Source organism: Patella vulgata, chromosome 1, assembly GCF_932274485.2.
Source record: "Patella vulgata chromosome 1, xgPatVulg1.2, whole genome shotgun sequence".
NCBI lineage: Eukaryota > Metazoa > Mollusca > Gastropoda > Patellidae > Patella > Patella vulgata.
The window spans coordinates 63,657,451-63,801,629 of NC_065879.2; the positions used below are offsets into that span (position 1 = coordinate 63,657,451).

A 144,179-nucleotide genomic window follows, 5' to 3' on the forward strand; every position below is an offset into this window, starting at 1 on the left:
TAAAAACAAACACATCGGTATATCTTAACGTTTTTAGCTACGTTCTCGTAGCTAGGAAGAGCCCATCTTATATTTAGAGGCCTATAAAAGAAAGTACAAAGTTTAAAGGGGTATTAACATACTCATAAAGACAATTGAGGGGTTTATTTTCGTATTAATATATTCAACATAACCCTAACAGACAGCAGAAGATGATAAAATAAATATTGTTAGAAGACAAAAACAGCGTCGCTATCTGATATTTAGACTTACATTCATGCAGATTTATGGTGGGGGAGGGCTATGAAGAAATTGTCGCGAAGTAATAAATATGATACACCAAAAAAGTAGGCCTAAGATAAAACTTGACTATGGTAGATATAGGCCTGTTTAATTAGGAAATTGTAGATTCTAGATTAGCTGCATAGTTTTTATTAGTTTCGACAAAATATTATGTCAAATAAAAACAAATTAGGTTTTATAAAACATGTTCGTGTACGCATTCTCACTGAAAATGATATTGTTATAATTTATATGTTATTGTCTACTGTTGTTACTAGCCTAGGCCTGTACGGTAAAATGTGCGGATATCCTTTTAATACGAACGAAACATTTAACTAATCGTATTGATACAAAATAACTTACACATGTTTAAACATTCATTTCGGATATATCTTGGTAGTTGTGCAGACGACGCTTTGTTCTTATTTTATTCCGAAGCTCACTGGACTCAAACCGAAACTCATTTCTTCAGGTTTTTATTTAACCGGAAGTACGTTGTGGTACATCTATTTCGCGCATGCGGGGATCACGTGGCTAAGTGGGTAAGATGCTGGCTCGCTAGCCTGGAGGTCGGGTGTTCGATCCCTGCATTGGCCGAGAAAGTTCATCCCGATTTTCCGGCGTGGTTTCCCCTTGTCAGTGATGCAGGACGGAGGGCCTGACAAGGACAGCTGTCTAGTCGTTCGGATGGGACGAAAAACCGAGGTCCCGTGTACACATTGGCGTGCACGTAAAAGATCCCTTGGCAGTTGGAATTCGATATAAGAGTAGGCCGTAGCGCCGCAGCCCGGGCAAAATTTCCCTCATAGCACACTGTATGGCGTATGCCCGTCTTCATTAGCCCAGGTTAGGAGCAGAACAGTAGGACGTTAAACCCCATTTCATTTCATTTCATTTCATTTCATTTCGCGCATGCGATTTATAACATAAACGACCAGTCGGACTTCCTTTTTAGTAGTTCTATGATGACACCTTTATCTCGTAACATTTGTGAAATGTAAAAATATTAACGAAACAAAACAGACTACAACAAATAAAGTAATAATAGAAATAGAACAAAATACCAATTCTAACTGCAATATTTAAAAAAAAAAGTCACATAAATTAGCATTTTTACATGTGTAAATAGCCAATTTAACATGTGTTAGTAAGAAAAAAATTAGAAGTAAGCATATTAGCATTCGCATTACTAGGTTAGGAGTTAGAATTATGGGTGAAAGTCCGCCTCATACTTTAGCAGATCAGATAACTCTCTAGTTTACGACCGACATCACTCGGTAAACCTCAGCAGATTCCAGTACCCTACATCTAGCCTCGGCTGTATGACGAAGTCCGCCATTGGAACTACTTTCAAGTTTCCGGATTACAAACGGCGCTGCCCAGGACGACGCCTTTGAAGATTTTTTTTTTATATCATACAAAGCTTTCAAAGTCTGAATCTGTTTTCTTTCAAGTTTATCTTATTTTCTTTAGACAAGAACGACTTTGCACTGAAAATTCTACAACTCTTCGAACGACGCAATTTTGAGAACTTCTTTCTAAAAGCGGCAAGTTTTCCTAATAATTAAACCGATGCCGCATCGTAATTATATAGGTGTAGGTACATATCACTTAACGTCATACAGTCGAGACACTCGACAGACCCAGGGGCGCAATTCGCCAAAAATTAGTGGTGGGGACAGTCCATGCGCGGGCGACTATTGGTAAAGAGGGGGGTTGGGGGGTGCTCCCCCGAAATTTTTTGAAAACTAGACGCTCTAAAACGCACTCTGTGGGTATTTTCAGCATCATTTTCTGGCAAACAATTCTAATCCCCGAGGCAGCAAATGATACGAAATCTAATCTAAAGACAAATCTTCAAGCCACCGTTCACGATTTATTCTCTCGTGTACACTACAAGAACTAGAAATATTTACACTACTGAGATTGCAGCTCCGCCTCCATTCCTAGTAGTGTTCGAAGACTACGTAAAGTCTTTGAGCAAAATGTGTATTCAATTTGATACACAAATGTACAGGCCTACAAATCTTTAAATTTATATAAACTAAAACAAGCCACACACACTGCTAAACATATCAATATTCAATCCCAATTGAAATAAATGTAACATTTTACTGTATTATTCATTGGTGATTAAAAATTCGATGGCAAAGGCGAATTTTCCCACGTTAAAATTCAAAAATGGCGACCACATTGAAATAATAACTTTTCGCTTTTTTAAAGTTAAATCTAGCTGTTTATATTGTTCCCATAGCTATTTTAATGATTCACATAGTACCAGTTGTATTATATTATCTATTTTGAATGTGACAGTGGTGATGTTATGTTAGAAATTTATAATTTACTCAAAGGTTTAAAGAGTCAATCACTTGTTGCGTATGCCCTGAAAGAAGCCGATACATTATTACAGCTATACAAGAACCAGAAGAGCAATCCGGATCACTTGTAACGTCCAAATACTTTTCTTCTTGTATCAGGATTGTTCTGTAAGAATTTTTCCGCGATAACTCGGGGTTCAAATTTCTCAAGCAGGTCACTATGAACATTGCGATGGTTTAATCGCGATTGTTTGGTCGTCCTGCGTAGCCAAGTCTTTAGGCGTCTTAGGGCACTTAAAGATCTTTCCGCTCTACACGAGCTAGCTGGGTTTATCAGAATGAGTCGAAGTAATCGTTCAACTTGTGGAAACATCTTCCGAACATCAGGGCTCATTGATTTGAATATTTCATGGAATTCACTGATGTAGGTACCTGAATAGTTTCGCTTAAAAAAGGCAAGTTCATAATCTAAATCCGGAGATATCCACATCGTATACCCGTCAAAAGCTTAGCTGTTAGTTTTGCATATTCATTCAGATCGGTCGACGTGAAATATTTATCCAAATTCGAGATTGCACTATCCAAAAATTGTGGTCGATATACAAACTAAATCATTTATTTAGGTGATTTATCATCCAGTATACAGATAAAAACAAAATCTCAGTTATTCCTTACCCCTTTAATACCCAGCGTATCAGATATGCACACCTACATGATATACATATTATTATAATCCCTATGGAATATTTTAATTATTTACTGTTATAATGAATGAATTGTCACTTATTCCCTGTACCAGAAACTGTCGAGGTTTGGCGAGTGCGACCGACAAGTAACGCTACGATAATCACATTGAATGTCCCTGCGTGTGAATGGGTAAAGAAACTATATAGAGTTTTATATTACATTATTACTAAAGCTTTCAAAATACTGACCTTATTGTTCAGTCAAGAATAAAACCGGTTTAAATAAAAGCCCTCCATAGACCAGGTGTGATTATTACAACCCTTAGTAGTCATCGCGAATGTTTAATACCAACACGTAATAATGAAATATAGAATAAATGTGCATGTTTCGATCACGGAATACAAGACAGTATTTTTGATTGAATGACATTTACAAAATCAAGTAAGTATGTGATAACTTTTGTCGAAATATGTCGCTATTGTTTAGCAACCAGTGACTCCATCTGTACTAATATTTTTTACTCAACTGTCGTATTGTTCGTCTCCAGTAGTGTTTACATTGTAGCCTCGTTTGTCTCGCAATTAGTTTTTCTGCAATATTCTACTTTGCACATGTTAATTGGGCGTACTAAATTTCGTGAGTCATGACGTAAGGTTATGTAAACATATTCTGAAGCTCTATTTAACCCGAATGATATTGTTACGCAGTTAGGTATTGGTTGTTAATCGGACTATTGACAGGTCATAATTTGGAACAGAAATTTGCTTTCATTACAGCAGTGTTTGAGTGGGATTAAGTCTAATCAAACGAAACACTGCGAGGAGTATAAAGCAGGGGTGGATCCATATATTGCCATGAATTTTTTTTGGGGGGTGGAGATGGGGGTTGGGAGGGGGGGGGGGTCATGTCTGTCCCCCCAGCCTTTAATTTTTTTGAGAAATACATGGTCGGTACCGTTTTCATTAGCCCAGTCGGAGCAGAACAGTAGGACATTAAACTCCATTTTATTTCATTTCACATGATCTCTATCGTCATTTTGGCGTATATCTGGTGTAACCAGAGGTCACTTTGACAAACACAGAAACTGGGATTTTACATAAAAACATACAAAATAGTTTTACTGATATGCAATAAAATCAGTTCTGCACGATTTTGACAGAAAACATTAAGGTAGCAAACTAGAAAAACAACCAGCTAGATACGCCCACATTTTGCAAGAGTTGGATAGAGAACAAGCTAAATAAAAACGCGATTTTTCATACAATCAGGGTCCATAATCCAAGAAGTTATGGTCTAAAATGCTCGAAATGAGATATAAAGACATATTTTAAGTTTCATTAAAATCGAACAAAAATTGTGACGCCTAGAAGGTCCACAACCTTCATATTACATACATGTACACAATTTGCGTACAAGGAGCGGCCATTTTGTAGGACAGTTTCGTTTCGATTTTCCCGAAATTCGAACCCAGCCTTCATTATGGTGGAACGGTGATAATTATATTGTAACGGTTTTTAAAATCTGATAAAAATTGTGTCCTTTAGGGGATCCACGAGCTAAAATGTGATTTTTCTTACATTCAGGGTCCATAATTCGGGAAGTTATGGTCTGATATGTGCAAATATCAACAGGAACTGAGATCTTTGAGTTATAAACATATATTTTAAGTTTCATCAAAATCGGACAAGAAATTTTGACCTCTAGCGGGTCCACAACCTTGGTATTATAATTACATACTTTTACACAATTTGCGTTCAAGGAGCGGCCATTTCGAACACAATCATCATCAGGGTGTAACGATGATATATTTAAACGATTTATAAAATCGGATAAAAATTGAGACCTCTAGCGGGTCAACAAGCTAAAGTCGCGATTTCTTTGTACAGCCGGGAGAGGGAGGGGGCTTAATCCAGGAAGTTACGGTCCGTTATGTGGGAATATCGAAAGGAACAGAGATCGTACATAAACTGGATAAAAATTGCGACCTAGATGGTCCACAACCTTGATATTATATACTTGATATCAATCACCAATATATCAAGAAAATTCATCACATAAACTATTCGGGGTTTGGGGGGTTTTTTTCGTGGTTTTTTTTGGTTTTTTTTGCAATACGCCGGGGAACAGATAACTTCAAAAGCGCCTAAAATAGAGTTTTCCACAATTATGACTCCAAATGTTTTTTGATGAACCGCTATTGACGTCGATTTTTATTATGAATTAATATGATCACATTGTGGGTCAATTAATTTCATTAATGCAACGCATTGATTGTGATATCACATAATTATTTCAATATCATTATCTCGAGCTTGGAATGCCCACCCCACCCCACCATCTGATGATAAAGGATAAAGCACACGACCGTGACACTTTTCTGATAAAAAGTGTTGTTTTACATTTTTTTATGTACCTGGGACTGAAATTTGGGGTATAATGAATGGTATCTCGGACCAATTAGTAACACAGGTATGGTGGCCTTGGACTACAGCACCGGGCCATCCGCTTGTTCCATATAAATTTTGGTAATTGTGTCTTAGAAATCTACATTACTACAATCACGACTATATACGCAGGACAATATCTAACACTAGACCTTTTTATATCATACTGTCTTCGATTTCGATTAACCTTAATGTATATTTAAATGAGGTTACAGCGAATATCCCCAAACCATCTTTTTGTTTTTGACACAAACACAAACAAGTCTGAAGGGTTTAAATTTTGACATTTTTATTTCCGGTTCAGATTTGTGTTAAGATTCAAAATGGGGACGTGCATTTAAAATGTAATATATGCGTGGTAATTGCTGAAGGTTGTTATTTTCATATCTTGGCTGAATAAATTTTGGGAAGATTTTTGACATGACTCATCATAATTAATAATCGTCCTAATAAAAAAGCATTTTGTCTTCAATCAAGAGCTATTCGTACTCTACGACATCGTCCTTTTTAAGCTAGTGAAGGGTGTTGTGCACGATACGGGGTATGCATCGGCACATTTCTTAGTATCTACCGTAAGAAATGTTACATTATTGAGGAGTATGATACGTGAACATATTAACACTTAACACTTAAACAGGCCTCGAATGTTATCTAAATTATTAATTAGACATTAATTAACTTATCCAGACCATAATCAACTCTCGATGACATCGCAAGTCTGCGATGTTTATTGGATTAGGTTCCGATTTGCTGTTCGACTTCCATTCATAAATTAATTATGAAGTGGATAATCGAGACTATTTTTTTTATCGTACTGACTTTAGTAATGATGATCGAGGCTAGGCCGAAAATTCAATCGCTAAAATCTCCCTTTTCAGCAAATTTCCTTTACATTATCTAGTTTTTGACTATTATAGTGAGAACTACCAGCTCTTTATCTAATCTCCCATAATGTATCTTTAATTTATTACTATGCAACGTTTCGATGAGGATGTATTCGCTTTTATCAAGAAAATGACATAGTATGTTACACCACTACTATAGTAAGGGTTTACTCCCGATTCCAACTGGAAATACTGTCTAAAAATCAGATGAACAATCGTACATATGTAACACTATTGGGTTATGTCGTGACACTAGGTTATGTCGTGACACGAAAAAGAAATTAGGTGTGACACTATCCTGGCCATTGATCTCCAGGAAACGAACTTTGACACAATGGTGGCACTTCCCTAATCAAGACTTTCACGCTGTATATAAACTACTTCAAGGATCAATTTATTATTAGTTAACTCTGGAACATTCTTTTTTTTATAATTATGTTTATATATGAAATACAAGAAACTACAACATCTATGATAGTGCATTATGAGTTATTGTAATATTTAAAGTCTGAGTTTAACAAGTCTAGAACTAACTCAGACCTAACGGCTGAAACACTAGATAATATTGTCTCTATCCCGGCCTCGAACCAAAGGCTGAGGGTATACGTCCTAAGAACCCTGCATAATGTCGGTATCCCGACCTCTAAGCCGATGCGGCTAAACGTCCATCTAGGATCCCTCTATGCTGTCTTCTTTAGGAACACTGAATGATATCTAAAGCAAATTTGTGTGTGTGTTAGTTGTATTTTACGTCCGCTTCCACCGAGGTGATATCGCAGACAAGCAAATTTGATGGTGCTGATTAATTTATATCAAAGGTTTAGCTACGTCAGCGATTAGGGCGGGGCAATTACCATTTTGGACAGTAACCTACTACCAGAAATTGATGGTGTCAGGAACTGTCAGTGAGTTAGTCCCTGAAAGTTTAATCTTGCAAAATACCTACTTAGCCATGTTCTCGTGTCACCCATTTGTCCAATCACTTCAATATATTAAACAGCACCTTTAAAATAACCCCTATAGTATTACACATAACTCTTATTTTGTTTTCACAGATTAACTTGATTTTTGCTTATTCTTGTCCATCTAACAATGGTAGCTTTTTCATGGATTTATGGCACCCAGAATGACAATACTATTATGCCAATTATGGTCACTTTTGGTTATTTAAAAATGCACACACATATAAAATAAAAACCAACAAAAATAAAACAAAAGCTATACCAACAACTTTCTAATTAATTAAAATAAAAAATGCAGAATTTTTATACCCTAATATGAAAATTTAATTGTTGAATCTCGATCTAATTTTTACACTAAGACTTGGTCTTTTAATGAAGCCGTGTTATGTAGTTACTTTTCTTCAAACACTGTATAGGCGCAAATACCTGTATATAGTTGAACGGCCGTGGGTAGACAAAGTACTCAAGTATTAAGAATATCCTTACGATACCAGAAACTTAAATTCAAGGCTTTGACCATCACTTACCAACAACGCTAAAGTAGTAAGAATATCCTTACAATGTCAGAAACGTAAATTCAAGGCTTTGTCCCTCACTTATCAACAACTCTGAAGTATTCAGAATGTCCTTACAATATCAAGAACAAACTCAGGGCTTTGCCCCTCCCTTACCATCAACTCTAAGTATTAAGTATATCCTGAAAATATCAAAAAACTTAAATTCAAGGCTTTGTCCCTCATATTCACACAACTTTGATGAACGAAAGTGGACTTTTAATTGATAATACCAAGAAATTAGTAAGGGTAGAAAACTAAATCTTTGCGGATAGTGCATCATTCGACCAGGACTAACCAATACTCTTTCTTGGGCCAAATACGCTTAAAGGTATACTCCTTTGGTCCCTGTTTCATGGTTTGTCTATGTACCTTATGTTTGTAATTACACACAATGGAGATCAAACATTGATTGATAATAGCCCGCAGAAGATATATAAATAACACCAAATACAATTAAGTGGTGAAGGAGGGCGAACTTCTATTCGTAATATTATTCCTTTCATGCAACAAACAATAATCACTATATTAGAACACAGAAGAAAGGTTCATTTATCTGACGGAATGCTATAGGCAAATATAAATTAAAAAAATCAAGTACGAAAAATCCAAACCATTAGACTAAATTCGAAGTCCTAAAAAACGGTATCAGCAAAATAGTGTAATCGGCAAATGGACTGTTCACCGTGTACAAAATACCTGTTTGACAGTGGTAACAGGTATCCTGAAGAGTAAGCTTACCATGCCTGGCGTCACACCCGCCATACCTGCATCCAAACCATTAGAATAGCGTCAGTAAATGGACTTTCCGTATGCAAAATGCACATGATGACCAGTGCACAAAACATTATATCGTTTTATTATTGTTATATCTGTTTTATTCATAAACACATGAATATTTTCTTTCTGTTTTAGCATGGTGTGTTGTCGGCGAATAAGACTAAGAACCGGTACGTACTGTGGAACCGGTAAGACTATTGCTTTAGTTATGGCCTTGTATGTGGTCGGACAATGCGTGAAATACCTCAATACTATTCCCACAGTGACATTAATCGAGATTAAGCCTTCAAGCAACCCAGATGATATTGGAAATATATTACGAGTCTCCAAAGCAATTGATAAGTATTTCAAAAACAGCGCGTTTATTTTTTCACGGAAACTGGGGATGGACTATTTGGCACATAACTACTACAGTTCACTGTATCAACATTTACAGAAAGAAAAAAAAATAGAATTCAGATATAAGAATTTCCGATTAGTTGAACCCCATTTCTCAACTGAAGCTGATCGGTGGCTTTTTCTGAATAACAGTATTTATGTGAAAGATCTAGAAGCAATCCCGGATATACGATTACGCGGAATAGTTGCTGTTCAGGAAAATGCAGTGGCTTACGAGAAGCTCGATTGTGGCTGGAAAAATAATTTAGCAGATTATCAAGGAAATGAGAAAAAATTCTTAAATGGAACTATTTGCCCACTTCTCGTCCCAGATAGTCACGCCTTTCAACATTTCATAGACGGAGTTTTACCCAAATTAATGCAGGTGTATGATTATGTTATCAATAGTAACGTGTTTTTTCTAATCCTTAAACCACGCGATACTTTAATTTATGACTTTTATCACAAGTTGGGTATATCACGTGATAGACTCGTGTTTTATGAAAATAACCCAACGAAAGTAAAAAAAATGATTAATACGTGCATTGCCCCGCCCATACATCCTGCACTGTGGTTATCTGGTAGAGAAGCATTAGGGGTTTCAGCTAATATGATGGTACCTATGAATCAAACATTAGTGGTATTAATTAAACGCAAAAACACACATAATGGAGGAAGAAGGATGCTAAATATTGATCTGGTTGAAAAATTTGTGATAAATCGCTACGGTATTGACGGAGTCCAGATATTTTCAGGAGGGTTAAAATTTAATGAGACCGTGTCCTTGTTTCAAAGGACACGAATCATCATTGGTGTACATGGTGGAGCTATGTATAATATACTATTTTCTCCTCGGCAAACCAGCGTAATTGAAATCATGCCAACAAAAAACAATGGTCAGATTGGACCTCCTTGGATAGCACATGGGATTATCTGGGTTCAAGCCCAAGTCCTTGGACAATCATACTGGAGGTTGCCGATGTTACCTGAAGGCAGAAAATCAGACGTAAGAGTGGATATAGGTCGTCTAGGGGCATTGCTCAACAAAGTAGATAAAGCTTATAATAAAAAGAGTCTATAAGAAACTCCAGCCAGTGAGATAGCTCTTGAACTGCCCGAAACTCAAAATGGAAAGATTATTTCACCGAAATTTACCTTCATCATCTAAACAAATTTGTATACGCCCACACGTAGTTTGTGAATTCAAATAAAAAATTAAATAATAGAGGGAAATCTAAAAGCATTTGAAAAACATGAACTATGAACTTTGATTGGATCTAAGTCATAAGAAACTTGATACAGTGACACCAGTAGGAGTGGTTAAAACAAAGTCATGGGTATTAGGACTTTACTTTGCTTCAAATATCTTTGGTGTAATAGTGTTACACTTACGAAACGTTAGATGCCATGAAAGATGGGCGTATTTGGTCGTGACACTGTCATGGCCTTGTATGTCCGGCAACATTTGTCTTATGAAGGGATAGAGGCTAAGGTTATTGACGATTTTTTTCATGTTTGGTGTGAAGCATTATGGTCATAAGAGGATGAACCCTGTTCCAAAAACCATGTAAACATGATAGAGGCTACAGTCTTCATTGGATTTATGTCAAATCCGGTGTGAAGCAGTCCAGGCATGAGAGGACGACCACAGCAGAGACCAGGTTTCTTGAAGGCATCCATGACAAATTTGACCAACATCCAGGTTTTCCTATCGGAGAAGCTACTGTCGAGACATAGCTGCTGTGTGGGCGTATTTCCATGCTCCGCGTGGCCACCTTTTCATTTACGGGTAGGCCTTTCACTGTAATTGCACTCTGCGCAGTGCCCGAAATATCCCAAGGCCGGTACCGTTACATGTATCTTATGTGGACGCCAGGTAAGAAAGTACTGTTAAAGATAGGTTCCCAGAAAAGTATTTATCGGGTGGTTATTTCCAATACAAGTATGGCAATTTTGGTATATATGGAAAGTAGAAACATCCAATCTTACTAGAAAAATACTGGATGCCCCGAAAAACACTCATGGAGCGCATACAGGACAAAACTGCAAGGGGTTTCCCTTATCGACAGCCCGACGATTAGGAGTGTCTACACGCGTGACGTCAAAGGTCGCACGCGGAGATTGGGCGCTTGATGTACATGTTGATAAACTTTACGAAGAGTTAGACGTACAACAGTTTCTGAGTTTAAAACCACGGAAAACCTTTGGGCAGTGGGTAATCCGAGAATTTAATTAGGCTTCGATATTTGTAATAAATACTTAGCGATTAAAGACAACATTGTCTTGTGTATGCAATGAATTCTCCTCCGACTTGCCCTACTGAGAGAGCTAAGTCACGTGACACAAACATGACCTCTTTTGATCGATTTTATTTATAGTAAGGGTATTCCTTGGCAATTGCAATATTTTGAGAAGGATTTGAAGCAAAATGATAAATTAATTAGTTTGAATATGTTTTTAGTCAAAATATATCATCAAATCACCCAGTTTGTACGCGGGAATGTATCTTTAACTGTATTGTTGGAGATTGAGCTATGTTTATAGTTCCAAGAAAAACAGATGGGTAAGCTCTACTTATTGGTTACGGGCGGTTATTATTTACTTGTCTACGATATCACCCTTGGTGGAAGTAGACGTAAAACTCCAGAAACGAACGAACAATTATTATTTTTGCCTGTGAGAAAACTTGTTTAGCCATGATAAAAAATACAGCTGATTTATTCCTCCGAAAATATTTCTCCGAAAATATTCCTTTTACATAGATTCTTAAGAATACATTAATTGTAGCCAGACTGCATTAATTAGGAAAGGGTGTTTGCTGTTTAGACCATCATAAATTGTTGTGGAATGGATTGTGAGGATCAATGCTGAAATGAAATAAATGCTACTATTCCTTTTCTGGCATTAAATTCCGATTGTTCATGAATAAACAGTGTACTCATTAAAGGTGTATTTCTTCGACAACTAGAGAACGCATAGACATGTATTAAAGAATATAATAATGACATGCAAAACTGTATTCGTTGCTGAAGTTTTCCAGGGGAAATTGCATTATGCAATTGGAATTAGCAGCCAATAAATACACATTCAGTAAAAAGCAAGGAATGGTGAAATATTTTATTTGTAAACAATTATTAACTACATGTACATCTATAAGAAGGGGTCTTTAGCAATTGGAGGAACCGGAAAATACCCACTAGGTCGGACGGCCGACCATATTCCTTGTTGACTCAATGACAGACCTTATGATACAGCGCGCACATGTTAACCATTCGCACCCCCCCCCCACACACACACAAACCGCGAGAGTATCAGAGATAACATCTTCCCCCTTGGCCCATGATTTAGCATGCACATGGTTGCGGTTCCCGGTATTTGGGTCCTTTGGACAAAATGTCATGTAACTTATAAAATCATTTTTTCACAATTTATTTTTTAACTATCATAGCAAGAACGTCAATTCATTCTATCTGTTTATGGACTGATAAAAAAGACAGCATGTTTTATTTTTGTTTTGCCAATTTTTTTTAAAATCTACCAAGGCTGATGTTTAACTCACCTGTATCCATAAGTTCTTTCGACCCCACTATCAACAATACATCTAAGTTTATCATAAACACGTTATATCCGATTATCTTTACTAGGTCCTCAAGAGAAATTTGCAATATACGTTAAAAGCATTAAAGTAGAGCAGGAAATGGGGTCCTAATCCAGTAAACATCGCAGGCTAGCGTTGACATCGAGAGTTGATTATTGTCTGGATAAGTTAATTAATGTCTAATTAATAATTTAGATAATATTTGAGGCCTAATGAAAGACCTGCAATAGGCAGATTTAGCTCTTGCATAATGTATGTTTAAGTAGTCGTCGTTGGTGTCAATATATGTTTTCGGGGTGCAGATTCGATTTCTGTCATTTACAACTGCGTAAAATGATCGTATGTTTACCAATTTAGCATGTTTCAAGGTGGTGGAACGTTTTTAAACACAATGTATTATTATCATTTATTTGCTTGTTGTTATTTACGGGTTTCTAAATCTAATTCAGCTACGTAACGTAGGCTATTGGCTTGTAGCATGTTCGTGGAAGCCGGTGTGACAGTGTGAGATGGTTCCTGGTGTGTAATTACCGTTTTGGACACGGTTTGCATTGACTCCCCGTGATAGGATTTACCCTAAGATTTTCTTACGGTCAAATCGGTTTCTACACTGTTTTCTACCAATATTTACAGCATTACTATCAGGAGAGGTTGTCGAGTTTCTATTGTTTGTTTTTTTCGATAAAAAGTAGGAATACAAATTAAATTGACTAAGCTCGGATTTACCAATAAAGTGAGCCGTAGCAATTCGCGTTGATGGAAAATCCCCGGTCGCGTGACGCCAGAGCGTTATTTTCCCTCGAGCGTCTCCCGTTCCTAAACGGTAATTTCGCTTACATTTCGATAATATTTTAGCCTGAATCTTGGCGGATATTGAGATTGATATGAAACTATTACAATACAATTGCTAGTAATACATTTAAATAAAATAGTAAGTCAGAATGGTAGATCGAGGTGGGCTATACTAAGCGTAGTGATAATCCAGGAAGCTTTTATTCCACTTCTGGTGAGCCTTTATTTTGGTCACGATTTAAGAAAGGTCATTCTGACATAGTAGGGCTGACAAAAATGATGGGGGAGGCTAAATTGAGCTTATCAAGTTCTGTGTGGGAAATCGTGAATCACGTTTTGGAAATTTTGTCGGAACCCAAGGCGAGAAATACCCATCAAAAAACCTCCATCTCCGGAAACCGTGTTTCGTCAATAAAACATTAAACGAGACCCTGCTCGGTCTCCCGGCATGGGGACAAAGAGAGCGTAAATAAAATAAATCTTTGCTTTAAACAGGACACTCCAATAATACATGTACTATATTCCACTTTATTTTTTATTAATTTACATTTTCTTTATTAATTACACATTAATATATCCCGTCAAACTTCCACAGCTTTTTCAATTGTCACCTGTGTTTTATTTTAATGCAATCTCTTCCAAACATAATTTGTATACATTCTTGGAGTGTTTTACGTCCGGTCTTTTTTTTACGTTTACATTATACCCCCCGCCCCCGCCCCGTCCCGCCTTCTTGAAGAAAATAAGAAAAGTTTATTATCCTTCATATAACCATTGGCCATTATTTTAACTAACATTTTCTTTTTCATTCAAACTTGCAATCTTGCATTAAAGTTAAGGACAATAGAATAGTAAGTGCAGGAGGACACATAATTGTGCTCATCGGCAAAATTTCATTGAATTCCTTAAAAAAAAATAGTTACTTTGAATAATGTTTCCAAAAGAAAAATATTTGGTCCCAAACGGCTTAATTGTTGGTGATTAAAAACACACTTAACAAATTGTTCATGAGTAAGTCTAGATTGTCCTGTCATTTGTTATTCTGTTGCATTGCCACCTAACATTGAGATTGAATTTATGTCTGCTTTCATTGGTAGCCTACTTGATGCCAACTTTTAGCTCTTCAAAAAATGATTATCAGCTTCTTTTATGAAGATAGGGCTGCTTAAAAATACATAAAGGCGAAAAGTTCTGCTAAAACATGTTATGTAACAAAACAATTCTAGATTTAAACCAGAATGAAATAATCTATTTACCATAATTAACAATAATTACAATAATAAACAACAAAATAGATTATAAAACATCGTGAAGATATGACTTGAATGTAACCAAACCAGTATAAAATGAACTGTTGTCTAGTTTTATAATCATGTTTGTTTCAAGTTATCAAGGTGATGCAATTGATTGTCTATTTTCTAACAAAATTATTTGCAACTGTGGATATATTAATGGGTTAAGGTTTACGAAGCCAGTAACACCAGTTACATAGCGATTACATTCATGTATCCCCATAGACGTTGCATGGTTGCAAACCATTATAGTAAAATAGAGTAAAAAGTTAGTAGCCATTACTTTTGCAAAAATACTCATTTATTAGTTCTATTCTGATAAATGAAATGGGGTTTAACGTCCAACTATTCGGCTCCGACTGGGCTAATGAAGACGGTAAATTAGTAGCTGTGTAGTTCCAGGGTGTCATAGAATGTTTCTATATAAATAATGTATATATAACAATGTAACTAATGATAAAGCGCTATGATAATCATATATGATTTATAACTGTGATATATAACCATGTCAATATATATAATAATCCATGATATAATCTCTATCCTTTATTACATATCAAAACATATACACCATCACTGATCTGATTCAGATAGTTCTTGTTAATAAAATAGTTATTAGTTTGGAATCACGCCTTAAACTATTTGGGTATATAATCCTTCGTCAATAAAACTATAAAATAGGCCCTGGTGCACGTCTGGCAGCCACTACCCCCCCCCCCCCCCCCTCGCTAAATCCTGACCTGGGATGGCGAAACATTAACAACAGCCAGGGAAAGGAACATGCGAGACAACTTGAACAGGATCTCCACCAGACAGTTATCGGGTACTCTATTTGTGTACGAATATAGATATCTAATCTATATATAGTCTATTATGTAAGTAATACAAAATAAGATAACGACACCTACCTGAGTTCAGTAGATAGTACATGTATATTATTCCATTATTACTTATTTTCTACCACCCCTACGATAACAGAACAATAAAGATAGAAGTATATCGAACACATATATAAAAATCATTTTATTTTGTATCTGTAAAGTGAAAATTTGTATGTGTTTGAGAAATTGGGCGAAATTCGCTCCTTACTAACAAGATCAAACTTTCATGACGTACGTTTGATGCACTGACTGCTCTGGCCGGCGATTTTGTATTTTTAGCCGATTTCTTTTTCAAATGTGGTGCAAAGCATTAGGGCTGTGAGACGTTTGTCCCTATTGCTTTTTGAGTACTGAAATCAGAAAGGATGAACCATATTTATTGTCAGCAATCTAGGAGTTTCTATATGTGTTCGGAAAAGCTTGTGAACACGATACTAGAGATAATCCTTTATGATTAAGACCGCGGTATTTTGTGTCATCAGGACGAACGACTTCGCACCAGTAACTATAATAGGGGAATTTTCTCGGCAAAAGCGGGGATTGATTCAGGGACCTCCTGATTAGGGGGCTAGTGCCTTATTCGCCGAGCCACCGTGGTTCGACGCATTTTTTCGAATATTATTGGCCCGTGTTCAACGGCAATGGTGAAAGACAGAACAGTAGGACGTTAAACCCCATTTCATTTCACAGATAAAAGATGGGAACGCGCGGTCTCAATAGCTCATCACTCATTTGTCTTAGTAGGCTGGACAATGACACTGGGTCCCTTGCATTGATGTCAAAGAGGCCCTTTTCGTGGAATTGGGGAACCTTCAGCTAAACTCTTCAAGTCTGCGTTTGGGGATCAAATTTTCTCCCTGGATTCAGTGTTTTCTTTATTTTTGGACATTTTCTCTCTCAAACATGTGCTATATAGCGAGTCTATCATCTGGGAGCAGACCACATGTTATAAGAATGGTGTCTTATCTCTATTGCTATAAACCGGGTCTTATCTCTATTTGAACCCTCGGATTTATCAATTTAACAATCATTAATCCTGTCTACAGTTCAATATACTGCCCACAACAAAACGCAGGTGAGTTAATCTTTTAATAGTTACTTTAGTAACGAATTGTATCGGCTCTGCTCTCTCCTTCGTTACTGCCGAATGCTATACAACTAATATGAAAATAAGGCTTTTTCCCGCACATCGGTTCTAAGGCTATTTTGGAATCCTTACCGTCTATTTTTCATCGTGATTCTTTTTTGATCGCCAAAAGGAATCATTTCTTGCCACATCCGACACAAATTTATTAAATTCCAACACTATTTTCATTTAGAATTGTGCGATAAGGGGAAAAGCCTTATTATCATATTAGTTGTATATACAATGTAGCATACGGCAGTAACGAAGTAGTAACTAGTCTTTTATAATTATAAACCAATAGAATGGAACTTAACGGAGGTTTCATGTAACCCCCCCGGGCAATTCAGCCAATTCTCCTGCTGACCTGGCTAGAAAAAAGAGTCTGACAGTTCTGAAATCCTGAGTCGCGGTTTAGTTCGGTGTTACAAAATTAGAGATCTAAACCTCGACATATTTGCAAGTAAAATTGTAGACCTATACAATTTACAATACAGTTCTCAATAGGTCTAATAATGATATACAGTACGAACCGTGCACTTCGCGACATCATGCAGGCAAATCGACAATGCCCGCGGCTCGACAAACGCCTGCATTCCACTTGTACTTATTGGTAGTGTTAGTAAAAAATACCATGGTAATTCGAATTCGAAGAAGAGTAGCGAATGTTTGTGGACCGGTTACATATTAAACATCGAGAGTGCAACTCGACAGACTGCACGGACACCTCGTCCAACTAAACCACAAGATCCGTGAAGATAACCCCGCGATAGCATAACCTCGTACGTGTATTTTGCAGGGTATGGTTACTCTTTCTTGAACAGGTAATTACGACTTACAATTTATTTGATGTAGGAGCTAAGTCTCCAACTCAATATTTTCCATAATATTCGAATTGGAATTCATCATTTGGTCAATTTCAATCAATATGGACTTTGTTATCTTGTGAAAATATAGGATCCTAATGCCCAATATGTAAGACACAATTAACATTTTTATAATCAGTACATGGGTCGTGTATTCTATGGTTTCGGGTGCCATTTTGTAATGAACAAATAAAAACATATCCTATAAAACAATGTGGAAGTAATTAGTAAAGACTAATTTACTAACGACAAAATAATAATAAAAGAAAACGTGTAGAATGGACTAATCAGGCGTAAACTCCTGCCGTTCTATTTCAACTGTTCATGTATTGCATCGAACATAATTGTTACGTAATTACAATATTTGTTTTACAAATATTATTTTAAATCACTTTACATACATTCGTTTTACGTTAATATGTGCTTTGATGACCATTTTCGTATATTTCAAGGATTAAATAAAATAGAGTTACACGCCCTTTAAACACACATTATGCAAGCGCTACATGTAAATCTGCCTATTGCAGGTCTTTCTATAGACCTGAAATTTTATCCAAATTATTAATTAGACATTAATTAACTTATCCAGACCATACTCAACCCTCGATGTCATTGCTAGCCTGCAATATTTACTGGATTTGAATCCGATCTGCCGCTCAATGCTCATTGGTGATTTAATCCAAAAATAGATAATCGAGATTAGGTTTTTTTATCGTACCGACTTTAATAATGATGATCGCGGCTAGGTCTAAAATTCAATCGCTAATATCTCGGCTCAGCGTGGAGCACCTTGACTGAAATTTTCAGCACATTCCCTTTACATTATCAAGTTGTAACTATTAAAGTGAGGTCTGCCAGCTCTTTATCTAATCTCCTACAATGCCCATTTAACTTATATTTAATTAATAATATACTAAAGAGCAAAAAAAAAATTAAAAAAATAAACGCCAGTACGATTTCAAAATCATAAAGGAACTTTAATCAAATCATTCTAGAAAACGACTTACTAAATGGACCAAAGCAATTTTTTGTGAACAGTATGTTGACACATTAGTGATTAATTCATCAAAATTCCAAGACGTTACGAGAAGGTTTAGAACCTGTACACAGTCTATACATCAGCATCTGGTGTGTCCACCGCGAGTGTCAGTAACAGCAGCACAGCGTCTGTGCATGGAGTGGACCAAACGATTGATGAACGCCATTGGCACCTAGAACCACACTCCCAGAAAGGCCTGGCGCAATCCATCGGCTGTGCTTGGTCTCGGTACGACGTTATTAAGTCTCCTCTGAATTTCATCCCAAAAAAAGTCCAATCGGGTTTAAGTCCGGACTAAGGGCTGACCAGTGCATAACATTGACACCTTTTTGCTGTAGAAAGTCCCGAGTAACTCTGGCGGTGTGGACAAGGGCGTTGTCATGCTGGAAAACGTAGTTTCAATGACGTGCGAAATGTGGTATAACGTGGGGTCTAAGAGCTTGGTCGATGTAGCGCACTGCTGTGATGCCGCCTCCTCTCATTGGACCAAGATTTTGTAACACCACAGGACCCACTCTCTGGTTCAGGCCGATTCCCCCCCCCCCCAAACCATTATGCTTGGACCTCCCCATGAGTCTCGTTCCATGACACAAACCCTATCTGTTAAAAGATGTAGCCCCTATCGTGTTTGGAGAAGGAGGGGGGGGGGATTCAGGAACACCACATTTGATATAAATCTGTTGAAAAACTGTAGCCTCTATTGCTTTTCGGAGGTTTTCAGGGGTTAACTCCGGAACAGAGTTTTGTGGAGCACTGATTATTGATGGAGTTCGTCCTCCCATGAACGTACAATCAGGGGTAATAATCCAGAAATTTAAGGTTCGACATGTGTCCGAGTTATTTGGGAAATAAACATACATTGTAAGCTTCATCTAAATTGGATAAAAATTGTGACCTGTAGAGTGTCCACAAACAAATGTGAACAATGGTAACAGCATGATACGAGTTGATTATTGGCTTGTCATGTGAATAAATGTCTAATTAATACTTTATATAACATATGTTCGTTAAAAAAGTATTAACATTAGTGTTACTTTGCTCTTATTTTTTGAAAAATTTTCACAAGTTGTTTTCCTTTATTTTGTTAATGTAGAATGGTAATGAACTACTCTTTTCATTTTCTTTGTTTTCTTTGTTTCGTTTGAATTTGATTTATCTGTTTAGTTTTTGATTGTTTAATTTTTGTTAATGAAGTTGATTCTTTTAAACTTCGTTTTTTATTTTTGAACTCTACTTGGTGTAGGTGTTCATCAGGTAATACCTCGACTGAGTTCAATATAGAGATTAGCCGGTTGATTTATTGGATATAAACCTTTGAATAATAGCGCCTAACAGGCAGCTGTGTTTAATTGTGTTTAATTATGTTCTCCTGATTTTGATTGTTTCTGTGTGTTTGAAGTAAATGTTTGTGATATGTGCTTAGAAACACTTCATGTGTAATGAAGCGCTATATAAATCGAACAATAATAATAATAATAATAATTGGCCAGAAAAACGCTGGCTCCGTTGACGCCATATTCTCCATTGCCTGTGTCGCCAGTTCTCAGTTCTGGTGTTGTTTGGCAAACTGTAGACGTTCATGTCGATGGCGAGGGGTGAGGATCGGTCAACGGTAAGGTCTACGGCAATGGATGTTCTCTCTGGTGAGACGTCCGCCCACTGTATCGGTACTGATGGATCTTCCGTTTGTTCCCACTGTCTGATGTGCTGTCTCAGATGCCTGTGTGAAGGGATTCTGCACGTGCTGTCGCACAACATGGCGGTCTTGGCGCCTTGTGGTAACCCTTGGACTACCAGTTCGGGGGCGATCATCCGTGGTGTCGGTGGCCCGAAAGCGTTGCTGAACCCTGTAGATGGTCCGAACATTGACCTGGAAGTGATTGGCAACGGCTTGGGCAGTGTGGCCAGTGTGAATGATTGTAGTGTGAATGATTCAACCAGGTATGGGGGTGCATTTTATGGAGCTGGTCCCGGTGAACAGCCCGTGCAGCATGAATTACATGAAAATCATTGAGAACACATTACCATCTCAGAAGTCAGGTTGCGTTATTGAGAACATTTCGTGGGTTCAATGTGGTCACAAATATACAATAAAAACATTTGACAAGTTTTATACAATGCCTCTATTCAGAGTAACATACCAACCTGACATTTCTTTTGCTGCTTAGTATATATTTATTGCACTGTCGTATTATAATCATGGACTGGTGACTCTGCTTATGACTACTGCGGCCATTGCACTTGTGTTGCTCTCTCCCGCCTAGTTTCGGTTTCCAATCGGCTATAGTATAGATCACAGAGTAGCGACGGATCTAGAGGCGTATATACATGTAAATCTTTCCAATTAATCCCTATTTTTTCTACAGGCAAGATGTACCTAAGACTAACTCTGGCAGCTCTGATAGTCTGCCATGTTGGCTCCTTGTCATACTTTCGTGAACTTGGATATCTGAGATTACCCAGCCAGCTTCGCCCAGCTGAGGTTTACAAGATGTTTGGAGAAACCGTAGAAAGTACAGCTTTTGACAGCAGTAACGCTATTCTCTATGTCGTAGGTAAGACAACTTCATGAGTTTTGGAACATTTAAGCAAGAAACAAATATATCGTGTTTATCTGCCCCTATTGTGAGACGTGTAAAACGATGAATACGATGAAGCTCTAGGGTGGGGTCTACGGTCATTCACTCGCCCCGGGTGCATGTGTAAAGGGGAATAAATAATTATCCTCTGGTTTCTGGCCTATGATATACCCATTAATTGATATAATGTACCTTAATTCAGATTTCTATTTTTACTCAAATATTAGTGACAAAATTTATATTACAGTATGCTATTTATAATATTTATTCGGAACGATTATTTAATTTTGTCACTATTCTTTCTTTATTATGCAATTTAAATTTGTTTTGTTAAAATAAGCCAAAATTCTGACTACCACCGGCGCCACCTAGAATTCATTGTATCACCATCGACCATACACGGTCCATGGTTTGACCAATTCGACGAACTGTTTTTTGGATTTTTTTTCTTTTACAGGAACTGGTTCCAAGTTACTTCACGTGGTTGACGTATCCAATCCCAGTGCCCCTAGAAGACTTACAAACTATGAGTTCCAGGTCGGCGATGGTGAACCGCGTGATGTTGAGGTCTGTGGTAACACGGTGTCAGTATCGCTGACAGCTGATATTTCAGTGTTTGAAGGTCATGTTCAGTTCTTTGATCTGTATGATCCACTTTCAAACAGCATTCACTACAGGAACAGAGTGACGGGTAAGTTAATCATACACCCCGTCATGATATACCCATTCCAGTCTGAACTTGATGTTATTGACGTTCCGTTTATTCGATTTCTCACTATTAACAGAGACGCGCCCTGGGCATGTTGACGATCGAGTACTAAAGCATATTATACGACTAATTTACACCATGATTAGACAGAATGGTGATAATGAAATTTTGTGTATCGAGGGTTTCCATTGGTAGGTTGTCAATCATGAGTATTTTCTGCTTAGGCTAAGTATAAGCAGTTCTATTATTGATACATAACAACAAGATAAATTAATAGTGTCATCGATTTATTTGGGGATTGGGGCGGGGGACACCAATAGTCTTAATGCCGATAATGCAGTGTACACATATTTAATACTAACGAAATAAATAACGGGTTTAACTCCTACGGTTCAACTCCGCGGTTAATGAAAACGGGTACACGCCAAGGTGTACTATTAGGTAAATTTTGCCCGGATAGCGGCGCTGTGGCTGATTGTTATATCGAAGTCCAACTGCCAAGGCTTTTTTTATACTAGCATTTGTGAATATATATTGTTTAGTTGGAGTGCAACCTGAGAATATAGAATATACACCAGATTGTAAAACACTGATAGTTGCTAATGAAGGATCACCTGGTGTTGATCACCTTAAGAGATATATTGATCCAGAAGGTTCTATTTCCTTACTAACATTTAGTAATGGTAATGCCGTAGAAAAATTTGTAGATTTCAACAATTTCAATCAAAGGTAAGACAAATGGCTAAATACCATAATATGATAAATCGCATATATATTCTAAAGGTACCATATTCCAGAGTAAATTGCAACTATAGACTTCCAAACGCTACCCCCCCCCCCCACAAAAAAAAAATCCATATTGGCGCTTTGTCCTGGTATAATTTTGGGTCGGTCAGTTAACATCTGAACATGAAAAACGCATTTTTCTATTCTCCCCAGTAGCTTCTTTTTGACTGAATCATAAATCCAAAATTTTAAATATGAATATATACGCTTTATCTGGACGTCATGCAGTCGATAGGATGAACGCTTAGGCTAATTAATGTAGGAGAGACTATTTATAGACACGAAACAACACCACCAAAAAATTCACCACAGGTACATTTTAATGTGCTTCCAACCGGGGGATATAAGAATGTGAGGTTTTACGTGTAGGATAAAGCATGAGACCGAGGTTATGCTGGGGAAAGAAAGACTGAAGAAAATAACCCGAGAAAAAGAAAAACCGAGGCCGGCAGGCCGATGGTTTTCTGTCGAGGGTTTTTTTCTGAAGATTTTCTTCCCCAGCATAACCGAAGTCGAGGACTTTATCTTGCTTATAAACCGTCTATGTTTACATGTACACAAAATGAGAATATGCCAGAATTCCCATAAGAAAAACCTTAGATCATGTTTTCTTATGGAGAAAAAAAACCTACCCTGGAAGAATAACCTGTTACAGGTTTAAAGAAAAACTTTCAGAAGAATAACCCCAAATTCCCCTCGACTTTCAGACCTCAAGTTATTCAGGGCATAGAATATACCCCAAAGATCAAAGAGATTTACCGTTACAGGTTTATAATATATTATATTCATTATACCAGGGAGGATATAAGAATGTGAAGTTGTGTTATTTTATATTTATTATATATGAGAGAGGATAATAAGTATGTAATATCGTGTTATTTATTATATATGAGAGAGGATATAAGAATGTGAGGTTGTGCTCTATTATTTATTATATATCAGAGAGGATGTAAGAATGCCAGGCCGGGCCATACCAACAGCAGTATTACCTCAGCGAAGTACAGTAGCACAAGAATTAGAACCAGAATACATCACATCTATAGACACTTCATACGCTTATGTTACCTTCCAGGTAAGCTTTTCTGAACTTCGTGTAATATCTTTGTGGCATCGGTCGCGATAGGGCGGTCGCCAGTCAGGGTATTAAAAAATGAAAGCCCCGAGCATCGTGTCCTGATCGTCAAAAACGACAATTTCAATAATGGTAGCTTGCATTAGTAACAAAAATGTGCACATCTTTCATTTTTTTTCAAAGCGTAGACGTAACTGTCTCTGTTGGTACTATTGTCCCAAGATTCCCTTCTATAAGTTAGCTTCGATTTCTAAAGCCCAAACTAGCTACATGTTTATGTATCGACGGACGTAGTGTATCTAATTGTTAGCAAAATTATGTTTACCACGTGATTACTCACTTCAAGTCACTTCAGCTTCTGAAACCAAAGTCCAAATATTCACGAATATTTTAAACAGGAAAATGATGCTATAGGAAGAATCAACCTGAAGACTTTTAGTGCTGATATTTTGGCTCCACTGCCAAAAAAGGATTGGACTGACATCGGTTTAGATGCTAGTGATCGAGATGGTGGTAAGTGAAATGTTCTCGTCAATCGACTATCATGACCCCGAGAGCTTACTTTATCAATAACTATATTGCCAAGAAGAAGGCGAAATTTTCAAGATGTATTCTTGCTTTTGAAAATTATAGTAGCCTTAATCAGCATAACTGATTTGGGTCAAAGTATAAAAGGAACTTACTCTCGGTTAAAGCAAAGATAAAGTTCATATGGTGTGTTTCGAGGAATGATTGGTAATCTATATATGATTAAAGCGGTCGTCGGCTTGTTTACTAATTTTAGTTTTGTTTGTTAGTCCCTTGCTATATCTATAGATTTACAAACTTCAATGAGAGCTGATTGTCGCCCCACTAAACACATTGACCAAATTTAGCTCAATTTAACACTTATTTAACCCTAAAGCTTTAACGTGCTTACCTGGTACGGGAGGCACCGTGATCCGCAAGGCGGTCCTCCCAGGGTGAGGCCTTTCCATTGCACCTAGGTTTGGCTGACCCCTGCGATCGCCCCAAATGTGGGCGACTCGAGTACGTAATTTCTTAGTGTGGGGGACTGCGTTCGCGCTTTCCCCTGTAAAAAAAACAAATAAAAAAAAAAAAAAAACGTCCTGCTTTTCTAGGAGATCACGGTGGCTAAGTGGGTAAGACACTGGCTCGCTAGCCTGGAGGTCGGGTGTTCGATCCCTGCATTGGCCGAGAAAGTTCATCCAGATTTTCTGGCGTGGTTTCCTCTCGTCAGTGATGCAGGACGGAGGGCCTGGCAAGGACAGCTGTCTAGTCGTGCGGATGGGACGAAAAACCGAGGTCCCGTGTACACATTGGCGTGCACGTAAAAGATCCCTTGACAGTTGGAATTCGATATAAGAGTAGGCCGTAGTGCCGCTGCCCGGGCAAAATTTCCCTCATTGCACTCTGTATGGCGTATGCCCGTCTTCATTAGCCCAGTTTAGGAGCAGAACAGTAGGACGTTAAACCCCATTTCATTTCATTTCATTTTTCCTGCTTTTCTGCACCGACTGGGCTAATGAAGACGGGAATAAGCTATAGTCTGCAAAGAGTGATATTTGCCCGGGCATCGAATTTAAACTACCATGGGTTCTTTTACGTGCATTTGAGCACATCTGTAGTTTGACAGTCCAGGTGACAAAGTCGCCACTGGTTGTACATTTCGCTGCATACTTTTAGAAGTATGTTTTGTGTTTTCCAGGTATTCATCTTCGTCAGTATCCTATCTACTCCCACCGGCTTCCTGGTGCTGTTAAAGCATTTAAGCTTGGTAAAAGAACTCTGCTGTTCGTGGCTGACGAAGGTGTTATGAACACCTATACATCAGAGAAACATGGTTTTAATTTTGAACATGCTGCTCGTGCTGATCAACTTGCTGCGGGTACGTATGACAAGGTGGTGGTAGTCATCAAATTAGGGTGTCGGCTCATACTGCGTCAGGCGTCTTAGGCGACTTCCTAAGTGCTCGCCCGCTGTTTGAATCTCCTCTAAACATTATGAATTAATCGACCCCTTGCCAGTATCTTTGTTTAAACTTCTGATTGGCCAGCGATCATATTTAGCTTCACAATAAAAACCTGTAATATAAATAACCACAGCAAACGTCGCCCATTAATCGCATGGTTCGTAAAATGTATTAAATTCAACCTAATAAAGGTAAGCGAGGGCTGATGTGCTTCTTTTTTGGCTACGATTGGATGCCTTTAGTTTCAACTGGTAAACTTAATTTCTTTATTAAAACATTTTCAAAGTAATGTAATTTTATACTAGTAGGACTAGTTACTAGTACATTTATCCAGCCTAATGTAATGAATCAACTGTAAATATTGTCAGTAAAGTTATCAAGCGGTGTTTTTTAACAGAATTGACAAGGCCATTCTTGCGAACTATAAAGGTCATCCTTTTTGCGTATTGTGATTGGCTATTGTACATGACATATTTTTAGCCCCGCCTTCATGACGCAAAGATGCCAAATTTAAAATGCCGGCTGTTTTCGCTTCGATTCAAAAGAGATGATTTGCACCCGTGTCAGTAGGATTATATGCTTAATTGTACATGTAGTTGTATGTGGGGAAAATGTTATAAATAAAAATATTAATCGTTGTTTTGAAGCCCAATGTAATTCGCATTGGGGTTTTGCCAGGTAAAGCTATATAGTACCATCTCTTATATCGAGAGATGGGGTTTCTTATTCATAGTTGTCCAGGTTTACTAGTCTTGAATAACACCCACAAGTAAACATCACCAGAATGTAGCAAAGATAATGTAACTGCTGTTACAAACATTCTTCTTCACATTACTACATTACTGATTAGGTCTCCTCAGCACAAACCGGATCATTTGAGACCAACATCCGGTATATTTTATTTCCATATTTGATTTAAAAGTTGAAGGTAATCGGAGAGACAAGAGAAAACTTAGCAGGTTAGTTTAGACAGGTATGTCGTCTCCTTTTCAGCAGAGGCGTGGAATCGAAGCCCCGGCACTAGCAACGATGACCACCCCCTCGGCGTCGTTGATTTTTATGTTTCATTTTGCAGGTGGAAGATTTGATACGGTCAGTATTGACAACGCTACTCTTATATCACATCTATCCCAAGATAGTCATTTAGGTTAGTATACCAACAATAATCACAGTTCGAACTAAATTGATGTGAGAAAATGAAAAGTTTAGTGAGGTTGAACGTCTTACTTTTTTTCTTTTTTTCTATGGAGCAGTGGTGGCTAAGTGGGTAATCTGGAGTTCCCGTGTTTGATCCCAGTGTTGGCCCAGAAAGTTTATCGGGATTTCCCTACGTGGTCCCCACTTGTCAGTGGTGCAGAAATTTAGGACGTTGAACCGGACTATAATCTATTTTTAATGTGCTATCATTGGTATATGCGGGGCCTCGGTTTTCGTTTATTTCAACGACCAGATGCGTTTCCTTGCACTTCTTTGCCCCCACCCCACCCACTTCCCGTCCTGCACCAACGAGACAAGGAAAACACCGACTGTAAAATCCCGAAGAATTGTCTCACCTAAACCTTAGATAAACGAAATTGAAATAAAGGTGTTTAGGTATTATTTGAAATATCCAATTTTACAATATAGACCCCATAGTCAATTTCATTAACTGTCGGCCAGAACCCAGGACTATATTATTTACTAATGTTTTGCAGGTCGTCTGCACGTGAGTCAGATTGATGGCATATCTCAGTTTACAGGGCGTATTGATAAGATTAATACATTTGGAGGACGTGGATTCTCCATTTATGATGCTTCCAACTTGCAACTGCTATTTGATAGTGGTGATCATTTAGAAAAAGTGGCTGCTACTACTAAATTCTATAACGTCTTCAATACCGACATTAGTGGTATTGATCAAAACTCTCCAGAATCATTAAAAGACTCAACTTCGGACGATATGGTGAGTAAGCTTCGTCAATATCGGCTTCTAAAATCAAAGTATTAACTGTCGTCACATTTGAATAGCAAGTAGTAGCCTAACTGACTTCGTACTTTGGACAGGGTATACTTACTCTTATTAGAATACGTGATATAACTTGAGTAAACATTTTTAACAAAACATTTTTGTGCCGATATCCGGAGTTAGAGCAGTGGTTCTCAACCTTTTTTGCCAACTGCACACCTTAGAACACATGAAAGAATAGCGGCACACCAGGCTAAATATATATGAAAATATTTGAATTTTGCAACATAAAAACATGGCAAGTCATAGACGGCATACAACCGTAGACACAGACTAGTCGTAGACACATATAATGACTCAAACTAAAACAAAAACACAGCTATGAACTTACTTTATTGCAGTGTTTCGAATTTCATTAGTCAAATAGCTGACTTCTTTAGTGGGAAATCTTCTTAGTGAGCCGTTCAAAATTTCGCGGCACACTTAGGAAGATCTCGCGGCACACCCGTGTGCCGCGGCACACTTGTTGAGAACCACTGAGTTAGAGAGTTAAGCTAATGGGTCCGAAACCAGTATAACTGTTTTACTGTAAGTATAACATCCTGTCCTGGTTATACTTTTTCTACTGTAAGTTATAACGACGTCTTATTCTGGTAATAATGTTCTACATGTAGTTATGACGTCTTGGCTCAAACAGCTTAGTGTAGGTATAACCATGGACCGTATATAGATGGACAGCCAACGAGTCCCGTTAGTTGGTTTCTCTGCCGTTCGCGCGAGACACGACGAGATCTCAATGTCAACGACAAATCAAGCGATGTGATTTTTGACATTGTGGGATTTTATACAGATTAATTTCTCCTCCTTAGAATTTACGGTATTCTTATAGTTACATAGTAATTTTTCAATCCGATAAGTATTCCTATCCGGTAGTGACGAATTTTTCCAGTTTAGAACTTTGAAAATTTTGAAATGATCGATTTCAATATTTTCGTAGTTTTTGTAAGCATTTTGGTTTTGCTTAAGTCCAAATTCCCGCATGTATAAAAATAAAGTTCAGGTATAATACTGCCCGGAATGATGATTAATTGTGCAGAAGTAAAAATTAAAAGAGTGTTTTAGTAGGTTTGGTTTTGGATTCACATGGGCGCGTCCGAAGTAAGGAGGTAATTTTATTTTAGTCACGATTGTCCGGTCTATTTTTTGCCGCGGAACAGAATTCTAAAGGCTTCGTGGACGTTGCCTGTCCATCTATACACGGTCCATGGTTTTACTGTGTGTCTAGTTATAACGTATTGTTCTGATTAAAACGTTTTACTGCAGATATGACGCCTTGTTCTGGTTAATAATAACGTCTCAATCTGGTTATATCGTTTATCCCAGTTAGTCATCAATATATATCTGGTTGATGCATATAAACTGTTTTAAACGTCTTTTCAGGGACCGGTTGTAAATTCTCTAGATGTAGCTAGTGATAATGGTACTAACTATTTAGTAGTGTCAGCCCAGAATACAGGAATACTCTATCTCTACACATTCAAGGCTACCAGCTCGGGAGTCAATGTTTATTTTGAGAACGCCTACAGACGAGGAAGTCAGTCGGAACTCTTCGCCAATTCATATCTACAAGATGACGTTGGTGATGGATATATCAGTGACGTCAGGTGAGCTATTTTTTTTCTAGAAAGAGTAGGCATAATATTCCCCACATGACACAATCACTACTAGTGGTTTCCACATACTGGTATCTCAGAGTTTGTTTTTATAATTTAATTAGCCTTTAGGGCAGTAGCGTATAGAGAGAGTGGGGTGGGGAGCGGGGATATGGCCCGGTCACCCATTTCACAGCGGCATCCAATCAATGTGCGAAAACAATATTAATATTTGAAGTTGTCGTTATTAGCTGTCTTATTTGGTTTGAATGAAAAGTTTTTTTCCACCTTATTTATAAAATTTAAAATGTTCCCTTTCTCATACATGTATTTCTAAATACAAAGCCTCCTACTTGAGTCTTGGCGGGGATCGGGACATACAAACATGTAGTTGCCGCGAGCATCACCAAACCTCAGCACACGCCATAATTTAATTAAATATACAACCTAACAAATAGTCACGATGCCCAGTCCGTTTTCTGTAGGTCACAGGTCGAAAGATAATCACAGACAAAGCATAGGGATTAATTGCTGCACTGTATTTACAACGGTGTTATGGATACTGCCATGTCTAGTGTGCATATTTCATTAACTCAAATCAAGTTTTATTTCTTTTTTCAATTTCCTTCGAATTCGAAGTGTCAAAGGATGCTTTACATGCACTAATAATTATTGCACGGGGATCGGGCTTGAAATATAACGAAAGAATTGTCTCAGCCGCCACCGGAATTCGAACCGAGGACGTTCAAGTGTCCTAACCACAGCATGTATAATCCTAGTTGTATTATCCTGTATTTTTTTATTTACAGAATAATTCCTGCTTCAAAGAGTCCAAGTAATAAAACAGTCGTCATGGTTGCCTCCCAAGCTTCCGGTTCTATTTCATTTTATCGGATTGAGGTTAACAATGTAGATAATGTCCCAGTCGTTGGATGAATTGTCAAAAATGGTTTGACATCCTTGATTAAGAAGAGATGGTTCAAAATTGAAGATTTGTTTAAACTTGAAACTGTAAAAATATAGTATAATTATGGTAGCTGAAAATATGTCCTCAAAAGATACGAAGTTTGTCGCAATTTCGCCTTCACGTTTCGGTCGTATACGGCAAACATAAGAGAAAGTGTCAACGATACGAAGCGCTCTTAGCTTCGAATATTTGACGTTTGCCTTATGTTTTGCTTTATTTATATCCTTGCTGTAACGTGAAGACGAAGATGCGATAACCATACACAGAAGGCGAATATTATAAGAAATGGAGGTTTTCAGCCACTGTAACATAATCTTTGCAGATGTTGTTCCAGCCGAGTCTTTTTAATCAAATATATAAACTACGATACAGAAACTTATAGTAAACACACAACCCACCATATTGTGTAACTTTATAAAGAGAAATGATACAATTGTACTGAAATATATTTATTTGTTTTTTCAATCTACAATGAAACCCCCAACATTCCCGACTAAACAGCAAATATAGACTTTCAGATAATACACAATCAAAAGGAGTCTCACCAGAAATATTAACTAAATGTAAGCGGCAGTCTAAAATTCACATTACTTTCTATTGATTTCACACAGTCATCTTATTTCTCCGTAATCGTTTGCAGGATAACACCTTGATATCAACTAACATCGAGGCCACGATGCTATCTAAACGATTTTAATCATCTGAATTACTATCATATGAATGAATAGTGTTCAGCGTTAATTTTTGTTTAATTTAAATAAGGGGTATTGTTTATTGGCCTCCTGTCCAATTGCCACTTTATATGGACAGTAACCAGGAATTCCACAGAATTTTTTAAACCCCTGTTCTGGGGTCTGCACTTGCAAATCTCGCGTGCATGAGATTGACAGTTCATCACAAAACATTATTGTCACAAAATGATCGTAAAGACAATTGGTAAAAAAAAAGGGTGAATGGTTGAAGAAATATTTGTTTTGTTTTAAATTCAAGCTCTGCTAAAACAAATTCATCGCCAAAGTTAAAATCATGTCCCTCCCTGTATGACGTTCGGTTACCAGATGAAAGACAATGTCTGGAAGTGAGCATTATGTAAGTAAAAGAATCGATATCAGGACACCTAAGAATCAATCACGCCCGTAGGCGAATGAATCAGACATTTAACCGAGATCGATGTACAAACTGCTCTGGCGGTTGTGATTTCGATTTACATAGAGTTGGTGGTCTTTATCCAATAAACATATGTGGAGTTGCTTCCCTTCAGTCACTGGATTTCCCCATACTGATCAGCAGTGAATATTCCCGCTAGAAAACTTTCGTAATCCTCTGAGAAACAGATTGTGGGTTCCCCTTTATGTATTTGCGTGAATCCGTGCACCTAAATTGCATACGTTACCCAAAACTTTAGTATAAAATAATCTTGTCAACTTATCATGTTTGAAAAAAAATTGTTTACCCTAATTCTGCAGTCGGTCTCAAAATTATGCATCGGCGACTGACGAAATGAATTAATGAAGTACCGGTAAACAAATAATGCCAGAATAGAAGGGAAAATCCTCAAATACTTAATATACGTGCACCTAAATTTCTTACGACACATAGTCGGTCTCAAAATAAGTGCTCAATGCAGTCGGTCTCAGACTAAATGAATTAATGAGGAAAACAATGCCAAAATAGAGTATATTGGTCTAAGAAATTGAGAGAGCTTGTTACGAAGATTTTGATAAATTATATTATTGATTGTCATACCAATAACATATAGTCGAACAGTTGGTAAGAAGTTATCGGAAGCATAGTTTGTTTCAGAAATACCTACAAAATCTTTAAAGGAGCTAAATCGCTAATATTTTGGACCTAGAAATTGGCACAAATTGAAATGGGTCGCAATACATATGATAATGTAATATGAATTTATATGAACTGTTTTACAATCAATCGTGTCCGTTTTACTGTGAATTGTCATCAGTTATGTTCGGCGAAATACGGCAGAAGTCTGAACCACAAGTCCGTTTCTAGTGTCTGGTTATTCCAGTCAACACCGATATTACGATCTATGTTCTATCGGGACGCCCAGTGTTATAGCCAGTATTTTGTTGACATTCATTGTGGAATGTGATTGTGGATGGCACCCTAGATTTGGAACCGCCCCACACCACCACCTATACCCAGCTTCCAGATCAGCTACTGGCCCCTAGAAAACTATCATCTGTGGTGCTCGGCCCCTGACTGCGTCACTCATATTAGGGACATGTACATCTGTCGCATTTTTGCTGAACACCCCCACCCCCAAACAAAATCTTTATGTACGCCCCTGCTCAGCGACCTTGACAAAGATTGAGCTTGCATTAACAAATAGATTTAGCCTGGGGAATCAAGAACAGTAAAACTTAAACATACTGCAGATATTAAACCACAGAATAAGAAGTTGGCAGAGGATAATCCAGAAATTTACTTGTCCAAATGATTGGACAGCCAGTAACAGCAAATCGTACAAGCTGAAAAATGGGCCCTTCCCTTAATCAACAAGTCACCTGATAAACTAGGATGCTTAAAATAGACTTTAAGGTTGGGGTAGTTTTCTTCCAATTACGATGTTTTGAGATAAATAAAATAAAACCAAGTACGAACAATCAATCTTTTGATAGTTAAATTAGTTTGAATATGCTTTTAGTCCAAATATAATATCAAATTAATCACAGGAAGGCATCTTTAAAGATATCTGCATATTTATATTAAGGCAACACTAAATTGAATCTCTGTTCTTGGGGAACACCCATTTAAAATTCTAACTCCAATTTTTTCAAGAAAAAGTCTTATTGATAAAAACAAAAAGTCCTTAGTTGCTCTTCTCAAAAGTTTTTAGTTCCAAATATTTATGTTTTGAAATTTTTAACAAAACATTGCACACAAGAAATGAGTGGTTTATTTATTGATCACGACACAAAATAACTAAAAATTAAATTGGTTTGACCTAATTGAAAGAATATTGCCCCTTTAGATAATATACTATTTATTTTCCTCTATACTTAATGCTTCTGGGCTTCTTTTGAGTGATTCTTAATACAATATTGTGATAGATAAATCTTTAAAAGGAATACAAGCCCATAAACGGTTCAATTCCATTCAATATTTACAGTAGGGGGGAGTAAACTTAATCATTTATCATTAAAATCTTTTGAATTTCAAGATAATTACTCCTTTGTTCCCACTAAACACGTTCGCTTAGTTTTTAAGAACTGTATAGTGTTGACAAGTTTTAGAAGTCAAAATATGATCAGAATGATAACTCCCTTTCGTAAGCCAGAATATAATGTGGAGATGTTTTTAAAAATTCTAAATTTCAATAGGATTCTTCCTTATGACATGAAAGAATATGTATTCCTGTTAATTTGAAGACCTGTACCTTTGTCACAGAAAGTTTTTAAGAACTGTATAGTGTTGACAAGTTTTAGAAGTCAAAATATGATCAGAATGATAAATCCCTTTCGTAAGTCAGAATATAATGTGGAGATGTTTTTAAAAATTCTAAATTTCAATAGGATTCTTCCTCATGACATGAAAGAATATGTATTCCTGCTAATTTGAAGACCTGTACCTTTGTCACAGAAATTGTGGATGGATGCTGGTGATGACAATATACATGCACATTAAACTGGGCTTTAGCAAAATAAGCAGTTTTCATAAACCCAAAACCCAAACAATATATTCTGAAAGCAAACATCAAGTAAGAGCATTTTATTTTGGAAACATACTTTAATAGTTTTTTTGTTTTTGCAAAATGACATAAAATATCTTATTTAACAGAAGTGATGATATCATTTCATTATGAAATCACCAGTATATGAGTTCAACATTTGATGACATCACAAACTACTGTAACAATGAAGTAACAATGAATGAAAAAAAATGGAATGCATGAATGAATTTAAGTTTTAAAATGGTTGAAAGTAAAAAATACATTTTAAGAAGCTCTTAACAATTACATGAATCAATGACCTTTATCAGCCTTATTTTTGTAAAATTCACAGAGAGAGAGAAAGAGATGTCAAATTTTAGTAACCGAATTGTTGTATGGTAATTTTTTTTAACACTGAATTCATCTCACATAGAATAATTTCTCCCTGGAGTAGTCCAAAGCACTGAGTTATTGAAAATTTTGTTTCTTTCTAAATACGAGTATATACATTTTTTAAACCTCTTTCGATGCTTATATATCTCTAACCAGAAAAATGTAAAAATAATGTAATAAAACATAAATAAATCATATATGAGATTCCATCTAACTATTATGTAATGTGAGATTGCTTCAACAAGTATAAATAAATTTATTTTAAAATAAAATATTCATAAAAGTCTATCTAAAAAATTAGAGGAAGTGTCTTCTATTTGTTATATTAATATTAATAACCAGTTACCAAATTAACTATGATTAGGGTATTAAAAATGATGTATTAATGAAGATATGAATTCAGGGGCTGTATTTATAAAGTCCTGAGAAATTCTTATATATATCTTCAAGGAAACTTCCAAGAACTGGTGTAAAGTAAGTCTCCTATAGGCTTCATTCACAACAACCAATTAAATTTGGTGTAGCAAAATACAGTGGGATTAACCCAGGTAATAAATATGTTCAAGTGAAAAATACGATTAGGGTATGCCACCCCATTGCAATTAAACAAAGTAGCGAAAACCTCCACACAAACTGAGCTAATTTGCTTGTTGATGGCAGTACAGTTTTTCATTCATTTTTTTAAATTTAATTTGATAAATACAGTCCCTGACCGTGAAGAAATACTAAAAACTACAAAATATTGTATAATACAACCAATCATTGCTTTAACTTAAATAAATAAAAATAAAAGATTTTGGCCTTCACCTCCAGTCCGCTATAGGTATTGGAAAGGTGAGGAAGTGGACTTTGATTGGCTTTAGCTGAACAGAAGTACTATAATAGAAGTTTGTTATTAAACTCCATTGCATTTAGTCTCAAAGAATAATAAGATAGTTATAGCCTATACTCAAGTGCAGGTAACTCTAGAGGACCAAGGAGAAGACCAAGATCAGGGCTAACATTGTAAATCTTTCAAACTATTATGCCAAGTTATATAAATGGTTAAATACAAGCTAACTTAATTAATGAGAGATTCTGAGATGATATGGTTTGTTCTATTTTAGTGTCAGGCCTTTACAAATTATTTTATGCTTCAAGTAAATTTCTATTGTTAAAAATTTTATCTTTGAAATAAATTAAATTAAATAAATAAAATAAATAAAACAATGGAGATTATTTACAAATTAAAATCTATTAATATGTCGATATTTATATAGTATAAAATTATACAGTCAAATTCGTACCTTTAAAACATTTTAATGGTGGTGGGGGGTATCACCATGATAAACATGGGTTGCCAGACAATGAAACATGCACCCACCTAAGTTGTCTGAGCTGTGGTGAACTAAGCAATTCATAAGCATTTCGAAAGATCAGATCATAACTAAAGTCAATAACTCTGGAAGTCATCAAAATTTGTTGAGAATCAAAAGGATTCTTCCCTTTCAATAGTCTCTATCATCCAGAAAAATATTCTACGAATATAAATTAGTCTGGAAACGTTGTCAACATTTGAGAATAATAGGTCATTGGCTAGATTATCTGGTCTTTCACATTATCATTAACAAAGTCTAAGGGAGGTAACTAGTCCTAAAACAAGATGTTGACGACCATGAAATTAATTTATGAATGCCATTTCAGAAAATCCGTTTGACTGCATTGCCAGTTCAATATCCAACACTCTTAATTTTTTTTATTGTAAAATTTCTCTCTTCATGGGCCATATCTATAATATTGTTTTTTTTAATTAACTCTAATTTGTCGTCACGATTCATGTTTGTTTATAATAATGCAATAATTGTGGGATTTATTGCGGGAGGGGGCACGATTCTTACTTGACTTGTAAAAAATACTGAATAATCAACCACATAAAAAGAACAAACTCCCGGTTACGCATAGGCAATGGAACTTTTCGTCAAATATTGACAACGGTCCCAGACCCTCCTTACGTTGAAAACTAGGAGGTTCTGGATAACCGAGACTACCCTTTCTACAGGGTAGTCAACCATTATAAATTCTAGAAATAATTGCAGCCTATAAAGTGCTAACACCATTTCATAATAAAGGGACAGCATATCTCAGAAGGTGATAATCAATAGACTTCTTTATTTCAATGAGAGAGACAAAAGACACAAAGATGTATGTTTTATTGTGGCCTCTAATCTTATATGCTACAATCTGCTAGAAAAATTCAGATCTATACTTCGTTTCGTTTTTTTATACTTTCGATGGCCTCTACTACATGAAGATCTGACCGGTTATAGTGGAAGGTTGCTTCAGAGGTCATGGTCATATGAGTGGCTTTTGACCCTATGATGTTAGACATTTGATTAATCAGCGTTGATGTTTCTAGCGGGTTAGCCATAGTTCTGTGCACCTCACGCCAAAAACCCGCCGTAACAAAAAGAGGATTATATAACAACTCTTCCAGATCCTAGTGTGGTAAAGGCAAGTAAAATGAAATTTTGAACTATACAAAACGAAACGAAATAGGATCTGTGTTTCAATCAGATTGTATACCTTACAAGAAATGTGAACAACTGACGGACAGTCTGGGAATATGACATCAATATACTCCAATGTGGGCGTATGAAAAACATTTAAAAATGTAGAAAACAATAATTCATAGTTTTCTGATGTTATGTAAATAAAATAAATATTTATTATATTTTGAAGTTATTGATGGCCATAGCCATTACTGTTTGTCTCATGACAACTATTATAAATCAGAATTAAGTTATGTAAATAGTTGAATAAGTATGGTCTGTTGAGAGAATGGAAGCAATAGAGACTCGTCGATGGACAAATTCCGATATTGTTCCACAATTATTGTGGCAGTGATTGCTAAAAATGTTGTAAATTTGTTCTAAAATTACAAATTTAAACTTAAAATGACTCAACCTCTTTGATTTGGGCCAAAAATGTAATTGTTGATTTCAATGTGAGTTAATTTGTTTCTGAAATGCCAATCTGTTGAAAATGTTACATCTTTAGAGAAAGCTAATGTGAGATGGAACATATATTGTGTTACACTGTCGACACAGAAAACAAACATTTAAACTAAAATTAGTAATAAACCGACTTCCCCTTAATCAAAATAATACATGAGATCAACTCAATTCAATACTTTATTTTGACCTAAATCACAGAGGTCTAGCTAGCTTCTTTAAACTTATTACACATAAATAAAAATGATCATTGACTAGAAAAATTAGTTGAGAACTAATAAATGGTTTTATTAATAAAATCACAGTTTATAATACATTGGAAGTAGTTTGTTTAATCCTAATTAATTTATTTTCACAACATAACCAAATATCAGAATAAATTATTCACATGTATCACTCTAGTTTTGTTCATGCTCATCAGTGATCTTCAAGTACAATTATGTACTCTCAATGTACAGTTACAATTGGCTAATTAAAAATCAATCAACCCTAACTAACGGTCTTTTATGGATGTTACCAGTTTAAACCACCACAATGCTCTAGTAAAGTAAAATATAAGGGAATAAGGCACCTGTCACAGACCAATGTCAGTAACAAATTCCAGCCTTGTCTGGCACAGTTCCTCTGGTATTATGTTGGCTGGCACAGATTTATCGCCTTTCTGCATTTTTATTGATATTTATATTATATAATGTGTTCCACTTGACATTTTGTCAGGTACAAATAAAATCATTATTTCCATGCCAGCTTGTACTCATTACTCGATTTTGTGAATAGTGGTTTAAGATTGATTGTGTTTGATTTTCATAACAGTGACATCTAATCTTATTAAAACTACATATTATTTTGGTTCTTGTGTAGCAGGAGATTCATTCTACATCTGTCATGCAGTATAATAATAAATTTTAGCTTGATTAGACAGTCAAACAAATATTTCAATAATCAAAACCTGCAAAAATATTTTGCACAATTTTTTGTATTGCAGGATTTGATAGACTTACATGTATCTGGAGTGCATGAATCACAATCTGCACATTACTAGGCACGTTCTATAAAGAAATGTCTTAAGATGAGAAAATAAAACTGGCCAATACCTATTTATATCAATCATTTCAATGATAATTCCTAGTCTAGCGAATTAATTAATGCTGCAATGCCAATTGTTTTTGAGGGCCATTTTAACTGTAAAATAGAGATGAAGGTCACTAGAAAAACATGGAGGAAATTTGAGTGTCTCATGGTATGGAAGCCCTTTCAAGGCCTCTTGCAAGGCATATTATGACATGATTATTAAAACTAGCTATATTTATCCAGGCCAGACATAGAGGTAGTGATGGAATTCTATACATTACATCAAATCACTTACTACATGTACATTTTGATAATCTAGTCTATCACTCAAGAATAATCATCATATAAATTATTAAATATTATACAATAACAAGAAATATACAAATATAATACCTTTTTCCCTCAATTAAATAATAAAATTGCACACCAGTCCAGTCCACAGAATAACATTTATATTTTACTGATTTAAAAATTTAACAACATTTCCATAATAGTAATAATAATAATTGTTTTTAAAATCAAAGTTGAACGGATAATGATGAAAATGGCAAGTATGAATCAGATTCATGCACTGAATTGCATCCATATGGATATCTTTCACAGCTGACTTCAATGCCATGAACCACACAAAGTCAAATAGTTAAAAAACAGATCCAACACACGTTATTATTTTGTTACTTCACTTTAACATTTGTTACTTCACATTAACATTTGTTACTTCAGCCAACCATGTTAACATTTGTAACTTTACCTGATTACATTCACATTTGTTACTTCACCTGATAACATTATTCAAGTTTATTACATCTGTTACTCTTAATTCATAGACATTTGTTATTCCTAGTCAGTTTTACATTTGTTATTGCCAAGTAATAATCAAATTCATTACTCAACGTAAGATCACATTGTTACTCCTTTTGATCAGCCTGTTATTATTCCTTTTGATCAATTTGCTATCCCCATTGACCATTTTGTTATCTATGTGTATATGTTTTTCAAAAGTACATTTTACTCAATTTTACATCTCTCTTCAATATAGGCAACTAAATGTTGAATAACTCAAAAATAGAAGAGTGACCTCAACTTATTATGTCTTCCAATCTGGATTTGCTATGTGATCAAATTCTTTTCATTTAACAACAGATCTAGCTCACACTAAAACCTATACATGTTATAATAATTACTTGTTTATTAACCATGCAACTGTAATAAGTAATTGTTATTCCATGTATAAGTTTTCGTGTGTAAGTCTTCAAATACTAAATGCCACTTGAAGTTCAGGTGTAGATTTTTGATATTATGAAAGAAAATCAATAATTTTTATCACTGAATGTGTTTACAAGAACACGAAACAGATGCCTGCTGGCTGGACATAGGTGTTGTCATGTTACCATTTTGATATCCAATTGCAGTCTGACAAATAAGAACACACTTTATTAAACATTAGATGATGGATCACACGATTTCACTAATTAAATAAAAGCTCTCACTCTTTCACTAATTAAATATAAGCTCACACATTTTCACTAATTGAACAAAAGCTCACAGCTGGTACTTTGTCACTCACTAACTGTAAAATAGCCCATACTTTTTCACCATTCCATTTTTGAAAGACAATGATTAAAGCAAGCGATACATCCACCTTTTATTCAAATGGATGCTCTTTTGCGATTTAATTGCCACTGAAGGTATGAGTTTGTGTCTTCGACGCAACTATGTGAATCCTCCCGATTGTTTGCCACGGACTGCATGGGTAACAAATGTCCTATTTTTGTGGGTCCCCTTGTCACTTTGTATCGTGGTCGACACTTTGATCGTAAATTATAACAACTACAGGAACACACACTAACTAAATCGTTAAATTCTGGCATCTCTTGAGCACCCGACACTACATTGCCGTTAGCAGTTATGATATCACCGTCCAATCTTACTGCACCTTGTGCAGCCACCGCTGCCTCTAGCTCTTCCCTTCTTTCATCTTCGGTATTCATGGTTAGAAACCGTAAAATTAAAAGGTTCATAGCAGCAGAAATTACTGTTAATCCAAACAATATAAAAATTAAACTGAACGCTACATATTGAGGCTTAGTTTGTAATGCGTTGTCTTTCTGTAATGCCACGTAATCCCCAAATCCAATGGTTGTTAGGGTGATAAAGCAGTAATATAAAGAGTCAATATATTCCCAGCCTTCGTAACTAGAAAATGCGGCCGCACCGGTCGTTAAAACTATCATAGATAAATTCATTGTAATTAAAATTAAATTAGTCTGTGAAACTTCTGGATTTTTTAATTTAAAACATTTGCGTAACTGTTTTAACAAAAAAGTCACAAATGTGTTTAGCCTTTCACCCACAGACTGGAACATAACGATACACAGTGGAATCCCTGCTAGCGCATAAAACATACAAAATATTTTTCCACCAATCGTCTGTGGTGTAGAATGACCATAACCTGAAAGTAGAAAAATATAAAATATTTGTAGTTTAGAATTTTAATCATTTTCAAACAGAAATCTCTATAAATAATTTAAAAGACGAACAATGAGAAATTATTTTTAAAAACAGGTAAAAACATAGGTATCTACTTTTATATTGATTCTGTCTGATCTGGTTAAAACACAGATCCTATTTTGTTTTGGTTTTTATAGTTGTTACATAACCCGCGTTCTGGTTGATGTGAGGGATTAGCCAATGAAGCTATCTGTTGCTGTGAGTTCTTGGTGTGTGGTGCGCAGAACTGTGGGTATCCCACTAGACACATAAACGCTGATTGGTTTATGAATGTCTGACGTCATAGGGTCAAAAGCGACCTCCCACTACAATCGGTCAGATCTTCATGTAGTGGAGGCCTTCTAAAGTATAAAAAATACGAAACAAAATATAGATCTGTATTTTAATCAGATTGGATACTGCCAAATAATCTGAAATTTAAGAAAATGGGGTTAAAATAATGTTTGGTGAGCACTAATAACACTTGGCTCTTGATCTAGAACGTCCTAAATTTGGATCCTGGTGTGAGCCAAGAACAATGAGTTCCCACATGTCAAAGGAGTAGTGCCATGGAATCTACTGGGGATGGGGCGGTGGGGGGAGACTAATTTACAAAAACAGAAGTACTTGTTTGTGTTGTTCAAAAGTTTTAGTTCCAATTTAAACAAAACATCTTTCACATGATTCAAGTGGCTATTTATTTATCAACACCTTGAGCTTAAGAACTGAAACTTAAATTGGCTTGGCCTTATTGTCTATACAGAAAGTGATTATATCATGAACAAGGTGCTTTTTCAAAAGCAGATATGATCTCAATCCAACTGAAATGATGGTAAATAATATAATGCTAGATTTACATATGAATCTGACATTTACAATTAAACATAGTTATAATATCGATCTATTTAATACGGCCAACTTCAAGTTTGATCAAAGGTCACTAGATGTAAACAGGACTAGCCTAATCACAACCCTAACCCTCGACCTAGCCCTAATACTTACCTAACCCTAACCTACAATCTCGCCAATAATCATGTTCCCTTACCTTATTTACATCTCCGAGACCTTGACGAAAATTGAGCTGGGCTTAACAAATAGATTTAGCCATTAGACATACAGTTTTGTACAATTTGTAATGCTTTTAAAAACATGGAGGAATTTATATTCATATATTCCTGAAAGAAGAGTACAGATTTGAGGCTACAGATTTGAGGCTATGCGTATCTCACATATGATTGGATGAAATTTAAATTTCAAAGCCAGACTTGAATTCCAAATTTTCTTTTTTCTGGGATTCTGAACTAGACTGTCAGTTTTCAAATGATGAAATCAAAGACTTGTACATCATAGTGTATTGTAGGAATGGCATTTTAAAAAGCTGACATCATCTCTGTCTCCCTCAAGAGTTGAAACTTCCACATTTAGCTACTACAATCAACTAATGCCAACATCAAAACCCTAATAATGAATATCAATTCTCTCGAGTCAACTTCGGCTCATACACTGGTTACATATCCAATGTTAACTCAAACTCTTAGAGAATGGAAATGATCCGGGAAATGTCTTATCAAAACTATGCCCATCTTATTCTCTTCATCGATAATCATCAAACTATTAAAGAATAAAATAGAATTTTATTCAGTTCAACTATTAAAAAATAGAATTGAATGGGATTACTGTCCCATCAAAACCACAAACAAACCAACTATTCAGTGAAAATCAAATATTAAATGAACAGGGTTAATGTCTCCGATTATTCCTTGTAAATCGGTTCTAATTTTCCAATGCGAGTAGTTTCTTCAGGCGCAAACTCTCACCTGTGCAATCATTACAGCTCAATTGAATGTTAATGCTCAATGCATGGGTCTTGTCCGACTGTAATATATTGTAGCCATCCTCTTGTGATAGGCTAGGCCTATTTTTAACACTTCTTTATGCTATGAATACAATATGTATTATTACTCGGCCAAATAACTATTATGTTGGTTTGCAGACAAATTGTTTGCAATATTTGCAATTTTCTTTTTTCTTTCTAATCAGCTACTCCCAATGTAATGTTCTATTTAAAACTATGGATAATTCAAGAAGACCATGATAAATGGATGTTTTTATCTAAATATCTGCATATCGCCGATTCAAAAAATATAGTAACGCACGAAGAAAAACAGACAAAATTATAGCCCTAACCAAAAGTCTACATCACAATCTGTCACATTTACATGTAGCCGTGCTACAAAATCTTAAGAATGATTAAAAACTAAAGAACAATAAATTTTATCATATTATTCAATAGGCCTATAGACCTATTATATAGTCATTTGTTATGAATAAAAGTAAAATCTTGTTATTTAGGTGTTTTGAGCTGAAAATGAAAAACGGACAATCAATTTTTTAATTTGCTAATCAAAATTAGCAAAGTTGGACTCGTTGATTAGCAGTCAACTGTGAAAAATTATTGACAGTCCTGTATGTACTTTATAATACTGTGTAGGCTAATATGATATAATTTTGTGTAAATCAATGTGATGTAGGAAGCTATACATCGGATTTCCGAGCTTCACGATTTATAGATCGGTATTTCATAGATAATCAATTTTTATTGTTGGAATACTGAATATTTCCGTTTTAACAAAGATCATAAACTAGAAAATAGATAATCCTTAAAATAATTCTACTTAAAGGGCAGCTATGAATAGTAGAAAATATAACCAATATTTTATGTTGTAATCTTCTTATAGTTACAATACATCCTAATAACATTTTCATACCTTAATTTTGATTATATTGGAGATAATCCTCTTTGATCTAAGGTACTGATTATAGTTCATCTGATGTTTTATTTTGATTAAATCTTAGTTTCGAAAGATTAAGCAGTCAAATGTTTAATAATATTATTTTTAATTCAAACCTACTACATGTATATATGTTGACAGTGTAACTCAAAACAAAACTGATTATATTTCAATGATGGTTTTATCTATAGATGTAAAATTTTCAAAGATGATAGACTGTCATGCGACAATACAAATCTACACATAAAATCGAAGAAAAAGGGAAATTTTATTTTTGACCCAAATCATAGAGGTCTAGTCATACTACAAAATCTAATGAAACAGACAATTTTACTTATGACCCAAATCGAATTGGTCTAGAAGGTTTTAATTGACTTTTAAAAAGCAGAAAATTGTGTTTTAGTTGTATTCTAGAGATCTTACTGATCATTACAAAGAAATATCACCAATTTCTGATGTATTTGGCTGTATGTAAACAAACAAGTATACATATCTGAATCTAAATTTACATTCAAGATGTTTTGTGTTAGAGTGTTGGTATTTTACATCTTGGGAGTTCAAGGTTAGACATTATATTATATTGTTAAATATATAACTGGAATTGGATTTCATATCTGACTGGAATAAAACAACATGAGGACCATTAATTTTCAGACATAGGTTTTGTCAAAAAGAAAACTTGCATCAAACTAACAATGTTGACACCGCCAAACCAACATGGCAACCGATATCATATGCTTAAACCAGGCCCATAGAGCTTCATAGTAAATTGTAATGGATCCAATTTTAGCATCCCCAGCATTAAAATCATCATAAATTATCATCCCAACAAAAGTTTTTTGAATTTTTTGTGCACATAATCAGAATTTATAGCAGAAACAATATGGATTGGTCAATCATTTGGTATCACTATTTAATTAATTGGTTAGTGAACAAGATTCAATAATTTGTATTTCTTTGAAAATAGCTACATGTACACAGGACTAGAATAATGCTTTCTGAGAGTCTCAAACAGAATTAACCAGAGTTCCATTCACAAAAATTATCTGAGACTGCTCCTTTAAATATTTACCATGATGTAGGGTGGGTGTAATGTGTGTTTAATGTTATTAGATGTGAAATACAGGATTTATAAGGTGTATATATACTGTTATATTTAATGTTATTTTAATCTCTTATATCATGTTAAATTATACTTAATGGTGCCAACAGGTGTAAACTCACTAAATAACATCAAACATGGCTGCTCCCTTCATGAGCACGTAATCCATAACATCTGTTTCTATCAACTCCTAACATCAAGTATCTTCCTCGTCACATCCAAAACACAATCTTTTAAATTGTAATTACAGGAAGACCGCACCACGTATAAAGGAAAACCTATACAACAAAAGAGTGCATAAGATACACAATGTACACAGACATTTCAAGCAATAAACAACAGACATTCATGTGAATGGATCCAGGGGCTAGCCGTAAGCATCCATTGCACTTTACAGTCCAGAGCGTGTAGTTATAGTACAGTCTTCACTAAAAATGAAAACAAACTAACAATAAGGGAAACGGTCCACGAAAATAAATCCAAACATGGGCTGATAGAAGAAGTAACGTCTGTGAAGATAACAAGATATGTGTGTCAATGTATTGTGATGGGACAAAAAAACTCAACAAAGTACTGTGTACCAATTGATAGTGCACATAGAAGAACCCTTCGAAGAAGAATAGGTGGAAATGCCTCTGTTCAGGCAGGTGTAATTTTCAAATGTTAGTCTTAAAATAACCTAAGTATATGGCCGAGTTGAACCTATGAGTTAAACCCAATTCCATTTCTAATTGTTAGGTCAACTTAAATCTAGGAACATAAAAATATACCCCTGCAAAAATATTAATAATTAAACTGATTAGTCCAGTAAAGTTAGTTTAACCAGTCTGCAATTAAAAAATGAGGTTGACTAATTGAAGAATAAATTCTATATACATTCTATATATCCCACCCCCTGACTTTATTTCATGTCTTAACATTTTTAGGCCAATACTAAAAATATGCATGTGTCTGACAGAGAAAGTCTATTGTCCACTTGAGAGACAACAGGCCCTTTGATCTGAAGTGAATGTTCTAGGCCAGTTGAACAACTAACACCCTCCTACCATCCCCAAGTTAAACTTACAACTCACTATGCAAGTTAATTAGACCATAAACCCTCTCTCCCTCTTTGAACTAAACTTCATGTATTTACAAAAAAGTTTTTTACTCTGTCCTAAAAGATATACTGGTACCAAGTGCCAACTAATTGAGTCATATTTGACATACTACAAGTGATTACAAGATATCAAACTGTTTTACGACTAAATAACAGCAGCATGCACTTGCATGGTGCAGGGTTGAAGAGTTCACAAAGAGTATTATTGTAATCATTAACCAATCTAATTAACATAGATACCATAATAATAATTATTAGTTATGTTTAATATGAACATCAACCAAAAAAAATAAATTCCCACCAAATTTCACATATATATTGTCTATAATCATAGAGAGAAAAATGATATGATATGAAATGAGGTTTAATGTCCAACTGTTCTCCAGTCTGCATGAAACCCGCTCATGAAAAAATGAGAGAGAAAGAAAGGGAACATCAAGTCAAAACTAACTAGATCATTTTGGGAATAACATGATATATTTTATTTCAATAGTTTGTGGGCCAGGTCTTTAGAGAGAGAGAGAAATGGGGTTTAACGTCCACTCGACACAAACCAGGTCATTTCGGGACTAATATATGGTTTAATTTTATTTCAATAATTCGCTTGCGCGTAGGGGTCTTTAGCAGTGGGAGGAAACCAGAGGACCCGGAGAAAACCCACGAGGTTGGCCAGGCGACCCTACTCCTTGTCACTACAACCTGGGATTCAAAACCATGCCAGTTGACTCAATGACAGACTTCATGATACAGCGTGCACACGCTAACCATTCAGCCACCCAACGCCCCCGGGTCTTTAGAAGTGGGAGGAATCCTGAGTAGCCTACATAAAGAAAATGCACAAGGTTAGGCAGGCAACCTACTTCCATGTCACAGTACAAGACATAATGATGAAACTTGTCACACAGTACAAGACATAATAAAGAAACTGTCACAGTACAACATATATGATAATGAAACTTTTCACAGTACAAAATTAAGACATAATAATGAAACTTGTCACAGTACAACGATAAAACTTGTCAGAAGTATAAAATGAAAAACAAATACAAAAACACCTGATTGTCTGATCCAAAGGACAAAGGGATAACTTTTTGTTTGTGTTTTTAAAATATTAGAGAACAACTCCTGTTCCATAACACCAGCCAGAATTTTGGCTTAACTAGTTAACCAGTTAAAAATTAACTAATTAAAAAAGGTAAAAAGTAAAATTACAATAGAACAAAAACACATTGCAAATACGTCTACAAATGAAAGATAGCCATGTTTATCCAACATGACACTACAGAATTATCCAATATTTTTAATCACCATTACTATTTTCATGCAAGAAAACAATTGCAGATGGAGGCTTTCTTTACACACAATCATTCGTCGTTGGTCATATACGAGTCCTGAAGTTGAAAATAATCATACTGAACTCACAAAGAGATTTCCGTGTTAAAATTCTAACTTTAATTTATCTAGTTAAAATTTGTTAACCAGTTAGTTTTTTTTTATCTAGTTAAATAGTTAACTCTGCCCAGCCGACAATCAGATCCTGTAGCATTACAATAAATTAAATTGAATAACGCCATTTAAAATACAGTTGTTATGTCTTTAAACCACGTTTAAAATATGTGATCAAATATTGCTAGATAGAGGCAAACAACAACATTGACAACTTAAATGTACTAGAAAAAAAAATACAACATTGAAGTGAATGTGGGTTGTGTTGACCATTATCCACAGAATGTAGAAACTCCACACTATGCAATTAGAGAGAATTGTATTTCCAGTATTCTTATGGCTATGTTATAGACTATCACAGAACCCCATATGGTTCAGCCCAAGAATAAAATAAGAATTGTTTATACAATAAATAATTCGTAGCAGTAAGCTGTTTAAGTGTAAATTAAGATTGAGGAGAACCAAAAGATCCCAAAATGTGAATTGTAAACATAAATTTTGTCCAACAATTTCCATGCAGGTTGATTATATTCCGTATAATGATGTCATGGAATTATGACATTATCTGTGTACAGTTGTCGTGCATGGTGAACATGGGTCAAGTCAGGTGAATTTGTATATCTTGAATACAGTCATAGTGGAAGACTGGATCAACCAGATTTGAGAGTTGCCATTGGCAAAATTTACGAACTGTTTATAGCGTTAAGGAAATGTAAAAGCAGAATGATATTAGGTTTGTTAACAAGATAACTCAGTGGAAACGCTATACGATAGTCATTAGTCAATGAATCTTGGGAAAAGCTGTGTTCGAGCCAGCATTTTCAGCAGTTACAACATAATATAGATGATCGTGACATGGATCAAATTATGAAAAATATACACCCTACATTCAACGGCTATTTTAATAAAAGAATTTGCTAGTGATGTCATCAATACTACCAGATCATTCGATATGGCATCCCCTACCTTGAAGTTTGAACATGGCAATATTTTTATCAAAATGATCCAATTTGTTTATTTTGTGGATAAGAAATGATTGTTAGTGGTGTTTTTATTCTTCAAAATGGACAATAGTTAGTTCTGGTGTCACCAGGGACGTCACAAACACAATCGTTAATTAAGTGTGCCGTTTGCACAAAGGCATTATTATCTCTCCACACTATAGAAATAATATAAGCTGGAGCTGATGAAGTAACACAAACATTTTTTAAATTGCCATGGGATTTGGTATCATGATGGTTTGTTTGTCATATATAACAAAGGGACTGATTCTCTTAATGTAAATCTCGTCAAATATTAAAGACTCCTCTTCAACTAAAAAAATACACTTTACCTCTAGCTTTTATTTAAAGTAAATTAAATGGACACAAATTTTTCCAGAACAACATTTTCTACGAACATTAAATATTTAATATTACTTTTTTAGAAACTGAAACAAAGATATAAGGGTTCTGGTTCACGCATGATGTTAAAGACAATGGATAAATTAATGATCAATTATTTACATCACGATAGTCAATCGTTCTGTCTCAATGAGTACTAATAATGCTCCACACTTACATGTAGGTCTACATGTTTACTTTTGTCTTGATCTTCTTAGATCTTAATATTATTGTTTCTATTTAGAGTGATCTTTAGTCTTGGTCACACTTATATCACAGTATCTGTAACAAAATTTCAGCTCAATTTCACTGAATCTTTCTTTTAACCATTCATTTCCCAAATAAACATACAGGACATGACAATTTACATTTTTCTGTGCATGCTATATCCCATAGTTCACGGTAGTCTTGTCTCAAACTTGTCTTGTAACAGATCAGATAATGTGATCTTTAAGTTCTCAAATTTGATGCTAATTTAGTAAATCTTATAAATACTCTTTCAAAACAAAAATTGAATGTTAGAGTGCTCACCACTATTGTAGACACATAGAGCTTACCCCCGTCACTAATTGATATAACACATCAGATGATGATGCCATTAAAATCTTCAGTCTATCAGAAAAAGAATAGAGAGGAGGGAGATTAGGATTTCAGGACTTAACATATGGTATGTTTTTATTACAATAATGTGCATATAGACATCTTTAGATCGATCATAGAAGTCTTTATAGATCAGGGAGGTCTTTAGATCATAGAGGTAGGGGGGAAAATGAGGTGTTTTTAGAAGTGAGAGTAAATAGGTGTTTGGCAAGCCAGATATCCCAAATATCTCGGTTTTTATTTGTCTGGCGAATTTTGGGTGGATTATTCAGCTCAACAGTTAGTTGTTATTTTAGTTAGTTTTTGGTCATTGAAAATTCATATAAAAGTATATCTTTATCTATAATGTACATCTTTATCTATTTAATAAATGCCATTTTCACAATGATAGCAGTTATTGGGATAGGGAACACAAATGAGTGTCTTTAGAAGTGAGAGGGAAAAGGTGTATTTAGAAGTGAGAAGAAATGTGTATCTTTGGAAGTGAGAGGGAATAGGAGTCTTTAGAAGTGAGAGGAAATAGCTGTATTAGAAGTGAGTGGAAATATATGTGCTTATAGAAGTGAGATGAAATAGGTGTCTTTAGAAGTGAGAGAAAATATGTGTCTTTGGAAGTGAGAGGAAATATGTGTCTTTAGAAGTGAGAGGTAATAGGTCTTTTTAGAAATGAGAGGAAATACATGTTGGTGTCAATAGAAGTGAGACGAAATAGGTGTCTTTTAGAATTGGGGGAAAGTAGGTGTCTTTAGAAGTGAGAGGAAATAGGAGTCTTTAGAAGTGAGAGGAAACAGGTGTCTTTAAAAGTGAGCGGAAGCTGGTGTCTTTAGAAGTCGGATGAAACAGACGTCTTTTTGCTCTTATAAAAAGGGTTTGGATGGCCGAATGGTTAGCACGTGGGCGCTGTATCATAAGATTTGTCATTGAGTCAACTGGTCGCCAGTCCAACCTCGTGGGTTTTCTCCGTGTCCTCCGGTTTCCTCCCACTGCGAAAGACCCCTACTGCAAGCTAATTTTTTAAATAATTATGACCTCTCTCTCTCTATCTCTCTTTTAAAGGATAACTCATTTTATGTGAACATGTAAAGAACACTTTTCAATCCTTAAATTTCAGTAAGAAACTTGTTTATTTATATCATAGCATAGACGTATGACACAATGATACATAGTTTCTATCTTCTCTATTGCAATTGAAGAATGGATGATACTGGACAATCTTTCTTTAATAATAGACCTATGACACCGTAATTCATAGTTTCTATCTTCTCTATTGCACTTGAAGAATGGATGAAGCTGGACAATCTTTCTTTTATAATAGATCTTTGACACTATAATATATAGTTTCTATCCTCATTTCTTTGCTAGACATCTTTTATAAGGTGATATACAGTTTGGTTAATTGGACCTGACAGGAACACAGGTCTTTCTATTTAAAATATCTTCCTTTCATAACAACCACAAATAAAATGCAGAAACTGACTAATTGAATAGCGTAAATAATTTTTATTTTCGGCTGTAGAACACATTGCCTGATTTCCACAAATGAAAAGCTATCCTTTAACTCGCAGAAAATATCATAAAGATAACTCTCGGGGGAAATTTAAAGGAGATGTATCGTCACCGATTTCCCATTACGCAGAACACTCATATATTTCATTTTTGTCTGAGATTGAGAACAATTCTCTGAGGACTGACCTATAGACTGTATTAATATACAGTGTATTAATATTCACAAGATATTCTTGTGCAGTCTTCGAGCACTAGTTGGGCCTATTTTAAAAGGTTATGACATCAAACTCTTTGAAACTAGCCTAGTAATTTGATTAAATGTGAGGTGTTGACTTTCATTGGTTATTTTTTTCTCTACATTTGGACATCTAAGGCTGAAGATTATACTAATGTTAAGATACATGACACCAAGAGCCTGTTTCCAAAATGTGATAAATGAGAGCAATTTTTAATGTAAAATTAACTGGCTTTTATTTCAAATCAAATAAGAACTTCAAAACAATGTTTATTTCATTTCTACAACACCACAGGACCCACTTTCTGGTTCCAGCCGATTCCAGCCCAAACCATTATGCTTGGACATCCCCAGGAGTCTCGTTCCATGACACATTGGTCAGAATAACACTGGCCACTTTGACGCCATATTCTGGTCCTGCCATCTACAGTTGATACGCAATACCGACTCTCATCTGTGAACAGAACAGTTCTCTATTGCCTGTTTCTGGTGTTGTTGGGCAAACTGTAGACGTTCACGTCGATGGCGATGGGTGAGAATCGGTCCACGGTTTAAGGACTACGGCAATGGATGTTCTCTCTGGGGAGACGTCGGTGCACTGTATCGGTACTGATGGGTCTTCTGTGTGTTCCCACTGTCTGACGTGCTGTCTCAGATGCCTGTGTGAAGGGATTCTGCATGTGCAGTCGCACAACATGGCAGTCTTGTCGCCTTGTGGTAACCCTTGGTCTACCAGTTCGGAGGCAATCATCCGTGGTGTTGGTGGCCTGAAAGTGTTGCTGAAGCCTGTAGATGGTCCAAACATTGATCTGGGAGTGATTGGCAACGACTTGGGCAGTTTGGGCAGTGTGGCAGGTGCCGATACTTCCAAGCACCTGGTTCCTCTGAGCTGTCGTGAGTCGTGGGTATGGGGGTGCATTTTATAGCAGGTGCAGCATGAGTTACATGAAAATCATGGAGAACACATTACCATCTCAGAAGTCCGGTTCGTTTTTGAGAACATTTCCTGGGTTCAATTCTGTGTTTGGGAAGGAGCCTTATTGCTCAGGTAAAGTTGGAGATGTGGTCACAAATATACAATAAAAACATTTGCAATGCGTCTATTCAGAGTAACATTCCAACCTGACGTTTCTTTTGCAGCTTAGTATACATGTATGATGCACTATGAAATTAATGCAGCCAGTCATATTAAACTATCCAATAACCTATTTATTACATGTAACTTATTAACTCACTAGTGTACCTGTGCAGGATTAACTTAGTAGAAAATGCTATGGGTTCCACATTTTCAAGGGCTCTTGCACTCTATCAATTTCAAGTATCACCTTCAATTGGGGTTTGGGGATCACGTGGCTAAGTGGGTAAGACGCTGGCTCGCTAGCCTGGAGGTTGGGTCTTCGATCCCTGCATCGGCCGAGAAAGTTCATCCAGATTTTCCGGCATGGTTCCCCCTTGTCAGTGATGCAGGACGGAGGGCCCAACAAGGACAGCTGTCTAGTCCTTCAGATGAGACGAAAAAACGAGGTCCCGTGTATACATTGGAATGCACGTAAAAGAACCCTTGGCAGTTGGAATTCAATATAAGAGTAGGCGATAGTGCCGCTGCCCGGGCAAAATTTCCCTTATAGCACACTGTATGGCGTATGCCCGTCTTCATTAGCCCAGCATAGGAGCAGAACAGTAGGACGTTAAAACCCATTTCATTTCAATTGGGGTTTGTAATTAATCCGATTTTGTGTATTTAATCAACTCATAACTATATTTGTATATAGGCCTACATGCATAGACCCTTTAAAACTATATTACATGTATCTTATTAACTCACTACACTAAATGTACCTAATCAACTTACTATATAACATCATGAGATGACTTTAAGTCATTAATACATGCAGTTATTAAAACACTATATTACAAGTGTTTCCTACTGCTACCTTATTAACTCACTGTTACATTATATGATGAAAATAAGTACCCTATTAACTCACTCCATTACATCAGGACATGACTTTGCAGCTAAAATCTGGAGGAGTAACTAAACTACTTCAAGTACTTGATGTGTATTGACCCCGCATTCCAACATGATGTACTAACGACCTTTACCAAGTTAACAAATAATATGATGTATTGTAGTCTAGGTCTAAAATAACATTTAATTGTGAATAACTCATTCTTTTGCTAAAGAGAATCCATTTTACCCTTAAGCATCACAAATATCTAGAATCAACATGAAGCACTTGTCGATCAATATTGACATAGAACAGCCTCCCAAAAGCAAATAAAGTTTAGTCGTCAACCAATTTTTGTTTTGACAAATGCAACGATATCATTAATCAACAGCTGTTGTTGGTTACACAATGCTAATTCCCCCCCCCCTCTTGATTTCACAAGAGCTGCCTAAGGGAGATAACTTGTGTGTGATCAATCATAAGTATTGATTGGTGCCATTTACAGTGAAGAAAACTGATTAGCTTGAGTCTAGGGAGCAGTTATTGTTGATATTGTCTACAAGAGTTTTACACAGAGGGAGGGTTTTATAACATAACAGACCGTTCAGTCACATGTTGAACAGCATGGTCCAGTGGGAATTTACTAACTGATCAATACACTAGAACTATTAAAACACTAGTGTCTGATTGCCTACTGTTGTCAAAATTAGGTGTAATCGCTAATGCTGCTGATTGGAAACAACATCCCTTTTTGTGGCTACATATATACACAGTAACACACTCAATCTTATGTTCATTTGGTGCAACATTGTTGATTGAACATAATTTGTGACCTTTAACAGATAGTGAGCATTTAACAGAAAGTGGGTCCTTAACAAAATAGTGATCCTCTAACAGATAGTGATCCTTTAACAGAAAGTGAGTCTTTAGAAGATAATGATCCTTTAACAGAAAGTGGGTATTTAGTAGAAAGTGATTCTTTAACAGTGTGTGAGTCTTAAGAAGACAGTGATCTTTCATCAGATAGTGAGTATTTAACATAAAGTGGATATTTAGAGAAGATAGTGATCCTTTAACAGACAGTGAACATTTAACAGAAAGTGGGTCTTTAGAAGATAGTGATCCTTTAACAGATAGTGGGCATTTAACAGAAAGTGGGTCTTTAGAAGATAGTGATCCTGTAACAGATCTAGTGAGCATTTAAAAGAAAGTGGGTCTTTCAGAGAGAGTGAACCTTTAACAGATAGTGGGTGAAAAGTGAAAACAGATAGTAAGCCTGGCGAACCTACATGCAGAAACCCAGTATTGAGTCCATAACTTGCACAGATAATACATGTAAGCTTCATGATCTACAGCTCACACGTTGGAACTCATTCAGAATAAATTACATTTGCTTACAAAATATCACCAAGAACATTATAATTACAGTGAAAGTTCTTGGTGGACAGAATGATGAACCACCTCTTAAAAACAAGAATGTTCCAGTCCGGTGGTCAATAAACAAAACTATAAAATTAGATTGAAAGTAAGGGGATTGTTTCTTAGATTGAAAAGTATTTAACAATAATCCATGCAGATAAGACCCGTCACTGGCAACATATTGAGCAATTACAATAAATCTGTATGTACAGTACAACAGCACTGCTATAAATCCAAGCAATATGTGTGATGATGAATGCTTAAGGCTGGAATAGATCAGCTTCTTCCTTCACAGTCTAATGAAAATCTCTCTCTCCTACTAAACAGACAAATTCAAGAAAGGAATTGACAGAAATTATATTTATGGTCATATCAACACAAACCAGGTCATATCAGGACTGGCATGATTTTTTCTCCCAATAATTTGCTTGTTCACAGCGATTGTTTGAACAGGGAAGAAACATTAGTTCCCAAAGAAAACCCACAAGGTTAAGCAGGCAACCCTACTCTTTTTCATGTTCAAGCCTGGGTTTAAAACCATGAAATGCATAGATAACAGACCTTAAGATCCACAGAAAGATTATTACACCACTTGGCTAATGTATTTTGATACACACATTAAAAGAATATTATTTCTGACTTTTGAAATATATATATGAATAATCTTGCTTTGTGTCTTTGTGTCCCTTTAAGGGTTCTTCTTGGCCTAGGACATTCTGACACAAACAAGTTGGTGTCAACAGGTTTTATCCCCCATTCTGTAAATGTTATTATAGAACTATAGCATCTTATAGTATTAGTGTGTGGTAATCTTACTAATGTAACAAATCCTCTTTTCCATTCTTACTCCTCCCTAAAACACTCATACAACATGTACAGATAAACAAAGGTTACCAGGCAACAAAATATATGCCCACCACAGATAAAAAATTCTTAAAATTTGTAAAAAAAAATCAAATTTTAATTGAGGCAGTTTCAGGTGCCATGAGGTGCTTTGTAACAAAGGGAATAACTCAGCTGATTATTATTGAAAATCATTGAAAATAAATAGGATTCTTTTTCTAAATAAAATACATGTAGACAACAGGAAATCTGAAGTAAGAAACAGAGATAAGTTCACCAAAAAGCAGGATAAGTACCGGTATACAGAACTGAAATGTTTTTTATTCTCTGAGTGGTCTATGATCAGTTATTTATGCGAATCATGGTCTTGATCCCAAGTCTGTACATGTTTTCTGAGGTAGACCTATTGTAGTTCCAAACACACCTACGCGCAAGCAAATTATTGAAACAGAACTCCCAAAATAACCTTGAGTGGAGGTTAAACCCTGTTTCAATCAACAAGCATCTACGAACAAAATTAACTATAGCAAGAACAAATCTTACTCTAATCTCATAATGGTTCAAAGTAGGCCTAACTATATTATTAACTAATGCAGGCCAAAAATACCTTAATCACAACACATCATCCACAGATTTCTAGTCAAGAACTTTTCCATTATCAGAGTTACATATAATTCTATAGACCTTCTTGAAGTTCTCGACTTGTTTGTGAGAGGCTGTAGAAAAAAGGCTACTTATATAGATCATCTGTAGGCTAACATTTCTTTTTTATATGCCCTACTTCAATAACCATTCTATGCTATATTCATCAAAAATTTATGGCAACTGTCTTATTGTCGTCTTTTATTATATGGTAGTAAAATCACCACCAATACACTTTACACTAGTTAATTTCTATGTACCATAAAACTTGCCACAATCTTTAGGATAACATGACATTGCAAGTAATGCTAACATAAGGCTAACTACACATTGGTCTCAGACCAATAGCTCCATCTGTTTAACTGTAAGACTTTGTTTATTGGTCATCTTATTATGCAAATTACATTAACTATGAACTAGTGAATGTTCTTTTATCCCAACATGAAATTGAAATTTTAAGACAGTTAACAGGCAAACACCATCACACATTGGCGTGCACATACAGGAACCCTTGGCAGATGACAATAAACCATTTTGCCTAACATACAACACAAACAGAATTATCCGTAATTATAAAAATAACTTCAACTGTGGATTGATCAGTCTAGACCAAGGCTATAAAACCTGTTACTTATCAAGTCAAATTTTACTCAAATTTTGTTCATGTTAGTACCAACAGTAAAAGATGGAATATCTTTTGGCAGTGGAAAGGAAGTACATGTAGATGGGTCAATCACTAACAAGTTGAGTAAAATAAAAATAAACAGGCATGCAGAACATTCTCAATTGCTGTCACATAGTTTGTCTTGATCAACAGGTGCTAAAAATAGTACATACACTTCAATTTGTTTATAGCCTTTTTTGGTTCGCATTTAGTTCTTTTAGTTAAAATGAATACCAGATTATCCACATGATTTACTATAATTCCAGATAAGAAAACTGGTTGTTCTGTGAATAAATGCATTCTGGAACAGGGAAGAATCATGTGTCAAGATTATCCGGGCCTAGGTGAAGCTCTACTCCATCTTGCCTGAACAGTTAATCATGATCATTCAACTTATTCTATTTTCATGTGAAATTAAATACTATATATGATATAATACCAGCTGTATTATTGAATCTGAGATTTACATGGGATCTATTATCTATAATCAATATCACATGACCTGTTCAAAGTAAATTAATTTCGCATCAAGTAGATGGAAGAGTGTTTGACTTTCAAATACTTAACTGGTCGTTCTTCCTACCATGGAAAGTCTTAATTAGTTCACCAATAATGTATAGATCAGGAATGAAATGAAATAGGGTTTAACGTCCTATTTTTTTCTGCCCCGACTGGGATAATGAAGGCGGGTGTATACCATGAAGGAAATTTTACCCCGACAGCAGTGCTACATGTATGTCCTACTCTTATTTTGAATTCCAAATGTCAACGGGGTTTTTTTTTGCGCATAGCTATGTGTACAAGGGACCTTGTTTTTTTGTCCCATCCAAATGACTAGAGAAAGGGAGATTTAAATCAATGCACATAATAATAAAACATGACATATATAACACCATAACTCTATCAAATATCCACAACATGTTCTATTTATAATATGTTATATAAACTTGACAACCTATCAATCTCAATTAATTGATTTCTATCCTACCTTATTCTATTTTTTAACGTTTTATACTCAAGGGTTTAAATCAGATATTCAGAAGGACAGGGGAATCGGGTACAGCAACACAAGAATGTATAACATAGAAATATGTCAACTGAATTATTTTTGGGAATACATGCATGACCGTTGGGTGCCTCTATTAAAACTAATATAGCTCTCAGAGTATGACATCGTCCTTTTCCTCACTGTCACTATAATCTGAGTCAAAAGTTGTCATCAAATTTTAGTTAAGTTCACTGTCTTCATCCTTGAATAATGCACCAAACACCTCCCCGGTAGTCAGTTGTGACTTGTATCACCCCATAAGTTCCCCAAATCTTCAGAAAATTATCAAATTAGTAAACGCAGAATATTTCAGGTGGCGAATATTGAGGGCTTGTGTCGATACTGGAATAATCCAGGTAACACAGAACAAGGGTAAATTATTTGAATCTCATTGCAGTTAATAACATAATTCCAAGTTCCAACAGATAGTATATTTTGTGCCTCAACTCAGTGTATATTGTCTTTCTTTCTATAAAATGGACATCAAGGTTATGTTAAATAAGTTAAATGTCTTTTGCAATCATTAGTCAGCATGAGACCGACATTGTTCTAGTTTCCTACCAATGCTTAAAGACCCCTTTATGCAAGCAAATATATAATTGAATAAAGATGTACCATATGTTAATTCCAAAATGATGTAGTTTGTGTTGAGTGGATTTTAAACCCTTTTTCTCTGTCAAAATATATTATCAAGATATTAGATAATATATACATATATAACCTTCTTACATGTATGTAACCTAGATATTTCTTCAGGAACTAAGTTTGTTATTATTGTAATGTTACACAATGGGAGACATCCAGGACTTGCTGCCAATGCCAGAATGAAAATATTGTGTAGCAGCATTATTAGAGAATTTCTGGTAACCATAGTGATTGTTATTGGTGACAGTCTCTATTCTAGTCATTCTGAGGATTCTTACTGCCAGCTGACATCTAAAGCACATACAGTTGTACTTATAATAGATGGAGCAATGGAGAACTGGTGGATGAATAGAATCATTAACAAGATTGACCATAGATAAAAACAAGACATTGAATTCAAAGGCATGACAGATGGAAGAATGAAACAATAGATGAGAAGAAAAAGATGAAGTGTATTTGAAAAATTGGTACCCCAACATCAAAGGATGAGATCACATTTGTATTTTAATAGTTTATATAATATTTGAAGCTAAAATGAAGACCTGAAAAGACAGATTTAGCTCTTACATAATAGTTGGACTTTATGTGCACTATGAAATGTATAAAATTATAATGAATGGTTTATCAATATTGTATCATAAACTTGTTTCATAATATTAATGGAACAGAATAATATATTTATTATAGTCTGTGATTGTTGAACACTAATAACTTTGATGATAACAGCTTTATCACTACATATCATAGAAGAGTGAAGTTTAGAGAGGATGAAAACATGACGGAAGTTGGGTACCCTATCATCCCATCATCCATAAATAATGTTATTTCTGATTGGTCCAATGGACAACAAATCAGGTAATAACATAATATTAAGGATGATTTGTTTGTTGAACTTGGAATCCTATTAATGTAGATGTACCACAATTACACAGTCATATTACTTCTACCTATTTTTAGCATCATCATATGAAATACTCTTTTATAAATTACATCCAATCAAATTATATAATTTCTACACACTTTTATAGTACAGTATCATTAGTAAAACTCTTTCGTTAATAACCCTGAAATCAGATTTTTATTCAATCAGAACACTGTCTCGGTAGCGCAATCACATAACACGAAACACATTGTAAATAAAAACTTACATAATCATGATAAATATGCCAGTTATCTCCCTTGAGAGATCAACGAATACACTTGCTATTGCAGCCACCACTATTATATAATTGAATGGCATTGAATGATAAATGACTTTGTAACGACTTTAAGTTTAAAGTGCTGAGAGTCAAACTGAAAAATCAAAGCTAGAAATGAATGGTTGGTGTCCATTTGCACTGCACTCTCAACAAAATATAGATAATGATGACAGCAACTCGGATTCAAGGTATATACCCTTAAGAAAAGAATGTGTCAGTGACGTCATCAATAACACCAGATCTTTCATTGGAGTCTTTAGTAAATCAATCAAATTCTTTTCATTTGTTCATCAAAAATGAACTATTTTTCCTGTTTCTACTCATTTGAAATGAGAACTGCTAGAACTAATTCTAACAGCTATACTCTATGGTCAGAGTTTTGATCTTTAATAATTTTGTACATGTTTAAAGTTATTTTGAATATCCAGAATAATTAGATGTATCTTGGTGAGCATATACTAATGCCTCTTTAACCTATTCAATAAAGTAATGTAGATTAATGCTTGATTAATATAGAACATGTTAAGTTGGAAAAGGTCTCTGAAACATGTTCCAGAAGGAGGAGGAGGGGGGGGGGGGGAATTATCTAACGACTGTTATATATACAAGTTCAAACCAGGGTTTGTAAGTGACAAAGTCAGTTGCCCGAGTAACCTGATGAGTTTTCAACATGTATCTTGGTTTCATCCCACTTTAAAAATCCCCTGCACACAAGCCAATTATTGCAATAAATATACATGTTAGTGAATTAATGAATTAAATGAGGTTTAATATCCTACTTTTCTGCCGTCTCTAAATGAACTTTTCAGGGTTGAGTGGATGTTAGGTGAATCATTTAATTAATTACATGTACATTTCATTTTCTTTTCTTTTCTAGAGTGCTAATTCCTGTTTAATTTAGCAAGGTGCTGAAGTGAGACAGGTTTTTTTTCCCAAGTTAATTTGAGTTGCTGTCTATGTTATCTATTATCAAATGTGGATAACTTGACCGTTTTTGACATCATCTCCTGAATTATCAGATGAATTACCAATTCTATTTAGTGTATCACTGCAATTAACTAATACATTATTGAAATAAATAATGTACAGTATTCACATGTTTTTCAAAGGGAAGTTTTATTTACTGTCTATTACATGGTTTAATCACAATTAACATGAAATATTGTTCCAATTTAACATAGAAAATTCTGCCTAGTTTGATCTGACAAATGTAAACTGCTGAAAATTATTAGACTATGATTGGTCAAAAATATAATACTGACCAATCTGGCAGGGGCCTGACATAATAATAGCAACTTAATAGTACTCCATCACAAGACCATGTGCATGAAAACTCAATACGAAATTTCATTATTTAAATTATACAAATACATGGTTTTGAAATGAAATTAACATCCAACTATTCTGCACCAACCAGACTAATGAAGATAGGCATACACTATGTAGTGTGCTATGAGGGAAATTTAGACACTGTTCCTTGCCAGGTCCTTCATCTGCACCACTGACAAGGGGAAATGATGCAGGAAAATCCCAAGGAACATTCTCAGCCAACACCTGGATCAAACACGGAACCTCCAGGTTAGTGAGCTAGAGCATTACCCACTGTGCCACTGTGGCTACCATTCTAAAGACATGTATATTCTTGGTGTAGAATCATATAATAGTTAATATGCATTTAACTGTTAGAGGTAATGTCATAAAAGAAAAACCTGTAGACTATAATTAGGGTGATATATAACACATGTATATGTAGTAGCACTCCACAACCTGTTACACTGAACCATCTTAAACCTAGTTTAAAATTACTTTTGATTATTTATTATGTATATGGTATGCATTTAGTGCCCAAAATCAATATATTGAAACAATGTAAGCAAAATTAGGTTGTTAATTGTCATATACATTGTTTCTATATGATGTTTAGAACAGATATATTGGAAGCCATATCTTTGTCGGTTTCTTGCAAAATTGGCTTTGAAAATAGCTAAAATTCCTGTATTTCAAATGGTAACCATGCATAGAGTCCCAATTAAATTACATATAGTACCAATATAACATAATAATATTGTGTAATGTAATAATTTAATGTAACCTACAAAGTAATGTAATAATTTAATGTACTGAATAATATAACAATGTAATAATGTAATGTTTGGTCATAATGTAATTTACCTGTTAAAGTAATAATTCTATTATATTTTGTAAAACACACACTACTACATCATGTACTAGAAAAACATGCTACAGACAAAATTTGCCAAGTGTTTGTTTATGTGGCTGAATAGTAATTTAAGGATGATGAGAAATAAGTTAAAAACACCACAAGGCCATTCGCAAGATTTTATGACATAATAAAGCTCAATAACTTTATAAATATTAATCAGTTGATTTGAGCACACTTTGTGGATTCTAGCATGTTACATATGAACAGTTATCACATATATAGAAATCCTTGTAATTGTTATGCATTACAATAACTGAATCAACATAAATTTAAAGTTGATTATATGATGACATTCACAGAGTTTTCAAACAATTCTAGAAAGGGTAATAACTGGAGCAGTAATTGTTGAAATTCAATAATATTCTTCACTATATAAACTGAACAATGTATTTAAATTGCAAGCATATTGGGTTGATAACCTTTCTGGCAAGAGAGTTCCCAACAATTTATAAAAAGAACAAGCAGATTGATTCAGATGATAATTTTCTCGTCTCTTGAAATAGAATGGAATGGGATTTAATGTTTCGGCTTCACAGAAACTCCATTGGCTTCCAGTTCCATGTGTACATGGGTGGACCTTAGTTTCTGTCCCATCTGCATGACAAGACATTGCTGTTTTATAACAAAGCAGGTGCTCTATTGTAGTACATCACAATGTAGTATTACCATCTCATTATTCTACTTCATCTCAAATAAAACTCGGACAATCCTACAAATCTACATCAACCCTACATTATCGTAATCCTGGGATTGGATGCAATTGATCACAGAGCTTTTTTAAAAATGATGGTTTTCCAATTACCAATAAAAATAGTATTTTTTTTACAGCAACATTATTTTACAACAACATGTGACTATATCTTATTTTACAACAACATGTGACTATATTTTATTTTACAACATGTGACTATATTTTATTTTACAACAACATGTGACTATATCATACTTTACAATAATATATGACTATATTTTTCTTACAGCAATCTGTGATTGTATTTTATTTTACAGCAACCTGTGATATTTTTTATTTTACAGCAATCTGTGATTGTATTTATTTTTTAGCAACATGCGACAGTATTTTATTTTACAGCAACTTGTAACCGTATTGATTATTACGACTGAGTGTAATTTATAGACCTGACAGATTGGACATTTCACGATGAAGATAATTAATATTTCATAACGGTAATTATGAACCTATAACCCCCAGTGTAAAACTATTAAATCTATTGGTCGATAAAACTTGTCATTGCTAATTATAGAATTACTGCAATTGCTACTTTCCTGCGGAACATTATACTATATAACTATTTCTATTCTACTTCCGTTCAATCATTGGATCATGATTACTAAAAACATAGTGACATCCGGTCTGTATCATCAAATCTGTTAACAATGAAATCTGGCAATAAATAGCATTTTTTTTTTTAAATTTCAGATGCTCTCTGCAGATCTTAAAATAAACGTAAATGAAATGAAGCATAAAAAGATATTTGCATATTCCCTTGTTGGACATAATCTTTATTTTAAGGCAGCCAAAGTGGTTCTCGAAGTGCAGGATCTGATTCTGGTTTTGACCAAGGAAGTTTTCCATGATTTTCCAGTGTCATTTCCCCTTGTCAGCCTTGCGGGTGCAGGCCGGAGGGTCTCACAAGGAACAGGGTCTAGTCATTCAGATGGGACAAAGAACCAAGGTCTGATGTTAATTCCAGATTTTCTTTTTTATGGGATTTTCAAACACTATAATATAAGTTCAGGAAAATAGTCCAGATCTTTTTAAGCCTTATATTATTTCAAGCAATAACAGCTGCATGAAGCCAGTAAGATCACATGATTAAACTATTTCCACCGATAGCCAATCAACTGTGATGATATGTGGATCGTGATCAAGTGAGGTAGAGTCTGTCAGTTATCATGGCGTGAAGTAGACAATATCAAGTGTTATCAGACCTAATCTAGAGAATCTTGAGAAACGTTAATGCCAGGGTTCATTCTATTGTCAACAAGCATGGCGTCCACGAGAACAGACCACAAAATAATCTGAGGCAATTATCATCATATGTAATACAACAATGAATCTATGGAGCACCCGAAATCCAGCATAATAAATTGCTATTCAGTGGTGCTATTACCTTCCATACAAAATATGTATCAATCTGCACATTTTAATAGTCCATTGCTTTCTTTGATAGGCCTGAACAAGACCAAAAAATTATACATGTATAATGTCACTTCTTATAGTTCATTATGTCTTATGACGTGTAAAAGGAAAAACTTATCTCTGAAATTCTGTATTATTATGTTTTCTGAATCAGTATGCATGAAAGCCTGTTATACATTATATTACATCTGATTGGCTTAAGAGTAGTTAATACTACAAGCTTTGATGAGTACAGTTAGATTCTATTCTATCACAGATTGCCTGAAGCAATATCTAAAACATGTGATATTGTATGGTTTGTATAGTACAGGAAGTTAGCTACTCAGTTTTGTCCTGTTTATGTATAAATGTACTACAGAGGTTTGATAGCTACAGAACTCAAATAAAACATGGAACCAGGTGTTCTAGAAAGTGTTAGCACAGACGACCCTTCTTCTTTCTTTCATTGTGTGTGCTATGGTCTTTCTCCACTTACTACAAAACAAAGGAGTCTTAATTGTTGTCATTTTATTAAGGTCATTTGGAGACTAACACATATAATTCTTTATTTACATTTTAAGTATATGCTATAATGAAAAAAAAATGTAAGGCTACTGTGAAATATGCCATCTGTCCAAACATTAAAAGTTTGATAGATTGAGGCTCAGAAACTATTGATAGAGTTTAATGATAGATGGAGGCTCTGAAACTTTTGATACATTTCAATGCTCTGAAACTCTTGATACTTTTTCATGCTATATGGAGTCCCTGAAACTTTGATAGATTTTAATGTTAGATGGAGGCTCTGAAAAAATTTATATTATCCCCAGAAAACATTATTTTCGTTTATTAAGTCATTGGAACGTGTTTCGGGAAAAAAACAATTTTGATGGCTCAAGGTGGCATAACGGGGCAGAGAGGAATCCAGGCCACTGACCACAAGGCAGTCTCTGGAAAAGACTTTTCTGAATCTACTCTTTATGGCGCCAGTGATTGATTTTTGTTCAGAATCTTTTGTTCTTTTGTTGACTATGCCGTTGGAGATATAAAAGGTTATTAGAGCAGCTAATAAATAAAGTTGGTTATAGCCATGAGGAGATTATTTCTTTACAAAATTTACGGTAAGTCTTGAACTCCATACACTAAATCAGAATTAGCATCACACCATTAGTTAAAACACAGAAATTAGATAAATTTAAGGTTTTTAGTTCTAATCTGAGATCAGACTGCAACTACTACATAAATATTTCTTTGATTTTTTTTTTTGATTTTTGAACACACCAAAATTCTATTGGGTTTCTTTATCAGCAGAACCCCCCAGAAAATATTGCAGATCTAACTACATTATAAGCTTTGCAAGGGGCTCGAAGACAAAAATATGTTTCAAAGGGAAATAGAATTTAAGTAAATTTTAGAGCGTCTCAAAACTGCAAAATGTTCTTGTGGTTAATTAACTGTTGATAAATAAACCAAATACATGTAGGTTTTTGTCTACATGATTTTGTTGGAAAGATTAAAAGATCTTGTACATGAGAAAAGCATTTGAAAATGAAACTTAGAAAGTGTCTGAAGGTTTTTACGATATGCTAAAAATGGCCCATATTACCCTGTCTATCCCTATACATGTATATCGTGATGGTGTGTATTATTAGTACAGACTATTTAACAGTATATAAATACTACTTTATACAATGCTTCACATTAGTCTGATTACTAGGGTATTCCCCTAAGTGTGATAGCGGAATAATCAAGACCTAGGGTTAATCACATGAATATTTAACTTGTTTTTAATCTGAGAGGACATGATTGACAGGTGATTAACACAATGATTATTAGTATTTCTATGCTATACAGAGTTCATTTCTGAAATGAACTCAAAAGCACAAACATTAAGCCAGACCATTTACATATAATATCTCAAAAGTCATAAAAGAAAAAAGAGAGTGTTGCTAGAGACATCAAGGTGTAAAAAGACCTTTATGTAGAAGAGGTTGGCTCATGCAATAAAGATATTTAGTCATTGTTTTTAAGGCGTGTGACTGCATGAGCACGGGTGCTATTGAGCACCCAAGTCTTGTACTCTATATATCTGCCTTATGAATGAAAGGAATCACTCATCTTATGATGCTTAATTATTTACCAAATCCCTCACATTTTCCACACAGGGAGAATTGTTTTAGGTGAGTTTTTTTGATTTCTGCCAATTATGGAGAGCTTTTTTTCAATCTCCAGCAAAATGTTAAAAACAATGACTGCATACTGTGAAATAAATAGAAATTTAAAGTTATATTGGCCAAAATGTTTTGCAATTGAAGAACTTTTAATGATGTATACTTTATGTTTATTTTGTCATGTTGAAGCTTTAATTAAAGGTAGTATAATACCTTGTGTCATCTGACAGTGGTGTTCTCCATGTTATTCATCCTACTTTTTTTGTTTTCAGTTTGTTGTTTATTTCATTCTCTTAAGTTTATATTTAATATCAATCTAAATATATCATCCTTTACGCTCCACTAAACACAAATACTGCCTCATCTTTCCTAGAGCATCAATTTTCTTATCCAATAGAAACAGTCATCCAGTGATTGGAAAATCATTTCTTTGATACAGTTTGTGCAGTTACCGGAAAATTGGCTGCCTCTTAACTCTCACAGTATTAATCGCAAAATCCACACAGCGCTGTCTACAATCGTATATCGGCTACATGAGAATCCCTTAAAGCAGAAAAGTGTTGATTCAAGTCCGAAAAATTGGAAATCATTAATAATAATCCTCAGATAATAATTATTGTTAAATATATCTAGAATATATTAATCAGGGATAAACAAGAAACTTAATAAAGGACGTCAAATACCCTGTGACGTCATACAGAGAATTTTCATGTTTTTTTAAACGAGCGGCTGCCAGGCAGGATATGCCCACATTTGCAAGAGAAGGATAGAGAACAAGCTAAACAAAACAAGATTTTTTGTACACTCAGGGGCCATAATTCTGGAAGTTACCATCAAATATGCAAAAATAATGAAAGGAACCAGGATCTTTGGGTTATAAACATGCATTTCAAGTTTCATCAAAATCAGATGAAAATTGTGACCTCTAGAGTGTCCACAAGCTAAAAACGTGATTTCTCGTAAAATCAGGGGCCATAATCCATGAAGTTATGTTCTGATATATGCCAATATCGAAAGGAACTGAGATCTTCGGGAGATAGACCTATATTTTAAGTTTCATCAAAATCGAATAAAAATTGTGACCTGTTTAGTGTCCATAAACAAATTGAGGACGGACGGACAGGGGCGACGACAATATACGTCCACATGAAAATGTGGGCGTATAAAAATATATACTTCTGTTTAATTTAGATGCATAATAACAGAATGAAGTAGATGGTGGTTAGTTTATAAACGATTGGTTGTTCTGGTTAAACAAGTACAAGCATTTTATGGATCAGGAACCAAGCATTACATCAAAGCTGCCATCTTGGAACTGTAGAGTGATATAATAAATCGATGAGCATTTGTCCAAGGAACAAGCCTATTAAGTTTCATGCCGATCGTACCTGAATTGGCAGGACCTTAGTCTTTTTTCGAAAAGTGTCTCCCCCATGAAGAACAACAAGATGAGTAGCATCTGGGTCCCAGTTCATGGTCCCCAAAAAAGTATTGGTAATGCAAATATCAGCCGAATATAGAATATTATTTCTTATAAGAATTAATTTATATTTAGTAACTAGTTTATATTAGCTAGCACCTGAAGAAAATTTCAATTCTCTCCACAAACATCAAGGCCAAAATGTGGGGGCTGGCTGAAGAGTTCTAAGCCTATATCACCCATGCAGATAATGTTTTCTTAAATGGTTGCTGTTGATGGCCTTCCAGGATGTGGGTCATCATCAAGGCTCTTTCTGCCACGCTTAAATTCTGCAGCCCACTTCTTTACTGTGGAAAAGGAAGAGGCATCATTCCCTAAAGTGGAGACCATGTTGGCATGTATCTGAGTTGGGGTTAGTCCTTACAGTTGCAGGTACATCTAACATATTTGCCATGGTCAGCAGTGAAATTGCCCCGCTAGAGAATTTACATGCTAAAAAATAAGAATTTCAAAGTTTTTGTGTGTAGAAACACTTTAAAGTATAAATAAATTGATATAAATGTACTTGATGACTGCCCTATAGCCGGTTTTATCCATTTCTGCTGATTTCAATTGGTAGGTTCACAAGATGGTCCGATACGAAGTCAATAATAACACTACAGTTGCAGTTCGTATGTCTATGATTCATGATTGTACTTGTTGGTGCCAAAAGTTTGTTCCATCCCAATTGATGTATCCTTTTCAGGCTTGGAACTTTTCAGTCCGCCCTTGTAGAATGTAACCTATGATGTTTTAATTTTTTTAATCATCTAGATTAATTATCTAAAGAACACTTTTAAGTCTTTATTTTTGCTAAATTTTAATAAATAAAATGATTATTGGCAGTCTGACATATTAGATAATATCTCACTCTGTCAAAAATAGCCATCTGGCATAGGTCATCCTATTCTATCCTGATAGTCACGATCACTCCATATTAACTTGCTTCCGCTATAATGAATAATATAGTCTGGAACAAATTATTTTAATTTTGTATACAGTATTAAAAGTCATACATAGATTCTCTTATGTGTTATGATTGGATGAAAGGAAAATGTGTAGAATGTATCGTTAACTGGTAGATTGAGACCAAACTTCCCAGAAGCCAATGTGTAAACTGAATGTGCAAACAGCCAGCAAGACAGTTACCATAAATACACAATAGATGCCATCTTGTCCAGACTAATATTCGTAGTTGTCAAAGTGGAGATAATTCAAGTTTGAGTGATCAAGACTAGCTATCCTTAGTGTATATCTCTTTTACATATTACATGTTGAAAAATGAGATTTTTTAAACCAATAATAAATGTGATTTATTCTTTAGTACAGTAAGCTGTAGATGGTTAAATTATAGTATGTTTTTACACTATTTAAACATACATTATGCAAGAGCTAAATCTGTCTATTGCAGGTCTTTCTTTAGGCCTAAAATGTTATCTAAATTATTAATTAGACATTAATTAACCTATCCAGGCCATAATCAACTCTAGATGGCAGTGCTAGCCTGAGATCTTTAGTGGATTGTGAGCCGATTTACTTCATAACCTTCCTTCTTGATTTAACAATTAAATGGATAATCGAAACTATGCTGTTTATTGTACTGACTTTAGTAATGATGACCGAGGCTAGGGGGAAATTTCAGTCGCTTAGTTCTCGGTTCATAGTGGATCAATTTGAATGAAATTTTCAGCAAATTGCCTTTACATTAGCTAGTGTTTAACTATTATAGTGAGAACTGCCAACTCGTTACCGAATCTCCCATAATGTATCTTTAAACATTACATGAATTAATAACAACATGGTATCTTAAAGATGTATTCCTTCGAGAATAGTAGTTCTAATAATATAATCACTGATAACGGGGATATATCCAAATTAGTAGAACATATAGATTACTACTCTAAATAAACCGCACCAGTTATGGGAATGTCTTTTTTATTCAAGATCTAAAAATACAGCCATTATGGCTAACATGTCACTGGAATGGGTGAGCGATACATCTGCTCTACCACATACATAAATGTCTATGCTATATTATCTATTTTATCAATGCCATATTAGACCATTTGGTTACTAAAACCTGCTGAAATATTATATAGATAAGTACAAAGATATATTTCCCATCAGGCCCGTAAAATTTCGCCCCCCCCCCACCCCCTGTGAAAAATTTGTCAACCATAAAAACAATAGATATACATTGTCCATCAATCTTAAACAGCACCCCTGAGAACACTTCCCGCCCCCCCCCCCCTCGTTACTCTGAGCTAGTTACGGCTGTTTCCCAGATAGTGCATTATAAACGATTGGAAAACATATCTAAACTACTCAGGAAAATTTCGAGATGGTTCAACAGAAATGTTTTGGATAATCTACTAATTCTAATGCAGCCGCCACTACATACATGTAGTACACTTCCTAGATGATGAATGGATGTTGGCATTGATATTAAATATTATGAAAAAAAAAAGAACTCTTATTCCTGATTGCACATTTAAATTTTGACATTCTATCATATAGATATGATTTCTTTGATTCTAAGTTTAATTACAATGCAAACAAATTTCAAAATTACTAACATAGCTTTATGACTTTGAGAGAGAAAGAGAGATGGGGTTTATTGTCCACTTGACACAAAGTAGGTCATTTCGGGACAAACACATGGTTCTATTTTATTTCAATAATTCAATTGCACGTAGGGGTCTTTAGCAGTGGGAGAAAACTGGAGGGCCGGGAGAAAACCCACGAGGTTGGACACACAACCCTACTCCTTGTCACGCACAACCGGGGAATCAAAACCACGCCAGACACGCTAACCATTCGGCAATCCAACTCCCCTTATGACTTTGAAGCTAAGATACTTTTTGGCAAAAATGTTACATATTTGTTTTTACCACAACATCTATGGTAGTCACATGTCTGTGGTACGGTAGTTAGAAATGCTGAGTTTTACCTCATCTAGATTCATGTCTGTGTATGGTAGTTAAATATGTTGTGTTTTTAGCACATCTATTCAAAACCCAGATTTTTGTTACCTTTTGTAACTTTATATTGGGTGTATATAAGCAAGGAAATTAAATGGTTCTTTGTTCAGTTGCTGAGCAGAACGCACTAAGTCAGTGTTTACGGATCTGTCAACTGAATCAAGATCAGGTCAATAATATATATCGAAAAATCATTTCCGTAAAATCCGGCAAGTTATCAATCTAAAGTTTCTGTGATGGCTGGCACAATTAGCCAGTGGCACGACTTGTTACATAAACATGCACCAATCAATAATTATGGTACTTGAAGTCAATGTCCGGAACAATACACTACATAACAGTATGAGGATACTGGTGAAAATAACAGGAGTGCCATTAGTTTAGTAATTACTGTCATCTGTATGGTAGACGATGAAATCTTGATTAATCAACGAAAAGATAATCAAACCAATTTCACATCTGGCAAGTATGATGGCACATATATATTCAATACATATACACAACGATTAAATATTTTTGCAAAATGTGAAAGAGAGATTTTTAAGTTTACTTAAAGTAGCTAAGTCTCTAACTCAATACCATCCAAAATCTTCGACATTGAAAACACAAATTATTTGTCAATTTAAATCAACATTGATGCTATCATCTTACCGGGCAAAGATGGACTTCTGATATCCAGTATTTAAGACAAAATAAACATTTTACGATTGGTACACGAATCGTGTACCAGACGCTAGAAATTGCCATTCGATTGAGACTTCTGGCATATTTCGGCGAACATAACTGTTTAGAAATTACAGTAAAAACAGGAACGGTTGAATGTAATTCAGTTTAAATACATTCATATTACATTATTATATGCATTGCGACCCATTTGTGTCAATTTCTAGGTCCCAAATATTAGCGATTTAGCCCCTTTAATACAAACTGTAGGTTATTTTGTGACAAACGTAAATGTATGGTACAACATATTTTGTCAAGATCCTGAAGATGCTTCTCAATCCACTTCAATGCCCTGACCGCTCAACTACCGCTTAACCATCACTGTCCCAGCTTCTTTAAATCTGATTATATAGCTGTACTGTCAAGTAAATCAGAATAAATTAGTTGTTTATAATCAATTATTTCATAATCTAATACACAACCTGAATACTGATCACTATGTGTAGCCTATTAATGTTATCATACCAGGCGTTTCCTATAATGGGTGGTATTTGAGTGGCTAATATTTCTAGATAATCGATGTAAGTGTCAATTGTCTAACCTAACCAAGTCTCTCTCATTGTAACAATGACGTCAGTGTCAATTGACTCTACAGACACATTAAAGTGAGACTTATTTCGCTGTCTTCTGAATGGGGTGATAAATTTAAAAATTATTTGAGCAAAATCGGATCAGTATTGACTGAGTAAAATGCATTTTTATATGAAGGAGCCTCACCCTTGTGGAGATTATTCGAAATTATGATGCAGTAGCTCAGTTTTCCTCAGGGTTTTTCGGTGTGGTTCCGTTTGTGAGTAGGGCATGGCATATGCCCGTCTTCATAAGCCTGTTTGATGCAGAATATTACCTGTAGAACATTAAATCCCTTTGGAGCTATGTAATGGCATCTCTATTATACAAGCCAACAGTAAGGCTGATGTCCCCCGCCAAAATTCCAAAATAAATAGATAACACATATTGACGAATTGCATATTTATCTTTTTCAAAAGTATTGAGCAATCAATCAAACTGATTATCTATACTTAGTCTAAGCATAAAATTTTCATGATCAAGACATTCACCTAATGAACATCTACATCAAATTTAAACATTCTACCTCAATTAAAATCAGAGTTGTTATGTTCCAAAGTCTTAAACAATCAAATTGCTTATCGCTACTTGCTACTTAGCCTATGCAGAAAATGCTCATTATCGAACTTATTCAAAGTAATTATGTAATGAAACTATACACCAAGTTTCATCACTCTCACTTAATTAGAACTAAAGTTATCATGTCTCAAAGCATCATTCAGTCTGCTTACCCTAAGCAGAAAATGCTCATCTTCAAACTCCATCAAGGCAATCACCAAGTTTGAACATCCTACCTCAAATAGAAGAAGAGTTATTGTGTTCCAAAGTCTTGACCAATCAAATTGTTTATCGCTCTGCTTTATCAACAATGCTTTATGAGACCAAGCATCCCAGAAATGGATAATGAAATTTATTGAAAAGTCCCTGTGGATTTATTGTATAAACCACTAAGCGTGCAAAAGTCATGCCAAGAAAGACAAAATGTGACAATAAAGAGGTCAAAGGTCAAAGATCAATACAATGTGACCCTTTAAGGTTCAAAGTTTATGAACAAAAACAACATGACTGCTCCTAGAGCTTTCCAATCACTCCCAATCATTCTTCTAAATGGACATTTAAATTCCCAGGAGATCTATAAAAATAATCAGCTGGTCCAGTGGTAGTATAATATAGTGCCAGATTGACTAAATGACGGTAAGCTTAATGATAATGCACACAGTTTAACACTATCCACTGAAGTCAAGGACAACAGCCAATTTAGAAAGGGCATAATGTGTTCTAACTGGTGTACCAAGTTTGAACATTCTACCTCAATAAGAAGCAGTTATGAATGTCTTGACTAATCAAATTGCTTGTCAGAGGATACGGTCTAACAATAACCCAAGATTCTAACTCTTTCAAGACACTACAGTAAAGCATCTGTGACAACATTGGTGCCACCAGAACATTGGAAAGAGTAGAAAACTGACTAACAATTAATTTTGACACACAATATGAAATTATTTTTAGATTGGAGATGCCATATTGAAAGATCTGGTGGATTTGATGATGTCACGAATACATTCTTTAATTAAGAGAAGAGCTTGACAAGGACACCTAGAATGTATTATCTATGTAGCAACAAACAGATCATCTTCTTTAACAGAGCATATTGACAAAACAAATTGGTTTTCCATAATATAAATATGCTATAGGTACTATTACAAAGCAATGAAATCCTTATGGTTGGGCAAAATAGTTGTTTGTCTAAAAAAGAAATAACATTAACAACAAAGATATAAGCACTGAAGAAGGCAATTACAGCCTTTACAATGCTTGAGTACCCATGCATGGACATTCAACGTGCAAAGAAAGATTTTTACTTCCAGAAATTATACTGCTGTTAGACATCTGTTTCTTTGTGCTGTTAACGTCAGTACGATTTCAAAATCACTTTAATCAAATCATTCTAGAAAACGACTTACTAAATGGATCAGAGAAATTTTTTGTGAACAGTATGTTGACACATTAGTGATTAATTAATTCATCATAATTCCAAGACATTATGAGACGGTTTAGAGTATAAACATCAGTATCTGGTGTGTCAACCGCGAGTGTCAATAACAGCAGCGCAGTGTCTGTACATGGAGTGGACCAGACGATTGATGAACGCCATTGGCACCTGGAACTACACTCTCAGAAAAGCCTGGAGCAATCCATCGGGCTGGCCAGTGCACAACGTTGACACCGTTCTGCTGTAGAAAGTCCCAAGTAACTCTGGCGGCGTGGGCACGGGCGTTGTCATGTTGGAAAAGGTTGTTTCGATGACGTGCGAAATGTTATATGACGTGGGGTCTGATGCCACCTCCTCTCTCCTCTCCCTGGACCAAGATTTTGGAACACCACAGGACCCACTCTCTGGTTCAGGCCGATTCCACCCCAATATATATTATGCTTGGACCTCCCCATGAGTGTCGTTCTATGACACATTGGTCAAAATAATGTTGGCCACGTCGACGCCATATTCTGATCCTGCCATCTGCAGTTGATACACAATACCAACTCTCATCTGTGTCGCCAGTTCTGGTGTTGTTGGGCAAACTGTAGACGTTCATGTAGACGATCGGTCCACGGTAAGATCTACGGCAATGGATATTCTCTCTGGTGAGACGTTGGCACACTATATCGGTACTGATGAGTCTCCCATGTGTTCCCACTGTCTGATGTGCTGTCTCAGATGCCTGTGTGAAGGGATTCCGCATGCGCTGTCGAAAGTGTTGCTGAAGCCTGTAGATGGTCCGAACATTGACCTGGAAGTGATTGGCAACAGCTTGGGCAGTGTGGCCAGCGTCGAGTCTTCCAAATGCCTGGTTCCTGAGTTGTCGTGAGTTATGGTATGCTGCTGACATTGTAGTGTGAATGATTCAATCAGACATGGGGGTGCATTTTATAGGGCTGGTCCCGGTGAACAGCACAAGCAGCATGAGTTACATGAAAATCATGGAGAACACATTACCATCTCAGAAGTCAAGTTGCGTTTTTGAGAACATTTCCTGGGTTGAATTCTGTATTTGGGAAGGAGCCTTATTGCTCAGGTAAAGTTGGAGATGTGGTCACAAATATACAATAAAAACATTTGGCAAGTTTTATGCAATGTGTCTATTCAGAGTAACATACCAACCTGACGTTTCTTTTGCTGCTTAGTATATTAGTCTTAGTACTTAAATGGCTTCTTTACTAAAAGCTATTTTCAATTATATGATTGAGCTCAAAAATTTTTTAAATTCATTCAAATTTAAAGGCACCTAAACTGTACCAAAAGATCCAACGAAATCGGCAATTTCACGTCCTTTTAAAATGCATTAAGTTCAAAGTCATTTCTTGGTCTACTTCATCAATCTACAGCCAGTGGTAATATGTTTTTCTTCACTGCTGACGTCTTTGTAGTTGTTTGACATTTATAGCCATGTTGATTATGAAGGTAATTATAGAAGTGATTATTCTATTAATTGTTTCTAGACGTACAGTCAACTTATTGGCAGACGGACAAATCACTGATATTTCAGATTTCAACATCTGATTTTCTTGTAATTAAACACTGTCTAAATATTGTCTTGTGCACCGTATGATTGGATATAGGAAGCAAAAAGGAAACGGAGGAGTATAATATCTCCTTAATTTATGACTACAAATTTTATTTATAATATTCATTTGCTAGTAAGGAGAAGGTTGCCCAAGTTGCGGGTTTTCTGGCAATTCCAAACGGACACACATCTGCTACAACATGTGTTGGTTAACCAATTACTAGCTGAAGAGTTAATTTATTATAAATTTTCCAACAAGCAATGAATTAATTTTTTTCAAAACGAAAGCTTCAGTTTCATGAATTGTGCAATAAAGTTAAACTGTCATCTTTTTTTCCAGAGAAATGAAGTGGTAGTAGTATTTCAAGCACGTTATAGTTAATTTGACACTTAGTCCATCAATTTTACAATTTACACACCTTTTGATTGGTTTATTGACATTTTCAAGCCGACATGTGATTGGTTTACGCTTTCAAGTAATTATTTTCAGCACTCAACTTCTCCTGAACAATTTGCCATGAAAATGTGTTCATGACGCCTACTTAATTGTAAAACGTCTTACTCACAAAATTATTGACATCAATAAAGCACGAACTGAGCCAAAAATAAAGACATGTTTCTGCACAAAAAATACTCATTCAATTTCATGCGTTATAATGGCTTGTACACTCTTGTCAAGTTTGAGATTATCTTAAAGGATTATTTGCAGATCACCCTGACAGTATCAATGGGATCTATCCCTGCATGAACTGCACTTAGGATTTATCCATTTTGAGTAAGGCATTATTTCATTTATGTCTTAAAATTCATTTTCAAATTATTACTTGTGGATTGAAATGGATAATTTTATATCTTTGATCTGCTAAAAGCAAGTTAACGCAAAAGAAAAAGGAAAATGTGACTTGATGATCAGGATTTGTTTAATTCTCACTTCTTTTCCAAATTCTGGTTTAATATTCCTAACTATCCAACATTTGACAACGGAACGTAGAAATACTGTGTGCTGCATAAGATAAATGTATTTATAGACCTGAAGTAAATCAGCAAAGAAAAGAACAGGGTAAGTTGAAAGTTGTTGTTAAATTACAATCAACAGTACTATTTAAAGTAGCTATTATAAGTCTCTAACTCAGTATCATCCAAAGTCTTCAACATTGAAAACACGGATTATTTGTCAGTTTAAATCAACATTGATGTTGTGATCTTATCGGGAAAAGATGGACTTCTGATATCCAATATTTAAGACAAAATAAACATTTTACCATTGGTACACGAATTGTGTGCAATAATGCGTTTCAGCGTCATTTGTAGCAAGGGACTCAAAGAACGAGGCTAGACACATTCCATAAGTCATGTCAAACGGTTATGCGATATTCTTAACTGAAGAGCTTGGACAATAAATACCATCGGTGTAGACTGGAATAACCAGATGCAAGAGATTGCAACCCATTTGTGTCTATTTCTAGGTCCCAAATATTAGCAATTTAGCTCCTTTAAAGGAATTTTGTTTTTAATTATTTTACCACAGTGGATTTTAAGAAGCATAGTAAGGAGAAACACTGCTGTTCAGGCAAAATTCTCTTCCCTCATAAACATACAACAAAAATAACATGTTAGACTTATAATGATCAAAGTGTTGAGTCAACAAGATGTTAACCTCTATTCCTTCCCTTTCCTACATCAAATAATATAATCTTTTATACCACAGATTCGAGGTGCTGAAAATGCAATAGCACATAAAATGCCAGAATAAAACCATGTAAATTGTAATTCTAAAGACAGGATATCTTGCTGTGTATTATCAGAAATAAAGTTTTTATATCAATAATAATGAACATTATAGTAGCCTAAATGTAGTCTGAAATAGTTAGAAGTTGTATGGGAAACTGTGAAACATGTGTTTATATACATGTAACATATATAGTTTTAGTTCACTAGTAATCTTACTTCATTACATTCAACTTATTAAATAATACACTGACTGACTGACATAAAACTTTACCTAATCGGAAAATAAGCAAGAAAGTTTGTGCAGATTTGGCCTGAATGTGACACCAATATTTATAACAAGTTGATCATGATTGGATGGGTAGAATATGAATGTAGTTTTTCCAGTTAAAATGTAAAACTGTGATTTGTTATAGTGGTTTAATAGTAAGATGTATCTAGAACTAAATGAAGAATATTAGTCACGTTTTATACAGCCTTTATTATTCTCAACAGGTAGTCAGCAGATAATTACAGACCATTTACATTAATGAGAGAAATTAACGCCTTCAGATGTCTGGTAGTAATAATCTAAACACTTCAACGACCAGTGACCATAAAACACCAGACACGGTTCTCTGTCTAAACACTTCACTCGGCTGATTATTCAATAGACATTACCACATTAAGGTACAACAAGTTTTTGTTAGCTATACGGCCACCCAACAGATGTGGTATTTGGTGTTCTAGAAAGATTAAGCAAACCCTTCCTCGTGTATGATACGCATCAGAGATAGGTAACTGAGAACAATAGGCATATTATTGTTTACAAATTAAAGTACAAAAATAATTTGTTGACTATATTATTCAGTCTTCATTTGAGAAGTGGTACCATATGTTCCAGAAACATTAAGCACTATCTGCCTCATGCACAATATCTCTCACTGACAGCTAACTGAAAACAATAGGCCTATATTGTAAATTTCGGTCCTGGATGTTTAACCGAATATATACATTTTTTATAGAAATATTTGAAAAATCCTTTAGAAATATATTTTGTGTACAACATTTAGATGTGATGCTTTTGTACGCGGGGGAAGAGGAGGGAGGTGGATGGCCGAATGGTTAGCATGTGCGGGCTGTATCATAAGGTCTGTCATTGAGTCAACTGGTGTGGTTTCAATTCCCCGGTTGTACGTGACAAGGAGAAGGGTCGCCTGCTCAACATCTGGTTCCTCTGGTTTCCTCCCACTGCTAAAGACCCCTACGTGCAAGCGAATTATTGAAATAAAAAATTGAACCATATTTCAGTCCCGAAAGGACCTAGTTTGAGTCAAGTGGACTTAAACCCCATCTCTCTCTCTCTCCCCCCCTCTCTCTTTCTTTTTACCAAATCATGATTCTCAACCTATATGCACTTTTTAAATGCTCTCATATCATATTTTTTAAAATTTCAAATATGTTTATCTTTTAACAGCTAGTGTGTGTTTTTAAATGCCTAAAATTATATCATGATACAACTGATCTCATGAGCCTTCAATCACTTTTGATTCTCACTCTAGCTGCCAAATCGTTGTAACCTTGCAAGACATTCTGAATTCAATGTTTAAACAGTCACCTCACCAAGAAATGTAACAGAGATTTATTGTAATAATAACTTTTAGTAACATCATTATCTCTGGTACAAGACACAGCATAAACTATGGCTTCTGGCATTCAATTACTCACTCTCATTCTGCTGAGATATAAAATACAACATTTTATACAAATTCGGAAATACGTAACTGAATTATATTAGTTAGTTTTTTGGTTGACTTTTGCAAGCAATATTGGTTTTAATCAACAGATATCTATTTGAAGCTTTATTAAACTACAGAAATACACATGTACATCCCCTCTCTCAGAACATCTTATTACAATGGAATTGGGTTTAATATTTCTTCAACACAATACTTTGGTCATTTAGAGACACACATACAGTGTTTTTTTAATTCTGTGCTTACATATACATGTATGCAATGCCCAGAAAGTATGTAATAAACTCATGTTTTAAGTCCACCTAAGTAAGCACAGGCTATCCTCTATTTCAGTTTTAAAAGTAGCAATAGAAGTGACTTTATGAATATAGCCATGTCGCAATGATCAGGAAATAAAATTGGTTGTCTAACAAATATAACAGAGTATAACAGAGAAGTTAACAAGAGAAAAGTGAAAACCTAAAGAGCTTTGTAATTTTTAAGATAGCCACACAGTAGGCTGTGTCTCAACAGTAACTTTTCCAAAAGAAAAACTTGGATGTAGACCAAACATCTATTATAGGGTTTACAAAGGTTTTTTTTAACAAAAAAGGAGGGTCAGGGGGAGATTACCTCAGCTGGCTCTTGCAATTTGCTTGAATAGTTCCCATTATCTACTGTAATCAACCATTATTTTGGTTGCCAACAAATCTAAGAAATGAAGGTTTCAAATTTTGTATTTGTAAGATGCAATAAAGTTTGGGAATAGTTTAAATCTGAAGCGACTGTTTAGGTATCTGTTACCTGAGCAGTTACAAACCAGAATTCTCCTTTAAACTAAGATTTAATAGAAAAAACACTAACAGACGTCACATTATCTTTTTTCTATTAGGTAGACCAGTGTTCTATTACAGGCTATTCATAGAATTATAATCACTCTCAGACAAAAAATATGGGAAAAACTATGATTATAATTAACAAACATTTTAGAGTGTATTGACACCTTGTATTTATCAGGTGAAAGTTTTCTAACAATTTCTACTATTATCAATTTCTATACAAGTGAAACTTAAAGATACTTTCCGAAAAAAGTATTTATCAGGTGGTTATATCCAACAAGCCAACAGTGAGGCTGAAATCCCAAAATAAATAGATGACACATATAAATTAATCGCTCATTTATTTTTTCAAAAGTATCAAGCAATCAAACTATACACCAAGTTTCATCACTCTCTATCAGATAGAACAAAGATTATCTCGTCCGAAAGCATTGAACAATAAAATTGAGTAGTTCTGCTTATCTTCAGCTCGAAATGTTAATCATTGAACTCAGTCAAGACATTCATCTAATGAACATTCTAAATCAATTAAAAGCAGAGTTGTTATGTTCCAAAGTCTTGACCAATCAAATTGCTTATCGCTCCTTAGCCTAAGCAGAAAATTTTCACCATTGAACATAGTCAAGGTAATGATAGAATGAATCTATATTCAGGTTTCATCGCTCTCACTTCATTATAACCAAAGTTATCGTTCTCCAAAGCATTAACCAATCAGATTGCTTATCTCTGCTTACCGTAAGCAGACAATGTTCATCATCGAACTCCATCAAGGCATTCACCTAATGAGAGAGAGAGAGAGAGAGAGGAATGGGGTTTAATGTCCACTCGACACAAACTAGGTCATTTTGAGACTAACATATGGTTTAATTTTATTTCAATAATTCGCTTGTGCGTAGGGGTCTTTAGCAGTGGCAGGAAACCGGAGGACCTGAAGAAAACCCACAAGGTTGGACAGGCGACCCTACTCCTTGTCACATACAACCGGGGATTCGAAACCACGCCGGTCGACTCAATGACAGACTTTATGATACAGCGCGCGCACGCTAACCATTCAGCCATCCAACCCCCCTTTCACCTAATGAATGCCTACACCAACTTTGAACATTCTACCTCAATTATTGTGTTCCAAAGTCTTGACCAATCAAATTGCTTATCGCTCTGCTTATCAGCAGAAAATGTTCATTATCGAACTTAGTCAAGGTATTGATGTAATAATGCTATACACCAAGTGTCCTCACTCTCACTTAATTAAAACTAAAGTTATCTTGTCCCAAAGCATCAACCGATCAAATTGCTTATCTCTGCTTACTCTAAGCAGAAAATTCTCATCTTTGAACTCCATCATGGCATTCACCTAATAGACACCTATGCCAAGTGTGAACATTCTAGAAGGAGAGTTATTGTGTTCCAAAGTCTCGGCAAATCAAATTGCTTATCGCTCTGCTTACGTTGAGCAGAAAATGCTCATTATTGAACTTAGTCAAAGTATTGAAGTAATGAAACTATACGCCAAGTTTCATCACTCTCACTTAATTAGAATTAAAGTTATCGTGTCCCAAAGCATCAACCAATCAAATTGCTTATCTCTACTTACCCTAAGCAGAAAATGTTCATCTTCTTCGAACTCCATCAAGGCATTGAGCTAATAAACACCTACACCAAGTTCGAACATTCTACCTCAATTAGAAAGAGAGTTATTGTGTCCCAAAAAGTGTGACGGACGCACAGTAGAAACATCCAATCTTTCAAGAAAAATACTGGATTCCCTGAAAAACACCCATGGAGCACATACAGGACAACAGAACAAACTGTAAGGGTTTCCCTAATTGGCAACCCGATGGTTATGGATGTCTGCTTGAGAGACGTCAAAGGTTGCGCGCAAAGATTGTCTGATTTCTCAGCGTTATAAGGGCTTGATGTATATCTTGATAAACTAGATGGTGATCGAGCTTAAGTGTACAACAGTTTCTGAGATAAAACACGGAAAAAGATGTGGGCGGTGCATAATCCGAGAATTTAATAAGGCTTTGATATTTATAATAAATGGACAACAATTAAAGACAACATCGTCTTGTATATGCAATGAATTCTCCTTCAGCTTCTCACTAGTTGCTAGGTACTGTGTCAGCCAAGTCACGTGACACAAACATGAGCTCTTTCAATATATATTATTACAGCAGGGGTATTCCCTTATGGATACAATGTTTTGAGAAGGATTTGAAGAAAATTTTGGATAGATTAATTAGTTTGAATATGCTTTTAGTCCAAATATATAATAACCTCATTGAAACGTTGCAGTTAATAAATCTAGTGAATGTCATCCATAAAGCTGTCTGTTATTATATCACTTTCACTAAATGCCTTTCAAAGACAAATATATCATCTAATCACTCAGTCTGTACGTGGGAATGTATCTTTAAAGAGGTGAGCAATTAAGCAGAATCAATTTCACCTGCAGGCAAATAAAAATGTAATTTCTTGACAAAATTATTTTCATTATTGCAAACAAATGAAAATGCAATTTCTTGATAAAATTTACTAAATATTTATTTTCATAATTGCAAACATAGAAGTTGCTATTGTCAAGCAGTCAAGGAACTGCAATCTCGACACCAGAATATTCCTGGTTCTAATCCAGAAAGGAGCTGTTAAGAACTTTTAGAGTGCCTAGTTGTTTGAATGGAATTTAAAAAAAAACTACCAACATACACATTGGTGTGCATGTACAGGAATTCTTGACAGTTGGAAAGACAAAGAGTAGGCAAAATTGCCACTGTTTGGGCAATATGTAAACTAATATATTAACATAGGTCAAGCAAATATGGTCCATGGTTTGTCCAATTTCTATCTGGATTGACGGAAAGTTCAAATTTTGTGTGAGTTAAGACTTGATACAAGTATTTACCCCAATATTATCTGACATTTAGATGAAACTTATTTCAGATTCCGGTTTTAATACCAAATTTTAGAAATGATATTGCCAGCCAGATATTAGGACTAAATTTAACAAACTTTTAATCATCAATGTCTCAATAATAGCAATGCAAAACATGTTAGTTGTTTGTTTTTCAACATCGTTCCAATCAAATTCAATTTTTGTGTACAATTTGTCAATGTGAATTAGTCCCAGTATCCGGATAATTGAGGTAATTTTTTACCAAGTCAATTTGACACTAATTAATTTTTTTACAAATAAACATAAAGATATGAGTATATTATTTTCATTATTCATATATGTTTATGTATAACCTGACATCAAAGGTGAAATATCTCAAGATCACCAAAATCAGCAATGTCACTTTAATTCAAAATAATTATCTCTCATGATCAGTAGCATGAACTTTATGAAAACAGGCTATATTTTTGTTGGCAAATGAAAACAGACTATGATGAGTATTACTGGAGTCAAAAGTTGATGTGCACTATATTCTCGTCTGGATGTTGAATTCTGGAAGAAAATAATATGATCCATCTAAAAATAGACCAATGAAATCAATCCATACAATAAAGGAATTACTCAATCCACCAATCAGAATATATTTTTTTCTCCATCTCTTTGATCTCAGAGAAAAGAATTCAATACAAGAAATACATTTGCTTGGAACGTGCTTAAATACAAATTGTAATTCTACCATTTGCAGATTTTATTGGACAGTGTGTTCTTTCTCTCACCAATTACGCACGAAATCTCGCGACAATTCCTAGCTAACAAAAGGATTTACAGAATTTGTATATTTTTTAACAATCCAATTTTTTGTTTTTCTCAATAAAATGAACATCAAGAACTTAACTTTTATGTAAATTATTACAATATTTGTGTGGTACGTGATGATATTATTGTCCAATGTCTATCATACATGTGTTCATTAATAATATTGCTACAGGCTTGCTTACTGGGGCAAAAGACCGTTATATAAAGAGAAATCAACATAAACTAGGTCATTTGCGAACTAACATATTGTACATTTTTATTTCAATAGGAGCTGTGGTGGCTCAGTGAGTACCTGTGTTCGATCCTGGTGTTGGCTGAGAAAGATCATCAGGATTTTTGTGCATAGTTTCCCTTTGTCAGTGATGCAGGGCCTAACAAGGGAAAATGTATAGTTGTTCAGGTGGGACGAAAATACTGAGGTCCCGTGATCACATCGGCGTGCACTTAAAGATGCCTTGACAGTTGGAATTCTAAGTAAGAGTAGGCTGTAGTGCTTCTGTCCAAAAATATCCCTCATAGCAGAACATTAGGATGTTTAAGTTAAACAGTTTAACCCAATTTCATTTATGTCAATAATTCGCATGCACATACAGTTGTAGTCTTAAGTAGTTGGAGGAAACAGGAAGACCTGGAGAACACTGACAAGGTTAGGGAGATGACCCTTCTCGGCCACACAAAACCCTGATTAAGAGTATGTGGATTTGCAACCTTATCAACCCCAAATGTTTTTTCTCCATATATTGGGTTGATCACATGTTTAAGAAGGGTGCATTCCAGCCTTTAACAAACAGCATAATCTATGATGTTGACTTTACAGCCTTTCAAAAGAATTCACAGAATTTAGAATTTTTAGTTCTTATTGGTAGCTTGATCTGCAATGGAACCAAATATTGGTATAATTTTAATTACAAGATGGATTTAAATATGAATGAAAATTATGTAAAATATTTTATTGGCATGTTGTCTTTAATAGTGAATTATTGGCTATGACTTATCACTTTGTATCTTTGAGGTGCCAGGACAATATGGCTACCAGTTCTACTGATATTCACATCGTTTGAGGGAATCTTTTGTATCAATTTTACTTAGATGTGCTTGGATGTTCTAGGGTCTGACATCACATCATCTTTTCTGAAACCTATATTTACTTCTTAGTTCTGACTTAAATATGTTGTAAATTTATATAAAACTACAAGTTTGTACATGAGTGTTTGTTCTTCCGCTAAAAATACATGTTACTGAAACCTTCTCCTGTCCGTAAATAGATTGATATTATATTTAAAATATTTCCACCTGCCTGCACTCATCCGTTTCTGTTTCATCCCTCATTTCCCTGGTTATCACCACTTCAATAAATACAATATGTATGTTTAAAGCAAGCCTGGAATTGAGTTAACAGTCAATGGCAGGTATAAATTAAGGTTTGGTCAGGCACAATTCCTCTGATGCTTGTCATTAAGATTGTCTTCTTTTGGTGTTTTTATTGTTACATGTAGTAACAGGTCCTGGGTGGCTGAGTGGTCTAATGCATGCTGTAGATCATAAGGCCAGTCATATCACATGACCTTCTAGATTTCTTGTCGGTACTCCAGCTTTCTCACACTTTTATAGACTCCTCCGCGCAAACAATTTTCAAAAAATAATTATACATGTTAGTCCCAAAGTTACTGTTGTGTGGACATTAAACCCCATTTTTCTCTCTATTTATATGTTTAAACACTTTATTTTTTACATTGTATGGCAACTGAATTGAAATATAAAATTTGCAGCAGTTTGATGGGGTTGGTCATGGTGGTCGTACATTTACATTCCTTATGCCCACCTCTTGCAGGGATTAGGATTTGAAGTGAAATAATTGAATATTTTCCAATAAACATAGATAAATATGTACAAGGACATAGAAAATCAATAAACTATGGTATCAAAAATATTATTGTATTTGACATCACGGTTCAAGTAAGTAAGTAATTTATCAATCTATTAGTAGAACGTAAAAAGATTTATCAATATTTTTAACATTGATATGAACCATCAATTGTTTCTTTCAACCTATAAAATTTCCCACCTGGAATTGACATTTTCTAAATATAACCTGTCTTGTTTATATTTTCAAATTGTGATATTATGACAGCTGTGTATTAATCTACATGCTTTCACCAGGTTATTTTGACTAACACATTTTTTGTTCTGTGTGAAACATGATCATATCAATTTATTTGGTGCATCATTAATTCAAACTGTGCAGAAATCCATATGTGATGAAAATATTGCACAGTGAATTACACTGCATTACGAACCAAATGCTACTCTGCGTGATGACGTTTCAAATCATTTAAAAGGCAACAAGTTATCAGAAACTCAGTGATGGCGCCAGAGGGGTGGTGTGTGGCACCCCCACTTCTCCCAATATCCAATTTTTACCCTTTCTGATCAATGCTAAGATGCAATTATATTCTGTTGATAGGGTTGTTTTTAATTTTTTAAAGGTTAAATGTGTATAGTCCTTGAGTGGCATTTAGTGATTGGGCATATTAACACAACACAATTTATATGGACTACAATCATGTGTATTAACCAGTGATTGTATTTCATATAAATTGTGTTGTGTTTTTTTTGTTAAATGTGCAATAGGGGCGACTATTGCACAGAGAGTGACATTTCTATAAATTTTTGACACTTGATCTACATGTAAAGGACTTTGCACATACATAAGATCTATCTCTAAGGGTCTCTCTCTGTTTCTTTCCCTTAGTTCCCCTATCTCTGTCTGTCTCTCTACCTCTCTCTCTGTCCCTATCTCTGTCTCTTTCCCTACCTCTCTTTCCCCAGTCTTTGTCTATCTCCCTGTCTCTCCCAGTCTTTGTCTCTCCCTGTCTCTTACACCATGTCATTCTCTATGTCTCTATCTCTCTTTCCCTTTCTGTCCCTTCTTGTCTCTCCTACATCCACTCTAGAAGTGCCTCTCTATGTCAATGCCCCTCCCTGTTTTCCAGCACTCCCTTTTTAATGTCAACTTGTGTCCTGTGGGAATTGGTGTAGTAGATCATGTAAAATTAGTTTCACATTTTTATGATTGTATCAAAAACTTTTTCCACATCTACATGTATTATCATTTTATCTATTGATTTTATGCTAGATTGACCCTGATAATCCGGTCTACAGCTTGTATTTCTGTCAACCAATCAATAACCATGTTATATTGACAAAGTATCCAATTACGTGAGTTGTTTCAAAGTAGAGTAGACAGGCATTTCTGGTTTGTCTGCCTCAACTTTCAAACTCCTTAACCTCCAGTTCTCCAGCGTCACAGATAATGCAGCTAATTTTAGGATTGATCTCGATAAAAATGATCTGGTTTGATACACTGTAAATAAATCTCCGATATCTACATCATGATTTAACGGCTTTATTTAACAAGGTCATGAACCAGACGCGTCAAAGGCAATAACTCCATAAAACAGCTTTGATTAAAATTGGGGATACAAACTACAAATTCTGTTCAGTTAGTAATAAATCAAATAGAAAATTGTGCAAATTATCTGCAGAAACAGAAATCTGCAGCACGTCTAACCGTGTCATTTTCACCCAAGTGATTTTTAATATAATTTGTTTTTCTTAATTTTTACCCCAGTCAATTTTAATATAATTTGTTGGGGTTTTTTAATTTTCACCCAAATAATTTTTAATTTAATTTATATTCTTGAACTTTCACCTGAGAACATTTTTATTCCCATCTAAATCATTTTTTATTTATTTTAAATTTTAAAATTATTCACCCGAGTGATTTATAATTATCACCCAAGTAAATTTTAATATAATTTCTATTCTGTTGAATTTCCACCCAGCAGTAGTTTTCTCCTGTGATCGTTGACATGCACTTTTCAGTCATTAAAGGACTGAAAGATACCCTTAGAATCTTGACGAAAGATGTGTGGATAATTCCGTACATAGTATGTTTATTACATGATTCAATATTAAAATCTGGTTTACACTTGTCGGGTGTTGGAAAGAATCGTTTGTAAATTGATACTGAATTATGGATTCTGAATAGCTCATATCAGTTTGGGATGAGATTACCCATCCCTGTTATTATAGCGACCTGGTACGGAATGAGGGGTCATCCATGGCAGTTGCATAACTGGAATACTGAGCCAAGGGGGGCGAGCATTTCATCCACGTTCGGACCCATCATCCACCCAAACCCTACAGACATCCTCTCAATTGCAATCTAAAGTTCAACCAACTAAACTTCTCAATCTGCTTCAACAATACCAATTTGCATTGCTTATTTATGTTAGCAAACTGATCAATCATGATACAGAATTCAGTTGTCTGAGCCATCCCTATTATCATTGCGACCTGATATGGAATGAGGGGGCATCCATGGCAGTTGTATAACTAGTGGCGTAACTGGTATACCGAGCCGAGGGGTGGAGGAGGGGACATTTCATCCAAGTTGGGGCCCAAAATCCACCAAAAGCCTACAGACATCCTCTCAATTGCAATCTAAAGTTCAACCAACCAAACTTCTCAATCTACTTCAACAATACCAATTTGCGTTGCTTTATGTTGGCAAAGTGATCAATCACGATACAGAATTCAGTCGTCTGAGCCAATTTACGTTCAATATAACATACAGATGCTCTTCACCCATCGCGCTTCTCTAAAAGTTCTTGATCAGCTTTAACTTATTGAAGGTCCGTCAGCTTGGGCGAGTTATATCAAGATCATTTGAGATGATAAAGGGAGTATATCTGAACTGGATAGGGCTTATTCCGAGCACAATTCATTATAAAATTCTATGAAAGATGAGTACTCATCATACAGCAGATTGGGCAAGATGTCAGATCCCGTTTCGTTGTTATCATCGGAATGGTTTGGAATCGAATAAACACGAATAATTTGTTACAAGATCATCATGTAAGTCAGCAGAAGGGATCACCAAAACTATTGATTTCTCTGTCCAAAGTTTCGAAAAAAAGAATATGCATTTGAGGAGATCATTTATTTCTTGTGCATCATCATCAGCGCCTTCTTTATGGAACTAGGAACCACTTCCAGCATGACTGACTGCTTAGTGTCAATGGCGGGGTGGGGGGGAGGGCTCCCTCCTAGACTCTCTTGGGTTTCTCCTGTATAGGCTCCGCATGAGCTAAAGGGGGTGGGGTGGGGCTTGGGATCAGTAGTGTGAATCTGTGAAGAGTGGCCCAAAACTATTTAACGTTGATCGATGTTGCTTAGATCAAGGGGGGGGGGGGGGTCACATGGATCGATCAGTAGGCCCAATTGCTGACATATGTGCCAACGCACGAGTTCGGAGAATGGGTTCCATGGTAATCTCATAGGCGCTTAGACCGATATAGATGGATATAAGGGCCCCACATAGATTGACGAGTGAGCCTTCATAGATTGGCGAGACAATGGTCCCTAAGGCATACGAGTGGGCCCAATTACATTAAAGTTGGACCGCTCTGACTTTGATTAAGGGCTCCTACGAGTAGTGTGTACCCAAATTCTTTACATTGGCGCTCTCTGGCATTAAGGACCTAATACTAATTTGGACCCATTTGGACGACATCTCCACCTAAGTTTCAGAGCCTATGGTTCAGCACAGCATTTTCATTTTGTCTCCAGGAGGCCCACCTCGACGGAAGGAAAGCCAGGAGGAGCGGCCCCTGCCCCCAACCCCTGGGGAGGTAGCCACTGTGTAGGCCTAAAACCCCAGGCTAGTCCACTCAATGTTCGGCCACCCGAAACATATGCCCACAATAGCTAAATCGTCGACAAGGGCTGTCGCATATTTATTCTTTTGTAGATAATTGGGGGCTTTTACAAATCAATTTCATAGAGATAAGATTATAATTTTCGGCGTTTGCGGGTTCACAAGGTTCTACGAACTGAAACAAAGGCCTTACATGTAACTATGGAAGTAATTTACAAAGATAGGTTGCCAGGCAACGAAACATACGCCCACAGCAGCTAACTCGTCCGGGCAGTCAACAAGAGTTGTCACATATTTTTACTTTTTTCGGTAATGAAACGTTTATAATACATTAAAATCTGATGTATTTGAGTAACAACTCATTAAGTAATTATCAGAAAACCATTAGAATTTGTTTGGTTTTTATAAAGTTTTGCCCCATGCTAACGTTTAGTATAGGAAACTTTTAACATCATGGATTTAGCTGTTCAAGTCATAAAAATTCATTGAAAATCAATATACTTATTTGTCTCAAGACCTTACACTCTGTGTATGAATCTGAAGTCAATCGGATGATAACTTTAGCTTCTAGAGGGTCACAAGGTTTTTAAAAGTGATCAAGGGCCATAACATTGGCAGTATTTATCGGAAATCGTTGAAAATCAATACGATTCTTCGCCTCATGACCTCAAACACTCTGTATCAATTTAAAGTCAATCGGATATTAACTTCAGCCTCTAGAGCATTTACAAGATTTTTTGAAGTGATCAAGGGCCATAACTCTGGCAGTAATTATCGAAAATCGCTGTAAATGAATAAACTTCTTCGTCTCATGACCTTAAACACTGTGTATAAATTTAAACTCAATCGGATATTAACTTTAGCCTCTAGAGCGTCCACAAGATTTTTCAAAGTGATCAAGGGTCATAACTCTGGCGGTAATTATCGGAAATCGCTGAAAATCAACAGGCTTCTTCGTCTAATGACCTTTAACACTGTGTATAAATTTAAAGTCAATCAGATATTAACTTTAGCCTCTAGAGCATTTACAAGATTTTTTGAAGTGATCAAGGGCCATAACTCTGGCAGTAATTATCTAAAATGGCTGAAAATGAATAAACTTCTTCGTCTCATGACCTTAAATACTGTGTATAAATTTAAACTCAATCGGATATTAACTTTGACCTCTAGAGCGTCCATAAGATTTTTTGAAGTGATCAAGGGCCATAACTCTGGCAGTAATTATCAGAAATCGCTGAAAATCAATTGGCTTCTTCGTCTCATGACCTTAAACACAGTGTATAAATTTAAAGTCAATTGGATATAAACTTTGGCCTCTAGAGCGTCCACAAGATTTTTTGAAGTGATCAAGGGCCATAACTCTGGCAGTAATTATCAGAAATCGCTGAAAATCAATAGGATTCTTTGTCTCATGACCTTAAACACTGTGTATGAATTTAAAGTCAATCGGATATTAACTTTGTCCTCTAGAGCATCCACAAGATTTTTTGAAGTGATCAAGGGCCATAACTCTGGCAGTAATTATTGGAAATTGCTGAAAATCAATAGGATTCTTCGTCTCATGACCTTAAACACAGTGTATAAATTTAAAGTCAATCGGATATTAACTTTGGCCTCTAGAGCGTCCACAAGATATTTTGAAGTGATCAAGGGCCATAACTCTGGCAGTAATTATCAGAAATCGCTGAAAATCAAGAGGCTTCTTCGTCTCATGACCTTAAACACTGTGTATAAATTTAAAGTCAATCGGATATTAACTTTAGCCTCTACTTGTGGACGCCGGACCGACGGGGGCGACGACAATATACGACCACATTTCAATGTGGGCGTATAAAAATTGGATTGCCAGGCAACGAAACATACGCCTACAGCGTCTAAGTCGTCCGAGCGGTCGACAAGAGTTGTCGCATATTTATTCCTCTGTAGGTAATTGGGGGGCCTTTACAAGACAGTTCCATACAGATCAGATTATAATTTTTGCCGTTTGAGGGTTCACAAGATTCTACAAATTGAAACAAGGGTCTCAACTCTGGAAGTAATCTACAGAAATTGTTGAAATTTGACAGGCTTTTTCGTTTCACAAATTTAAATGATGCATATAAATTTCATACATATCGGATGATAACTTTCATCATTCAAGCGTTGACAATGTTTAACAAAGTGAAACAAGGGCCATGACTCTACAAGTAATTATTGGAAATTGTTGAAATTCAATAGGATTCTTCTTTCACTAATTCAAATGATGCATATAAATTCGGTATTGATCAGATGATAACTTTCGTCATTCGAATGTTCACAAGGTTCAACAAGGTTAAACAAGGGTAACAACTCTATACTTAATTATTGGCAATTGCTGAAATTCAATAGGATTCTTCATGTCACTAATTTAAAAGATGCGAATAAATTTCATACAGATTGGATGATAAATTTTGTTGTTAGAGCATTCACAAAGTGCAACAAGGGCCATAACTCCAGAAGAAATTAACGTAAATTTTTGAAATTCAATATGATAACTCGTTTTGCTAATCTAAATGATGCACATAAATTTCATACAGATCAGATGATAACTTGTGTTGTTTGAGCATACACAAGGTTCAAAAAAGTCAAACAACTAGACGTAATTAATGAAAATTGCTGAAATTCAATAGACGTCTTCGTTTCACTAATTTAAATGATGCATATAACTTCATACAGACCAGATGATAACTTTTGTCATTAGAGCATCCACAAAGTTCAACAAAGTGAAACAAGGTTCATAACTCAATAAGAAATTAATGGAAATTATTGAAATTAAATAGGCATTTTCATCTCCCTGATGTAAACAACATATGTTATGTTCAAAACAATCAGATGATAAATGTAGCCTGATTGTAGAGTGTTCACAAGAAAGTGTGGACGGGCGGACGAATGGACGAAGGTACATGTATATACGGACGACAACAATGGCAATATACGACCACATTTCCATGTTGGCGTATAAAAATCACTAGGGTGAAATGACAAAAAACAAATTATATTAAAATTGACTTGGGTGAAAATTAAAAAAGATAAATGAAATTATTTTTCATGTCCCTTATCAGCCACCGTACATTTTGGATGAAAAAGAAAAAACAAAATAAATGTCCCTTTTTATCCATGTCTTAAAAATAAAATTAACTACAGTTAAATGAAAAAATAACAAAATATTTACTAAAAATCTGTAAATTACTTAAGACGTGCATGCAGTTTCACCTAGCTTTGCTCACTGTACCGAAAATGTACCCATTTTCCCATGGTTCTTCAATCAATATTTCCTGTATGCAAGATGAAAGATCTTTTATTCAATACTCAGATTTGGAGAGCCATAAAAGACCCTTCGAAACACCTGATAACTGCTACATTTTCTCGATTTCATCAAATAATGAAGAAAGATATGTGGCATATACAACTTCAACCTCTGCAGAATATCAATATAGGCCAGATCAGACTCGAGACGAGTCAAGGGCAACCACTCACTAGATTCTTTGATCCCCTCTCATTTGGAAATAAATAACAGCTTTTTATGGTAGTATCTATACAAAAGATCTTGAATAAAACTCTCGCTCTTTAGGAACTTGATTCAGTGAGTGAACAAAAAACATTTGGACTCTTTACAAATCGCAAGACAAAAAGGATTGAAATATCGTCAAAAGATCCTTTGTCTGTGTGTTGTAATCAACCATGTCTTTTTTTCATTCCTGTTCTATCCTTTTAGATCTTAATTTAATTAGAGCTTCATGATCGACTTCAATGCTTTGATGTGTGATTTTTTATTCTTCAAAGATTGAAAATGGAACTGCTTATATGTACATTCAATTAAAGATACATTACTTAAGAGCTAAATATGCCTATTGCAAGTCTTTCTATAGGCTTCAAATATTATAGAAACTAGACCATTATTTATATTACAAGTCCAAAATTAACTCCGATGGCATGGATACAGCTTGGATTTAAACAGTCGTCAAATCATTAAATGGCTGACATTTACAGTTAATCACTGACGTCACTACTGGAGACTGCCAATGAAAGGCCTGACAATCTAGTGTACTGTAGGCATTGAAAATGTTACTTGTTAATCAAGGATATATGGGCGGAGTTATCGTCTGTCAATCAAACGATCGGCAATTCTCGGAGAGGGTGCGAGAGAAAGTTGATGCCTATTTCTAATCCAAACTTCCAACAGTGAAAATTTCGTTCAGAATAAAGTAATTTGTCTTAAATTTTCAATATTTTCTTTTTTTATCATCTATTTTTGAAATGTTATATCAAGCATGGCCAACTCTTTATTAAAATCTTAACTAATGTATCTTGAAGAGTTTGCGATATTTGAAATGTTATAATGTTATAATTAATATATCTTAATTAATTACAGGGGGTTGGATGGCCAAATGGTTAGCATGTGAGTGCTGTATCATAAGGTCTGTCATTGAGTCAACTGCCGGGGTTTTGATTATCCGGTTATACGTGACAAGGAGTAGGGTCGGCTGTCCAACCTCGTGGGTTTTCTCCGGGCCCTTCAGTTTCCTCCCACTGCTAAAGACCCCTACGCGCAAGCAAATTATTGAAATAAAATTAAACCACATGTTAGTCCCGAAATGACCTAGTTTGTGTCGAGTGGACTTAAACTCCATTTCTCTCTCTCTCTTTTAATTAATTACATGTAGATTATACCTTTTGATGTAATTTCAGTCTTTCACTGTTAAAATCACTGTGCCCTGTACATTAATATTGAAATCAGATACATGTGTATACATGTACTACATGTATGATAGTCTTAATATAATCCTTGAGTGGCATTTAGCACATTAAAAAACACAACACAATTTATATGGAAAACAATCACTGGTTTATACATCATTTGTACTAGAAAACGATAAGAGAGTATTGGCCGAAACATCGTGCTATATGTGTATAAAGCAGTGATTGTTTTCCATATAAATTGTGTTGGATTTTTTATGATAGTCCTGATTTGACCAAGTCTACATGTATCTGTATTGTGTGGATGTTTTACTCTCCTCTCTTACTCTCGCATTTTTGGGTAGTGTGCCTTCAATGTTATTTGTTTGTACTCTATTTTTAGTATGTAATAAAATATATATGATCAATATAATGTGATATGTCTTGTTGCTGATAACATATACCATTAACAAACAGAACAAGAAAAAACTCATTCATCTTATTTTCAATCAGTGCAGAATGTAGAGATAGGAAAAATAAACATAGATATGCTTATCACTTTTATACAAGGCATGAAAAAAAGTGAATTGGATTTCAAAGATATCATTAATTCTAAACCCTGTGTGGTATTCAGTTTTAGTATGAAGCCATCATTTTTTGTGTCCATATGGTTCAAGTACTGTGTGCAGTCTACTAAATCAGCCAATCTAAAATCAGCAATTTTCGTCAAATATATATTGTCTCTCAAAACAGTAAAATAACCAACAGCGATTGATTGCATTATTGGCTAATCAATGTCCTTGATAATATAATAATGATGTAATTATCTGATATTCAAACCACTGTGTTATTTCCAGGTTTGCATACATATACATGTATTTTGCAGCAAAAGATACAATTGGTGTGTCATATGAATTTCAACACGCAGATTAATTTCTTATTTACCGTATTCTGTTTGCATAACAGAATATTGTTAACATGGAAGGACAGCCTGTCATTGGTTAACATGTTCTGTTGTTTTCACTAAGTTTGATGAAAATGATTTGATTGCCTATAAATGATATTTTGTACTACTTTATATACTTGCAATGGTAAATGATATCTTTGTTACTTATCAATGCCGTGAAGTTTTGAAACTCAGCTAACCCAGATCTCAAGAATCATTTATAGATCAACACCAAAACTCAGATCTTGAGAATCGTTATAGATCAACACTGAAACTCAGATCTTGAGAATCGTTATAGATCAACGCAGAAACTCAGATCTTGAGAATCATTATAGATCAACGCAGAAACTCAGATCTTGAGAATCATTATAGATCAACGCAGAAACTCAGATCTTGAGAATCATTATAGATCAACGCAGAAACTTAGATCTTGAGAATCATTATAGATAAACGAATCATTATACATTGTAGATCAACATTGAAAAACATATACATGTATTGTGAGCAGAAGTCTGATGTTTGCTGCATTATGCATGCAATTTAAATAAATCTGCAGAACTCTGGATGGGGTTGGCCGGTGGGGTGACCAAAGAGTCTAACACATCCACTTTAGATCATAAATTCTGTCACTGAATCAAATGCTGTGAGGTCAATTCCAGATTTTTATATGATAAGGATCACGGTCTCCTGCCTAAAGAAAATCATCAATGTAATAAGGTTTTTAGAAATATGTTAGTCCTCTCTCTCTCTCTCTCTCTCTCACTCTCTCAATGAGGGTACTCTTATTACATTTCAGGTTTATGTATCATCACTTGTTTACAAACGCTTCTGGCTTTGCAAAATAAAAGAAGGAGTTAATCAAGTTTATATGATATAAAACGTAGAAGTGTGGTTATCTTAATTTCACAAAAACCTAATTAATCGGATTTCATCTATTCAATTATGCCCAAAGCCTTTGATGTATTTACCTTAAGTCCATAACATGTATATCTGTATTACAACAGTGGTTTTTTTTTAATATGTTAAGAGCTATCTTTACTACATAAATGGCATTAAGTGTATTTTAAAACTCCTCGTGCAAGAAACAAAACCTTTTTTCCTGACTATTAGAACAATAGTATATATTGCATTTGAAAACAGGGGTAGTTACAATAGTGAGTTAGTGTAGAAAGTGCATAGGATATGTATGTACCAACAAAATTGTTGTGGACCAAAAATAAAAAAAAAACAGGGTTTGATTTTACTTTAACGTGTACCAGTTTCCTAGCAAAACAATTGATGCGAGATAGTAAAAACAGCAATTTTTTTAACAAAAATAGTGAAAAAGGGAGAAAGAAAGGTATATGTAGGGTTACTTTACACCCTAATTTAAGATAGGTTGCATATTTATTCTTTTGTAGGTAATGGAGGGCATTTACAAGACCATTTCATACGAATCAGATTATAATTTTCGTCATTTCAGGGTTCACAAGGTTCTACAAATTGAAACAAGGGCCTTAACTCTGAAAGTAATTTACAGAAATTCAACAGGCTTTTTCGTTTTATTAATTCAACTAATGCTGTCGTTACAGCGTTCACATGTTGCAACAAAGTGAAACAAGGGCCATAACTCTAGATGTAATTAACAGAAATTGCTGAAATAGGTTTCTTCGTTTCACTAATCTAAATGATGCATATTAATTTCTTATAGATCGGATGATAACTTTTGTTGTTACGCGGCTCACAAGGTGCAACAAAGTGAAGCAAGGGCCATAACTCCAGAGGAAATTATTGAAATTAACATCCTACTGAGTATTGAAATTAAATAGGCTTCTTCATCAAACTAATGTAAACAACATATATCAATTTCAAAACAATCAGATGATAAATGTAGTCTCTAGAGTGTTCACAAGAAATTGTGGATGACAGATGGACCGTCGGAGGGGCACAGGGCAATATAAAAATTACTACATGCACTCGTGACATAATATTATAACTACAAGATGTAGAAATTAAAGATTTGTATCATGATTTTTAACGTACATGTACTACCAGTATATGTATACTGTACATGTACATTGTAATTCAACAGCGATTTCTCATTCACTCAATTTATCGATCACACATAGTTAGTGAACTTCATAATAAACAGTTCTACTCCAAAAATGTTTTCTGTCTTTCAAACAAGTTTCAAATATCACCCGCTTGTTGATTCATACTAACCCATCAATTGTATGTGTATACATGTAGTTATTGCACCAGATCCTGAAAATTTGAAAGCCTCTATTCTCTATAAATGCTGTTGATGGACATTTCTATTGGATTGAAAGTTGCCACAATAAGTACTACCAATTTTAAAAGGGCATTGACACATTATGCGATCTTTGCTGGTTGGGAATATTTTCAAGAAAAGGGCAGTACCTCTATTCAAATAAATCACAATGATGCAAGGGCGTGGATTTGTCATAACTTTTTTTGGGGGGGGGGGGGGGACAGACGAACCCTGGAACCTGGAACATTACATTACCAAATGAAGCAAATAATTACAAACAGTTTACTGTACCAGTGTTATTTCAATGAAGGCTGTAACTAGGGGTAATATGATGACAATATGAAAAATTGACTACCTATATCAAAGCTGCATAAATATACTGAGCGCCATGGAAAACGCATCACTTTTTTTTCCCAAATATTTTATTACTAGGTGGTTTTGTATGTATAATATTATGCAATACTATGAACTATTGTTTCACACAATGCTCCCAAACGCAAAAAATATCGGCCCGTGTGCAAAAAAACCAAATTGCACGAGATGCACATGAAAAATCCAATATTCACGTGCAGCATTGTGTGTGAGCCCTTTAAAAGCATGTTTTCAACTTAATGTGCAGAACATGAACTGTGAAACATCAATCTGTCGTAATTTGTTGTTGGACTTTTGAAGGAATTGAGCTAGAGATGCCGACACTTACTGAAAATCAACTGAATGAAGCCATGGGAATGTCCGGGGCTGGCATGTCTACACGTGCTGTTGGCAGACACTTCAATTGTCATCAATCCACTATTGTAAGGTTGGTGGAACGAGTTACTGGATCAACACGTGACCGTCAAAGTCCTGGTTCACAACGCGTTACAACCCAGGCTCAAGACCGCTACATCCGGGTCAATCATCTGCGTGACAGATTCCGCCCAGCGACTCGAACAGGTGCAGCAGTCGTCGGAAGACAAGGACCAGTAAGTGCCAACACCGTAAGACGTCGTCCTACCGTAAGACGTAGGACTCTGCGTCAGCGGCATTTGATATGGGCTCAAGGACCCCAGACATGGAGAAGAGTAGACTAGCAAGGTGTGCTCTTCAGTGATGAGAGTGGCTTTCATCTTTATTACGCTGATGGCCGTCAATGTGTGTGGAGACGTCTTGGGGAACGTCTGGCAGACTGCTGCGTCTTCGAAACGAATCGATGGGGTGGGGGAGGTGTAATGGTGTGGGGAGGCTTCACATTTCATCACCGGACCGCCGTACACATTTGCAGGGGTCGCATTAATGCCGTAGCCTACCGTGATGATGTCTTGCAACCAATAGTTGTTCCGATGTTTCGAGCGCACCCACAACTTCAGCACTTCCGCCCGTTTTAGTATGGACTACCTGGCTGCTAACAACATCAATGTCTTGGACTGGCCAGCCATGTCTCCGGACATGGCACCGATAGAACATGTCTGGGATGAGATTGAACGCCGTCTGTATCTGAGACCACAGATGCACACGATTGCTGTTTTAGAAGCTGCTCTTGTCCAAGAATGGAACAATTTGCCCCAGGCCTTCTTTCAAACATTGGTAAATTCCATGCGACGTCGCTGCACAGCGTGCGTAAGAGCCCGTGGAGGACACACGCGCTACTGACATCTGTGTCGTACTTTTGGTTTTGACCCCTCTGACTTTGTACCGTTGATAACAGATTAAACATCCATAAGTGTACAAATGTGTTGTTATTGATGTGTTCCCATTTGAATATTGTTCACAATAAGAAGCAAAATAAATAAGATATGTTTACAGGATCATTTTGTTATACGAAAAACTAAGTGATGCATTTTCCATGGCGCTCAGTATATATGAAGTTAGGTGAATCGTTCTATGATCTGGACTGTTCTCTTTGCATATCTTGGCGACATGAAGGGGGGCATTATGCACCGCACACGCCCTCAAATGGTTCAGTCGGTTTTGCGTCATGGAGTTGCGCAGCCAAGTTTTGATACAGCACAGAGTGCTGAAGGATTGCTCGGTAAGCAGGAACTAGCAGGGTTCAGCAGCGTGAGATGAGAAGAGCTTCGACAAAAGGGAACATCTGCCTCACTTCAGGAGACATAATGAAATGAAATTTAACGTCCTACTGTTCTGCTCCTAACCTGGGCTAATGAAGAAGGGCATACGCCATACAGTGTGCTATGAGGGAAATTTTGCCCGGACAGCGGCACTTCGGCCTACTCTTATATCGAATTCCAACTGCCAAGGGATCTTTTACGTGCACGCCAATGTGTACACGGGACCTCATTTTTCGTCCAATCCAAACGACTAGACAGCTTTCCTTGTCAGCCCCTCCGTCCTGCATCACTGACAAGGGAGAACCACGCCGGAAAATCTGGATGAACTTTCTCGGCCAATGCAGGGATCGAACACCCGATCTCCAGGCTAGCGAGCTAGCGTCTTACCCACTTAGCCACGTGATCCCCTGAGACATAATGAGGAACGCTTCGTGCACAAGTGGCACTTGAAGAATGTCAATTCTTGTTTGAAGTCCTGATTCAGTTCCAGATACGTAGAAACAAGCTCACCATCATGTGGATATAAATCTGAAAATCTGTCCTGGCAATCAAAATCATGGGGGGGACAGAGACCTATTCGTCCCCTCCCCTCAGATTCTAATCCACGCCCATGCAATGATGAACTGATTTTCAACAGGAACAATCCCTAGATTAAAAATAACCAATGTAATGCGGATGTTTTATGTGATATATGTGCCAAATGGTGTTAAATGATCAGCTATAGTTTGTGTGATATATTATTAGCTAATATAATCTATGTACTGACATATATGTTACTGTTTATAAATACAACTTTGACACATTGAATAATTACTTACTATTTTTGGACAATTCTCAGTGAAGAAGATGAATTTCTCTCTGACAATAATTTATAAGCTATTTATTTTTCTTATTACTATTTTAAGCAATATGTCAAACGAATAGGTCAAGAAGAAAATCATTGACTTCAATGAATTTCCATTCAAATATTACATGTAAATAGATACTGTAATTGTGTGTTCCTGTGTCAACACATTAAACCAAAATTGAAACCTAAATTAGAAAACTGATCGCCTAATCTTTTGATTTAATAAAAGTTTAATAGTATAAAACTTGTTCCACCACCAATCCATACATGTTCATGTATAACACATCAGATCAACTCGATTCAATTACACTTTATATGTACATGTACCTAAATCAAGAGCTTCATCTCCTTTAAATCAGTCTTAAAAAAGAACTGCACAAACAACTTATAAAGAATCTGGCCCCCAGTTCACAAAGCATTCTCAGATTAAGTTAAGAATTAACTCAACTTTTAATCACTGTCTATGAGAAATATCTTTGATCCAGAAACAGAAAACTTTGCACATAATTTCTGACTGATGTATTTGATACATTAAAACAACAAAAGTTTTATAAAGAGCTATATTTTAGTTAAAATAAAGCAAACACTTTTGAGTAAATTCTTAACTAAATTGCCAGATCTTCATAAAGTTCAAACCAATAAATACATGTATTTATGAATCAGAAAAACAAAAACATAATTTTAATTAGATAGCCATCTGTTCTGTCATTTTAAATGAATAATTTGTCCAGTACGTACAGTGATCATAGCTATTTCACATAATAACAACAGGTGGACTTAAATGACCTTTAAGCACTTAATAGAGGTCTTTGCAGGTTGGTAAAAAGATTTTTTTTTTCGATTTAATGTAATTTGACTATAATAGGGTTTTACATGTATTGTGCATGTTCCTTAGGTTGTATGTAAAATTGATACATCGATTTAACAAAATATTGTGAAAGCACAATTAATGTTTATAATATACAGTCTATTCTTCTTCATGAGCTTTGCAAAAGGGAATAATCATACACATTTTATATGCATGTACATGGATATACACTGTACATGTATTATATGGTCAGTGCTCACTCTGGGTTTCATTTTTTTTCCGCCAAATTTTCATTTGAATTTATTAGACATATATTTTCTCCGCCAAAATAAAGAACAAATATCTATTAGATTTTTTCAGTATTTTTTTTTTACATAAGTACATACAATACACATATTATGATATTACAATTTACAAGATCTACCTTTTCAGTATGCGCTTGAACAAAAATGGATAATCGAGACTATGTTCTTTTATTGTACCGACTTTAGTAATGATGATCGAGGCTAGGCATAAAATTCAAAAGCTAATATCGCGGTCTATAAGAGCTGATCATGTCAGTATCATCTGTAGACTTGGAGCATTTTGGTGGTGATATACTAAAATAATCTGACATTCTTCTATCGGACGTTGACGAAGGCTGTTCAATTTTTCGCTTACGGCCCATGGCATGTGATTTGATGATAACTGACTTTCGACAACCCAAAGAATATATACGCAATTATAAACTGTAACAACAAACCTGGCTTCATTTATTAACGATACAAGCAACAGGAGTAAGAAAAAGATAAAACAGACGTCATAATTCAATAATCCCAAACAAATCAAACGAGTATTATTCACAGTGTCCGCCATTTTGAATATAAAGAAACCATCAAAAGAGTCACCGATTCGTATTTGAAGACAAATAATTAAATCTTTTGTCTCTTAATTAGTTTATTACTACTCTTACTGTAAATACTAATCATCACTAATCCGAGATTGATCAAGAGACAAAAGATATCTCTATTATTGGCACCTAATTGATTGATAACTGAACCAGCAAAGCGCAAAATAAACTGCAACGTGTATATATGCACGGCGTGGAAATCAAAGCTTTGTGGCAAGAAAAATTTATCGCCACGGTTAAAAAAGAATTGCCATACAGGAAAAAATTATCGCCAAAGATTTCGTCAGATTGAATATTTTATCGCCAAAATTATATTTTTATCGCAATTGGCAGCAATGGCGATCGACAGCGTGAGCGCTGTATATGGTGCCAAGGGCTTTCAAGTGAAAAATTAATTAAAAAAATTTAAAAATCAAATTAAAGGGACCATCCCGAGTCTCAGAAATAAAAGTTAGTGTATGTATGAAATTTAAACGCCAAACAATTGAGGAATAGTGTATTTACCTTGTCTGAAAATTTCAGCTCAAAATATTGAGTCATTTGGACGTGAACTTCAAAACTGCTTATCCGAACATGTAACCGTTTTGAGATTTTGGGTCAATTTTTTCCTTGGGTGACCTGATAATCTATTACCATTTCTATAGAGGACAAAACAGTGTGTGATGCATGTGATGTACTTGATAACAACTGGTAAATTTCACCTACACGTTATTTTTATAAAATAAAAGTCTGGTTTTATCCAGACACCGTATAATATAGCTTGGGACAACGGTCTACATTTCCAGATGAAGACTGATAGGTTTAAGTTGTTTGAAAACGTATCACGTATATTGAGTTAGTTGCTCGGCCCTAAGGTAGAAGTTTTAAAGGGCTTTGCACACAAATTAAGCAGTTTTATTCTCCAAAATATAATCGAAATCAGCCCTTTTAAACCCAAATAAATCAAATCTCAAAACCATAAAATAACATAAAATTAGGATAAAAATTAAAATTCAATTCAATTCATTTTTTTCTTTAAAAATTAAAAGATTCTGTATGGTTTTAAACCATGTTGGAACTTTCCTTTGTTATATATGTACATGTAAACTATCGCATTGCTTAATAGACACATGCAGGCACCATCAATAAATACAACACTTGATAAGAAATTTATATGGTTGAATATATATAGTTATTGAAAATTATTGTGTAGATAGTGTTACAAAAATGGATATCAATAACAGACAAGTGATTAGTTAATAAAATAAGTTCTGTGATCCAACATCAAAAGATGATTCATGTTCTATTTTATCTAACATATATATACATTGTATATAAATCATTAAATGATAAATATATTCAATATACATCATGTATCATATTTCATCTATACATCTATATAATATCAATTATAGCTATAAATAAAATAAAGTAGACTATCAGTCCTGTCCTGGCTGTACATGTAAGCTCGATAATTCACAGGCTACCATTCAATTCAGAAATGGGGAATTACAGCCCAATAATACACATATGACAATAAAATTACCACTATTACAAGACTTTTCCAAATTCAGCCTATTTTATCCAAGAACCCACCAAGCAATCAACATTTTCTACTATAAAATAATGATAGACCATATGTATTAGTTTGACGAAACTTTAATCATTTAAATCTTTTCTTTTGAACAATAACATTCATGTTTGACCTATGAATTATCAAATAAAACTACAAGAACCATCTTACACCTCCACAATGTTTTTTGATATTCAATGTTCATACTGATGTCCAAAATAAACTACATGTACATGTATACCAAGGCTTTGAATAAAAATAAAAATGAATAGTAAAAGAAACTACATGCATTCAAAGACTTTGAGAGAGTTTGGAATATAAATGAATACTAAAAAAAAGTCAGTTCAAAGTTAAGATACATGTAGCTTTGGAAAACTATTCAAATTTGAATATTAGTGTGAGCACTATATAGATGTGTATATAGTATCTAATGTTTTTGTTTGTCTTGTTACAGAGTTCTCCATTTGTTATAAAGTATATGACATCAGAGTATGAATATTATCCAATGGGTGATTATCACTATGTAATAACATACAGGTGATATAATCCGTACAGATAATAGACCACTTTTATTGATCTAAGTATTCATCAGACGGACAAAATCAATTAATACTATTCTTCATTAACAAGCTCTCAATTACTGTTAATTGACTGCATATGTGTTAATCACTAGTCTTGTAGATACTGACCTTTTGTGATCTCTACGTTATGAAATCAGCAATTCATTTAGTTCTAGTCGCTAAGCTTTCATTATTATCCAGGCCTAGGTTCACTATTACATGTACTTTATTGAAATGGCAATCTATAGAGTAATTTCAGAATCTGTCCACTAAATTTTTCCAAAACTATAGATATATATGTATATCTACATGTACCTGGACTGTACCGCTTAAAATTTGCTGAAACCTTGCAGTGGTAAACCAGAGTCTTTAGAATTATAGTGGATCAACTAAATATCAACTCTGAAGCAATTGGTAACCTGCAGTAATCATATTAATGACTTAATAAAATAATTCAAACAGCTGCATTTGTGCTGAATTTCCACTTCTAATCATCTAAGCACTTTATACATGTACATGTATCTAGGTGGACATCATTTTTCTCTAGAATCCCAACGAGTTTGAACAGATGTGCCTATTGACGGACTTAAAGGGGCATTTCTGAATTTGAAAAGTATATCTGGCAATATCCCTTTAATTAATCTAAGGTAGTCTTGTTTTTTTACATTTAACTCCCCTAAAAGCCTTTTACCCCTCTCTGATTTGGATATGCTCACATGTTATATCAATATGAACAAGATGACTAGTCATCATCATCCCGCGCCCTTGCACTTGTTTGGAAGGCATAAGAAAAAACAACTTCTTGGAATATCAATGGGGCTAGTCAGAAGATTCATACTCTGATCACAGTAGCTCGGCAAGGCACGGTCGCTACTCCCTGTAAGGTTCGCACAATAACCTTTGCCTACCTCAATCCGCTGCTGTATGTTAAACATTAAGATTAACATCAGAAAATAAAATACTATAATAGTTTGATGTTTGTACACAGTTTCAAAAATATTTCTTGAACGGATAACGAAATCGAGATGGAAGGACGGTCATCAGAAAATAAAATAATAGGTTGATGAATGTAAAAGTGTTATAAAAGTATCTTGAACAGTTTCTGAAAAATGCTCTAGAATAATAATTACATATATTGTATATACCAAAGTCAAATGTGTAGTAATAATTCAAAAATCATTCAACAGAGAAATTTGTTTCCATAGAAACACAAAAATTATTAAATCCGACAAATGTCTAATTAGCATAAGGCACAACTACTGTAATAGGTTGATGTGTGTGCAAAGTTTCAAAAAGATATCTTGAACGGTTATGAGAAATGCTCTGGAAACAAAACTATACATAAAAATTATGTCAAATTTGTTTCCATGGAAACACAAAAATGATTAAATCCAAGAAATTCCAGATGAGTAAAAGGTACAACTACTGTCATAGGTTGATGTTTGTACAAAGTTTCATGTAGATATCTTGAATGGTTTATGAGATATGCTCCAGAAACAAAATTGAACACCAAAAACTGATACAAATTTGTTTCCATGGAAACAGAAAACTTATTAAATCCCAGAAATTCCAAATTAGCAAAAGAAACAACTACTATAATAAGTTAATGTTTGTACAAAGTTTCATGAAGATATCTTGAATGGTTTATGAGATATGCTACGGAAACAAAATTGTACACCAAAAACTAAGTCAAATTTGTTTCCATGGAAACACAAAAAATATAAATCCAAGAAATTCTGAAATAGCAAAAGGCACAACTACTGTAATAGGTTGATGAGTGTACAAGTTTCAAAAGATATCTTGAACGGTTTATGAGACGACGGACGGACAGACACAGATGGACACACAGAGTCCATTTCAATATCCTTCCCTAACTTTGTCGGGGCGGGATAACAACCCAACAGCTAAAACCTCAATGACTGCCGTGAGTAGTGTACAGCTGAAAAAATTTTGGCATTGACAATAAAATGACTAATACCAAATGTAGTAATAAACAACTGAACAATTAAAGTATTTATTTCAACAAGCACACCTGGCATTCCTGACAAAACATCAATGACCAATCAATACCTAGATCTTGTAGACTTGATTAATTTCTATATTTATTTAGATGTACATCCACTGACCAAATCTCAAGTGCTAAACAAAGTGATCAATAACTAGAAATAATCTATACTGGGACATCACTATGTGTAAATGGCTGGTTTCAGTATAAGGTGGGTGTTGGGAAACATCAGCAGATCTCAACCCTACAGTAGAATATGAGGACTTATAATAATAAAGTGGGTCCTCCTCACTATAATGAAGGTATCAATGGATCCCAAATCATTGTTATATACATGTATGAACCTGGGATGGAAATGACCACACTTGACGCAATTACATGTACAGATCATATCACCTAAAGTGTATGTACATGTACGAGATGTTAAACTCCATTTCCCTTTCAGTTATTTCCATTGTCAAGTCCCAAATTTATTAAAGTACCAGTAATTTATTCTACAGGACAGTCAGAGAGTTTTTAATTTTAAGAAAATCAGATTTTAAAATAAGTAAGCTCAATGATAGGTTAGCTTCAAGGTGACCAAAGTATGGTGTTGAAGAGACTTTAAACATCAGGAATTTGAAAACAAGATGGTAGAAACACTGCTGTCTAACTGAATGTTACTCTCAAGATGACTTAAGTAATCCTTTTATATAAAGCTTATTAAGTACGGATGCATGTATATACACTGTCGATTTGTTGCTGATCCTCTTGATGCACAGAATCCAGACTCTTAATTCAATCCAATCAAACAAGCGACAATGTCAGTCTAACCCTCTGATGTTAAAGCGACATGATAATCAGGTCTTTAAATGCTTATAAAGACTTGATCAGCCAGACTAATCTACTAGTCAATATAGATACATCTTTCTATCTCTGTTCAAATTACTACATCCCTTTCAACGTCTCACAGTCAGACATTGATTGAACTTTTCCCCTCTTTTTCTTTCCCTTTCTTCAGTAAAATCTGTTTTTGCCAGATCAAATAATACCCAGTCTACAAACTGTGATTTAAATAAACCCAAGTCTTCTGTTTTCAGATAGACAATTTAAATCACTTCCGATCATCAGACCAATATTGAATTTTTGTGTGTATCAGAACTGTCGTCCGTTTTTGTTAAATAACATGATGAAAAATGATACCAAGTTATAATCATCAATTTAAAGTTATTTTCTAGCCTGTTTTGTTACTTATCGTAAGCATCTGACTCTTTCCCTTTATCGTTTTGATATTTCACACATATTTCTGTTCCAAGGAAACCTTATGTACTATAAAACAATGATCGAAAGCCAAACCATTTTACTTTCCAGTGACATGTCTCTGACCTTTCTACATGATTAAAAAACTTTCTTTCTAGAATAAGATGCAAACATGTACAATCTAAATTAAACATCTATTGGTGAAACTGTAGAGTCAACTCAATTCAAATCAAAAAATGGTTGCACTGGCCTAACAATTGAACACGGAAGTAAGTTTTGTACTAAATTTAACACTGGTTGATCTCTTTGATATTAAATAAACCATAAAACCATATACACCAGAGATTAAAACTATAAAGTTTTCTTGTCGTATTTTTTTAATGTAAAGTTTATGAGATATTTTATCTATCAAGCTGTTTTATACATGTAGATGTTAGTGCTGGTGTAACACAGTAAATGTAAAGTGTATGGTGACTCCTGAAACTTGTTCTGCTATACACTAGCTACAAGAGGTTATTACAACCAAGCTAAGGTCACAGAAATATTAAAAATTAAAGTATCATTTTTTTTTAAACTTCAGTTGGTCAGGAAGTTAATGGTAAATTTCTGAGGCTTATACACGTAGGTGTATATACATGTACACTTCAGTTGGTCATGAAGTTAATGTAAAGTTTATGAGATATTTTATCTATCAAGCTGTTGTTAGTGCTGGTGTAACACAGTAAATGTAAAGTGTATGGCGACTCCTGAAACCATTTCTGCTATACACTAGCTACAAGAGGTTATTACAACCAAGCTAAGATCACAGAAACATTAAAGTAGCATGTATACATGTACACTTCAGTTAGTCATGAGGTTTATAGGTGTATTATACTTCAGTTAGTCATGAGGTTTATAGGTATTTACACTTCAGTTGGTAATGAGGTTTATTGGTGAAAACACTTTCATGTAGAAATTCCCATCTACAGTGGCGCTTTCCTGCGATCTTGCATATGCACGGAAAGCATTGTTTACCATTTAAGGCAGTGCTTACTACAAACTTAGTAAAAGTGTTGATTTTGGCGCCATGTATGTGTAAACAGCCAAGTAGGCCAATAACAGACATGATAATACGCAGAAGTTGGCTATGCCTTTTTACGAGTGATTAAACTGCCAATGTAGTTTTAAAATACCATTTTATAAAGAAGAAAACGATGTTTCGACATCACAAACTATTCTTATTTTGGATGCTTTGCTTTCATTTGCTGCCATATAAACGAAGACATTAATTTTGGAGGAATATTATTGGCATAAATTTGAAGCAGATGCGAGTCAGCACGCTTTCATTCTATCCTTTTTAAGAAAAGACACAATTATGTAGGAATATTACTGACATAAATTTGAATACCATACAGGAATTAAATATGAAAATTAGCAAGGTGCACCCATTTTGATGACACATGATTTTTAATTGTGGTCCGAACCTGTTTGCTTAAATAACGATAAAAGTCATGCCCCTTTATTTTCGATAAAAATGTCCAACAACAAAATATTTTAAATAGCAACACCAAGTGGAACACATGTCTAAATAGGTAAATGTACATGTAATCAACATTTCTTTAATGGGCATATTCAGAAATGCAGAGATCATGTGGAGTAAATGTTGACTAAAATTTATTTAACTCACAACATTCACCTAATGAACATCTACCCCACGTTTCAACATTTTACCTCACTTAGAAGCACCAAAAGTTATAGTTATTGTGTGCCAAATAGTGTGACAGACTTAAGGCCGGACAGATGTCCCCTGTTTTCTTCAAATAAGCTTATACATGTACCAGTGCTGGATTAACCATAAGGCAAACAAGGCACATGCCTTAGGGCCAGCCAAAAATCCAGGCCACAAAATAATAAAGTAAAACTTTTTTGATAATTATCAGGTGCTACTTATAGTAAATACAGTACTGTCAATGTTCTGAATTTGTTTGTAATAAATTTTCTGTTGCTAAATTTAACTTAATTCCTTTTGTCAATGAGCCCAACATATCTGTATTTTTCAGGCCACCTATCAAAATGTGCCTTAGGGCCAGCAGACCCTTAATCCAGCACTGACATGTACAATGTATATGTAGCTGGAAATAAAAATATTAGTAACACAAAAAGTACAAAAATACATGTATGTAATACATGTATAATAAATCATGTTTTTAAAATATCATAAAAGTCGTTATTATTGCTGCAATAAAAAATATAAATCTGTTCAATTTTAACATAAAGTTAGAAAGTGGGACAACCTGTATAGTTGTTTAATATTTGTCACCACTTTCTACCCAGTGCACTTTCTGAATTAGATAACTAAATCGTACTTACCGATTGTTGTGATCACAGTTAGCGCAAAATAAAACGCTCCAGCAAATTTCCACTGCGTACCTGCCTTATATGGCACAGTATGAATAATATTCCATCGAAGACGGAAAAAGTCTGCATCTGTCATGTTGTACTTTTCGCGTAAAGCGTGCTCCTCGCTAAGTAGTCTTTGTCGATTCTCCACTTCGAATTCTGACTCCAGGGCGTCAAAAACAGCCGCTCCAACTAGTAGATATGTAAACGTACAAACGATTAGAGATAAAGTTCTCACGTTCTGTTTCTTCATTGTGTGGGAAATACACAGTTATTTCCCTTGGTTATCACATCAAGCACACTTATCCCCTTTTTGACCGCATTAATCACAGATAATTAAAAGCAGTTTAATTAATAAATTCGCAAAGGTTTTTTTACATGAAGATGAATTATCTCTTTATTGATACATACTTTCATTGAATACCTTTATTATTGTAATTTTGTAGGCTTGATGAATTATGTCCCTTTCAACACTTAAATCAAGCAGTTATCTTACTTTCTAATATTAAAATAAAAATAATGCGCTTTTTTTATCCCAATATCAAAAAATAAAACAGGATTCCTGAAACAGTCCACAAAAATTATATTCCTTTAAGTGTCAGTACCTTTAAGGGCAAACCTACAATCTTCTAAATTCACAAAATTGTCTTCTGTGATCAAAATAATGGCTTCTAATGTATGTTACATGTACCTGTTTATGGATGGAATGCCACACCGATGAATATACCAAACGTTGAATTGATTTCTAAAAAAACAAATTATATATCTCATTAACATACAATTTTCTAGTAATTTATAATCATAGAAACTGAATATTGGAGTAGAAATAATAGTAGAATCCCACACTGTCATATAATTTGGCTTGTAAAACACTCCTGCATCTATATACTAAAATAGTAATTTCTCTTACTCATAACTAATAGCATACATAGTTCTAACTGATTTTAGTTATTGAACTGGAACTACACAGTTCTATGGAATACAATTACTCTGCATATTACTGAGCGACCACTGGTTTTCTGTATTCTTTATCAAGCAAATGATGTACATGTAGAAGTCATGAAGTAATACACAGTGATAGTATTCCATAGAATTGTATGTTGTATTATTGTGTACTGATAACCAAGTACATACATATATATTTTTTGTTTTTGTAAAAACATAAAACTTACCTCAAATGCTAGATTTCAAGAATTAACTTAATTTCAAAATAAGCTTAAATTGATAAAATTAAGAAATAAGAAATTTACCCAAAAGGCACTGATGAGAGAATCAAAACAATTATTAATATTTCTCCTAAATTAATGAAATTATCTCAGATGAGATTTAAAAAAATATTTCACCTAAATCAATAAAATTACCTCAGATCAGAGGTTTCAAAAACTTAATAACTTTGAAACATGTCCCATAAATTAAACAAAATAAACAAATAAAAATTTACCTCGGATCACAATTTCAATTTAGGGACTAATTACATTTCAATTGTTCATGTTGAATTAACTGAGCTGAATATATATTTTCATCCAAATTTAATGTACATGCATGTAATAAATATTGAGCATTTGCATATAAAATTTACACATACACATATCTCAAGTGTAAAACCTTAAAGCGATATTACCCCTTTGAATATGGAAATAAATGCTAATTTTACCTTATATTCAAAATGATCCTTGACTCGCATAATTATCGAAAACGAAAACAACAACCCTTGTCTTCTAAACTCTTTGAAAGCCACTACACATACATGTAGCTATGGAATTATTCAGATCTATCTCAAAATTTGAACACAATCCAACTCGAATATCCCCCATGGAACAATTGTTTTAAATAGAAAATCTGTACATCATTAATGATCTCTAAAAAGCTAATGTCTCTTTAAAACCTAACTGAATCATATAAAATAGAAAATTATTATTGCTGTGAGATATTTTGTCCTTGTTTCTGGTGAATAATATTGTTTTCATCAAGTGTTTAAAGACCATGTGATCAATAACGCACCATATGTTACGAGATATAAACCTCCATTTTATATACGACAATTTTTCTATAGTTTCAACTGATTGGTTACTGATAAATATCGTTTATTATAATAAATATGTATGCAGCCTCTGAGTTCAAGAGTTCAACACAGTCAACGTTATTATTGAATAGATACATGTATTCCAAAGTAATATAGAAATATTTGAAACTTTATCAATATTAAGCAAGTACTGAAATATACCGACAGCCTATAGAAACTTTGTTACAGTTTTTATTTCCATATATGTTTTTTCAATATGTTTTGTGGTTTATTCACTCGTCTCTCCGATTTAATTTATCGGATACATCGTGATTATTTGTGTAAGCGATTATTTAATTATAGATTCATATAATTTTTCTAGGGACATAAAGTTTCAGTATATACTTACATGTATACAAATACATGTAGATTACAGAGGTAAAGGCCTGTCCTCACATAGGTCTACCATTAATTTTCATAAATAAGGTTTTGGGGCTTACTCTTTCTAAGCTTATTCAATAAATCTTACATTTCAAATAAATTATGAACTACAACCCCCCCAAAATAATTCAAATTTCATGTTACTCTAGATTCAATATTTAGTTAAAGAATTCTGACATCCTATTTTAATATTTGCATAAAACATACATGTAATTCTTACGTTTATATTTTATTAGATAAATGCAATAATCTAAATTAAATACTAAAAGAAGCATATTTTCTTGAAGCTTGTACATGTATGTGTGTATTTTGGTCTTTTTCCGGATATTCAATACATTGCATCACAAAAAAAAACAGAATTGAGACATTATACTGGGTGATATTACTTGTATTTACTGTTACAATCTATAAAAGTCATTAGATTGCATCAAGATTCTGTATATAAAAAATTACTTATACTGTATGTCATTATTTTTACTTTTACTGTATGTCATTATTTTTAGGGTCACTCTCGAAAATTATCATTTTGAGCTTTCTTGATCAAGGTACACATAATTCATCTACATGTACCTGTATATTTTCCATTTACTAAAATTTACTGTAAATATACACATCAACCTACATTGTACTTGTACATCAATGTACCTGTACATGTACATGTACCTGTACATGTACATGTACCTGTACATCAATGTACCTGTACCTGCATTTAATTAGTATACAGACATTTGTATAGAATTGAACAGTTTGATCTTTTTTTTAAATAATTGTTATTACACAGTTAACACAATTTTTTCAAGATAAAAAAAAAAATCACCTTTTAGTGTAAATTGATCACTGGTCATCGAATAAGATCCAATCACGTTTTGATCGAACTTTTTTTGAACTTTGATTTTTCTATCCTATATTTTGCTTGGTTGTAAATAAAAATGTCACTTTAATTTGCATTTTCCAATTTCATATTAATTGATCAAATATCATTCATTGTCAATTTCCGTTTCTAATTTTAACAGAATATCTATTGTTGCTGCTATTCGAATGTGTTAATGTGTTCTTTTATAATTCTTGTTACATTGGTATAAAACTAATTTTCAAGCATAATTTTACTTGTTCAGAAAATAAAATTCCAATTTCCAGAATTTGGACACCGATCATACTACTCTTTTTCTCTTATTTTCAGACAATTTGAAGCATGTTATCTTTGGTGACTAAGCTGGCATCTGTTATCCAATAAATTAAACTTTCACTTTTTATCTGAAAACCACAATTCCACATATATTCTTGAATCCAAAAGCAAATTACTTAATTCAGAGAGACAAATCTTGATTATTTTCTTTCAAATTCTGGATTTATCAAGATAAATTTTGTTACACGTTTCTTTTTTTTCCCCCGCTTTGACACAAGCAATGAATTAACTTGTTTTTTTAATTTTTGTACGATTTCTCACTACATACTGCATATTTGAAGATTCAACACAATTGCATAATGGTGAACATTCGGTTGAATTCCAAAGGTTGTTTTTCCAGTATACTCGTTAACAAGTTAATGCCGCATCTTTTCAGAGAATCTCAAGTAAATTTCTATATATAAAAGTTGTGATTCACGTCGAGAGGTATTTTAATGTTGTTACGCGTGATCACTTCCTCTTCACTTCAACAAATTTATTTTATTTATTTGATTACAGCTCAGACGTCATTTTTTTTATCTCCAGTTTTCATATTTCATCCTCCAAGGCTTACAAAGAAAACTGTATCCAGTCTGCAGGTTCAGAATTAAACTGAACTGAAACAGTTTTTTGTTAACAATTCAATGAAAACACATTAATTATCTATGTCTTTTGTTTGGAATGTGAAAATATATAATCACATTCCGATTCATTAGTTGAGAACTGGACAATTCTTCTCCTTTCTTAAATTGGCATCTGAAATATAAAAAGAGAATCCAAAATTAGATTGCGAAAAATCATTCAAATTTAAATTGTAGCCTATTCTACTACATCAAGATGCAAACTGATTTTCAAGAACTGGTTTATGGTTTATGTTTTCTTCTACCAGAAAGGTTAATGGGGTATTAGAACTTTGGGGAATTTTCGCAGGTTGGTAAAAACAAATGATCGACCTGACAAGATTTTACTTTAAAGTTACCAGTATATGCAAAATTAGAAAACAGATATGCCAATCCATCTGTGAGATTTACATGTATGCTTAGATGTTTTGCAAATACATACATTGTACTAGTCATAAACAGTATAGCCTATAGTGGTTGTCAAAGAGTTACTATGCCCATGTGAAAATGTATTATTGAACTCTTTGTTCCGTGCGGATATATACTGCTGTCTTTACTGAAATCCAAATATAAACAAAATAAAAAAGAAATGAAAGTAGGGTCTACTGTTAATTACACTGTTAGTTGTTTTACAAGTATTTATCTGAAATGATATTTGGAAATAAGGCAACATGCATAAAGTAAAGATCACCTGATCAAAACTCCTCCACCAATAAGCACTCACAAATTACTATCAAAAATATCCTAAAACACAAGTATTCCTTCCAGCCTCTTTCACCAAAATGTCAACTACAGAATTATGACCTGGGGTTGTGATCTTCCAAATAAACATTTTATTGGCTATAACAGGATGCAGCATCTCAAGATTTGAACACAAATGTTTTGAAAATGATATTCTTTTGATTATCTACATCTATGTATTCAAGGCCTTGGGCAACCTGTGATTTTTTTAAATCATTAGTTAAAATCAATTCTCAGCACTTCATTAAAATAATTGTAAAAACATTGTACATGTACATTTTCCCTCGGTTACTAAAATCAACAACAGTGACATTTAATAGACAAGTTTTCTGTTATTGATACATGCGTTATGAAAAGATGGAAAACACATTCGACTGTTGACTGTTCAGCAGAAAATCATTGATTACAGTTAACAACGTCTGCTAAACATTGCAAAAAACCTTATTGTGGCTTATTTCGCAAGAACTTGATTATTTAGTAGTTCCCACTTTCAACAATTTTAAATTTATATGTTGCACAATCGATTAGAAAAATGTTCTTTTTTTCCAGAGAAGGTAATAGAATTTACAATCTCATTGATCATTCAGCAATTTTGAGACAACACACCAGGACTCAAACTGGGAACATTTTGGTGGGAGAAATACCTATATCACTGAATAGTGATACTAACTTTAATTTCTTTTTCAAATTTTATTTAAAGAATGCATGATTTATTTGTTAACTCTATATTCACATATACAGACAATATAGCTGACAATAAGATTATCAGCCTGTCGTCATTACTTTAAGAAGTTAATATTTTGATTTAAATTTTATAAAGTGATTACCTTAAGCAAGAATGGCCTTGACTCTGTTAAAATTTTCGGGTGTCAATAAGCTTATAAAGAGACATCTCGAGCAAGGGTTATAAAATTAACAATATTGTCAGACCAGTGCCATCGAGTGTCAAACACAATTACTTTATTTAAGTTTCTTAAAAAGACCCAACAAAAATCACATGGCAGAATCATATGAGACATGACATGAGAGGAGATCAGATGTGATAGGAGATAAGGTTAAAACCTTATTAACCATTTGATATGATATGTATATAATGCATATTCAACTGTACATAAAGTAATATGGAAACAGATTTCGATTTGGACTTTTGATAAATAGCGAGCACCTTCCCCAGAATATGGCCCATCAGTAATGAGCTACATCAACCTCCATTATAGCTTATCCACATGTATGAAATATTACATACATGTACATTGTACATGTACGTATCTCCTGGGTGCTTATTCAAATGAAGAATAGTTTTGGAACTTGTTAGTGATACCTACAAAGAAAACTACTCGGTATTCAGCCGGCACTGTGCTGTAGCTAACCCAAATATTGATAACACTACAGGTCACCAAATTGGTTGATGGACTTCGAGACACAGGTTTAAGCCATAATACATTCCTGGACATTGACAATAACATCTTGCCAGAGTCAAGGTAACACAATCTACATTTCAAAGAGTCTGTGTGTTGAATTTATTAGTTCTATTGCACACTATTGTAGACTTACAAATTTTTGTAGGGTATGAACTACATGTAACATGATTAAGGTGCACCCAATAATGGATGTAATTTTTAAAAAATACGGTTTATACAGAACTATTCTTATCACAGACATTTTGCTTTCATTTTCTGCCGTATAAACGAAGACACATAATTTTGGAGGAACATTACTGGTGTGGATTTGAAGAAGGTACGAGTCGGTATGCTTTCATTCTATCGTATTATGAAAACACGTCATTTTGTAGGAATATCACTGACATAAATTTGAATATCGTACAGGAACTAAATATTAAAAATATTGAGGTGCACATATTTTTTGGTATTCAAAACACAATATGATACATAACAGAAATATTTGTAGTTGAAGTCTATTAAAGAGTATAATCCTTGATTGGTATTTAGTGATTGAGCACATTAAAAAACACAACACAATTTATATGGAATAGAATGACTGGTTTATACACATATAGCACGACGTTTCGACAAGTACATATACATGTATTCTCTTATCATTATCAAGTACAAATGAATGTATGATAGTCCTAATATAATCCTTGAGTGGCATGGAAAACAATCACTGGTTTATACATCATGTACATGTACTTGATAATGATAAGTGAATACCTGTCGTGCTACATGTATATGTGTATAAACCAATGATTGTATTCCATATAAATTTCTATTAAAGAGAATGGATGCTTAATGACGCTATTTCCTGAAGCTGACAAACAACCTCTGGTGACCTAATTCTGGCCTCTATTAACCCCAACTAAAAATGTCCGTCAACCAAAATTTTGAAATAGCATCCCTGGGATGGATAGAGATAATCTAGTCAGATAGTGAATCATTTGACTATCTGCTATCCGCCTGGATAACCAGATGATTCAAAAATTCTTTGCTTTTTCGAACATTATTTCCTTGTTTAACCTAATATAATTTCTGGAAAACATAATTTTCATAAAAAAAATAACAATTTTTCTGAGAAGTGAATTTGATCTGTAAGTTTGCAGTTATACCAGTATATCAGAGCCACGGTCATCGGGATTTTCTAGGGTGGTTTCCCCTTGTCAGTGGTGCAGGACGGAAGGCCTGACAAGGACAGGTGTCTAGTTTTAAGAGGGGCGAAAAACTGAGGTCCTGTGCACACTTTGGTGTGCATATAAAAGATCCCCTGACAGTTGGAATTCGACACAAGAGTAGACTGTAGCACCGCTGTACAGGCAAAATTTTCCTCTTAGCACACTGTATGGCGTATGCCTGTCTTCTTTAGCCCAGTTGGAGCAGAACAGTAGGATATTAAACCCCATTTCATTTCATTTATACCAGTGTATCATAGTATCAACCTTTAATCACATACAGTACCCCAAAGTTTAGCCTACAATATATTGCAATGAAAAAACATCACTGATTTTACTGAAAGTTCTGGCAAGGTGAGACATACCATTAAATGTATAATGCAGCTCAAATGTGATTTTGGTATGATTGTAGGCTGGACATTTACAGACTCAAGAACATCACACATAAGCTATGACAACTTTCACTGTAACGTACCCATGCAGGTATCATTTATTCTTGTGTATCTAGCACAATTTCTTTCACATTGATCGTTTAATATCAAATCTTTGTTTAAAAATTTGTAAAAATCGTTTAAAATCACCAAAAATCATCTAATTTGTACTTGTGTCCAGTTTAAAGCTGACTGATTAATTTTGATAATGAGTGTCCAATTGAATTTGATGGTAATATTGGATCTTTAACCTTTATGTCATGTTGGTTAAATGAACTTAAACACCCCACAAGATGAAAAGCTTGATCTATCTTTCAGCTTGCTACATGTAGGTGTTTTAACATTTTATAGTTACACGTTTATGTATATTTCTGTGACAGTTGGGATCCTAACTACATGTATGTAGCCATTGATAGGAAAATATACATGTACATATATTTTTGTGACGTAAACGATTTCTTTCTTCTTCTGATGATTACACTGCATTATTATATGATCAACATTGTGTTCAGTTCAACCAGACTGTGTGCAATTTATAGCCAATAACTACTTAAAGCTACCTATTAAGTATTTCAAATTGGCTCATTTGCGGATATTGAACGGTGTTGTGTTTAATTTATTTCGTAACTTTAAAGTTTTCTACATTAAAGAAGAAAAAAGAAAGATTCTATTGAGTAGGCTACATGTACATTTACGACATGCTCTATTTACATGGCGGCCAATATTCTAGTGTAAACCTACACTTTGGGTTTCACACCCCACAACTTCCTATCATAACCCAATCCCAAAACACTAGAAATAATTTGATTGATCAGTTAGTTTAGGTGATCATTCTTAACACTAGTGTAAATTGGTAATCCAGTTATAATTATGGTAACTTTCAAATTGCCTTCAAAAGTCTGTTTTCAATTTCAATACTTTTAACAATGAGAAGTGATGTCTGGTGTTTAACAAAGAGTAAGCATCCCTTAACTATTCAAATATAAAGTATCAAGTGTAAGAACAAGCAGGTAAATACAGTACCAGTGAGGTCAATATACTCTTATGTATATTTAAAGGATAATTCTAGAATATACACAGATTACATTACAGACACATGTATGTTTTAGTTTCCAACAGTGACAACTGATACCTGCTAAAAAGTTGAACATCAGCCAGCAAAATTTTTATTTATTACATCATTATATTACAACAAATCTGTCTGGTATGGCGAGACAGAAACAGGGTTTAACGTCCCTTCACACTAACTAAAACATTTTGTGGCTAAGATATACATGTACATGTAAGTGGGAGGAATCCAGAAACCACAAGGTAAGGAAGAGAGGCAGGTAACCCTGCTCCTTCTTAAATGTACACGTATTTACAAACTGGTACTGAACCCCATGACTTACACTGATAACAGGTACATACATGTACATATACTGTAGCCTCTATGTTTGACAAAATAAAATAAATAAAAATATAGAATATACCTCTAATGACAGAAAATACCAGTAATATGAGACAGAACTGATAATGTAGTGTACACTATTTCTCTGTGATTTTTTTCTATTCTGTAAAACAAAAAAATAAAGTATGTGTATGGTGTACATGTATGTAGTTCCACCCCCTGTCCTGCAAAAAAATAAAATAATCCAAGTTGATGGTAATCCAGTAATGCATTTATCTGATAAATATTTAACACCTTGAAGAAAATATCTTAAAATGTTTCTACGACTGTGCATATCTAATTGTGATATCCATGATGTACAATATGCCTGCAATAGAATTTGACCAGGAATTATCAGTAATTTTTGAAGTGCCCAGAGATCTTTGTATAAATACATGTACATGTAGTATAAAGCAGTCTATTTCAGTTGCTATACGCCCACATTTTCATGTGGACGTAATATTGTCGTCGCCTGTTTGTCTGTTCACATTTTGTTTGTGGACACTCTACAGGTCACACTTTTTATCCAATTTTGAGGAAACTTGAAATGTATGTTTACAACCCAAAGATCTCGATTCCTCTCGATATTCGCACATATCGAACTGTAACTTCCTGGATTATGGCCCCGATTGTATAAGAAAAATCAAGTTTTTAGCCTCTAGTCCTTTTAGATGTCACAGAAAAGTAGGATGTTAAAGCCCATTCCATTTAATAAATTTATACTCCACGCTACATGTACTGTATCTAATTACATGTGCATGTGGTAACAGTCTACTGACCAATGAGATAACTCATTATTTAACACAAGTTTTCACTACCACTTTTTTGGATATAAATATACATATATATATATAAAGATCTGGTTAATCTTGTTTTGATTTGTTACATGGTATTTGATTGGTTGTGTGTTCGATTCCTTTTTTATATGTGACACAGAGTAGGATTTTGTCTGTGTAGATTGGTCTCCTCAAACTTACATGTACATGTATAATGACCCCTGCATGCAGGCAAATTGTTATGATAAAAATATATTATTAGTCTCAAAACTACATTGTTTTCAAAGGATGCTAAACCCAATTTCTTCATTACTCTTTCTTTCTTTGTACATTACACACCATGTAATGATGTAATAAATTCTAATACAGGTGGAATATCAGAATGTTGTTGACAGATGATTCCATGTACATAGATTTATGTTTTACATTAAACAATAAAATACTGGAGCTACGCCAATTTAAATATTTCTTCTTTCAAATATGTCTATTTGCATTTATCAAATATGTCACTATTCTATAAAAAAAAAACCATTAGAATACATCAGGGTACATGTACATTGTTTGTGATGTTCATAGTCTTACATAATTTTATGTTTCATTAAGGAAAAACATCATTGCTTATGGAAATGATGCTAAATCTGCATACATGTATATAGCACGATAGCACCTACATGTGTTATACATGTACATGTAATCCATTAAAAAATATAATTTGTAATGTACAGTACAATTGATAATGATGATCATACGCCCACAGCAGCTAAATCGTCCGAGCGGTCAACAAGGGTTGTCACCTATTTATTCTTCTGTAGGTAATTGAGGCCATTTACAAGACATTTTCATACAGATCAGATTATAATTTTTGTCGTTTGTGGGTTCATAAGGTTCTACAAACTGAAACAAGGGCCATAACTCTGGAAGTTCACAAGGTTCACAAAGTAAAACAAGGGCCATAACTCTAGGAATAACTAATGGAAATTGCTGAAATTCAATAGATCTCTGTTTCACAAATTTAAATGATGCATATAAATTTCATACATCTCGGACAATAACTTTCATCAATCGAGCATTAACAAGGTTGAATGAAGTGAAACATGGGCCATAACTCTAGAAGGAATTATTGTAAATTGCTGAAATTCAATTTGCTTTGTTGTTTCACTAATCTAAATGATGCATATAAATTTCATACAGATCAGATGATAACTTTTGGCGTTAGAGTGTTCATATGGTTCAACAAAGTGAAATAAGGGCCATAACTCTAGACATAATAAATGGAAATTATTGAAATTAAATAGGCTTCTTCATCTCACTAATGTTAACAACATAGGTCAATTTTAAAACAATCAGATGATAACTTTTGGCGTTAGAGTGTTCACAAGAAATTGTGGACAAAGGTCGGACAAGGACAACGGCAATATACGTCCACATTTTCATGTGGGCGTATAAAAAAGTTTAAAAATAGGAATTACATTTAAAGTCTGCGTTTGAAAGTAATTATCTTCAAATCATATGCTAGTTACTCATATTATCAAGCTTAACTATTTCCAAATTTAAAGGGGATCACGTGGCTAAGTGGGTAAGACGCTGGCTCACTAGCCTGGAGGTCGGGTGTTCGATCCCTGTATTGGCCGAGAAAGTTCATCCAGATTTTCCGGCGTGGTTTCCCCTTGTCAGTGATACAGGACGGATGGCCTGACAAGGACAGCTGTCTAGTCGTTCGGATCGAGAACCCAAGACCTGGCTAGCAAGCCAGCATTTTACTCACTGAGCCACCATGGCTCCCAGATGAGAACAAACAGAATAAGTTAGTGTAAAATCATTTACACAAAATACCTTCTTACACTTGTTTATATTTTCCAGATATAAATAGGGCTACATACATACATGTATTTTTAAACTTAGAAAGAAAACACTTAAAGTAATGATGCATCATTTGCATTTTTTGCTAAAATATCAAATTTCTCACATCTCAATCCCAGCTAATTGATTATTCAACATTTAATTATTAAGAAAAAAAAATCAAAATACCAAAGCTAGATCATCTCCTGGCTTAGATTCAATCAGATTTAAGATAGGCCTATCAAATCTGTTCGGCCGCAAAAAAAATGGCTTACAGACCCATTTTCACCTTTTTTAAGGTTTAGAAAAATAGAGCCTTATGTCGTTTAAAAACATTTAACTTGAACAGTAATGCAGGTTAAACAAGAGACCAATCAGACAATGTATCAATAATTAATAACAATATACATGTACATGTAATGTAGGATAATTTTTAAACATTGGGCGATTTTGATATTTTAGAAAAAAGCAGATTATAAATTTGTTTCGTTTAGTATAAGGATGATTGCCAGAATAGTAATTGATGTCCCACAATTTTATTCCAAATGGTTAAAAGTCTAAATCAAAGATGTTTAAATAGATCAGATTTCTTTAAAGGAGCTACATGTGCATGTACATGTAAGTCTCTTAACTCAATATTTTCCATAATATTCGAAATTAAAAACATGAATTAGAATTCAATATTGATCAATTTCAATCAATACTGATGTTGTTATCTTGCCGTGACACTATAGGATCCTAATATCCAATATTTAAGACACAATTAACATTCTATAATCAGTACATGAGTCGTGTGCCCTATGGTTTCGAGTGCCATTTTGTAATGAATAAATAAAAGCATATCCTACAACACAATGTGGAAGTAATTAGTAAAGGCTTATTTACAAACGACAAAATAATAATTTAAAATACATGTAGAATGCACTAAGGAGGCGTAAACGACTGCTGTTAAGTTTGAACTGTTCACATATTTCACCGAACATAATTGATTAGAAATTAAAATATTCTTTTCAAAAATTGAATATAAATCACTTTACATACATGTACATTCATATTACATTAATATGTGCTTTTAGAACCATCTTTGTCTATTTCAAGGTTCAAAAAATAGATCCGTATATACCCTTTAAATATGATTGCACATAATGCATACATTCATGTACATGTACATAACGGATGCTGTATATATTGATGTTAATTAAATTTGTGTCCATTAGATACAAATTATTTTCAGCTCACTAAATATTTATCTGTATTCCAGCAAATATTCAATCATGTATAAAATTAAAACAAATTTAAAGGAAATATTATATTATATTATCTTAATATTTCATCCAGATAATTTATTTTTCTTATGCACATTTATTTAAAGAGGACACCCGATATACAAATTCTATGATTTGATGATAAATTTGAACTAAAAACATATTCAAACTAATGTAGCTATATCTATCCAAAGTTAGCTATGTACATGTAAATCAAACAAAATAATGTGACCTACATGTACATGTAGATAACTTGCAAGAAAATTTCAAATCAAATATTAAAGGCTCAATACCACTCTTGTTGTAGCTGAATAACATGTCCCAATCTTTATTCTGGTCAACAAATTTGGCTATATTACAATATTCCAATTAATTGGTGATACAAATTTCATCTTAACACACCTAATTTAAAAAATTGGAAAAATTCAACTAAATGATTTGAAAAGCCTAACGTAAACCTTTTCAAATGTGACTTGGATTTAAAAATATTTTCGAACCCTCTGGACAAGTAAAATAGGATGTAATGGATAATTTACACAACAGGTAGGCCACTTAAACATCTAGTACTTAGAATAAGGCTATTATTTATTTTCTGGGGCTGTCAAGCCAGCAAGAGTGTTATTGTCCCTTTAAGCAGTTTGGAAATGATATCTAGATTTGATTAACTGATTTACCTAACTAAAGACAACCACATATAGACATGATTCTCCAAGCACATTACACAGTGTGGAATTTGTACATTCAAACCCACAGTTTTTATTTGTCCTCGAACAAGTCTAACAGAGCTTCAGATAGTTACACATGACTGAACATTTTTATTATTAAACATACATTATGCAAGAGCTAAATCTGCCAATTGTACTCTTTCTTTAGGCCTGAAATGTTATCTAAATTATTAATTAGACATTAATCAATAAATCCAGACCATAATCATTGATAATTAAATCAAAAAATGGATAATTGATACTATGTTTTTTATCGTGCCGACTTTAGTAATGATGATCGAGACTAGACACAAAATTCAATCACTAAAATATTGGTTCAATTTGACTGAAATTTTCAATAAATTCCCTTTACATGTACATTATCTAGTTTTTAACTATTATATAGTGAGAACTGCCAGCTCTTTATCTAATCTCCCGTATCTTTAAACTAAAATATATCTGGGACTGTTCCTTACAGACTAGCGCTAGCACTACTGAGGTCTGCATTGACTGGACAATACATGTAACATGTGCATGCATACCTCACTTATAATTGTCAATACCCCAAAGGTTGTCCGTCAACAAAACATACGCCAACAGTGGTACATGTACATGTAATAGGTGAATTTTCAAGACACTAAAAACTGATCAAAAGTAACGACCCATCAAGTAATTATCAGAATAATTCATATTATTTAACTGGCATCTAGTTCTTCTTAGTGCTATATAGTATAACATTTTCTATAGAAACCTTGTACCAGTAATCAGATGATAACATTAGTTGTTCAAATCTAAAGGGTGTTATAATAACAGGAATTATTGCTTCATGTCCAGACAGCTACAGTACACACATCATTTTATAGATAACATTGGTCCTACATGTATACAATTTGATTACTACCTAAATTACTGTCACACACCACTGATGGACCCTTCTCAATAAAAATGGCTGTTTGACCACTTGAGCCAGACGCACTGACAAATGTAATGATAATGTTACTAGCAGTTGCTGAATAGGGGGATGGTCTCAAGTCGGTAGCCAACAATCAGGCGTTAATTGAACATCAAAAACGTCAAAAAACTATGAAATATCCGGGTCTGCAGATGGTGAAGAGACACATCTACATGTCTAGTTTCAATAAAACTATGAAATATCCCAATCTCATCACAGGTCATGGGTTGTTAAAGCTACACATAGCATATAAGCTACAGGAAATTGATAAAGATGGACATACATGTATGCCATGTAGGGGGCTGTGAGTGAAATTTTGCCCAGGCAGAGGCATTATAACATTCAAGGTTTCTTTTAGGTGCCCGTCATAGACAGGACCTGGTCATGTCCCTTAATATGCAGAGATGGAGAGACAGTGGAGATCAAAAAAGGTCAACCATTCAAAGAGTGAAATTAAACTTAAACATACATTATGCAAGAGCTAAATCTGCCAATAATATTGCAGGTCTTTCTTTAGGCCTGAAATGTTATCTAAATTATTAATTAGACCCTAATTAACTTATCCAGACCATAATCAACTCTCGATGGTATCGCTAGCCTGCAATATTTACTGGATTATGATCCCATTTGCTGCTCGACTTCCATTCATAATTTAATCATGAAATGGATGATCGAGACTATGTTTTTTTATCGTACAGACTCTAGTAATGATGATCGAGGCTAGGCCGAAATTTCAATCGCTTTATTCTCGATTCATAGTGAATCAATTTGACTGAAATTTTCAGCAAATTGCCTTTACATTATCTAGTTTTTAACTATTATAATGAGAAAAAATCAGCGATGGACGTCAATCCTCAAAATCAGGGTGGAAATATCAAAAATGTTTCACTTAGTCAGAATTTTGACCTATAGTGCTCATACATTTACATGCATCTGTATATACATGTGTAACAGTTTGTTTGTGGCTAAGAGACGGAAGAAACCAATATACCGGTACATGAATGTACCCGGCCGAAACACATATTTGTTTTCGTAAATGTTTTATTATTATTTTTTTTGTGAAATTTAGTTGCAGTTTGCAGTCAAAACTGTACACAATGCCAACATTCTGCCAACGTAGATGTGTTTGGCATATCCGTGGATCTATTTATTATATAAAATATAAATTGGGTTATTTTTGACAAACAGGAAGTATTTTACGGATGGGACAAAAAATAATCTCAGATTGCCCATACATGTATCTCGGTTATTCTCAACGGATCTTCTTCGGGTTTTTCATTTTTGGATTCTTTGGACGAATCCCATATGGGCTCTGACTGATGGTTTTTCGAAATTTGGAAGTTAGCTTGATTAGCTTTAGCATGAAAGATTTCTTCATTATTTTTTCGACATTCAAGATGGCGTTTCTCCGACACTATTTGAGGTACATTATAAAGTTGAAACTTGGTAGGAATAAGGAACGCTTGCTTTCAAAATGCCGTATTAAAACATTTTGTGATGGCTTTCGGAAATTTCCAAGTCTTTCTGATTTTTCCTGAACGTGAATAATTCTCTCCATTTTAAAAATAGACTATTTTGTCTTTCATTTTCAGAGGTCTTGTTCCATAACATTTTCAACCGTATGGCCGCCATATTGGATTTTACAAAAGACATTCAAATCAATATTCAGCCGTCATTTTTAGTCAGACTTTCGAAAACAATTTTTTGTTTTGTACCTAGTCCAGGTGGCAACAATTCCTAGGGAGCCGATTTCGCTTTGAATTTTTTTTACTTTTACCTACTACATGTATCTGATGACCTTACCTTTCAATGACCATTAACCTTTGTATATATGATGACTCTGATGTCTACTAACAATTTTAAGTTTGATCTTGAAGTATAACTTCCAGTTTTATTAAGAGTTCAAAATGACAGGGTTTTATTCCACTTAAATAAGTATTGGATATTACTATACTCAATAATTCATGGTGTAACTTGTTTGTTGATGTGACAAGGCGTGACTAGACAGAGTTCTAGCTTTAAATTTATTATGCTGTTTCTCAATTCAATTTCTTTTTTTTAAATTTTAACGCCAACAGATGCTGGAGTTGTTGACGCCATTTAAATAATAAATGGAAAACAACAATAGAATATATTTTATATTTTCAGAGCTTGAACTTAAACCATTAGCTTCATTACATAAAAATTAAAAGCATTCTATCATAGAAATTTATTTATATATATGAAATATATATGTCTATCACATTTAATGAGTTGAAAACATTGTTATATATCATCAATAATTTGAATAATATACGAGACCCGATGAAAGCGCAGCTCTCTGATAAATGGATGATTTACGTCATTTGAGAGATACATGTACATTTTATTCTTGCAACATCAGATCACCACGATAACAGGTGAGAATGATTGGTGTTTATACAATCGCACAAACACACCACAAAAAATTGAATTTGACAGAATAGGAATGTGAAAAAACAGGAATTTATGGTACAGACATCAGGGTATAAAATGTGGCCATAAAAGGCTAGGGTCAGTGCAATTCCTAGAGTTCTGTGGAAGACTCAACGATATGCCAAGGTCAAAACCTGACATGAAAATGCACCATTATGTTAATTAAAGAATGCATGAATACCAGAGCTACTGCCAAAAGTTTGAATGCCATCACTTCACCATCCTGAGACTAGCTGATTATTTTCAGCAGACAGGATCCACTTGAGATTGGCTAAAGGCTGAATGGCACCATAATCCATCAACATCTACAGGTCGCACCTAGCCAGTTTCCTGTATTGCTACTACTTTGAGGAGTCCACATGGATTCATCAGCTCTGACACTGATTGTCACCAACTCTGCTCTAACTTTGGACCAATTCTGACTATATGAGTTGGTGCTGATTTTCTTGTGTCAGTACACATGTACATGTCTAGCTTACAATTGTGCCAAAAATCGCATTTCATCATCAATATTGCATATTTCACAAATATAATAATGAAAGATGTAGGAAATAAATATTGTAGACAATGGGGGCATTTAAAAGAGAGGCGATAGTTGGTTATGGTAATCTGCTTTAGTCGTTTAAAGTAAAACTGCCTAAAGTATATGTATATGTTTTTAATACAAAATTGTCATTTCTGGCCAGAAATCTTGGCTGTGAACCCAAGGGCCATAAAATTGTTCACAATTGTGCACCATAGGTCCACCTCAGCCTAGGATCTATATCAAAATTTGTCACTGTTCCTTTTTTTCGTCCTACATGTAATTCCAAATACACATGTCATTTCTGGCCATTTCTAACAAATCATTTCACTATAAGGTCAAGGTGGACCAAAGGGCCATAAAATTGTTCACAATTGGCACCACAGGTCCGGGATCCATATTAAAATTTGTCACTGTTCCTTTTTTTTTCGTCCTATCCTAATATACATGTACATGTACAGTACATGTAACAATGTTCAGTTCTTTCAAATTGTGTAACCACTAAAATACTCTGTGATTTCAGTGTTTACCTATGTGTAATTCTGAACACTGCCAACAGTATCATAAAGCTTGAACATAAGTCACCTGTCACCAACAATATCAGGCACATATTCTGGTTTTGTCAGATGCCTGTCATTTTGTCTGGCACAGATTTGTCTTTTTTTAGTGTTTTTATTGATATTTTTAATACATGTCTGGCACAAAGTTATAAATGTCAGGCAAATGTACTTGTTCATTAGTGTCTATCAGGTACAAATAAAATCATTAGGCCCTACATTTATTTCCATAAGGATATTTCATTTCATTTTCTTTACCTGTTTCATTTTTCTGACAGGTGATGTAATTCATAATTTATTAGGAACCGGTTTGGTAAATATTGATACATTCTTTTGATAAATACTGATTTTCAAATTCTTAACATAAAAAAAATTAAAGAGAGCTTGACAATTAAAGAATGATATATTTAAAATAAATGATAAAAATAATCATGCATTAAAAATATTGCGATATAATATTACAGTATTGTCAAGGCATATTGCAATATATCAGTATACAGGTATCGTTACAGGTTTATTATATACATGTGATGTGGTGTAACATTGTTATGGAAATGATTTCTTATGTTTTACAGGCAGAAATGCTTGACTAAAGTTGTCAGTATAATATAATATTTTTACTTTTTTAACAAAATTGTTATTTGACCAGATGTAAAAGCCTATGTTTTCCATAACTTGATTTGAGTTTACCAGACAGTATTGTTCAGAAGAACTTTCTTCCAGATGACTTTGTGACACATGCAATATGTTCTTTAAAAATAGTATTAACATGTATTGTTAATGGGTTCAGCAGGTTTTTCCAATGTGGCTTCCCCTTGTCAGTGGTGCAGGACAGAGCTACATGTAGGTCTGGCAAGAAAAAGTGTCTAGTCATGCAGATGGGATGTAAAACCAAGATCCTGTGTACATGTTGGCATGCACGTAAAAGGACCTTGACAGTTGGAATTCAATTACATTGTACTGCGTGGTGTATGTCTCGGTTTTTTTTTAGCCAGATTGGAGCTGAGAAGTAGGGCTTTAAAGTTACTTTAAACCCCTATTTCATTCATTCATGAATGTACAAACTGGTGAGTGGAGGACAATTAAAATGTCATTGATGGGTATTTACTACTTATATTACTTACTTATACAAACATGTAACATACCTTTGAGTATTTAATTTTCATGCTTTTATTCACTTGCATTAACAGACTACCCGTGGAATCTGGGATTGTTAATTTAATGATAAGTAAAATCCACATTTATAATATACTATATAAGGTTTTTTTTAAAATACATTATCCCTTCGATTTTAGCCAAGTATATCTGAACTCTTTCACTCAAGAAGCAATCATATATCCTGGAAAAATACTAACTCACTACACAAAAAAATATGTTTGTATTATATAAATATACTATACATGTATAAGCCTACTCATGTTGTTTATTATATAGTAGTTACATCGATTGGCTGTTCCCTGCGTAAACGGCTGTAGTAGCACATATTACAAGGAGCCGCTTTAAAAGCAATACAATACCATTCTCGCGTGTGATACTGTCATAAACGCCAAATGGTGGGCAATATCTTAATCCAACCGTTTATCCGTGTTAAATAAAACAAAAATGGCTAAAACTTACAATTAAGCGATAATCCAGTAAGTTAATCCACGTATAAATCGGCTAGAACGTTAATTTTGTAAAATTATTCCTCACTTCATGTACATGTAAATAATATCTGCCATATACAGATATTTGGAGTTGAGAGACGCGCGTGTCGCCAGCAATATTATTGATTTATCCACGATCAGGGCGCTTCCGGTTCCAAGCACGCACGCTCTTGCCTGAAGAAGAAGGAATCGATTGTATGCAAATGAGCGGCTTAATTTGTGCCACGGTGATATGGATTTCGATGTAAATTTCGCAGTATTAATTACGAGAATTTGAAGACCGTCTGAAGTTAATTTTGTTTATTTGGTCCTTTAAATTCGAAGGTCACTTAATCCACGGTTCGAACATTTAGCTTTATCCCTTTTGTGTTTAACATGATTCATGCATACATTACATGCAGGCCCAGTGTATAATTATAAGATTAAATCAGTGTTGTAAATTGTAATGTATGCATGATTTCTGAAATTATGGGAGGGATTCGTTGAATCAAATTTTAAAGTTATAAGTGTACGTCTTTATATTTTAAAAAATTTCGCCTGAGATATCAAATTTAGCCTACTTAATAGTAGGCCTACCGGTACTTGTTTTATTTTCACAGGCAAAACCAAAAATTGCCGTGTTGGTTTTTCTCCTTTAAAACTGAAATAGTTGTTTTTGTCATAGAAATGTTTAGCTGTAAATTATTTCGTTTCAGTGATTTGAGAGATTGCGATAAATAACGGTAGACGTTCCGCCCTTTTCGTGTGTATGTTTTGAAGGTGACCTTAATTACAGAATTTGTGTAAATTAGAGGTTGGATGATAAAGCGCGTGTGAACTGAAAACTGAGCGTTTCATAAGTCCGTTAGATGACTTATCAAATATTTATAGGCCTACATAATCAAGCACCAGCAGGGCCAATAAAAATTAATGATACAAAGATCACGACCCAACCCACATATTGAGTGCCCTGGAACACAGAAGTGCACACAATACGTTTCTGAAGGATGTGTCTGGGGGTGAGAGATGCTGTGCGATGTTGCCTGTACTCGCTACCACTGACTTAGCTAGGCCTATAGCCACGCCCTCGTCTTTGCATTCCAACGGTTAGGATTTCTTTTACGTGCACATTTTCGGCGCCAACGGAACTCGGTTTTTGTCCGATCTGAACGATTAGTCCCACACGCGCCATCCCTGACAGCTGAGTTCGGTCATGAAGAATCCCGACTTCTCGGTCTATATACTTTGGGCATCAAATCCAGGACATTTTAGTCCCAGAAAGATAAAAAAAAAAACCAAGAAAGGCATGGAAAACAAGAATATTTAAATATTCATAAACTTAATTATTAAATATAAGTAATATTCATAAACTTAATACTTCATTATTAAATAATATATAAGTAATCTCTTAATGTAATTGTTGGAGATAAAACTAATCGATGAAATAATAACCATACAGATAATGAAGCCATTATACCCCAATAAGTACGCCATCTGTTACGTATAGTTATGACGTAGCCTGGTCGGAACAGACGGCCGGTGTAATGAAGTTAGGCAAATCATAACAATATGGCTGGAGGTTGGCCTTCGGTTATTGCTAAATGATAAGGCCAGCTCGATTTTTCGTCATACATCAAGAGATGTAATCAGGGCTAGCGCCAATTCCAACCCTAACCCTGGACCTAGCCACAATGCTTACACATCAATTATTGAATATTGTTCAAAAGCTTCATTCACCCAAAACATAACGTTCTCTGCATCATAAAATCTCAGATTCTCCGTTTTCATAGGATATGTACTCAGATGACCGACGTTGCGTCAGCATGTACGCTGGTATTTAGCAAACTAAGAGAAAGGGGATACTCCAAATGCTATCTCCAACGTAAAAAAAAAACAACACCCAAAGAAACAAATAATATGCAATCAGCAGTTAAAACCAAAACTTGTGACTACCCAAAATTTCAAACATGCAAAATCATAAACATATCCGACCATTTCCATAACAAAACATCTGGCACGCAATTCCCAATATTAAACCAACTTTCATGCAGTAGTTCAAACATAATTTATCTAATTCCATGTAGGCAATGTGACAAACAATGCACTTCGGGAAAGAATTAACGATCACCGGTCAGACATAGTCACCAAAAAAGACAAACCGGTCTCAATTCACTTCAACCAACCAAATCATGACATTTCTGATCTCATTGCCACGCCAATAGGAAAGACTAAAAGCGACTTTGAAACTGCAGAAGAAATTAAAAAGTTTAGGCTAACAATAGAAAAATTCAGAATTGACAAATTGAAAACAACAGCCCCACTAGGTTTGAATATTTTGTACTTCCATATAGCGCAACAGCAGCAAGTGCATCCAAAATCACCAGAAAACACCATACTGATCTCCAGGAAAATCACCTGAAAATCTTTACACAGAAACTTATAATTGCATATTCAACAATAAATATCTTTGTGCACAGTAAATGAGACTAAATAACACCAGTCCTCACCCTAACCCAAAGCAAACAATATATCAGACCCTAGCCCTAACCCTTAGTAAATAAAATCAACTAGTTATAAGAATCCCTAGTGGGGAAAAAAACTCATTTTTAGGAAATTCAATCTTTAGTAGGAAACACACTAACCTTTTTTACATCCCAGCTACCTTCACACAAATCGAGCTGGCCATAACAATTAGATTTAGCCGTAGCCTCCCACTGCTTAACTCTTGATATATATCGCAGAACAAAATTTGACTTTATGTGTTTCAGCTATATTTAAGTATTAGATGAAACGACGCCTACTTTGATGTTAGAGGAAAAGAAACACGGCAAATCGATAAAAGTGCAATTTTTGACATAAGGACAGTTTATGACATTCTTATTTCCGTTGCATGTTTTCGCGCAATATTGTCGAGTCGGGGGAGAAGGGGAAAAGCTGGGGCAAAGTCCAAGGTTAAGGGCAAAGGCGCGAGGGTCAACTAGGGGTTTGGGGGTGGGGGCTTCCCCAGAAACTCTACTGTGGCTCTCTCTTGATAAATACTTTTGTTACGTTTGAAGATAATACAGGATATTTTTCACGGATTAACCCACGCTTAATGTATTTAACATCTAATTAAGAACACAAACCCAAATATATAAACGGTAGATATGGTTGATGGATTAGTTGCGCAAAATAGAGCACTATGACTATGGAAAAATAACTCTTTATGTAGACAAGGTTGGCGGCTAAGCCACTTGGGTGCTTTAAGGTAGGGAACTACATATCTAGTTACATAGGGAGGAACTTTTGTTGTAGGACAGTATGTAGGTTCAGTCTACTGACTAATTTAATATAATAATATATTAGGGAAAAATAATGACAAAAGAAACAGGGACCTACACAATAATTTATTAACATTGACAGTGCATATAAACCTATGTAATTTGTGCAGTTTGATGCCATGTAATATTCTTACAAATGTTTAATGTTTAAAGGAGCTAAATCGCTAATATTTGGAACCTAGAAATTGACCCAAATGGGTCGCAACGCATATAATAAACTAATCTGATTGTATATGAACTGATTTACATTCAATTGTTTCCGTTTTGACTCTAATTTCAAATCAGTTAGGTTCAGCGAAATACAGCATGAGTCTCAACCGAATAGAAATTTCTAGCGTCTGGTTATTCCAGTCTATTGCGCATGCACTTCAGATAAGTTATGGCGTCGCCGTATGATCTTACCGGGGAAATATGGGCTTCTGATATCCAATAATTAAGACAAAATAAACATTTTACCATTGGTACAAGTGTCGTGTACCTGAATGCATTTCAGCGCCAAGGGACTCGAAGAACGAGGCTAGACATATTCGACAAGTCATGTCAAACGGTGACGGCATATTCTTATCTGGAGAGCATGCGCAATAAATACTGTCGGTGTAGACTGGAATAACCAGACGCTAGAGATTGCCATTCGATTGAGACTTCTGGCATATTTCGCCGAACATGACTTATTTCAAAATAGAGTAAAAACAGAAACGACTGAATGTACATCAGTTTGCATACATTAATATTACATTATTATATGCGTTGCGACACATTTGTGTCAATTTCTAGATCCCAAATATTTGCGATTTAGCTCCTTTAAACTTTGAAGTGGTGAACTGTTTAAAGGATTTGAAATTTTAACTACATGGAAATAATCGCACGAACAGTTTTTAATATCTTATATATATGTAAATAATCCACGGGCCCAGCTATGTGTTTTTTACTGCGAGAACTTCGCTTTTCCCCACGGTTTTTTTTCTATCCGCAATGATGACACCAAACATCAATCAGCTGGACCTCCTGTTTTAACTTGTTTTTATTATGACAAGGGAGAAGATGACCCGCCCTCTCTTCTCACGACAGCGATTTTAACACCGTGTTTTAAAGTGACTTTTGATATACAAGAACTTGTTTTCCTTTTTTATACGTCCACATTCATAATGTGGGCGTATTATACCGTCGCCCCTGCCTGTGTGTGTGTGTGTGGGGGTCGCCTACAGGGCGCAATTCTTAATGGATTGTCTTCAACTTTGTATACTTATTCCTCATACCCTAAGGACGATACCTGTTATTTTTGGTGCATGCCCGCCCCCTGAGGCACAACCACGTCATTTTTTTGTAGTCAATTTTCATCTACAGGACGCATTTCTTAACGGATCATCTTGAAACTTTGCATACTTATTCCTTATACCCTAAGGGTCACTACTGTTGGTATTGGTGCATGCCCGACCCTCAAGGACAGAGCCACGCCAAATTTTTGTATTTGTTTGTTTTTTTCATCTATAGGACGCATTTCTTAACAGATCATCTTGAAACTTTGCATACTTCTTCCTTATACGCTAAGGATCACCCCTATTGGTTTTGGTGCATGTCCAACACCAAGGGGACATAGCCACGCCCATTTTTACTTTTTGTGTCTGTGTGTCGCCCTCAGACCGCAGATCATAAGGGATCGTCTCGAAAACCTTTCATACTTATTCCTTATACCCTAAGGATGATTATTATTATTTTAGGTGCGTGCCTGATCCCCTTGGGCAGAGCCACGCCCAATTGCTGCGTGTGTCTTTATGTAGCCTACAGACCGCAGTACTTAACAGATCCTTTTGAAAAGTTTCATACATATTCTTTATACCCTAAGGATGTTCCCTATTGTATTTGAATGCCCGACACCCAGGGACAGAGCCACGCCCATTTTTCATATTTGTTTGTCATCTACAGGACGCATTTCTTAACCGATTATCTTGAAACCTTGCATACTTATTCATTATACCCTAAGCATGAGTCCCATTGTGTCCAATCCCTAGGGGCAGAGCCACGCCCAGTTTTTCTTTAGGTGTCGTCTGCACGCCGCAATTCATAATGGATCGTCTTGAAAACTTATATTATTTTTGGTGCATGCCCGATCCCCTGGGACAGAGCCACGCCCAATTTTTGCGTGTTTCTCTGTTTCGCCTACAGGCCGCAATTCTTAACAAATCTTTTTGAAAGTTTGCATACCTATTCCTTATACCCTAAGGATGATCCCTATTGTGGTTGGTGAATACCCGACACTCAGGGGCTGAGCCAAACCCATTTTTTCTTTGTGTGTCTGTGTGTTGCCTACACGAACGTGGTATATATATTCATTATAGCCTAAGGGCGATAACTATTGATTCTGGTGAATGTCCCATCTCCTAGGGGCAAAGCTATGTATTCCTTATAGCTTAAGGGCGACAACTATTGATTTTGGTGCATGTCCCGACCCCAGGGGCAGAGCCACGTCCAATTTTAGTGTTTAGCGCGCGAAGGTTACAATTCTGAATGGATTATCTTGGGACTTGGTATACTTATTCCTTATACCCTAAGGACGGCAACTATTGATTTTGGTGCACAATCCGACCCCCACTTTTTTGTTAATTTTTTGTCTGTAAATACCCTACAGGTTGCAATTATTAACAAATTTTGTTCACATTCCGCATATCAATCATTTCAATAACAGGGTTGTACCTATTTATTTTGTTACATATCCAATCCCCAGGGGCAAAGCCACTCCCAATTTTTGTGAATATCGTCTACAGGCTGCAATTCTGAATGGATCATCTTGGAACTTTACATATTTATTCCTTATACCACAAAGACGGCAACTATTTATTTTGGTGCATGCCTCCACACACGCCTAGCCTTCTTTGCCTCTTGGCATTATAGTCATTGCAGCCATTTCATATTTCATGCTCTTCATTTTGAAAAATATCATATCAATCAAAGCAGGAATGTGGACGTATATTTCAGCGGTAGAGATGCTCTTTTGTATTATGCCTTCATAATTAAATCAACCGGTCTATAATATATCACAATGTATTGGACGTAAAATTTGTAATAAACAACAACAACCTGACACATTTGACCAGGGATTTAAAGTGGTCAAAACCGGATCAAAAGTTGATGATAATATTGCTAAGACAATAAACAAGAGTTCGATCCCAATATTCTCAGGGAAAATTGGACAAATACCAGAAAACTATGAATTTTTTTGAATCCCCAAGGGTAAACAAATCAATTTGGACGGCAATGAACAATATCAATAGGGGAAATTGATGAAAGGCTTTCAAATTTTAAAAAACAACTTGAATATCTATTGGTTCAAGGTTAGATTCAAGGCCAATCATGAGTAAATTAGTCGATTTTCTATAAAAAGGCATGTTAGGAATTGTTCAATATGACTTATCTATAAGAAGACGTGAATGAACGAGAAGTGCTATAGACAATGAATATCGCGACTTACGTAATAATGGACCATTCTGTGATATCATTATTATTTGGAGGTGATCTTCAAAGAGATATGAAAGATGTTATTGAAACAAATAAATACAAATTGGTCAGAATGTTGGGAAAATTGTAATACAACATATCATTTGAAGGTTACGTGAGCATAAATCAATCACTGATCAGAATACAGATTTTAGCTGGCTTGGGTAGCATCCACGTGAACGACACAACCCCCTAGTTAAAACTCGTCAGGAACAACATATTAGCAAGGTCATTTTCAGGATGTAGACAACGACAAGTTTGACGTGAGGTCTCGGGGATTACCCGAAAATTTTATGAAACAAGAAGCTCCGAGACCAGATTTCTGAGTATAGGATTAGTGTGGAGTGGAGTGGAGCCAAACGGCTCGAAAATTGTCTTGATCATCATCTTGTAGATTATTACAACATTAATTCCTAGCACTGTACATCTCTAAATAAGTGTATAGGGTACAGATGGTCAACTGATTTGCTTTTCTAGGGGTGGTGGTACTGTGGGTGGGTGGGTATGTTTCAGGGACAAGGGTGACAGAAGTGATGATCATTTTGTAGATTAGTAAAACATTAGTTTCTAGCACTGTGGTGTACTGTATGGCCTTTGATAACTATTTTGCGGGGAATGTGGAGGTCCAAAATGTAATTTGGGGAACAAAAAACGTGGTGTTCGAAATCGGTCTTTACAGAATGGTAAACTGCACTATTTTTCAATATACTTAACAGAACAAAAAATATTTTAAGGATGCTTAGTTTCAATTATTTCAAATGCTCCAACATCTGATAGCGACCCCTCGAAGGACAAAGTCACCTTTTACTATGAAACATCATCATTACTTACATTTATTATTGTTTTACTTATATATATGACAATTTATGGTAATAACGTTTTTACACCGTTATTAAACATTGAGGAAAGACGATTGACAATGTGGTAAAAGGTGTATAGATGAGAACTTTATATCCGCTTCATGAAAACATACGAGGGCTGGCTGAACACAATTTCGCCAACGATGTTGCAAGACCTTGATGCCGAACAGGAAGAAATTTTCTTGGGCCACCCTAAACAAAAAGTCGTTCACAGCTGACATGGCGTCAATATTCGTTTTTGGGAACAGGTCTCATCCATGGTTATAAATCTGGCCAAAATATTATCAGGAACAGCTTCAAAACGGAGCAGATTGTCACGTGATGTCAGGAATCTGACAGGTTTCCGGTCCGCAGTCCAGAGATTTTGTACCCATCTTGCAGAAACTTTTGTCATTCTTAACTCGTTGGCGATAATGTGCTCAACCCTCTCATGAGAGATACCCATAGCACTGGCAATATGTCGAGTGGTCAATCGTAGATCAGTCATCTGCATGTCATGCACCCGGGTAATGTTTTCTTGTATGATTGCTCTCTCTGCCACGCTTAAAGGAATGGGCATCATCCCCAAAAGTGGAAACCATGTCGGCATGTATCCGTGTAGGGGTTAGTCCTTTCAGTTGCAGGTACTTGATGACTGCCCTATAACCAGTTTTGTCCATTTCTGATGATTTCAATGGGTAGGTTCACAAGATACGAAGATAATAATAACACCACCGTTGTAGTTCTTATGTCTATGATCCATTCGATGATTGTACTTGTTGTTTCAATACCATTGATCTACCCTTTTCAGGCTTAGAACTTTTCAGCCTCGTAGCATTTTTTTCAAAAGTTTCAGTGTAGGGCCCCTCTAAAAGTGCTTGGCGACTCCAGCTGCGGTATCGACCCAGAGGTTGGGGATCCAGGATTTAAATTATCGCATTCCGTAACTTGTTTTGAATTCAAATGATCCTACAAAATTACCGTATAAACTAATTATCACTTTACAATAAGGCGTGATGTACTTTTTTTTTTTTTTTTTAAAAAACCCTCACAAAACAATGCATGAATTACTCCCCGTGAAACTAACATTTTATTTTGGACGCTTGCACTTGCTGTTGGCATCGGTAGTTTTTACAACAATTTCCAGATAATCATATTCAAGTATATGTTATCGAATGAAATCATACAAAAGGAAATGTCGTTTTGCCGTATTGTAAGACGATAATTAGATTATTACGAACAATTTGAAAGCTTATTTGAATTTAAAGTAAGTTATGAAATTACTCCCAGTGAAACTAACATTTTATTTTGGACGCTTGCTCTTGCTGTTGGCACCGGTAGTTTTTACAACAATTTCCAGATAATCATATTCAAGTATATGTTATCGAATGAAATCATACGAAAGGAACTGGCATTTTGCCGTATTGTAAGACGATAATTAGATTATTACGGACAATTTGAAAGCTTATTTGAATTTAAAGTAAGTTATGAAATGCGATAATTTAAATGAATCCCTTGATAAGAAAGGATTCAGAACATTCTTGCTTGTGATAGGGAGGGGATTATATATAAATATATATTTATGATTTATGGAAACCTTGTTGAAAATCGTTGGTTTTCCCCTTTATTAAGATTGCCAAGCGTTAAATGTGTGCATAACCTAAGCTATAAACATCAGGATATACACGAGAAAGCACCATGTTCAGTCATGTTTTAAAACAATTTCACGTGCCTTGGGGAGAGGACCACCCATGGTCCTCTATAGAGTGGAAACCCCTCACGGAGTCAGGCTCGGAGGCTTCTGATCCCAAGTCTGTCCATGGTCCAGCAAGCGACAAACCTGACAAGTGGCCGGAACCGGGCTTGAATAAATAAAATCACACGGACGTGTTTACAACCAGTCGATAGATCAATAAATAAGCAAACTGAACAACTTTAATGAACTTGGTGGAAAAACAACACTTAATTAAGGACAGTTCCGTGACACTTCATCGGTCAACGAAACAAGCAATTATTGATTGGTTCCTCCAGCTTATAAAGAACCGTTCGATGGGCGTTAATTATGTTTAATATGATTAGCTAATTGAGAGGAAGTAGATTACCTGACGGTTGTCGTAACAGGCTATAATTGTATGAATAATATGTAGAAATCCGTTTGCACTAGCGTACCGGTACCAACTGGCGTAGTTAGGGCCTGTCTCGCTCTGTGCCAAAGTCACAGTAAGAAAGTTTTCAATAGGGCGAGACGAGCATTTGTTTTGTCAGCAACTTCAATATTATACACATGTGGGAGTTTTCAGTATTTTTAAAATCACGTTATCATTAATCTAGCGAACGAAATGCTTCAAAACTACTTGTAATACATTGAAAACACTAACTGTTTTCGTGTTTTGTCCACAATGGTGAGCTTAAACGTACAACAGTGGGTATTCCGAGAATTTAATTAGGTTTTGATATTTTTGATAAATAATCATCGATTAAACACAACATCGTATGCAATGAATCCTCCACCGACTTCGCACGCGTTGCCATGTACCGCGTCAGCCAAGTTACGTGACACAAACATGACCTCTTTTAAAAGATTTTTTTTATAGTAGTGGTATTCCCTCACGAATACAATGTTTTATGAAGGATTTGAAGTAAATTTTTGATAGTTTAATTAGTTTGAATATGGTTTTAGTACAATTATATATAACCAAATCACCTAGTTTGTACGCGGGAATGTAGCTTTAAGCTTGCTTCTACTTAATACCTGGCTCAGGACTGGTGCAGACATTGCAACAAAAAATTGAGACGGCGCTAATTGCCAAATTCTCATACTCATGATAATCATAGTACCGCGATGACGTCACTTATAGTAGTTAGGTTAAAGTACTAAATTTTATTTTCATATGCATGACGTATTGGAATAGTGGAGATGTTTACATCCTATAAATATCCTATAAATTATTTAGTTTTAGTTAAGTTCAACCACCCACAACCAGGAATTCGGTTTTTTCTCTTTTTTAATTAACAAATCAGCACACCGCATGTGAAGTAATACGGGTAACTATTAAAAGGTCTAATTAAAAGGTTATTTTTCTTTCGTTCCGTTTTTACGGTCCTGATTCTCTGTACAAAAGTTCCAACATATTCACAACGACTGACATTCGGGCGGATGACGCCGGCGGGTTTATCAATAGATTGATGGACGATGTCTTTGCTTGAGCATGTTTCTGAGTTTTACAACATCTAGACGTTGCTAGACTGGCTTGCAATTCCCGAACTTATAGCTACGTTATCTCTCTTTAACGCAGACACGTGAACGATAGCGTCCAATTAGAGGTTGTGACACAAACACATTCAAATCAATCATGGCAACCTCCATAGAAACCTTGAACTTTGCAACTCGATTATCACAGGTAAACATTTTAGCTGGAAAGCGCGGGACTTGCTATTCGGGATGATTAAGCAAGATCAAGCCTAGTATTGAAAATGTTGCTTGAGTGTAAGAGCTGTGGTTTCGTTGGCTGTTTCTAGTACATAAGTAAGAACACGACACGTAGATAAAACTTGTCAGGTGTTAAATAAAATAAAACACGGAACACAAAAAGAAAACAAGCGAAACGCAAAAGGAAAAATAAATATGATTTCAATGAGATTGTATCTTCAAGCCACGGGTACAGTTCGCCTTTAACCCTCTTTTCTTGGAGTGGCATAATGTTCTGGTTGAGAGGTATAGCTAATTTAGTGCCATGTTTCACAATGTATATATTAAGTGCCTGTAAGCGATTCAAGCCTTATTGCTTTTTAATAGCTGCTGGTATGAAAATTCGTAGAGTTATGAGTTTTTGAACACGATTTGAGGAAACAGATACAAATATGTTAACAGACGGCGCATAAACACTCTTGTCTTATAGACCTCCATTTTTATATGCATATAAATGGAACCGCGGGGTTTTAGGGTGTGTGGGTGTTTGTTGGTATAGGGGTGGGGCACATTTTTAATCCCCTATTTATCCAAAACCCAGCTTGATCATCCCCTTGGTCCACTAGATTTATCTACCCTGGGTAATAATCAGCCCAGAGCAAAAATAATGATCAGAGCTAAACACGACGCCATCGGTTTCATAACAATCTCTTATGGTGCGTTCAGTCTTGTACCAATCAAATATCAGGTTTGACATCCACTGCAATAGGATAAAATAAAATGTTAGCGGGCCGAGGGAAAAACCAACACGTCATAAATAGAACAGTAATGAGAACGACATGTGTCAGATGCAAACTGTTTCTCCCTTAAAATTGCTCGAGTAGCAATGTTATCGAAATGGTAAGTGACAGTGTTATGTGCATTCAAATGTGTGTAATGTTCGTGACTTAAAAACAAGGTTTGAGAAAATAAAACCTTTTTAGATGGAATCTGGAATCTTTCCATAAAACGATTTCTGCATTTCAGAGTATAAAACAAAACTTGATGCGTCATTACATAGGTTGATGGCAATAAATTATTACATGTGGTGGGGAAAGTAAATTGTAATGCCGTTTTTAAATTACTAAGCTATATCACTATACGCAAAATAACTTCACATTTATCGTATATGCAGAATATGCTTAACCTTTTTTGAACACATCATACCACTTCTCAGGTAACTAAGAAGTTCACATCCAAAGCTAAATTTATATGGACCCAACGTTACATTTTAAACGGCCAAAAAATATGCCATTTGGCCTAAAAAAAATTGGCAAAGAAAATTGACTAACTGCTTAGATGAACGAGAGACTTTGTAGGTTTGCCTTGTGTCATTGCACTTCCTAATAACGTGGTCATATCCACCATTATCAGGTTATGTCTGATGGATTTCATTTGAGAATTTTTTTTTGTGATGGAACTTAAATGTGATAAAATGTTTTATTTTTACAAATCTGAATTTTTTTTTCAGAAATAATATTTTTTTGATTAAAACTGTATTTTTGTGGAATAAATAAAATTTTAATTATAATTTCGAAGATGGAATATCAATAGCCAATGAGTCAACAAGCATTGTGACATTTTACCCTTAGTCAATATATCGCCCACAATACCGTGAAAGATATGCAAAAGTTTATTTTCAATGTTCCAAGAGATATTTGGAAAATTTGCCACAATTATATCATCTCACAGAAACTTTACTAAATAAATATTGTCAGGAAAGAGTGACAAATATTTTCATTCGTGTGAGGCAGTGTTTTATTGCTAAAGAAGATTTGCCGAAATTTAAACGTGTATACATTGCTTCAAACTGTTTTCATCTAATATTTCTGGTTATACGAACGTTGAACTCTTATCCCCAAGCCTGTTTTGTTCTCCATCACCGACACGCATCTTTGCTTTAAGCGGGTTTCTAAAAAAGAGCATTTGAAAAAATAAACATAGACAAGTTTTTAGACCGCCACTCAACAAAATGTGTAGAAGTAATCTGAAATCATCATTCAACCGACACTAGACAACATCAACATCGGGTCTGTGTGATGGCTTTGGTGCATATACTATTAAGTGAGTGTTGATAGCTGTTTTATAAAAACCTTAAAGATCTGTGCTTTTATTCCTCAGGCCAAAGGTAGCTGTGAATCTTACAGCGGGACCAGTAAAAAGCCTTGTTTGATATTCAATGGGCAAAGCTCCCAAAAGTTCCCTGTCCTCGTCCGGACCTAGCTGCGTCCCTGTTTTTCCTTAATGTTTGTGTAATAAAGAGTTGATTAAGACTTTCTAATCTGTCTAAGAACCATGAAACTAAAATTAATAAACACGCCGACTTGTGCTTAATCTTTCGAAACAAAAATTGAATCGTATAACAAGGCCTTGCCACTACTGACATTCATGAACCCAATCCAACGTTCTATTTTTAATATCTACATCAAAGAGGTTTAGACCCTTTAAGTTGGTTGTAGATGTTAAAACGCTTATTTAGATCCCCAGGGTAGTTTACCGTGTTTTATAATTACAAGATGACTGGCGTGTATAGATACTATAAATATATACATCGTATGTCTATAACACACGGTTCTATGTCTAACAGAGAGAGAGAGGGGGGGGGGGTATACGCGAGCAATCTGAACTAGTCCAGGCCATTTTAGGACAAACACATTTTAACAGTTTTAATACATGGGGTTCCACTCCAACCGGTCCAATGAAGACGGGCATTCACCATGTAGTGTGCTATGAGGGACATTTTGTCCCGATCAAGGGTCCTTTTACGAAGAAAGCGGGGCATAATACACTATGAGAGCTAGAGTGGGAGATAGGAAGGCGGGGGTCTAACCCGTGATTTGATCCAAGCGTGTGACAATGAGTATAGGTTCGCATGCTTAACTTCGTGGTTTTCTGTGGTTATCATAAAATATTTTCGACCAGTAATAGACACATGGTAGCATGAATTGTTGGTTGGTCTAATCGTTGGATCCAGCCATGACCAGAACATAGGAAGCGCAGATCAATTTTTCTAATTTTATACCCTATTGTGTTACATCCTTTAGTGAAAATAAAACCCCAATGTGAAAGAATCGTTAAAATACACATAACCTTTGTTATCACAAATATGCTTGATCCTTTTAGATCGCCCGATACCACCTATCAGTGGGTTTATCCGTGAGAAAAATGGCCCGTGGTAGGTTCAGCTAGCTGATAGTTTTGGTTTCATCTAGACATTCGGTTTATTCCGGTAGTTCTTTATTTTTTGTTTTGTTTTGTTATGGACTTTACCTATTTCGTCAACATTTTGGATTTTCTGTGCTGCTTTTGAATATCGTTTTGTGGTGCGTGGGCAGATTAGTATGTATATTGGCTGTGATGTGTTTGCGTACAATGTACTGTTATGTATTCGCTATGTTTATGTACTGCTATGATTCTGCACACAGAGACCCATCTATT

General features: G+C 34.9%; 2 protein-coding genes, 2 long non-coding RNA genes and 1 other non-coding gene across 5 annotated transcripts; 4 read left to right on the plus strand and 1 right to left on the minus strand.

Annotated features, from left to right (window-relative positions):
- Positions 1 to 3,567: 3,567 nt before the first annotated feature.
- LOC126826912 (uncharacterized) lies at positions 3,568 to 15,507 on the plus strand. Its single transcript, XM_050556042.2, has 2 exons — positions 3,568 to 3,707; positions 9,026 to 15,507. The coding sequence occupies exon 2, from the start codon at positions 9,027 to 9,029 to the stop codon at positions 10,347 to 10,349; it is 1,323 nt and encodes a 440-aa protein (XP_050411999.2). The 5' UTR covers positions 3,568 to 3,707; position 9,026; the 3' UTR covers positions 10,350 to 15,507.
- Positions 15,508 to 21,228: 5,721 nt separating this feature from the next.
- LOC130013224 (uncharacterized) lies at positions 21,229 to 24,521 on the plus strand. The gene is made up of 5 exons (XR_008788589.1): positions 21,229 to 21,414; positions 21,896 to 22,129; positions 22,690 to 22,876; positions 23,876 to 24,005; positions 24,404 to 24,521. It is a non-coding gene; the product is annotated as an uncharacterized LOC130013224 (long non-coding RNA).
- A 395-nt stretch (positions 24,522 to 24,916) lies between these two features.
- On the plus strand, positions 24,917 to 25,080 carry LOC126808967 (U1 spliceosomal RNA). The gene has a single exon (XR_007674874.2). It is a non-coding gene; the product is annotated as a U1 spliceosomal RNA (small nuclear RNA).
- Positions 25,081 to 25,718: 638 nt separating this feature from the next.
- LOC126827328 (uncharacterized) lies at positions 25,719 to 30,979 on the plus strand. Its single transcript, XR_007682657.2, has 5 exons — positions 25,719 to 25,893; positions 27,053 to 27,124; positions 27,672 to 27,919; positions 29,363 to 29,586; positions 30,384 to 30,979. It is a non-coding gene; the product is annotated as an uncharacterized LOC126827328 (long non-coding RNA).
- Positions 30,980 to 34,274: 3,295 nt separating this feature from the next.
- On the minus strand, positions 34,275 to 110,224 carry LOC126822768 (two pore potassium channel protein sup-9). Its single transcript, XM_056103539.1, has 2 exons — positions 109,466 to 110,224; positions 34,275 to 41,120 (listed from the first exon to the last, which is right to left on the minus strand). Exons 1-2 carry the CDS (start codon positions 109,746 to 109,748, stop codon positions 40,318 to 40,320), a joined length of 1,086 nt encoding a protein of 361 aa, XP_055959514.1. The 5' UTR covers positions 109,749 to 110,224; the 3' UTR covers positions 34,275 to 40,317.
- Positions 110,225 to 144,179: the final 33,955 nt, after the last annotated feature.

Excerpts from the sequence above, each read along its gene's own strand:
- LOC126826912 (XM_050556042.2), top strand. The coding sequence starts at position 9,027 with ATGGTGTGTTGTCGGCGAATAAGACTAAGAACCGGTACGTACTGTGGA.
- LOC126822768 (XM_056103539.1), bottom strand. The coding sequence starts at position 109,748 with ATGAAGAAACAGAACGTGAGAACTTTATCTCTAATCGTTTGTACGTTT. Across the intron at positions 41,121-109,465 it reads AACTGTGATCACAACAATCG|GTTATGGTCATTCTACACCA; the intron begins GTAAGTACGATT and ends TTCTACTTTCAG.